Source organism: Ostrinia furnacalis, unplaced genomic scaffold (assembly GCF_004193835.3).
Source record: "Ostrinia furnacalis isolate ACB-3 unplaced genomic scaffold, ASM419383v2 OfSCF6303, whole genome shotgun sequence".
NCBI lineage: Eukaryota > Metazoa > Arthropoda > Insecta > Lepidoptera > Crambidae > Ostrinia > Ostrinia furnacalis.
Window position 1 is genome coordinate 1 of NW_021136542.1, and position 144,179 is coordinate 144,179.

At 39.5% G+C, this 144,179-nt stretch overlaps 7 protein-coding genes and 1 long non-coding RNA gene across 14 annotated transcripts; 2 read left to right on the plus strand and 6 right to left on the minus strand.

The window, feature by feature from the left end:
- Positions 1-3,783: 3,783 nt before the first annotated feature.
- Positions 3,784-34,135, minus strand: LOC114362255 (uncharacterized). Its single transcript, XM_028317562.1, has 31 exons — positions 33,856-34,135; positions 33,210-33,341; positions 31,740-31,918; positions 30,978-31,062; positions 30,441-30,529; positions 30,216-30,308; positions 29,905-29,962; positions 28,903-29,001; positions 26,648-26,830; positions 25,490-25,690; positions 24,905-25,054; positions 24,695-24,829; positions 22,687-22,889; positions 22,079-22,127; positions 19,793-19,858; positions 17,155-17,259; positions 16,382-16,507; positions 15,588-15,650; positions 14,552-14,638; positions 13,944-14,084; positions 13,267-13,335; positions 12,636-12,728; positions 12,049-12,114; positions 11,597-11,704; positions 10,930-11,029; positions 9,931-10,049; positions 9,081-9,211; positions 8,204-8,341; positions 6,120-6,639; positions 5,243-5,365; positions 3,784-4,709 (listed from the first exon to the last, which is right to left on the minus strand). Exons 1-31 carry the CDS (start codon positions 34,012-34,014, stop codon positions 4,608-4,610), a joined length of 3,972 nt encoding a protein of 1,323 aa, XP_028173363.1. The 5' UTR covers positions 34,015-34,135; the 3' UTR covers positions 3,784-4,607.
- Positions 22,314-23,566, minus strand: LOC114362256 (uncharacterized). The gene is made up of 3 exons (XR_003656662.1): positions 23,439-23,566; positions 22,687-22,889; positions 22,314-22,357 (listed from the first exon to the last, which is right to left on the minus strand). It is a non-coding gene; the product is annotated as an uncharacterized LOC114362256 (long non-coding RNA).
- A 221-nt stretch (positions 34,136-34,356) lies between the features above and the next one.
- Positions 34,357-53,857, minus strand: Bmcp (uncoupling protein Bmcp mitochondrial). Its single transcript, XM_028317561.1, has 7 exons — positions 53,571-53,857; positions 53,200-53,347; positions 45,332-45,536; positions 39,512-39,769; positions 38,532-38,621; positions 37,530-37,680; positions 34,357-36,770 (listed from the first exon to the last, which is right to left on the minus strand). The coding sequence occupies exons 1-6, from the start codon at positions 53,632-53,634 to the stop codon at positions 37,561-37,563; spliced, it is 885 nt and encodes a 294-aa protein (XP_028173362.1). The 5' UTR covers positions 53,635-53,857; the 3' UTR covers positions 34,357-36,770; positions 37,530-37,560.
- A 4,218-nt stretch (positions 53,858-58,075) lies between these two features.
- Positions 58,076-63,635, plus strand: LOC114362247 (CKLF-like MARVEL transmembrane domain-containing protein 8). Of its 4 annotated transcripts, none has more exons than XM_028317550.1 (5): positions 58,076-58,247; positions 60,622-60,757; positions 61,305-61,565; positions 61,770-63,038; positions 63,101-63,635. In XM_028317550.1, the coding sequence occupies exons 2-4, from the start codon at positions 60,632-60,634 to the stop codon at positions 61,854-61,856; spliced, it is 474 nt and encodes a 157-aa protein (XP_028173351.1). In that variant the 5' UTR covers positions 58,076-58,247; positions 60,622-60,631; the 3' UTR covers positions 61,857-63,038; positions 63,101-63,635. The 4 variants fall into 4 exon arrangements, with proteins under 4 accessions (XP_028173351.1, XP_028173354.1, XP_028173353.1 ...); XM_028317553.1 differs by having other exon boundaries at positions 58,100-58,170; XM_028317552.1 differs by lacking the exon at positions 58,076-58,247 and adding an exon at positions 58,443-58,512.
- A 1,357-nt stretch (positions 63,636-64,992) lies between these two features.
- On the minus strand, positions 64,993-70,530 carry LOC114362246 (CKLF-like MARVEL transmembrane domain-containing protein 4). Of its 2 annotated transcripts, none has more exons than XM_028317549.1 (4): positions 70,110-70,530; positions 69,822-69,957; positions 69,016-69,282; positions 64,993-67,145 (listed from the first exon to the last, which is right to left on the minus strand). In XM_028317549.1, the coding sequence occupies exons 2-4, from the start codon at positions 69,945-69,947 to the stop codon at positions 67,005-67,007; spliced, it is 534 nt and encodes a 177-aa protein (XP_028173350.1). In that variant the 5' UTR covers positions 69,948-69,957; positions 70,110-70,530; the 3' UTR covers positions 64,993-67,004. The 2 variants fall into 2 exon arrangements, with proteins under 2 accessions (XP_028173350.1, XP_028173349.1); XM_028317548.1 differs by having other exon boundaries at positions 69,819-69,957.
- A 2,072-nt stretch (positions 70,531-72,602) lies between these two features.
- Positions 72,603-80,749, plus strand: LOC114362244 (CKLF-like MARVEL transmembrane domain-containing protein 4). Of its 3 annotated transcripts, none has more exons than XM_028317545.1 (4): positions 72,603-72,783; positions 75,137-75,285; positions 78,265-78,531; positions 79,518-80,749. In XM_028317545.1, the coding sequence occupies exons 2-4, from the start codon at positions 75,151-75,153 to the stop codon at positions 79,662-79,664; spliced, it is 549 nt and encodes a 182-aa protein (XP_028173346.1). In that variant the 5' UTR covers positions 72,603-72,783; positions 75,137-75,150; the 3' UTR covers positions 79,665-80,749. The 3 variants fall into 3 exon arrangements, with proteins under 3 accessions (XP_028173346.1, XP_028173348.1, XP_028173347.1); XM_028317547.1 differs by lacking the exon at positions 72,603-72,783 and adding an exon at positions 74,694-74,715; XM_028317546.1 differs by lacking the exon at positions 72,603-72,783 and adding an exon at positions 74,941-74,959.
- Positions 80,750-85,201: 4,452 nt separating this feature from the next.
- On the minus strand, positions 85,202-101,202 carry Cog4 (conserved oligomeric Golgi complex subunit 4). The gene is made up of 15 exons (XM_028317544.1): positions 101,033-101,202; positions 100,656-100,853; positions 100,419-100,521; positions 99,585-99,717; positions 96,510-96,630; positions 95,767-95,949; positions 94,997-95,173; positions 93,844-93,971; positions 93,657-93,770; positions 92,832-92,943; positions 92,170-92,298; positions 90,979-91,231; positions 89,155-89,321; positions 87,154-87,356; positions 85,202-85,311 (listed from the first exon to the last, which is right to left on the minus strand). The coding sequence occupies exons 1-15, from the start codon at positions 101,117-101,119 to the stop codon at positions 85,269-85,271; spliced, it is 2,151 nt and encodes a 716-aa protein (XP_028173345.1). The 5' UTR covers positions 101,120-101,202; the 3' UTR covers positions 85,202-85,268.
- Positions 101,203-103,843: 2,641 nt separating this feature from the next.
- LOC114362241 (uncharacterized) lies at positions 103,844-131,424 on the minus strand. The gene is made up of 3 exons (XM_028317542.1): positions 131,352-131,424; positions 119,197-120,016; positions 103,844-103,866 (listed from the first exon to the last, which is right to left on the minus strand). Exons 2-3 carry the CDS (start codon positions 119,912-119,914, stop codon positions 103,844-103,846), a joined length of 741 nt encoding a protein of 246 aa, XP_028173343.1. The 5' UTR covers positions 119,915-120,016; positions 131,352-131,424.
- Between the last annotated feature and the right edge of the window lie 12,755 nt (positions 131,425-144,179).

The following is a 144,179-nucleotide window of genomic DNA, read 5'->3' on the forward strand; positions in this document are numbered from 1 at the left end:
ATACATAAATTATATAAAGAAGAAACATTGTACCCTGCTGTCAAATAGGGGCCCCTATTAATCGGGGCATGCCATGGGCAATATGGGCATGCCTCGACACCGATTTTCAGCGGGTCCCTTGACGTTGCTGCGCCCTACCGCCGAAGGAGAAGCACTCCGTAAAGTACCTGTCCGTCGGCGGGAACACGCAATAAATTATCATCATCATTTCAGCAATAGGACGTCCACTGCTGAACATAGGCCACCCCCAAGGATTTCTACCACGACTCGTCCCGCGCTGTCCGTATCCAGGTACTTCCCGCAATCTTCACCAGACCGTGTCGGTCCACCTAGTGGGAGGCCTGACCACACTACGTGGTCGCCACTCAACACTTTTTTGCCCCAACGGCCATCAGCTCTATGTGCCCCGCTCAGCATTTTATAATCCTCCTTCTTACGTGAATTATAGCCTGACCTGATAGGAGTGATAAAACGCTCTCAATATTATACAGAGGTGGTATTTAGATACAATTATGGACCCTGTCAGACTCAGCATTTTAGGTGAAGGGAAGAATTTCAACTCTATAACAGTTACACCTGTATAAACGGCATGATTGCCGTCGTCAAACAGTCTTTCGTGTCAAAACAGATGTCTATGTCTCGTTTTCAGATCGAAGAGCTAAGCTGCACGCCTCCCGCGGCGCCGCCTGCGTCTCTAGTGACGTCAGCGGCCGCGTCACTCGCCTCGTTGTGGCGCGGATGGAGCAAGTGACGCGCGCACACACTCACAAAAGCACACTACCAAACCAAACAACGCGCTGTATTTGCTGTGCTTAACTTCACTTTATCATTTATTTATACAGGGTGTTTGGCGCATCGTGTGCCAAAATGATTTGGCGGATAGAATGGGTCATTTCCTATATTTTCAGCCCCCATAACACGTTCCATGCCAGGCGGCTACTTTTAAATTATTTTTTTTAGTAATTTCACCAAAATACCCAAATCGCATCATTTAATTTCGATTTAAAAAAAAACTACTAGGCGCAGCCCTAAAGTAAATATTTTGTTTTGACGTGCATTAATGTAGGGTTGCATCAAATCTAAATTTACTGGCAAATATCATCTAGTTTTTTTTTAATTCAGCTTTGAAGTTTTCCGAAAAGTTAAAAATGGACTGAACATTTAAGTTTACATGGGTATAATTTTTTTTTTAAAAGAGATAGCGATCTTAGGATTTCACCAAAACTTCTCTAGTCTATCCTCATTCAAACGGTATAATAATCTTGTTTAAACAAGAACAACAACTTCACAAATTCCTTAAATTAGTGCATTGACTCTACTCGGACTGATTTGCGAAATTTGTGTTTATAGCCCCTTTATGTTTGAATAGCACGTTTAACACCTACAGGTAAACAATATTTATCTTATGCAATGTAAAAACCTTTTCCCAATCGTTTTTCAATGTGGATTTCTTGAAATTAAAGACGAAAATAATTATTTTGATAGTTTATTAATTATTACAAATTTTGTTCAAAATGGCCTCGGCAACGTATACACTCACGACATCTTCTTCTGATTTTCTCTTTTTATTACTACAAAGGCGTTTTCTACTCGTGGATTGGAAGAGATGGCTCTATACAGTGACCTGCACGTTCCCCAGACCTAACTCCGTTCGATTTTTACGTCTGGGGACAAGCTAAAGAACTGGTGTACGTAACGGATTCAAACAATAGAAAAACTACAACGAATAGAAAACGCCTTATTAGTAATAAAAAGAAAAATGTGACTGCATACGACAACAGTCGAAATTAGAAGAAGATGTCTTGAGTGTATAAGTTGCCGAGGCGGACATTTTGAACAAAATTTGTAATAATTAATAAACGATCAAAATAATTATTTTCGTCTTTAATTTCAAGAAATCCACATTGAAAAACGATAGGGAAAAGGTTTTTANGTGAAGTTGTTGTTATTATTTAAACAAGATTAGTATACCGTTTGAATGAGGATAGACTAGAGAAGTTTTGGTGAAATCCTAAGATCGCTATCTCTTTTAAAAAAAAAATTATACCCATGTAAACTTAAATGTTCAGTCCATTTTTAACTTTTCGGAAAACTTCGAAGCTGAATTTAAAAAAAACTAGATGATATTTGCCAGTAAATTTAGATTTGATGCAACCCCACATTAATGCACGTCAAAACAAAATATTTACTTTAGGGCTGCGCCTAGTAGTTTTTTTTTAAATCGAAATTAAATGATGCGATTTGGGTATTTTGGTGAAATTACTAAAAAAATTAATTTAAAAGTAGCCGCCTGGCATGGAACGTGTTATGGGGGCTGAAAATATAGGAAATGACCCATTCTATCCGCCAAATCATTTTGGCACACGATGCGCCAAACACCCTGTATAAATGATTTAACCTCTTACCAACGAGAGACACCTATTGTTGCCAAGTCAAAAGTCACTTCTCAATACGGGTGGCGTCTATTGTTGTTTTGGCAAAGCCAATACTAAATCACGGTTTACGACAAAAAAAAACAATAAAATTGTAAATTAAGTGTAAAATACGCTTGTAATTATAAAAATACATTAGTTGCAGAATATAATATTCCAAATTTCAATAACGTTAAGTCTCATACTTTTTAAAATATCTTAATTTAAAGTGGATCAAACAATTTTATAGGTTAAAATACCCCGTATTGAGTGGCGACTTTGGTTTCCAAGGGCCCGTAGGTACAGGGTTAAATGTCATGTCAGGATGTTTTCTGGTAAGGTCTAATTTTTATGTGATGTGTCCTCGAGTCGAACTGGCTTGATCGAGAAAACAACTTGTCATACCGGAATCATTTTCCCCGTTTATTTTTATTCTACAGCGCGCTGTGCGCATTGCAGCTTTTAGCTCGCTCACTGTCAAAAAAAAGGGAGAGTAACGAATAGTGTCGAATCTTTCGTTTTGTGGGTAGTCAGCAAAATTTGCTGTTTAATGTATTTTAGTTTTATTTAAATCTTTGCTCGACATAATTTTACACAGTAAATTAGCTACACGGTTACGTAACCGACCTGATTTATAAACGCTTAAAATGGAACAGAACCAGTGAATTAATTACATTTTAAAAAGTTTTTTGGGTATTGCATGGTGTCACGCCACGTCACGTGTGCGTGGTGATGTGACTCAATAATGTAATGTCACGGAATCCCTTTCGTTTGAGTAGTCGCATACATCCAACTTTTTAATCGATTGATTTATGAATGAATGTTATTTCTTGGCACAGTTCCGATGCATTACTTGAATGAAAAACATTATAAAAGCGGATGTATGTGACGGCTCTATGCCGACACGAATGAGTGTCATAATGTGTTTAGATCTCATCGTTGTAGTCTACTGATGTGAGGTATGTAACTGTCGTGTCACACCAGTGTGTAGCGGCTGTGTTCCACGTAATACTTAAATAGGTTGATTGGAATTCTACTCTCTAGAACTACTAGGGCCGCAAGTATTTTTCTGGAACATAATACGAAAAAGTGGCCGTTAAACATTCCCGTGTGACAAAACAGAAATTATTATTTTAATTTAGAAATGTAGTTAGATACTATAATACTATTGTGTTCGAATCGTCATAGATTGTCGTAAGAACGATTATTTTTTACTTTTGTGATTTAATTTTGACATTAATAAATATTATTTTTACAATTTTGTGTCATTTTGATTTGGTATTGACGAATAATAATCAATGTTGAACAAAACAAATCAATTTAATACTATAAACAATTAGAAAAACTAAAATAAGACTAGCAATACCTCAATAATTAAATCTAAAAATCTTTATGTATAACTATTATAAATTAAGTACATCATTTATATTATAAATGCACACTGAACACATCCAATATCGTCGGAATGTTAGTAGGTAGAGTTCGGATAGCAATCCATGATTCTGAAGGACGCGCGATTCGCTCAAAATGTTTTATTTATTTCAACTTTTGTGCTCCAACTTGACAGCACGGTCAAAACTTACTTTTTATGTTTTACCAACCCGTGTTCGACGCCCAATCTAATCCACTTGAGCAAAATCTGGACGTCACATGCAAAGTGCGTGTCGCTAGCGGGCGGCGTGACGTAGGCGACGCGAGCGCAGGTCACGTGACGCGGGCGTGACGTAGGCAGGGTGGGCGCAGGTCACGTGATTGCCGGTGTGACGTAGGCGCAGGTCACGTGACTGCGGGCGTGATGTAGGCAGCGTGGGCGCAGGTCACGTGATGCGGACGTGACGTAGACGGCGCGAGCGCAGGACATGTGGTTACCGGTGTGACGTAGGCAGCGTGGGCGCAGGTCACGTGATGCGGGCGTGACGTAGGCGCAGGTCACGTGACTGCGGGCGTGACGTAGGCGGCGCGAGCGCAGGTCACGTAATGCGGGCGTGACGTAGCAACGTGGGCGCCGGTCACTGACATAGCGTGGATTAGCGGGGAGTTGCGCCGAATTTTGTCAGTGTGTGCGTGCGCGCCGCATACGTATTGGCGCGCTCACATACAAACCGCGCTCGGTGCTTTTCTATGAAGATGACCATTTGTATTTACTCTGGCAGCATGGTCGCAGGTCACGTGACTTCGGCGTGACTGCGGCGGACGTCACGTGTGCGGCGCGCGCGCCCAGCGCTCGTGGGAGCGCTGCAGGGCCTCCTGTAGGGCGCTCATGCGCTGTTCCAGCTCTGCAGATGGAGACGCTTCGCGCTGGAAACATTTATTTCTGCATAAATGAGGTTCTAAAGAAGATGCCATTTACTTTGCCATGTTGCTAAAATGCTAAAGGCAGTCGGTAGATATTTATACGGGTGACAAATGTCAAATGCAAATGTAAGAGTGAAAAACTCTCAAGGTAATAGATACAAGCCAAGAGCTTCCTCGTTGTGGATAAAAAAAAATACATTTCGCTCTGAGAAAAAGTCAATATTCCTTAGATACCGACTGCCATTGCCGTTTGCCGTAGTCCCTCAACACACTTTAGTCTGGTCTGCGAGCACGTAGAATTTTGTACAATGACCCCAAGCTATCTATCCTTATCGCAATATAATTACGCGCGAGCGATAAGGATGGGGTCATTGGACAATATTCTAGGTACTCACAGACCGGCTTTAGATTGATTACGGATATCCCCATTTCTGATTCGATCTCGTAAAGAAACGCCGAGCATAGCCCTCTCCATAGCACGCTGTGCAACTTTGAGCTTCTGTATAAGGCCTTTAGTAGATTGATAGCACACCAACCGGCAGCCGCTCGACCCTCAGATGTCTTGCTTGGTACTGGCAGTCGCAGGCGTCGCTGGCCGCGTCCCGCCGCGTGGGCCGCTGCACGCCCGCGTCCCGCCGCGGTACCGACCACCACCACGACTGCGGCAAACATTCATCATTCAGCATCATCAATTTAAGGTTATTTGCTCTCCACTGCAGAAGAAATTCTATAAGTCTAGCGCTTAACTTAACCAGTGCCTACTGCTGTCTTTCCCGAAGACTATAATCCGGGCGTTTTCAAGGCGAGAGTGAATACGCATTTACAGGGCAGATATCTACCATCCTAGTCTGCATCCCACTTAACATCAGGTGCGATTGTGGTCAAATATCTGCCTATTTATGCATAAAAAAAGATATGAAAGCGGCAAGAAAGGGTGTTTTTGTAACGTCAAACACTGGCGTTATACTTTAAATCTCCTTCAGAATTATATGCTTTGTTCATGTCACAATATGTCAATGTCACCCTACTCGTGCCAACCCATATCTCACTGATTTATGCGGAGAATCTGGCCTACATTCACCACAGTGGCCAGACGGGTTGGGAAGGCCTGTTGTTAGCAGTTTTTCCCCTTAGGGAGAAGCCAAACATTGTGTCGCATCACTGTACACATGTGGTATACGGCACCGAAACGCACCGTCTGGCATATCATTGATTTTTATATGCAGGACGCCGCAGCGGCACCGCACCGTGCGTGTGGCTTCTCCCTTACGAATGGGGATGGCAGGGATATTACTCGAGCAAAGAATATTACACAAACCAAAAATGTAAACTACCAAAAACGTTAATTTATACATAAACGCCTTTGAAAACTAAAACATTCTCGTACTTTATTATCAAAGGTCGTAAACTTACCTTTTCCTCATATGCATTGTTCTTTTTCTTCAGCAATCTCCTAGGTGGCGTGGGTGCCGACGAGCAGCTAGCCACCTCGCTCCCACTCGTTTTGGAGCAATCGCCCCGTCTCTCTCCAACCCTCGAATAATCACAACTCGCCGTTTCGTGTCTCCTGGTGTTGGCACGATCCTGCAGTCTCTCTCCTCTTGACGAACACACGCAGCTACCCATCTCGCTTGCACTCGGCTTTCTGTGCAATTGCAACTTCTGTTCTATTCTAGGGCATTCACAATCTATTTCGTTTCTGTGGCCATCCCTTCTCTCTCTAGCTTCAGGGCTGCGTTGAACATCTCCGTTGTGTCCTTCGTCGCATTCGCAGCTTACTGTCTCGCTCACTCGCCCGCGGCTTCGTTTAGGTTTGAGCGAGACGCATTTTGAGCAGCGGTCGTTGATAAGCTCGATAAGACCGGCCTCGTCTCGTTGGAATTGGAGAGCTTTGATGAGGGTCTCTTGTTCCTTTATTTTGTTTTCTTGTTCTCTGAAACGTGAAAAGAAAATTTTATATTTTTATGTCATCAGCATTTTTGAAACAATTGAATGATTTAGAAGAAAATGTATAACTGGAAGCGAAGCAAGTTGAGGTAGAACTTCAGGCAGGCAGCAGATTAGACAAGGACAACTTTAGTTGTGTGCATGCCAACGGACGGTGGTTGGTGGGCCTTCAATATTGAATCTACTAACCAGCCGCATAATTGCAATCTTTTTCGGAATTTAAAGCTAATTTTTTTTATACAATTAGATTAAATATCAGACTATATCTTGCAATTTAAAATGTTTGCATATATTAAGGTATAATTGAGAAAAAAAATAAAAACAAAAATCACTAAAATCATTTTTCCTAATGAACTGAATGCGTTTACGAAGCACTTAATACGCTTATTACGTGTAGTTTTAAGAGCTCTATGAAGTATTATAATAATTCTGAATTAAATGTTATTAGTTAACGAGTGAGAATATTTTTGCATAATTTTGAAGTAAAAAAATAGGTAACTTTGAATTAATATACCGCGAAAACTACTTGGAATTTTCAAACGGGAGTTTTACTATCTATGTTTGTATAACTGAGCTCTATACGGTTCATCAAATAAATGATAATGTCCGATTATACAGTCTCATAACATACTGTGCGAAGGTGGAAGTGAGCTTCACCCGGAATCCTCAACCACGGAGGGACTGGCTATCTTACCTCTAACTGCCGGTACACAACAATGCTGTTAACATTGTTGTTAAGGGGACAGACTTAGGTAAGATGGTGGTAGCTAGCCAGGCGGAATTAGAACAAGCCCTACCACCAACCAAACCGAACAGAAAAATCTGCCCCCACTGGGAATCGAACCCGGGAACTCTGCGTCTGAAGCAGGTGGTCTTACCACTAGACCACAGAGGCGGTTAATAAATATAACAATCTGTGTTCAGTTCACATATCTATATCTATTATATAAAAGAAAGTCGTGTTAGTTACTCCAGTTATAACTCAAGAACGGCTGAACTGATTTAGCTGAAAATTGTCAGGGAGGTAGTTTAGAGCCAGGAGAAGGACATAGGATACTTTTTATCCCGTTCGAAATAAAAAAGAGACTGTTTATTTATTGCCATTAAGGCGGAACAAAGTTCGCCGGGTCAGCTAGTCTATCTATATAAATAAAAATGAATTGTTGTTCGTTAGTCTGATTATAACTCGAGAACAGCTGGGCCGATTGAGCTGATTTTGGTTTTAAAATGTTTGTCGTAGTCCAGGGTAGGTCTAAACGGTGAGAAAATAAGAAAAAATTGCGATGGCTTATTTATTGCCTTTAAGGCGGAACCGAGATCGCGGGGTCAGCTAGTATTGAATAAAATAATTTCGAACTCCTCCTATGTTCTTCTGATTAATTTCGTTGCGGGTCCAATGACAGTTTAACTTTCCCCCGGGACAAACTTGACCTTCATTGGTTGGGTTTTTGTGGCGGTCAAGCTGTAGATCCTGGCCACACAGGAGTTGCAGCGGTGGGAACGAGAGGTGGGAATAGTCCCGTTAGTATTGAATAAAATTAGTGACTGACCGCTGTCGCGCGCGCATCCTCCGCACGCAGGCCTGCACGCCGCACACGACGCGCCGCACTTCCTTGCATAGTGCCGCGCCGCGCGAGTGCGCTTCCTCTAGCTGCGACTGGAGGGTAGACGCGCACGCGGCCTTGTCTCTGTGAGAGAGAAGTTTGCACTTTATCCTTGATACACATTTTCTTGAACACTAAGGCTGAATTGCACCACCCAACTTTAACGGTAAAGTTGACAATAACCGGTGCTTTTTGTATGGAATTTGACAGATTTTTGACGTTTGTCAAAGTTAAAGTAAGATGGTGCAACCCAGCCTAATTATAGCTAATTTAACTGTACAGACATTATACTTATGTTATCAGCATTTAACCTGTAATGAAAAATATCATTATTTTTGTTCTTTAGTCCTGGACATTCAATATCGATACTTGACCATCCCCAAGATGTTAAAATCTTTCTTACACCCTGTATGATGACTGACCATCCTTAACATAAAATCAAAATTATCTTTATTTGTATAGACTAATTATTAAATTAGTACTTACAAATCGTCAAATGCTCTTAAGGAGCTTATACATGTCCCATTCTTTTTTTGCTATACCGAAAGACATGTCTGGGGGTGGAGACCTGGTGGTCTGTAACACAAGTATTTTTTTACTTACCATAGATCACCAATCTCCACAAACAAGTTACATATATCTAGTTATACCTAATCGTAAGCATGTTACTTTGTATCTACTAGTTTGTAGTGAGAAATAACTTCAATTTATTATTATTTAGCAAGTGCTGAGAAGAAGCGCCGCAACAAACTCAGTCACCACTGTCTGCTGGTTTGGTTTATATTTCATATTTGTACCCCTGTTTGAAACCTTAAGTACGCACCTGCAGCAGGCATCGAGCGCCTGGCAGCGCTGGTGCGCGCGCGCCAGCTGGTCGGCGAGCGCGCGTGTGCGGCGCCCGCTTTCCGCTGCCAGCTGCTTCAGCTCCTCCATTTCCTCGCGTAGTGCGCGACTCTGAAAATATAAGAATCCACCATCAATAGCCTTGCTCGCAGTCTTCAAAATTACGGCATGTTACATAGTCATTCAGCGCAGGACCGTTCATTATGGAAAACCTTGGGGGAGGCCTTTGTCCAGCAGTGGACGTCATTTGGCTGAAACGAACGAACGAACATAATCATTATCGTGCTTCGCGCGGTCAAAACATACAAACGACAATAGCCATGCCTTAAATGAGCACACTAGTGAAATATATCCCCGGGACTACTCAACCTTCACTGGTTGGATTTCATTGGATGCCACGTTGTAGATCCTGGCTATACAGGAGTTGCAGTGGTGGGAAAGTGTAGTTGAAATAAGTCCCGTTAGTAGTCGATTCGATATTCTTCATCTTTTCTCTACAGAAGCAATTCGTTCGTTCGTTTCAGCCAAATGACGTCCACTCAAAAAAAATCAAAATATATTTATTTGTATAGACTAATTAAATTAGTACTTACAAATCGTCAACTGCTCTTAAGGAGCCTATACATGTCTCATTCTTTTTTTGCCCTACCAGCGCTTCGAGACAAACATTTGGCAAGTGCTGAGAAGAAGCGCTGCAACAAACTCAGTCACCACTGTCTGCCTGCTGGACAAAGGCTTCCCCCAAGTTTTTCCATTACACCACAGAAGCAGTACACGACACAAAATAAACGTATACAGTGAAAAAGTTAAACGTATTTTTCTTTTCTTACCTCGTCGATGATGTGGTTAGCTTGCTGTAGGTCCCGCGTGAGCGAGGCGACGGCGGCCTCGTGGCGCGCACATTGTTGACGCGCCTCCGCCAGCGACCGCGTCTGCTCCTCGATTGACACTAGAACAGAACATGAGAGTTATTGTATTGGTGAACTGAAATATTCTTGAAAGCCGTTTGAGTTTTAATATAGGGATGTTTCCTGGGTCAAAAAGCAAGAGTTTTAAATAGTCCGTCAGTTAACTTATCAAAAAATACTCTACACGTATTTTTCACTTTTTCAAACTAATGAAAATTTAAAGAGATAAAGCGCGCCAAAGTTCATAAGAAGAGGCCCGTGACGTCAATGCTTGCATAAAAGTGCCGCACGTTGTGACGTCGTGCGGAACTTCAACGCACTATAATTATGTAATTATTTGTTAGATTGACAAATAAAAATATATGTGTCCAATATTTTTTGATATTAAACATGACGGACTAAAAAAATTTTTTTAGGAAACTAGCCTATTGTGGTCATAAGCCGATTACCTAATAATTACATAGGTAGATAACAATCATAATCATCATTATCATTTCAGCCAATGATAGTTTTCACTAGTGGACGGAAACTTCCCCAAGAAACGTCACAAAACAAATTCCAGCCACTGCCGTGAGGTCGGTCGAGCAGGAGAGCTGAGTGATGATTGAACAAAATATTCAAAACTTCAAAGAAAATAAAGTTGTTAGATTCAGAAAATAATTATTTTTCTCATTAAAATAAATAAATTATATTATTATTATTATTTGTACGCTTTGGAGCTCACGGTTCAAAAGTGGCCCGGTCCTTTATAAGGCTTGCGTGGGGATACAGATCCAACACGTAGAGGCCGTTTCAAGCGCAAAATAATCGACAAAAGTGAAAGTGGTGCAGTGTATTATTATTATTAAAACCATACAGTCACTTGCATGAGAAAATAATAAGTGTGGATAATACAAAACTGTTATGCTGCTAAGTTCTTACCCTGAGCCTGCCTCAGCTGCACGGCCAGCGCCTCGCAGGCCGAGCTGCGGTCGCCGACGCTCTCTTGCAGATCAGACAACTGCTTTTTCACATTTTCCAGCTGAAAATACAGTGTGAGTCACGTTAAAGTGTACATATGAAAATAGATGAAACTAGACCTAATTTTATCGACAAAAAAGAGGTCAAAAAATTTTTGAGATTTTTTTTTATTTTTTTATGGATTTTTTTTTCTTCCAATTACTTATTGTAAAGAAAACGTAATAACTTTTAAATTAAGCGGTATGTCCTGATAAAATAAAAACAGTAATAATGCTAAATAATAGGAGATACTAAAAAAATCCATAAAATACACAAAAAAGGCCAACAAATAATAAAAAAATATACTTTTTGAAAAAAATCTGCTTTTAAATTCGTGTTTTTTTGCTTATTTGATAAATTTCTCCAAAGAATTTCCCTATAACCGGTGATTTTTATTACTTTGTATTATTCTCTATCGTATTACCTTCGTAAAACCAAAAATCGCATGTCTCTGGATAGAGACATGCGATTTTTGGTTTTACGACCACCAATACATGAGTAGTGAGCTCAGTTATTACAATGCACACGATGGAAGAAGTATGGTTCTTCTTATTATTAACGATTATTACACAGCAAAGTATATTACTACCTCCTGTTCCTTCGCCGTGAGCTGGTCCCTGTAGGAGAGGTCATTCTCCTTATCAGCAACCGCGGCCTCTAGTTCACCGATTCGCTGACGAAGCTCACCCACCTGGATCTATAATTAATTTTGTTTTTTACATTAAGGGGCAATTTTACTAACACATTGAAATTAATTTGTCAACTTTACCCGTAATCATAGCGAGAGTGATTGTGTAACATTTGTATAGATGGCAGCACATGTCAAGCTTTTTGAACCGTATAATTAAACTACAAAACGAAAAGTCGTCTTATTAGATCAGTAGCCTTATTCACGTAACAAAACTTCAACGACAACAAATCGCTGAGTTGTGATGACCCTTGTAAATACGGATTTAGAACTGTTTTTCAATGGGACGACTTCTGAACGTCAGCGAGATCTTGACTATCAGAATACGTGAATTAGGCCACCATAGAACTTACTTGCATCGTTTCGTTGTCATCTTTCAACCTCATGTTCTCTTCTTCCGAGCCACACGTGCAAGATTCCTGTAATGATAGGAAATTATAAATATTTTTACATTATACCGCACCACAAAATTAAAGTATTTTTAAAATTAAAGAATTATTTGTATACTGCTAAAGAGCAGTACACAAATAATTGGTTGATATTGCAATCCATGCGTGTTATCACAGCAAGGTTGTAAAAAGGAGCGAAGCGGTTACGCGAATGTTACCTACTTTATTGGACCCGGGGGCAGACGATTGCCTCTCAAGTCAACATGCAGGATTTATTATTTTGTTAAAAAACAGACAAGATAAATGGAATAACCAAGTTGATTTCATTAATTCTTTACAGAGTACTTCTACGCAAGACATGAGCACATTCCAACGAAAGCAAAATACTTAGTCTGAAATTGAAATTTTTAACATGAGCGTGCTCATTTGTTCATTTTTAGAAGTTGTTATCTACTTAATTAGAGAAGGAGCACGCTCATGCTAAAAATCTCAGTTCAGAAACCGGCTGTTAGACGTATATTATAATCTATCCAGCATCATGCCTAACATACAGTGAGCATTTCTCGCAAGATGTGGAGTTGCGCTGCGATGTGGCGCACGTCTGCTAACACCTCGCATGGGGACTCCGAGCGCTCCCACACACCCTGCCGGCCCCAATCAAATAAGGTCAAATAAAGAGCTTTATTGTGCTTAAATAGTCGAATATTAGATTACAGTAAACAGATATCCTAGAAGAAAAGTTTTTGTATCTAGACTTTTTTTCATTAGTAAAGTCACACTTGAGATTTTGTGCATTCGCTAGTCAATTTTTATTTATTTATACAACTTATGATCTATTTCGATCTTATGATAAAACAATAAGATTCAAAATAAAGTAAATTATATCACCACTATCTGTTTAACAGTCCGGTCGCCGAGCACATAGAATTTCCTCCAATGATCCCAAGCTACCCATCCTTATCGCTCGCACGTAATTATATTGCTGTCGCGACTGTGCGACGGGCGCCCGCAGTGAGTGATGAATAGCTTGGGGTCATTGGACGAAATTCTACGTGCTCGGCGACCGGGATTTAGTTTAGGGGAACTCTTGTGCCCGTTTTCATTGTAGATGACGTTTTCATTTACAGTAACTGCTTGAGCAACGTTAGTATGCACACACCACTCATGTTAATATCGCTATACCGAGTCGTTGGAACTGTTCAGGAAGTTCGATATTTCCATTTTCAGGCTTTCCACCTCCATTGAGATATCCTGAAACAATTGATGGTGAGATTTGCTTCATAAGTCATAATAACAAAAAACATTCCAGGTGTAACGTAGGGTACACCATTATGCCTTGTCTAAGAAGTAATGCTGTAATTGAGCTTTATGAAATTAAACATCGTCTCCCTTTAGACAAATTACAAGACGTGATTAGTTGTAACGCCGAAATCGCTTCGCTATCTTTTTTGCTAAAGAAACTCTTTACACCGTGAAGCATTTCGAAATGATAACTGTCACGTTTTGTAATTTATCTAGATGGGCGTAAACGAACTAAAGTCGCTGACATAGCCCGACGGATTACCAAGCTGAAGTGGCAATGGGCAGGGCACATAGTACGCAGAACTGACGGCCGATGGGGCAGCAAGGATCTGGAATGGAAGCCGCGTACCGGAAAACGCAGCGTGGGACGTCCACCCACAAGGTGGACCGACGACCTGATAACCTTTATAGCAGGAAGGCGCTGTATGCAGGCCAACCGTGCGATGTGGAAGTCATTGGGGGAGGCCTATGTTCAGCAGTGGACGTCCTGTGGCTGAAATGATGATAATGATCAATCCCGCCCGATTGGTTAATTTAAAATGATGCAGTTAATGTACCTTGCACTTGTCGAGAGACCACTTCTGGGCACTAACGACGTTCTGCAGACTGCTGATCTGGTTCCCTTTCTCCGTCTCCCGGCGTCTCACCTCCAGGCACGACTGGCGAAGCGTTTCTATCATCTCCTCTTGTTTCGCCGTCTGAAAATATTACACTGTAATAGAAAGGTACTTCCATCTAATTTATTGAGCTGGTCTGTAAGCACATAGAATTTTGTCCAATGACCCCAAGCTACCCATCCTTATTGCTCGCGCGTAATTATGTTGCTGTCGCGCTCGCACACTCACTGCGGGCGCCCGTCGCACAGACTTTAGCTGTTTGTAAATACAAATTACTAAAAATCCTATTAAGCCCTCGTGGTAAGCTAAATATGCTTGTGTTACGAGTGGGTTCACCACAACAGTCGAGCGGCGGCGGTATTCGAACTTGCGTTTCTTGGATCACGAGTTGGCTAGTCCGACCCCTTCACCGTTCGGCTATCGTACCTTCAAACTAGGTGAAAACATATCATCTTAAGGCTAAATTATAATTATTATTTCTACCCTATGATAGATCAAAACTCAGTGGCTTGACGTATCAGACAAATGTGCACAAGAATAGTACTCACCTCATAAAAACATTCTCTGTACAGCTCCTCGATCACAGACAGGTTGGTTTGTAGCGTCTTCACCATGTTCTTTTGTTCTTCCACCTCCTAAAATATTCCAATAGTCTTTTGCACATGACTTCTTTTATTTATTCACGCACAACACTTTCAAATAATTGCATGCATTACTTACATCAGGTTAATAAATATTTTCTTTTTGAATGAGTAAAATATTGATACAACAATCACATTAAAAGTTGTCTTGCAAAAAGGTTCCCAAGTAGGAGTAGCTAATTCACTAAAATGTCCACGCGATTTAAAAATAACATTATTGCTACATTCGACCATTTTAAAAGAATGTTCACAAGAACAACGACTATAGTTAGTTTCAGTTTGCATACGGTTTAAAAGCAACAAAAACGTTTCACAAAAACATCGCGGAGCAAATGCGACATCCCACACGTGTCCCGAGTACCAGCGGCAACAGTGTTAACTATCCATTGCCTGTCATGTCGTCTCGTTCTATCGCAAAGAATCACCATTTGATGAGAGCGAGAGCAAAAACAGAAATGGACAGTTAGAATAGGCGCACACCGTTGATTTTTAGTTGGCCGATAGTTGTGCCCGATTTTAAATTGTATGAAGAATCGGCCAAATCGAATCGGCGTAGTGTGCGCACTCCCATACATGCCCATACTTTGTCGGCCGTTTGGTGTAGTGGTTCAGAACGGACTACTATGCCGAGAGGTCCCGGGTTAGATTCCCGGCCGGGCAGAAATTGAAATGATGAATTTTAATTTTTGTGACGGGTCTGGGTGTAAATATGTATAATATGTATGTATTTAATAAAAAAGTATATAAGTAGTATATCCGTTAAGCTAGCACCCATAACACAAGCATTGAGTTGCTTACTTTGGGGCTAGCTGGCGCTGTGTGAAATTGTCCAAAGATTTATTTATTTATTTATTTATACTGATCAACTGCCCGACTAAACTATCGGCCGACTAACAATCAACGGTGTGCGCCTACTCTTATCAGTGTGGGCGTGTGTACGTACCCGCGCATCCGTCGACACGCCCGCGTCCTGCGTCCGCGCACCCGCGCTTCGCAGAGACTGCAGCTGAAAAGGAGAAAGTATAATGAGTTAGAAAAAAGATAGCAAGCAAATAAATGACTGAAGTAAATAAAGGAAGAGCCATCTATCTATCCTTTAAAGTATCAGCGAATCAAGACACAATAGAAATCAATTGTTACCGCGGTCTCATGCTACCATTTATACCGCCTACTTTATTTTCAGTTTGGCCCTAAGGTTGACTGAAGGAAAATGCATTAAGTCCGCCTTATGTACACCGTTCTATGTGTTCAGTTTGAAATAAATAAATAAATTTAGCAGCGTTCCACGAGTTATAACAGAATAACATCACATTGTAAAGACGCCGTTTCAGATGTGCATCTTAAGTTATGTTATGCCGTGACAGTTCTGTCACTGCTCCACTGCCGTAGGAAACTACATACAATGGTTTTTTTTATTTTATTTTTTTATAACGTACGTATTTTGCAACAAAAACTGTATCTGCAAATGAATACGTTCATGTAAATCTACGATTAAAGAAAATAGAGTCAGCAATGAGGGCTATCGTTTTAGCGCTCACCAGTTAGCGCCACTGTAGAGTAAGGTCCTGTCACTTGCTAGTAGCGAAGACAGTGGCACCAACTGGTGAGCGCTAAAGTGGTAGGAGGACTATCGCATTTGCACTCATCAAGATGGCGCCACTGTAGAGTAAAGTCGTGTCAATCGCCAGGGGTGCCAACTGTTAAGTATGAAAACGATAGCCCTCATTCAGTACTCACTTCGGCATGCGCATCGTCGAGGCGCGCGCGCAACTGGTTGGTCCGCGCGCTCAGCGCCGCGATACGCGCCTCCGCCACGCGTAAACTCTCGCCTTGCACGCGCACCGTCTCCTCCTTGTTTGCTAGCTACATAATTATACATAAATAATAATTAATAAAAAATAAAAGTATTTATTTCAGATAACAGGAATCCATAAATGTTAGTAAAAACTTGGGCTAATGTTAGTATCTTATTTCTAAAACAGTCAGATAAAGCAACATCAGTTCCGCATTCTCCTCTGTGGATCGATCGAAGCAACACGCAACCTACTTCCCTAGTTTGAACAATCTTTGTTATTGCCTTCACCAAAGCGAGGAGAAGAGGAGGTATATTGGATTTGAAAAATGAAATTTGAAAATTTCAGAGGTAATGTGGAAATAACGAAATCTGATTGGTTATTCAAACACGTTATCTCCTCTTCTCCTTTTGGGTGTCAGGTCTTACGAATAACGACTGACACAAATTACATAGCATGTAAGAAATCATTGATCTTAAAGGAAAATCAGGTTAATCAATGTAAAGATGAGTTAAAAGTGATTTTACAAGCTAATGTTCTGGAAAGTAGCACAATAATCATTCCGAGCTCCGGTGGCCTCATTATACTATCGATCCCATCAAAAAGCTGGTCTAACAGACGCTTATGGCAGCTTATTATGACGAAGGAAGATACACCACCTTTCGTAAGTCCGACTCTAACTCAAAGTAGCCTACAGTGGAAGACTATGGTACTCACCACCTGCAGCGTGGCCATGAGCTTGTGGTGGTAGTACTGCGCGCGCGCCGGCGCGTCCCACGACGAGCACTCGCTGTCCGGGAAGCTGCACGCGCCGCCGCTCTCCTGCGCACACCCGTAAAGTATTAAGTATAAGACTCAAACTCATTACATTTTTGCAAGGAGGCACTTTTATACGTCCCAGTCTTAACCCTACCACTGCTTTGGGTCAATAAATGGGCCAGTGTTAAGAAAAGCGCAAGAGACTCAGTCACTATTGTAATATTGTAAGATTCTGATGACCTGATGAAAGGCTGTTGCTAACAAGTACTAGTGGATTAAAAAAATCATGAATATAAAAATATGTGACAAAACAATCGAAGCTACCTTAACATAAGTAGATTTTGAAAGTCTAAGCTTAGAAAAGACACCCATAGACTTTGTTCTATCAGGACTTAAAGAAAATTAAATGAAAATTGAAAAAGCTTGCGAAATAGAAGTTATTGGGGAAGCTTATGTTCAGCAGTGGACGTCCTGTGGCTACAATGACGATGATAATGATGCTTCTCATATGAAATCAACAAAAACATCTACTCCTTTTTGAAAAAGTAAAAACAGAGATCTCCATAGAATACATTGTTAATCACATCGTAGTGCTGCAATCAATACTTATCCATAACTTGAAACAAATGAATGAAAGAAATTCTTTACTCAATGACTGATGTGAAAGCTATCGCAAAACATGCGACTGCTAAGAATAGCAGTAGATAGAAATCTACTAGGTTTATTAATAAATAAAAACTAAAAGCCATTAAGCATATCCAATAAATCAAAGCAAAACACACACAAAGTTGCGATCACCAAATCCGGTCATAAATCAACCGGCCCGGAATAGCCGCAAGTCAACAAACCGTTCACGTTTCGACAACACCGCCGTTTTATTGAAATGAAACTTATGGTCTTCTCTCATTGACTTGACTTTGTTAAAATAAAGGAACCCTATAGGAATAGCTTAGCAACCAGTAACTTCCGAAATAAAAAATAAAATAAAAATCTTATTTATTTCTCTCACAGACAAAAAATTACATTCTTACAATGAGTATTACATATTTGAGGCATCTTGTGTGTGAGAGACTGGTGTCTGATATAGGTTTCAGAGAAACCCGTATTTCAGGTCACCAGTGCTCCACCCCCAGGTTGTTTGCATAGTATCTTAGGTACATAAGGTGATGTGCCAGCAGACAAACAATAAAATATTAAAAACTAGCGGCCGCCCGCGACTTCGTACGCGTGGATCCCATTTTACCCCCTTACGCGGTTTAGATTTTTTCATACAAATGATTTTTCCCGCTAACTCCCGTTCCCGTTGGAATTTCGCAATATCCTGTTGTAACTAAGCTTTAAGTTTACTAAGAGACCTTCATGCCAAATTTCAAGCGTCTAACTTAAGCGGTTTAGATTTTTCATACAAAAGGATTTTCCCGGTAATTCCTGTTCCTGTGGGAATTTCGGGAATTCTTTTCTTAGTGCACCTCTACGGTACCTAAGCTACGACCCTTATAAATTTCAAGTGCCTACGTTTAGCCGTTTAGGCTGTGCGTGGGTATGTCAGTAAGTCAGTCATACAAAAGGAATTTCCCGCTAATTCCAGTTTCCGTGGGAATTTTGCAATATCCTGTTGTAACTAAGCTTTAAGTTTACTAACGTACCTGCATGCCAAATTTCAAGCGTCTAACTTACGCGGTTTAAATATTTTCATACAAATGTTTTTTCCCGCTAACTCCCGTTCCCGTGAGAATTTTGCAATATCCTGTTGTAACTAAGCTTTAAATTTACTAAGGTACCTGCATGCCAAATTTCAAGCGTCTATGTTACGTGGCTTAGATTTTTTCATACAAATATTTTTTCTCGCTAATTCCCGTTCCCGTAGGAATTTTGCAATATCCTGTTATAACTAAGCTTTAAGTTTACTAAGGTACCCGCTTGCCAAATTTCAAGCGTCTTACTTAAGCGGTTTAGATTTTTCATACAAAAGGATTTTCCCGCTAATGCCCGTTCCCGTGGGAATTCCTAAGTATCCTATAACCTGCCCAGGAGTATGAAGAATAATTGTACCAAGTTTCGTTAAAATCCGTCTAGTAGTTTTTGTTTCTATAAGGAACATACAGACAGACAGACAGACAGACAGACAAAAATTTTACTGATTGCATTTTTGGCATCAGTATCGATCACTAATCACCCCCTGATAGTTATTTTGAAAATATATTTCATGTACAGAATTGACCTCTCTACAGATTTATTTATAAGTATAGACAATAAAATCATACATTGGATAAATTACAATCCTAAGTTAAAAGCCGAACATGCTCACTCTTTCACGGAATAGGTTTTGTTAGCAGGGCGACTTAACAAAATATAGGCCGGTATTGTGAAAAAAAACACCCACGCAAACGAAAGGTCGACAATAACTCTATCTCATCTGTAGAGAATTTAAAAAAATCAATGAAGTATAGACAATCTTTAAGAAAATATATCGATCGCATAAAGTAGTAGCATTCCAAGGTTTTTGCGAAAAAGAGACCGGTATCACAAAATATTAAATACGGAAAATATTTGACTCTACAAAGATACATAGTACAGAACAACAAACTCCACTTACTTTGGTAAAATCGCTGGTATCCGAATCACCGCACATCAACAATCCATTAAACATCATTGTAACAAACTTTGTTTACGCAAAAATTAACACAAAATCCATTCAAATTGAGTGTTTTTTTCCGAATAATGAAGGTTGTAAATCACAAACATTTCTTATTATCACGATATCAACACTGCTATCAAAATTATCACAATAAACACGAGTGTAAACACCGTTTATTTACTACGCATGCGTGCGGTGCGTACGCGCACGCGTGCATTCACTGCGGCGCTATTAATATCGGCGGAAGACGACTGCCCCACTTGCGGACACACTCATATGCCAGGTGTAGGGGTATTCAGTAGGACCACAAGATACCAAAGTGCCCTCACTCTAATACCTGCAGATTTTGCAAGTAAAAATCGTGAAAACGTAGTTCAAAACTGCCAACCTTAATTAAACAAAGAGGGGGAGAGGACCACCACTGACCAGGACAACGAAATCTCCTGAACCATTGCTCAGATTTTTGTGAGAAGGGGGCAAATAGAGCTGAAAATATCAATACAATTGTACAAATAACACCCATAAATGAGTTAAAACTGTTCTGCTGTGAAGCTAGACTTTTTGTAGAGCGGGGCTACTGAACCTGACTATTTAGTGGCGCATGAGTGAGCTTGAGACAAGGGTTTCAAAGGGATACAAAGTAGCCCGGCCCAGTTATTAGTAATGCTTAATTCTTTCAGGGGTAGAGCAACGAGATCAAACGCGGCTACGGCTTAAATGGATTATTCGCGGAAATGCTTAGGTAAGTGAAACTACAAGTGCATTCAAGACTTTATAAAATGCCGATTGTAACATCCATTTAAAGGGTTAATAACACTGAGGCGGTTTATAAAGTAGGTACCTTATTTTGTAAATCAAAATACCTAACCAATAATGTGCAGCATAAAAAATAATTTTAAGAATCCGGTGCGTGATTTAAAATTCCAATTAAAGTTCAGCAGGTCGTTAGGTAAAAATTACATAAAGAAAAGTGTTTTAGTTATCTAAATCTATGAGTTAATATGAAATAGTTACTGAATTCAAAAATAACCACATCCTGTAGAGCCCTTCATTAGTGACAATGTTGCAGGATGAGTCGGTGCGTTTCGTCACACCTGCCTCTCCGCGACGACGCGTTGATGATCCGCTCACGGGAACTATCTTTAGACCGATACTTTAGAAAATATCCATATTCCATTACGGACGGACCGAAAGATAAAGTACACAAACAGCACATTAAAGAGTACAAGGGATGGAAATAAGGGGTTAGGTTGCCTTTTTGTCGTTTCACTACAGCAATCTTTGTCTTTGTTTCGAGAAAAGTTTAAAGAGTCAAAGTACTGATATTCTAAGGAACTAGTGTGACTCAAGCCCTTCTTGCACAGCTTAGAAATAAATCCTTCAAAACGTCATTCTGTCTCTACCAAACTCAATGAAGCTCTACATTGCAAGATAGGTAAGTACTACCCACCCTTTTGAGAGTCTTTTGAGCTGTGTGCTAGAGACCTAATGATTTGTTTATTCATCAATGACAAGAAACCCAAGATATATTTCGTCACGCCCATTAACAAAACGGATGCAACGAAACTTTACGACAGACCTGAAGATTGGAAACGTACAAAACACGTTGAGTTGCCAAAAATTCTCGCCACATAGCTGACTGTTGCAACATAGCGAAGAGGACATCGCCCGACGTATACGAAAGATTGTGATCGGTCAAGCAAACATTTTTAAGCTGAAAATTTTTACTGGTTCAGACATGGAAGTTGAACCCACGATCTAACGTTCAACGAGATATCGACAATCCTAATAGCCCGTAGGAAGCCGGTTTTATCTACTTTTAGTCAATGAAATAAGAAGGAAACGGATCTAGAACAGTTTGTCAGAAATACATTAAACTTTTTACAAAACGTACACGTAAATAAAGTTCATTTGACCTGAAAGTATTATATTGACTTAAACAGAACTGCTGGAATAAACACCTGCACATCGTAAAGTCCAGAAGGATAATAAACCGTATTTAGTCCGAAAGGGGAACAAAGCGCTAATTTTATGGCAAATTTACAGCGAAGGGAAGCAAAAAACTACTGAATTAGCCCCGAAATGTGTAGGGTCATCATCATCATTTCAGCCACATGACGTCGACTGCTAAACAGCGCCTGCATCCAGTGCTTTCCTGTTACCTATGTACTATGTATAGGGCTAGGGTCATACCTACTTCAACAAAGATAAGGCAGGACAATAGTTAAGTTATTTCAAACTTACTTGAATAATCTTGCATAGAGGCAAACTTCTCGCAGCTTGTTTCGGTTCCCTGTAAAGACAAAAACAAAATATGTACGGCAGATTTTCACAACTTGTTTAATAATTTGTTAAAAGTTATTAAGATAAAATAAACTCACTTTGATAACAAGCATGAGCATGTTTTCTTTTCCTGCAACAGAGGAAAAACGTAAATATTTATGAAAACTTCTGGTATATTTAAATGTGTTCAGGTATCTTACCTCTAAAGTCGGCTCACATTCATCTGTAGCATATGATTTTCTGAAAATAATGGAATCGATAAGTTACAAGAACTTAATTATACTTTTTCTGAAGGAATAAAATAATCCGTGGTTGAGGATTCCGGGTGAAGCTCGCTTCCACCTACGGCCTGATCGTCACTTACCATCAGGTGAGATACAGGCCAAGAGCTTCCTCGTTGTGAATAAAAAAAATCGTAAGTTAAGAAAAAAAACGTATAGCTGTATTTTTGGGCTACCTTTACTAAATTTATTTATTATTTATTTATTATTCATTATTGAGCAATTACATATTTGATCCAAATAGCGACCACTCCAAATAACCAAAATAAGAGGTTTTCAAACACGAACCCGACTTCCGAAGCATTGCTCTCCACTCCCTTATTGAAGAACAGCTCCTCCACCCCCCTGCTGTCCTCCCCCCTCGTAGTGTCCTCGGGGGCTCGCACGCACACGCGGCGGGGACTGCGGGGACTTCGGGGACTGCGGGTGGGGCCTGACAGAGACAGGTCCTCGATTGACGCGTCGGAGACCAAGATCGGGTCTTGAGGCGGCTGTGAAAGAAGAGATTATAGTCTGATATGCGAGCACGTATAATTTTGTCCAATGACCCCAAGCTACCCATCCTTATCGCTCGCGCGTAATTATGTTGCTGTCGCGCTCACACACTCACTGCGGGTGCCAGTCGCACAGTCGCGACAGCAATATAATTACACGCGAGCGATAAGGATGGGTAGCTTGGGGTCATTGCACAAAATTCTACGTGCTCACAGACCGGGCTTTAGTTGAGTGATAATTAGCTGTAAGCAGATCCATCAATGTAACTCACTGTAAAGACTTAATTAGAAAGAAAAACCTTTTGATTCAGCCACGATAACCGAACTGTGAAGGGGTCGAACTGGTCGGCTCGACTTCCCCGCAGCCTTTCAACTATTGCGGTGAGCCAACACAATCATATCTAACTTAGTACGAACGGTTAACGGGACCGTTTGTATTTTTTATTTTTTTTATATTATTTATGGAATTTGTTATCAAGAGCAAGCCTACAAAAGCTACTTTACAAAAACAAAAATAAATAAAAGTGTTTTTAATTATGCACTCACATTTTCTATAATACATACTCCTGGCGTTTCCTGATTGTCCACGCGAGGGCTGACCCGAGGAGAGCCGCCCTCCTCGCACACACATGACTCGAAACTCTACAGTGGGAATAAAACACATGAAATAACAAAAATACACAACTTACATTTCATATTTTGCATTGGTCCAAACACATTTTATTGAAAAACAGAAAAAAATAGAAATGTTACTTATCTTCTGCAGAAGAAGGTTTTGATAACACACGACTTCTTACAAAATAGAGGTCATAAGAGGCTTTAAATCTGTGACATAAAAATAATAAATGTGTGAGATAATTTTACATCATTCGGTACATGTTTTCTTCGGCTTTTTTTCTGGTTGAACACCTTTCGGAACATTTAATAACGATTAATTTAGTAACAACAGAAATATTAATTTAAAATTCAGAAAAATGACATTTTCACGACCATCTTGATTTACGCAAATAACAAAAAATGCCTATAAATAATAATAAATTGACAATATTTATTATTAAATAAATTATAACAATATAATATACGAACGTAAAAAATCTCCTAGGTAGCTTCTAAATTACATAATCATTCCTAAAATATAATATTCAACTACGTAACCTTCACCTCAATATGCCATGATGACTCAGCTGCTGCACTACATTTGTGAGGAGTTTACCTGACCAATGATAAAATAAGAGGGATTACTTATTTTACATTATGCTGTAGCAAGAGTAAGGGCTATATTTCACCGGGACACCATGGCGGCGCAACCAGTCGCCGGCTACCAACAAAACGTATGCAGCTTTGCGCAACCAAACGGACACCAGGTGAGTAACTCTCTATAGAGCTGCATGCATTTTGTTGGTAGCCGGCGACTGGTTGCGCCGCCATGGTGTCCCGGTGAAACATAGCCCTAAAGATAAGTTTTGTTTTTTTTACAGTTCCACATTTTAACAGCTACTCAATTTTAATAAACTCACGCAAGTTACAATAAAAAAGAAACACCTGGGTACGCCCATGGGGATACTCTTGTAGATGAAAGAAAATGTGCTATTTAAAGAGAATATCAATACCTTACTCGCAACGTTCAATCGTCGCGTCCCACAGACGCGTCGTCCCCGGAGCCGCGGCTGTTATCTCACGCACGCGATCGTCACCGAGTCGTATGACGATATGGATGCGCGAGAACTCTTCCATAAAAGAAAATATGCTATCTAAAGAGAATATCGATACCTTACTCTCAACGTTCAATCGTCGTGTCCCACAGACGCGTCGTCCCCGGAGCCGAGCCGCGGGCTCCCGTGGTCCGAGTGGTGCCGCAGGGCGCCCCGCCGCCGCGGCTGTTGTCTCACGCACGCGATCGTCACGGAGTCGTATGACGATATGGACGCGCGAGAACTCTTCCATAAAAGAAAATATGCCAGCTAAAGAGAATATCAAAACCTTACTCGCAACGTTCAATCGTCGTGTCCCACAGACGCGTCGTCCCCGGAGCCAAGCCGCGGGCTCCCGTGGTCCGAGTGGTGCCGCAGGGCGCCCCGCCGCCGCGGCTGCTGTCTCACGCACGCGATCGTCACGGAGTCGTATGACGATATGGATGCGCGCGGGAACTCTTCCAACTCTTTCTTGTGGGTAAAAGGAAATGTTCTTCTAAAGAGAATGTCAATACCTTACTCGCAACGTTCAACCGTCGTGTCCCACAGACGCGTCGTCCCCGGAGCCGCGGCTGTTGTCTCACGCACGCGATCGTCACGGAATCGTATGACGATATGGATGCGCGCGGGAACTCTTCCATAAAAGAAAATATGCCAGCTAAAGAGAATATCAAAACCCTACTCTCAACGTTCATTCGTCGCGTCCCACAGACGCGTCGTCCCCGGAGCCGAGCCGCGGGCTCCCGTGGTCCGAGTGGTGCCGCAGGGCGCCCCGCCGCCGCGGCTGTTGTCTCACGCACGCGATCGTCACGGAGTCGTAAGACGATATGGACGCGCGCGAAAATTCTTCCATACAAGAAAATGTGCTATCTAAAGAGAATATCGAAACCTTACTCTCAACGTTCACTCGTCGTGTCCCACAGACGCGTCGTCCCCGGAGCCGAGCCGCGGGCTCCCGTGGTCCGAGTGGTGCCGCAGGGCGCCCCGCCGCCGCGGCTGTTGTCTCACACACGCGATCGTCACCGAGTCGTATGACGATATGGATGCGCGCGGAAACTCTTCGGGATACTCCTTCTTGAAGGTGTTCGCTTCGGAGTACTCTTTTAGCTGGAGAAATGTGCGATAGTATCTAAGTAATGCAAGAAAAACAATGTTGATATACCTTTAGATATGGATGAGATGATGATGGTGGGAAAAAAGCTGATGAAAACAAAAAACTGAGGCGAGCATAATGTTTAAAGATCTCGTCTACGTCTCTACGCATGAAATAATAAAAGGCGAAGGGCCAGCCAAGACCTGGCGGGGCGCGCGGCGAAGAGACCAAGAAATAAACACATGAGTGCCACTTGTGGTCTAAACTGAATAAATGATTTTGATTTTTTATTTTAGAAGAAGAGAACGGTTGGGCAAGTGCATGCCAAAGATGAAAATTAGCAAACAGCTTGCCAGCGCCGTCACGCTGCACGAAAGCCAACACCCGACTACTGGCGGCGCCGCGTGGCGCTTGACAGCAGCTCGACGACATGACGTGTGCCTGCCGAAAGCCGCTCTTCGCTGAGGCTCACGGCTGCTCTTAGCAACGCTTGGAATCTCAAACTTGGCGACCAGAACCACACCGTGCCTCGCCAGGTCTGCGCTGACCCTAAGGCCTCAGCCTCGAGTTTAGCGGGCAGCGGGGCAGGATCTTATGCGTAAAATCAAATAGACCGGTTCTCGAAAACAGCGGCGCGGCAGCGGGCAACGAGCGGGCAGCGGCGCTTGAGCGGGCAACGAGCGGGCAGCGCACTCCTTCTTTTGCCCACAATAAATCGAGCGTTAGGAATAAATTTGCATCGAAATAAAATTGTCGCCGTTGTTCAAACATTTCGTTTGCGAATAAAAACAAATATTTCGACAACACAACCCCGAACACAACATTTCGCCGCTAAAGCGCCGCGCGAGCTGCCCGCTTGTTTCGAAAACGGGTCTGCGTTGCCCGCCCCGCTCCCGCGCCGCCGCCGCTCCCGCCCCGCTGCCCGCTAAACTCGAGGCTGAGGCCTAAGGGAAAATAAAATAAAAAAGTACCTTAGTCTTGGCCTGGTTGAGCTGGCGACGCATCTCTCTAATGATGTCCTCCTTGAACTGCGTGCGCAGCGCCGCCGCGCGCGCCTGCTCGTGCAGCGCGGCGCACACGCGGCGCACGCCCGCCAGCTCCGCGCCCAGCGCCGCGTTGCTCTTGCGGAGCGACCGCACCAACGCGCTGCTGTCCTGCCCGGCCAGAGACACGAGAGGATACGTCATGCAAGAGACGGCGCAGCGTTTCATAAAATTCATTTATTTTTGCAAATAGGCTTTTAAAAAGCACTTTTACACGTCCCAATATGAACCCTACCACTGCTTCGGGACAATAAATGGGCCAGTGCTGAGAAGAAGTCAATAATCGTACATAAAAGTTGACAGCTCATCGAACTACGCAACGCGTTGCTCTTGCGCAGCGAGCGGACCGCCGCGCTGCTCTCCTGACCGGGCAATGATACGAAAGGAGACGCAAGGATACGTAATGAAAGAGATGAAGCAGCGTTTCAATCTCTCCTGCCCGGCCAGAAGGACAACAGCGTTTCAAAGATCGCATGATATAGCATTCAGCACAGGGCAGATGCTCCGCGCCCAGCGCCGCGTTGCTCTTGCGCAGCGACCGCACGGCTGCGCTGCTCTCCTGCCCGGCCAGAGACACGAGGATATGTCACGCTACAGACAGAGGGCGCGCCTGCAGTTATACCGGTTGCAGACCAAGAGCTAAGCTAAGTTAGTTTCGTTTAGCTCGCATAGCTGACGCAGTTTCCCATAGTCGTGTATACACTGAAAACTATGCCAATTCTATGGGAAACTGCGTCAGCTATGCGAACTAAACGAAACTAACTTAACTTAGCTCTTGGTCTGCAACCGGTATTAGGGTGTGGCCCCATTAAAACGTTGCGACGTTGGCGACGTTTTCCATGTATTTTTTATGACGCGACTCACGCGACGCAGCGCAACGGACCAATGGGGCCTCACCCTTAGCGCACCGCCGCGCTGCTCTCCTGCCCGGGCAGGACATACGAGGATACGTCATGCAAGAGACGAAGCAGCGTTTCAATAATCGTTTATAAAAGTTGACAGCTCATCGAACTACGCAACGCGTTGCTTTTGCGCAGCGAGCGGACCGCCGCGCTGCTCTCCTGCCCGGGCAATAATACGAAAGGAGACGCAAGGATACGTAATGAAAGAGATGAAGCAGCGTTTCAATCTCTCCTGCCCGGCCAGAAGGACAACAGCGTTTCAAAGATCGCATGATATAGCATTCAGCACAGGGCAGATGCTCCGCGCCCAGCGCCGCGTTACTCTTGCGCAGCGACCGCACGGCTGCGCTGCTCTCCTGCCCGGCCAGAGACACGAGGATATGTCACGCTACAGACAGAGGGCGCGCCTGCAGTTATACCGGTTGCAGACCAAGAGCTAAGCTAAGTTAGTTTCGTTTAGCTCGCATAGCGACGCAGTTTTCCATAGTCGTGTATAGACTGAAAACTATGCCAATTCTATGGGAAACTGCGTCAGCTATGCGAGCTAAACGAAACTAACTTAGCTTAGCTCTTGGTCTGCAACCGGTATTAGGGTGTGGCCCCATTAAAACGTTGCGACGTTGGCGACGTTTTCCATGTATTTTTTATGACGCGACGCAGCGCAACGGACCAATGGGGTCTCACCCTTAGCGCACCGCCGCGCTGCTCTCCTACCCGGGCAGGACATACGAGGGTACCTACGTCATGCAAGGGTTTCAATAATCGCATGATACAATATTCAGCACAAGGCAGATGCTCCGCGCCCAGCGCCGCGTTGCTCTTGCGGAGCGACCGCACTGCTGCGCTGCTCTCCTGCCCGCCCAGAAGGACAACCAACAGACTGAGCTGCGTTTAAATGATCGCATGATAAAAATATTTTTACAGCACAAGGAAGACGCTCCTCAAATTGCGTGCACTGCCGCGCTACTCTCTTGCGCCGCCAAGAAGGGCACCACTGGGCACTCATCGATGCATGCTCAAACAGACCACTAAATTTGGTAAATGACCGCTGTGGTAAAAGGCACAATGCAGTACGCTGCTTGAGATTGCTGTTCCGGTAGGTATCCGCGTGATGCAAAATGCAACACTGACCAATTCCTCCAGTGTCTCGACGGTAGATGAAAGGAATACCTACAAGAATTCACTGAACCAAAAAAAAAAAAAAATTAGTGGCCTAAAAATGGGCAGTTACTGCATAGTTTTATGGATTTTTTACTTCTCAGAACAAACATGAATATGTACCTTCAGGCTGCACTCCATCTTCTGCATGCGCTCCTGGCACTTGACAGACTCCTCGCGCAGCGCCAGGCTGGTCTCGCGCACCGGCTCCCAGTCGCCGCACTGCAAGCGAGCCCAGTCATACTACCACACCTAGCACTGTACTTTCAGTCTTTCAACACAAAGAAGATTTAAGTAAATACCTACGCACTCCACCTGACACTTTAAACTGTTTTTTCACAAAAAAAATACGATTCTCTACGTTTTAATTGATGAACTAAAACGTGAACAAATCTAGCTAAGATCTCCGTACCTCCATATTCACAAATGAACCTCCAATGGGATGATTAAAAATAATAACGCGGGTAGAAAAAACATGTCGTTAAATCTCTCTACCCTTGTTTTTTTCTCGTCTGATATAAAGGTGGGGCCACAAAATTTTTTTATAGTGCAAGTATCACTTTACTTTCAGATTATGAACACAACGGAGATACGATTGTGCCAGGTTCTGCGTTTCAATTGATGAACTAAAAAGCAAAATCGCATATTATAAGACCTTATGTACCTACACTTAGTGAGCAAATAAATGAATATGAATATGAATATCTAACTACCTACCCTTTTTTTTTTACATGTACCTCCAATAGGATAGATATACATTTTAATGCAGGTAGGTGAAAAACATGACTTATATCGCTCTACCCTTGTTTTTTTTTCGGTAGGTATAAAGGTTGTATGGAATAAAATAACGGTACGGAAAAAATTAAACGAAATTGAAAAATAAAATATGTTTGGACCAACTTCAGCTTAATTTTTATTCGGGACAGGAAATTCGTCAATTAATTTCACACACAAACATTTCGAACATGGACAACGCGAAGTATAATCAAAAAGGCAATTTGCTGACACGAATTAAAAATTTAAGTCCTGCTACTTTTACTAGAGATCAAAGGGAAGCTAACGCTACACAATCTGATTGGATACAAAGATTCTTTTAGTGAGTCGGATTTCAAAATGTCACGGTACCTCGTTTCCGGTGCAACACATGCCGGCCATGACTTCCGCGTCTTTTTTCGGGACGCCTCTGGAATATTTTCGAACTGTATAGGAGACGGCCTAAAATAGGTCACACAAACTTTTCTAACGGCAGCCACTTAGCTATGGAGCGGTCAATAGAATGCACTTTTAAATAAACCGTTCGTGTTCGTATGTTAGAAAATTAGTGGGTAGGTAGGTTTGCAAGAAAAGGCAAAGGCATGTACGGCATACAGCCAGTTGTTTTTTTAGTCTCTATTTTTTTCAATTTCAAATAAAGTTTCAACGTATAAAATACGTACGGATTATAATGTTTGCTGGCCGACATTTCGTTTCTAAGATTTATTATTGTTTGCTCGTACTGCTGCGCATCTTTGTTTAGCCTTCGGATTTCCCTAAAAAATAAAAAAAGAGGAAAATATCAGATTTTTTTTATCACGCAAAGGTCTTCTAATTCCAAGAATACTCCTAGGGATTCGAACACAGGACCTCAGCATTCTACTGACGCGAAATAATTTATTACTTACCTGTCTTTAGCAATGTTTTCCTTCTGCAGCGTATCGTTCAGTATCTTCAGCTCGGTCACATTGCCGCAGATCTTTTTCTTTTTGTCGCGCTGCAAAATGCAGAGCTATGTAGATTAGAATATTAGAAACTCTGCTAAAACTCACGGGGCGCCCCCGCTCGGTTCAGTTTTAAAAATAATTAGTATGAACAGTGCACCACGTGCAATGGTCATCCATACGTCGGTGCGCGCTCCGTGCACCCGCGCGAGTTTTAGCGGAGGACCTAATACCTATTATTTCAGATGAGGTTCGTATTTTAAAGCTAGCACGTTTTGAAAAAAATATCTAGTAAGTATTATGTATGTCGACTGTGTCACTAGGTCGTATTCCTATAGATGCTAAATCCGGCAATATTCTTTCACAAACTCTCAAATTACAAATGAATTTAAAAATATTTGATTATCCTAACTTTTTACTCTTACATAGAGGAGAATAAATTAAAAACCGGCATAGAAAACAATGTAAATGTATTAAAAAACAGCAAAAGATCTACAAAGCTTTGAAGTGCCGGTAGCCCTCCAGCCTGCTCAGGTCGTGTCTCAGCTTGCGCTTGCCGTCTCCGTCTTCCAGCTTTTGTTGTCGCCTGGTAAGAGAAAACACATAGTAAATAGTAAGTAGTATGATTTGCTCGTGATCATCTGACAGCCTACCTCAGTCCAACCCTGGAAATAAGTATCTTCCAATGCACTAAACATGCGCTTGCATTTATAGCGCTTCATCTTAGACAACTCTATGAACCTAACAGCCATGTTTTACCTACCTACTGTATAGATGTGCCTAGCCCCCTAGACAAAATAACATTCGTGGTATATTTAGTAAGTATAGAATACCAAATTGTACCTATCTGTCACAAATGTTAGGCCCGGTTCCCACTACGCCGGACCAGCAAATCTGCCGGACCGGTAAAACTCCCGGAAGGGCTAGTGGCTGTACAATTTATATGAAGCTATTCACTTATCCCGGATCGGCATTTTTGATGGGCCCGGCATTTTAACGAGCGTTTTGTCACTGCGAAGTTTCGGCAGAACTACCGGGCCGGAGCAGTGTGAACGAGTTTGTCCGGTATCGGTCCCCCGCTCGTGCTCCCCACGTCATTCAGCTCGCATTTTTTGATAAAAGTAGACTGTTCTATTTTCTTGCGGGATCCGGTGTAATGTGTACACTCTGTCCGGCGTCCGGGCCGGTCCGGCGTAGCTACGTAGTAGGAACCGGGCCTTACCTAAACGATATAATGAAATGAAGCAGCCCTCCGCTACTCACCACTCGACCGTGCCGAATATGTCGGACTCGGTGACCTCGAAGAAGTGTATCCCGTCGAGCGTGCAGTAGTCGAACTCGCGCAGGCGCCGCAGCACCTCAACCAGCCCGCGCAGATCGGAGTCTTTACGCGCCGCGCGCCGACGCAACGCCGCCGCCTCTGCGCGAAGCTCCGCAGTCATCTGGCACCACCAAGCACCAACCATCGTCACACTGGCGTGGGACTACAGCCCTACCAAGATCCCTTGATCTGGCACCATAAACCATCGTCACACTGGCGTGGGACTACAGCCCTACCAAGATCCCTTGATCTGGCACCATAAACCATCGTCACACTGGCGTGGGACTACAGCCCTACCAAGATCCCTTGATCTGGCACCATAAACCATCGTCACACTGGCGTGGGACTACAGCCCTACCAAGATCCCTTGATCTGGCACCATAAACCATCGTCACACTGGCGTGGGACTACAGCCCTACCAAGATCCCTTGATCTGGCAACATAAACCATCGTCACACTGGCGTGGGACTACAGCCCTACCAAGATCTCTTGATCCTGGCACCACACCCGCGTCATAATGACCATGGGAAAAGGCCCCAGCTCTAAGTATACTTGGGTCGTTTCTCCACCATCACCGAGAACAATATTTCGTGAAAACCACAAATCACAGAAACTAAGGGGAGATGTGACAAGGGGTCGGGGCCGGTGTCGCAGCAATATGCCCAAAAACAGAACACATTGCTCGTGAAAGCAATGATGACAGCAGCGACGTCATAATGTAAATAGTTTACATTGCTTTGCGTAGTAGGTACTAAAGATTATTCGAACGTTGAGTACTGATACCGCGGTGGATAATGAGCACATATTTTGATTACTTTGTGTGTGAATTTCTAAAGCGACACTGAGTTTTAAACAGCGCATTAGTTGGCATCTCTCTAGATCTCTATGGTGAAAACCCACAAGTCCTGTTCTTGAGACTGCGACCCCCGGCCTGAGCCTCTACAATTAAACCGTTTGTCCAGTGTCGTTGATCGTTCATGGGGACTTCACCGACAATGATATTATTTCGGGCGGAGTTCTACATCACGTGACGACGTTCTCAGTTGTACAATTTTATCAAAATTGCTGGCATTGCGTGTTTACTCAGTGCTGAGTAATTCACCAACTCGGACCACAAGCTTACCTAAGCACCATTTGGGACGAGTTGCGGAAAATCAAAATTATTTAATATTTATACAACAACAAACGAAACATTGATTTGGGAGCTCGGTCATATCACATATTATGTAAGTGTTTAATCAACGAACGAGTTTATGAAAGAATATGCCGGTCTAGTAGAAAATACATACAGAATTTATTGGTTTGATGAGCAAAGATCAAAGTGTGCTAGCAAACTGTTCTGTTACACCAGTTCATACCTTTAGCTACCTAAACCCTCCTTGTTCCAGCAGCATCTATAAGCTAACCCTCACCTCTGAATGCCGCCGTCGCTCCATCAGCAGCCTGGTGGTGGCCTCCGTCTCCAGCTCCTCCACGGCTCGCGCGAGCAGCGTGTTCTGTCCCACCAGGTCGCTCACCCACGCCCTTAGCACTTCCACTTGCATCTACAATCAAACACGAGTCAAGAGACTGCAGACAGAAATATGGATGAAAGAAAAGACGGAAGATTTGGAATGGAAAGGGCATTGATTAGTTTCTAGAGACAGATAAAAATGCGCATGTGAGTTATGTAATAAATAAGTGTGTGGGAAGTAGAAGTTTGTGGGACCAAACCGGGAGGTTGATGATAGATGAACTGCCACTAGATTTCCACAACACAAAAAGGCAAGAAACCAGTTTGGTTTGCGTCCTCGACACGTGGCGACATGGTTTCAGTGAGCCCAATCATTAGTAACTACATTTCTACTTCTTTATTTTACTTTACCTACCTCTAAGGTACCCCATGATAAAGGAACTGTCGCTAGATCTGCACAACACAAAAAGGCAGGAAACCAGTTTTCGTTTGCATGCTCTACACTTGGCGGCATTTGTGTCAGTCCAATCAATAGAAACTACATTTTCTACTTCTATTTACTTCACCCCAACCATCTACATTGTGTTACTTTTAGTGCCATGTACCTGTAACTTCTTAGCGCCCCCGATCCTCTCAATAAGTGCCATCCTCTCCTCGTAGCCCCGCTGCACGTCCTTGAGGATGGCGAGGGTGGGCCCTCCACCACAAACGCAAACGTCCCGCTCCCGCTCCGCCAGCTCGCTTTCCACCACGTTGGAATCCATATTTGAAGATTTAAACTTATGGGTAAATATCTATTGCATTTCGATTAAAAGATTGTGAGTTTGGCTGTCGACTTTTCCGACGAGATTTTGTCTTCTGTCAGTGTCATACAGTTTATTCTGTCAAAATTAAGAAGTTTTTGTCATCAACAAAAAAGGTTGGGAAACTGCAAAATGCACATTGACTTTTTGAACAACGCAGCGTTATGCATGCGCAGCATCCACTTCGCCCCTAGATAAAAATTTAACGTAACTTGTCTTTGAAATCATAACAAAGTGTAAATATAAATGGTTAAATGCCGCTTAAAAAATAGAAGTTACCTAACTTTAAATAAAACAAAGGCATTATACTTTGTATAAGATTTATTCGATTAATATTTTGGCTAATTCTTTGTACCTACACAACACGTTCACCAGTAACAAAAAGAGGGCCTAAGTACAGTACAAAATTATACGAAAAAGATCACCATTCAATGATAACTAACTTGCACCTTAAAATTAATGTTCAATTTGTGACTTTAGCCAACGAAATTTATTACTGAATTTATAAGAAATTCATGAAAATTGTCAGCCAAAATATCCTAGATAACATTTTTCTTTCTTACATAATTTCAAAACATGTCAAGATAACTTTAAAATAAATAGTTTTTGTCCATAGGTAAATAATATTTATTAAATAGAATATTTTATCCCTCAGAAACCAACGGTGGTTACATTTGAGCTACACCTAAATAAAGCATTTTAAATTTTACACAAAAATCGCCTAACAAGTGTATGTTAAAAAATATCAAAATATTCTCACACGTTTTAGGAAAAACTGTCGAAACAGTGAAGATATACGCTCGTATAGCAAATAGTGTTTACAAAATACTAATCAACAACGAATCACACAACAGTATAAATAGGAAAGCAACTTCGGGACATGTTCTAATAGGCGTTTATTCAAGTTATTCCGATGATTTCCCCGTTCAAAACATGGTGGCAAGTGGCAAAAATACAGCTCCATCAGATGAGAAGACATCGGCAAAGCAACTGCCATTACAGAACATATCCTTTTTAGAAATAAATTGTCTACTTATTCTACCTAATCTTACGCTATACATACAAACCCGCGTAATTTTACAATCTATCGATTTCACAATCAATACAAATATGAAAAATAGACCATAAGATTATGCTCATTGATCTCATACAAAAATACCATTAAAATGTTAATACATAACATAACTACTAAATAAAAACATATTTAATACATGCTCTTGCTATGAGATCAATGCCTTTGGGTCAGCTATTTACATACATACAATATGAAAAAAAGATCTTTTCTAGTTACTTTAGTCACTATTACAGAACTATTTCGAATAGTTCTTTTTAATAAAGAATCACAATTTTTACATGTTCCCTACAATAGAACATTATTAACCTCATTATAATGAACAAATCAATTTACACAAACTGACTGTGATGATAGTAACAGTACAACTAGCGAAAATACTTGCATTTCTTGACTATTCATTTGGCAAATTTAAAATAATATACGTCATTTCGTTTACTTATAAAAAAAGTTTTTCAGTCAACAAACAAATAAATGCTATAAATAAAGTTAACAGAACTGATTGTAACTCAGACACTTAATTAAATATTTTAGTAGATATTGTAGTACAAAAGGCAGGATATAGGATGGAAAATATTTACTGGCTGAAACTACTATAGACACGAAAAGGTTGGTTGTCTATGGATAAGTATGATCTATAATTAAATAAATATTTCCTCTAAAACACCCTACAATTAAGCGTTTTGAAACGACTAATTCATTAGACGGCTACATCTCTCTCACTCTTTGATCATTCAATTCAGATCTCTGATCAGTAAATATGCCACCTCAACTTGTTGAGATGATATGTCAAAGTTTCTTGAGTGCTTAAGAACTGAGAACACGTTATTTCTGCTCAAGTTGATTAATATGAAGACATTATGGTATATAGTGGTGAGGAAAAAGTAATTAATTTATTGGGAAAATGCTTACAATACCTGAAAATAGCCAAAGAACAAATCATTGAACATTACAAAGATGTCACTTATTTAGCAGTCAGAATAAGGAGAAATATAAAAGAATCCTTTTTTCCTTTTTTTCGTCGAAGGCAGCACATTTACTAATCATAGATTTGAAGCGCATTTATCACTACTACCAAGCACAATCCAGCTAACAACTACACTACGCTCACTACTTTAGGTAACGAGAAGGAACTACTGGGTACTACGTAACATAAGCTCCTTCAACCCAGTACAGTGGAATCAAATTCTACAATTTTTAACTTACTTTTTACATTAATAATGCAGGTTCTAAAAGTTTAACTTTAAAAAAATGCAAGATCATACCAAAAATTGGCAAGTTTTTGAAGTCTTGGGAAGAAACAATAATTTTCTAGTACTCACCCATATACTCCATTTATTCACTCATCACCAAGGATGTTGCCAAAATCTTTCGGTGTCGTTTAAGAATACAAAATGATGGAATAGTTCATAGTTATTGCGGTAATTTATCCAGGATTCCTCTGGTGATGATCGATTAGATAACAGGATAGCCAAAATGGGTGTAAGTTTCTTGTGTTAAGAAACTACAGATTTTAAAGCAAGTTTGTGCATAGTGTTGTTAGTTTCAAACAGTACCGCATCGGCATCGAATCGGTTCGGTTGCTACTATAAGCTTTTTACTCCCTACGTGGATCGCATCCCGCGGAGTTAGTATCCTTTGGAATCTGAAACAATGAAATGTACATTTACTTTTGCTCAATGCTTACAACTGCTCCAAAGGAGACGCTATAACGGTGGTTTGTGTTTGCTTTTGTGTGCGATGATACAGGGGGCTTTCTCCGAAAAACATTATCTGAAGTTTCGAATGCTGCTATCCCATTCACGCGAAGCGAGATGCGAACGTGACGACGGTGGCAGATATACCCGAAACTCCGTAAATAGTATTTCGGAGTAGCCCTGAAGGAGCGTGGGTTATGAAGTAGCTTGAGAGTCACGAACATAGAAGATATCCAGGGGCGGCTACCTATAGTGCGCACGGTCCTAGGGGGCGCCGGTACTAAGGCCTAGTTCAGACTCGGCGGAATTGATTGCTGGGCAGTTCTCGGCAAGTTTGCATCCACGGTTACCGCCTCAGTACCTCGCCAATGAGAACCACCCATAAACCACACTGTTACCGCGCGTCTATACAAGGCCTTAGTATTACTAGAGGGCGCTACCTTTGAAGATATCTTGAAGATTATGTAGAGCATTGGTTCCCAAACTTATTTGAGACGCGCCCCCTTTTGACCATACAAAAAATTCAGCACCCTCCCTCTTCCAGTCCAGATTATTTATTGGTCGTCGAGCAGTCTGGAATGCATTCTCTCAGCGGTCGCAGGTTTTTTATACTTAAGTACACAGATGGCCCGCGAGGTCTTTGCGCCTCCCATGGGGCGCGCGCCCCCCGCTTTGGGAACCAATGATGTAGAGGTATGGAAGGTTACCTTGCAGGCGGCTGTGGCCGGTGGCGGTGGTTCAGTAGAACTGCTTGAGCTGCTCGTAGCTGAGGAAGAAGATGATGTTCCACGGCCCCATGCGCAGCCACGTCGGCACGAAGCCCTTGTACAGCGCGCGCCCGCCCTCGCTGCGCACCGTCTGCAACACATAAAGCACATCGATGTAAAATTCTAAAGGGAACTAACGCATCAAGCCTGTTTATTATGGCGCAATTTCACTAGTCGATAGGGTCCGCATGCGGCGTGCGGGAGATTTCTGGAACGCGTGCCACAAGGCCCGCAATCTGGGTGCGAAGTTTACTAAAAAATAGAAACAAACATGGCGCGTCAGAAAATCTGAATGATGAATTTCATTGGTCGATAGCCCTGTCGGTATAATGCAAACGGGGAATCCCCGCAGGCGTTGTACCGAACGCGTATCTACTTGCAACTTTCTTTGGTCGTTATCTCGCATGCGGGGAGTCCCCGCATGCTGTATGCCGAACGAGTTATCGACTAATAAAAATGCGCCATTAAAGAAGGTTAAGGCACTTGTCCTATTCCCCCAAGGATTTCCATAACGACCGGTCCTTGTCCAGCAGTGGACGTCATATGGCTGAAATGAGTGAACCTGTCCTACTACCGGCGCGGCGAGATACAGAGTATACTGACTAAGCCTAGGCGCAGACCATCGATTTTTCGTCTGCCGATAGTTTAGTTGGGCAGTTGATTAGTATGGGCAATTGGGCATGTATGGAAGTGCGCACATTACACCGCATTTGGCCGATTCTTCATATAAATTAAAATCGGGCCCAACTATCGGCCAACTAAAAATCGGTGGACTGCGCCTAGTCCAACTGTCGACTGTTTTCCCGAGACAAATACCGTAATTTTGCAATATGGTGGCCATAATTAGCCAATGTATATTCAAATTATTAAATGTTCATGTGCTGACTGAAACGTTCAACTAAAGAATCCGTTAAGTGGTTCTAGGACTACAAAAGTATTTACCTGTAAGAAACAGTCTATGGTCCCTCTGTATATCCTTTCATTTGGTTTCGCTATGTGATCCTTCACTTTTCTTTGGTTCATTAGTCTTGTCTGAAAATAAAAATATATCATAATAAAGCGCTGTTTTTACCATCGCATCCTATTGAAAACTTAAATTTGAAAGAAAAGAATTGCTTTTCGGACCTCATCTATCCAGCACCTAAAGACATTTAGCAAGTTCTGCTCCGCTCTTATTCTTCAAATCGTTTTATTCACGAAGACGCGCCCCACCAATTTTTGGTCGAGGGAAGCGCGGGGTGCGGGGAGTTTGATCCGAGCAATCCGAGCGTCATTATTGTAGACGTTGATCACACGCAGTGCATTCATGGATAATTTAGCGTGTACCAATAACATTCAAACATTAGCGGATGAATGGTGGGGCGCATCTTCGTAGATGAAACGATCTACTATACACCACTAAATTTTTATCACCGAAAAACAATATTCTGGGTAATGAGTTATTGATACTGATCCCATTTGTGCAAAAAAAGAAGTTAAATAAAGTGACTCAAAATTTCCTCCTAAAATTGGTAATTTATGGACACACGCGTCGCTAGCACTATTTACGTACGATAATGTAACACTTATTCGAAATGGTCTAAGTTAGCTAAGTATGTAATAATAACACTGGAAGCACCTGGAAGCGTTGTCGAGGCGTGAGCGAGACAGACAGAGCGATGCAACGTGCGAGCGCGTACGACTACTCTAGCGAGCAGCGGAGTGACAAAGCTGTGACGCGTAAAATACGGACGGACTAAAGAAAATTTAATAAAAAAATTAACTTTATGAAAAACATTTATTTATTTTTTGCTTTAAATATTTAACACGTTTCTACATAAACTGTTAAAAATTTTTCGGTGATAAAATTTTTGTGGTGTATAAAAGGAACGGGTAGATTAAAGGACTCAGCTCTCGACTCCAGTCCCGAGATATAAACTTACTCGTATAACATCTAGCGGCGTGCTGGCCACGGCGCTCCCGAGGCTGGCCAGCAAGCTGGACGCGAAGTGGTTGGCGGGCGAGTCGCCCAGCGCCGGCAGCAGCCGCCGCTTGCACGCGTCGTACGCCGGCAGCTCCACCGCCGCGATCACCGCCGCGCGCTGCGACGTCGGGCCCACGCCGCGCCACAGCCCGCGTGTCCCTTCGAGGCGGTAGATGTCGGCGAAACATCGAACCAGGCCGCGCTTTTCGTCGCCCACCTGAAGCATGAGCAAGCTACATAAACACGGATACACAAATCTTTGGGTTTGCGACAAGATTAGTGGCCAAGTCGCTCCACAGACTGCGCGTGCCTTCGAGGCGGTAGATGTCAGCGAAACATCGAACCAGGCCGCGCTTCTCGTCGCCCACCTGAAGCATGAGCAAGCTATATTTAACAGGGATTCTTAACTTAGAGCCTGCTTGGGGATGTGATCGGGATCCCTTCGGAGAGTGTGGCCAATCCAGTTCCACTTGCGGCGCTTGATCTGTTCTTGGTCGATCGGATCGGATCGGAACCCCCAAGGAAAACGCAAACGTGGTCGCCCCAAGCAAACTTGGCGGCGCACTGTGGCAGACGAGGCGAAGAAGATCGGCAAGACTTGGAGCGAGATCAAACACATAGCTCAAGACCGAACGCGATGGAAGACTGTTGTGGACGCCCTCTGCCCCATCTAGGGGACATACGGCCGAATACTGAAACACTACTCAAATCTGTCACTCAGCTGACGGGCTCCTAAATTTAAGTATCCTTCAATTTTAAATGGTATTCTCAAACGCTACTCAACCGATTTAAAGCCGTGATCAGCTAAGCAGCTCTCAAATGTTTACATAATGGCAACATTTACCAAAAAAAGTATGTTTTCATTTACACAAATGATAACTTTACGTCTTTTATTTATCCATTACACGCAGCATCGTTTGGTTATGTATTGTCTTTTATGGAAATAATCAACTTAACATAGAACAGTTTATTTTTAGTTTCTATTATATATAAATCTCGTTTTATCATATAAAAAAATTAATGGTTTCTCAAGGCACGACTTGCTTTATGTGTCATACAGATTGCGGCCTCCAAAATGCAAGCCCCAGACGGTTCAATTGCGTAGTTACGGGCGTATTAACAATGAAAACCTGCTGCGAGACGCTCTGGAAATTGACTGGGAGCCACTGACGTTGACTACATGTATTAACCTGAAGGTCGAGCTGTTTACTGGGAATATCCTTAAGCTTTTCGACAAACATGCGCCCATTCACACAGTCCGCGTTAAGCGGCCGCCAGCACCTTGGATAAGCCAATCCATACGTGGTGCTATGTCTAGGCGAGACAAGGCATTCCGAAGGTTTAAAAGGAACAAATGTGAGAACAACTGGGATCTGTATAAGACTGCGCGTAACCGGTGTAACCAGATGATACGAAATGCTAAACGACGACATATTCACCATCAAATTCAGAACTCTTCAGCCCCAAATGTTTGGAAGTTTCTGGGAACACTGGGAATCGGTCGGTCAAAAGCTAACATCCTTCCCATCTCTCTGAACCTCAACGATATTAACCACCATTTTACAGATCTCCCTGCGCTCAATTCTCATAAGAAGGCGAGCACGTTAGCGTACATAGACTCCTTTCCTTCTCATGATATCGAGCCCTTCTCTTTTGCCCCGGTTTCCGAGGATGATATCTTAAAAATTATTTCCTCTATTACGTCCAAGGCGACTGGGGTGGATGGGATCAGTCGACAAATGATCTCTCCATTAGCAAAGGTACTTTCGCCAGTTATCATGCACATTGTTAATTTCTCCTTGGACTCGGGTCAATTTCCTGATTCATGGCGCAAGGCTATCGTCCGTCCTCTTCCCAAGGTTCCCACTCCGACTGCACCAAATCACTTCCGACCCATCTCTATATTACCTTATCTCTCCAAAATTACTGAATCGTGTGTCTTAAAACAGTTATCATCACATTTCTCTCAAAATAACCTCCTTAATGCATTTCAGTCGGGCTTTCGTCCGTCTCATAGCACTTTTATCATTGTTCACTGACAGAGCATCAAATTGACAAATCAACCACAATCAACAACTCTTGGAAATGCTGCTATGCGATGTCCCCTTAATCCTCAGAAATAGGCATGTTTATAAAAAGCGATTTCATAGCAGCTATTTTGGTTGTTACTTCGTGCACTATACGATGCACAGTTGGCTGTTAGATTTGGAAGATATCACCTAGTACACGTTCATAACTTCCCGTTGCGTAGAATAGTAGGGTTATAATAAGTATTTGATGTTTTAAACTATTATGTTGCATTTTTTACTATAAAATTATCATAAATCCATCTTCTCGATTGAAATTCTTATGCTTTAACCTATTTATTAGGATTTAACCTATCATCAGCGTGGAATCCGGTGATAACGAAGTACGAATCGCGTTCTAGGCCGTCTCAGAGAAACCCGGACACTGTTAGTGTAGTTTGTCGGACTGACTGTACCACTGACGAAAATATTGTGCAAATGCGGGTGGGTGAAGAAAACTCATCGCGCTGGAGCAGACGACGCCGCATCTCTTCAGTCTGCCCGCGACCATGACTCGTGCAACCGAGCCGAAACGTCGGGAGGGTAAATATTATTTACCGTTAAAATAGATATTGTTGCAATAAATCCCGTGAAGTGATAATTTTATAATAAGTATTTGGTCCACTGGTTGTATGGCATTTGGTGAGGGGTTTCAAAGAGCTTCCAAATTATGAATCCAGAAACAACACCGTTTCTTTAGGGACGCGGAACCTCGCTCGGAATTGCATGTCATTATAATAATATTTTTCAATAGCGTTCAGCCTTATTGCGTTCCTGCGATTAGATCTAGGTATTTCCTCGAGGCTCGAAAGAAATGATAACGATGACACATTATTTACCACTATTTAGGTCGATTTAGGTATAAGAATAGGATTTAAGATACCGCGCAAGCACTCTCAAATTTAACAGCTGCTTAAGACGATTTGACAGTTGTTTGAGTAGTGCTTAGCGTTGAATGGCGTTTCAGTATGCGAAAATTCATTTAAGTGGCGTTTGAGTGCAACTTAATTTGAGAGGTGCTTAAAAATTGAGAACTGCTCAGATATTGTTTTGAGTATGCGAAATGGAAGTTTAGGAGCTGCTTAACTATTTGAGAAGCCGTCAAATATTTAAATGGCGTTTCAGTATTCGGCCGATAGGACCATAAGTCAAGTCTTAACTTAGGGTACAAAAATCTTAAGGCTAGCGACAGGATTGGCTATTTGAAACAGTAGGCACTATACCCACGCCATAGACCACGCGTGTCTTCGAGGCGGTAGATGTCGGCGAAGCATCGGACGAGGCCGCGCTTCTCGTCGCCAACCTGAAGCATGAGCAAGCTACATAAACACGGATACACAAATCTTTGGGTTTGCGACAAGATTAGTGGCCAAGTCGCTCCACAGCCCGCGGGTCCCTTCGAGGCGGTAGATGTCGGCGAAGCATCGGACGAGGCCGCGCTTCTCGTCGCCCACCTGAAGTACAAGCAGGGTTCTTAAAAAAAAAGGTACGCAAACCCTGACCTTAAAGGGTATATGACAAGATAAGCCATTTAAAACTAAGAACAACAAGGCCCACGCCGCGCCACAGCCCGCGGGTCCCTTCCAGGCGGTAGATGTCGGCGAAACATCGGACGAGGCCGCGCTTCTCGTCGCCTACCTGAAGCATGAGCAAGCTACATAAACAGGGATTCTTAACTTAGGGTACAATAATCTTAAGGCTAGCGACAGGATTGGCTATTTGAAACAGCATGGCCTATGCCCGCGCCATAGCCCGCGCGTGCCTTCTAGGCGGTAGATGTCGGCGAAACATCGGACGAGGCCGCGCTTTTCGTCGCCCACCTGAAGTACAAGCAGGGTTCTTAAACAAGATGCTAGAAAAAAAGGAATAAATAGAGGATTTAAGACAAGATTAGCCATTTAAAATTAAGAATCCAAGTCGTGGCACAACCCGCGGGTTCCTTCGAGGCGGTAGATGTCGGCGAAGCATCGGATCAAACCTCGCTTTTCGTCGCCCACCGACACAGAACGAGCAATATTCTCAAGGCCATATTCCAGGAAAGAGTAGACACGTTTAATGTAAGTAACTAATATAACTTCATCTCTCATAAAGATAGCTGGCAGCTATAAAATAAATTCATTTAATATGTCATAATGATAAAGAAAGATACATTCATCATTGTTGTTCATAAATGTCTGTATGACGAAATGTGAAAGAGGTGTGACTGCAGCGCGAATGACGTCGGGACTCGAGTTATCTCTTTACGCAAACTTTCCGATTAAATCACATGACAGAGACAAGTAATTTAACAGCGGTATCGTGAATTTACGTGAATGCACATAGTACGCAGAACTGACGGCCGATGGGGCAGCAAGGTTCTGGAATGGAGGCCACGTACCGGAAAACGCAGCGTAGGACGTCCACCCACAAGGTGGACCGATGACCTGATAAAGGTAGCGGGAAGGCGCTGGATGCAGGCCGCTACCAACCGTGTGATGTGGAAGTCATTGGGGGAGGCCTATGTTCATCAGTGGACGTCCTGTGGCTGAAATGATGATGATGATGATGATCGTGAATTTGTTAAAATATGAACCAGTTTTCAGAACTCTGATCAAAGCCAGTTCCAAGCAGCTTTCGATGAGAGTTGGCTTAGAGAAAAAAATTATGAGTTTTGGATCTGACTAAGTGTTTATTCAGGTCAATGAAATTAAAAAAAAATACTAAAATAAAAAAAATCATGCTACGAACTTCGGTATTTCTTACAAAAGAAGCAAGTACGTTACGCCCGGTTTGCACCAAGGCGCAGTGGAGTAGAGCCGAGAAGTGGAAATAATGAAATCTGAAAGGTTATTCAAAACACTTATCCGCTCCACTCTGCTCTGCTCCTTGGAGGCTATTACCTCAAGCTACTCAGTGCTCGTGAGCTAAGTACTAAACAAGTATGTCAGGCTGCTGACAGTACTTCAACCTACGAATGTGACCTCACCTGCACCCGCACTTTGAGCACATCAGTGGGGTTGGCGACGGCGCTGGAGAGCAAGTATAATATAGGCTTACCTCGAGCTGCTCATGAGCTAAGTACTAAACAAGTATGTCAGGCAGGTACTTCAAGCGAAGGCGAATGAGACCTTCCAGACAAACGGGACTATTCCCACCTCTCGTTCCCACCACTGCAACTCCTGTGTAGCCAGGATCTACAGCTTGACCGCCATAAAAACCCAACCAATGAAGGTCAAGTTTGTCCCGGGGAAAGTTAAACTGTCTTTGGACACGCAACGAAATTAATCAGAAGAACATAGGAAGAGTTCGAAATTAAGGTTCGACTTCCCTCCATTGGAAAGCGGATGACAGGTGACAAATAAAGGTTTAAAACCTTTATGAAAAGATTATGCACCACGGACAATATCAATTAAGGGGGCCTATCTATTAGCAACTACCTGCCAATAATATTTTTCACAAAATCGCTTTTTTAAAAGCACGGAAATTTTTCCTTGTCGCGATAAGATCGGTGTAATAAATTGCGGAAACAGATGTATGAATATTGAATTAAGCATAGCCTACTGCCAGACAGTAAACCTGATCTCTCACCTGCATCCGGACTTTGAGCACATCGGTGGGGTTGGCGACGGCGCTGGAGAGCAAGTATAACATAGGCTTACCTCTGTTGACCTCTGAAGACAGTACTTCAAGCAAAGGCGAATGTGACCTGACAGACAGTAAACCTGATCTCTCACCTGCATGCGCACTTTGAGCACATCGGTGGGGTTGGCGACGGCGCTGGAGAATCCGCCGGCGAAGGCCGCACAGAAGGTGTTGGTGGGCAGGTGCTCCACGGATCCGCCGTCCGCGCGCCGCACCGCGATCCACTGCTTCAGCGAGTAGTACGTGCCGAACTTGATCGTGCCGTACGTGGCCTGCCGCAACACTGCTGGCCAGATGCTGAGGGACAATAAGCAATGGGGTATCGTATTTGCGTTTATCATTTGGCGCCATTAACAAGCTGAAGTGGCAGTGAGCAGGCCACATAGTACGCAGAACTGACGGCCGATGGGGCAGCAAGGTTCTGGAATGGAGGCCGCGTACCGGAATACGCAGCGTGGGACGTCCACCCACAAAGTGGACCGACGACCTGATAAAGGTAGCAGGAAGGCGCTGGATGCAGGCCGCTACCAACCGTGCGATGTGGAAGGATTTGGCGCCAACAGCGAGACAGAACCTATTCTACAGTGGCGAACCTTTTCAACAGCCCCAGCTGCTCATTTATCATCATCATTATTATTTCAGCCATAGGACGTCACTGCTGAACATAGGCTTCCCCCAATGATTTCCAAGTTGATCGATCGATTGGTAGCGGCTTGCGTCCAGTGCCATCTGCATCCTGCTTATGATATAGTCTGTTCAGTGGACAGCTCCAGCCTCTAGACAAGTGGCAAAACGTGCTCTGTCGTTTTTTGTATATCACATATACACTCGCGAGCAAAACTATGGAATCACTTACATGAAGTTGTTTCCACGCGATCTTGTGTACTAACGAATTTGTTAGTAACAAAAAAAGTGGCACCATTTTAAAGATTAAACTTTTACCTTTAAATTGATACCAAATTCATTTAAATCACACCAGTATTTAAAAAGATATCCCGGCTGATGTGAAGAAGTAAGGAAAAAGACATGTATCAACTGTTTGATACGTCGCGAGTTGCGGCCCATTTACCCCCTATAAAAGCACGTGTTTTCGGATTTTTGCTTTCACACGTTGATCCATACACATCTCAGCTTCTTTTGACACTTTACCTGGGATTCTACACCTTCAGAAGCCAGTCCTGGGTTTCGAAAGTTTTAAGACGCTTTCGGGAGACTAGTGGCTTTATCCCGAGACCAAGTTCTGAACAGCGCCGGTGCATATCGCAGAGGGATGACCGTTTTTTCATGTCAACCTCTCTATGAAATCATCATTTGAGTGGTATCGACGTCCAGCAAGAGCTCAGAAATGTTCGTAGGATAGCTGTTAGCGTGTGGACAGTTCGTCTAAGATATAAGCAATAGAATTTGACTCCAAAAAGGCCTGCCACAGGCTTAAAACTGACGGCAGGTCACCGATATGCACGCTTTCAATTTGCTCGTACACATCTCGATGGGAAGTCGAGCAAGCCACCCCCATAAGCCACTGTTTCAGCGAACCAGCACTGCACAAATCGCTCCCCAGACTGCCTATAGACCCGACCTCTTCAACTGCTGCACTGCAAACACAGTCTGCATTCATCGGAGAACAAAACTCTCCTCCATTACTCGCCTACCCATCAAAATAAATGGGAGTTAATTGAAAGCATGCTTGTCGGTGAACTGCCGTCAGTTTCGAGCCTCTGGCAGGCCTTTTTGGAGTCAAATTCTATTGCTTATATCTTAGACGATCTGTCCACACGCTAACAGCTATCCTACGAACATTTCTGAGCTCTTGCTGGACGTCGATACCACTCAAATGATGATTTCATAGAGAGGTTGACATGAAAAAACGGTCATCCCTCTGCGATATGCACCGGCGCTGTTCAGAACTTGGTCTCGGGATAAAGCCACTAGTCTCCCGAAAGCGTCTTAAAACTTTCGAAACCCAGGACTGGCTTCCGTGGAGTTGACGTGCGACAGCTTGCTGGCTGAGCCCTTCTTGCAATAGTGCAACGATTTGTGCTGCTTCTGTAGGTGTGGAATCCCAGGTAAAGTGTCAAAAAAAGCTGAGATGTGTATGGTATGGATCAACGTGTGAAAGCAAAAATCCGAAAACACGTGTTTTTATAGGGGGTAAGTAGGCCGCAACTCGCGACGTATCAGACAGTTGATACATGTCTTTTTCCTTACTTCTTCACATCAGCCGGAATATCTTTTTAAATACCGCTGTGATTTAAATGAATTTGGTATCAGTTAAAAGGTAAAAGTTTAATCTTTAAAATGGTGCCACTTTTTTTCTTACTAACAAATTCGTTAGTACACAAGATCGCGTGGAAACAACTTCATGTAAGTGATTCCATAGTTTTGCTCGCGAGTGTAGTTACTTCGCTCCGTGAATGATTTCGGAATTACAACTGTCATGTTTTGCCACTGTCTTACTGTCTAGGGTCAATGTGAATGCTCACCAAAATTGTAATTGGTAAACCTGTATCCAGCTTAGTAATAAAATAGGATATTCCGAGGAAAACGATTACGGACTAATAATAACTTTCGACCAAAATAAAACATTAGGATAGCAATAACAAAAACCTAAATATTTGAAACGAAGCTAATTATAGCACTTAATGTGCGAAGATATAAATAAATAGAGAATGCAGGACTCCTGCTGATGGATGCACGAGTGTTCCCCACCCACTCTTCGTGGCGACGCAGTGTTTATTCTATTTTCTCTTCACTGATTCATGCCAGTAATTATAGTGTAAATATTAGAGTAATTTCACGAAAGCCATTGAAAATTTGACTGGATTCCAACGCCAATTTGTTTGTGTGTTTGCCAAAAAATCAAGACACCGTAGCGTGATTCGCACGCGGCGAGATTGCGACGATAACGGACCACTCGTGTAAACAGAATTACATGTGTAGTTCTAATCTAAAGCTGGCTGAATCGCCTAGTGAGATAAGACAAATAGTTTTTCAACAAGATTTGAGAGCAATCCACTAAAATTAATTAATTTAGATTTTAGAACAACCTTCATAGTCCCCTCAGCCACAAAATATATTTTGTGCCTCAACGGAGTTATAGTCCCCAGAAACATGCATGTCATGAGATCAGGCAAATAAAGCAACAGTGCTACAGGCATTCTAATAATTTTAAACTTATTGGTAGGTATAGCATAATTTACAACTGTAATTCCAAAATAATGTTTGCCTGAGTGCCTGGTTGGCTTGTCAAATATAAACGAGTTGCTTAAATGCAGATAAACAAGAAATTAAAATCTACTGTGTATTTGGCAGTGTGACAGTCCCATCAATATAATTTATTCTATTAGAAACATGTTTGTTTATCTACAGCCACTAAGTTAGTCTCGCAGCACCTCGAAATAACATAAGTGTTTTCTTTATTCTCACAAAGGATGGTTAATAATCGCCGAGGGCATTAAACTATGTTTACTGATAAAATTATTCATTTAAACTTCAATTTACTGTGAATATTTTTCAGTAACAACAAAATTCAGCAGATGTGATGCAAATAATCAATTTGGATTCGTAATTAAATGTCTTTATAGCTTCAATCGTTTGGCGACACTTCGCCACTTAAACACTTTTAGAGAGGTAATTCGGTTTTAATGTTTATAGATTTTTCCTTGCAAATCGTCTGTCGATGGCATATTCGTTAATTCTCGTATTCGTTTTTCTGTGTACCTGCATGCATGTATCCTTGGTATTATCTTGAACTTTTTAGGCCTCTTAAAATAGCACGAACGAGACTGAACGGTCTTCATGATTACGCGGCAATTTGTTGTGCCTGATACACTATGGCACTGATAATACGACGCAAAATCGATAACGTAGGAGGCACCTACGTTCCAAATCTTCCAACCATTGCGAATTTGTGAATCTGAAAGTAGCTATTATAAATGCGACAAGAACTCTGTCTGTAATCTGTATGTTACGTCAGGCCTGGCTCACTCCGCGCGGTACATCCGATAATTACCTACAGCGAAGCGCCCCGCCGCACGGTGGGCCAGAAATCGACCTCCCCTTTCATAGGATTTTTAAAAAAAAAATTTTACTTTTTGGCACTTTAAAGTATGCAGGTGTTTTGAACACATTATAACATTAAATTAAATAGTATTCTCGGGCCTCGTCTCGTCTTGTACACCACGTAATGTGTCATTTTGTGTTTCAAATGTATGAAAATGAAAACTAATTACCTCATAACTTTTTCCGGTCTTGCTCGGTCAGGCTGAAACTTTCAGGTATTGTTACCGAGTCTGTAAAGAAGCTGCACGATCTTTTACTTTGATCCCGAACGGTCCCGATTAGGAGTTACGAATGAAAANAAATAAGTAGATTAATTAATTTATAAAAAAATATAAATTATTTTTTCACTAGACAGCAACCCTAACAGCGTAAGAAGAGTTCAGAGGCACGCGATAGAAAGAGACAAAACCTGTAGGTGAATAAAATTGTAGGTACGTAGTGCTGTGCGAGCTGAATTCCACTGTATCGCGTCGTAGCAAGACTCGCATTTATTTAAATCGTCTTGCGGAGTAATCCTTCTGTACCTGTACTATTACTTATTCTGTGGTTACGTGTTCGCGCCTAAACCGATTATAATTGTTTGCTAAAGAGAGATAGGACCTAGGATCACGTAGGCTGCTAGGAATACTGCCGAAAAAGATCATAAGGAAAAATTTTCTCATGTTAGTGGTTTGAAAAATTTTTTTACGCTTTTGGTAGGTACTAAACTATATGTCTTTTTCAGGCGACCGAAAGCCACGGGCAGGAACAACTTCCTATATTTTGCGTTACGAACATGTTTTTATTTTTAGAAGTATCCTTGCCAGTTCAAGGTTCACTTATCTTTAACTAGATAACAGAAAAAGCTTCTTTATCGAAATCGGCGTGTACTGGGGGCGATTTCGGTATACTAGAGATCATCTCGAAATATACAAAACTCGTTAACTTCGTATTTTGATCTATTCTGTCGATATAAGACAGAGCACGTAAAAATAAGATTTGTTTCGTAAGATCGGCTGCAATGTGTCGAATGTCACCCGAAATGTAAGAATATGCAATATTTCTGTTTTTTGAAAATTATCTCTGTTAAACGACAATCGCCCCCTGACCTATATGGGCCATTCTTAAATTTGTGCCAAATTTTTTTAAAAATTAAAGATTTTTTTTTTAAACTTTTTGCGATGTGTATCGAAAGTATAAACCAAAAGCATACTTTTGATGTATATGGACAACCTTAAAGCCCTCGGAAAGGAAACAAAATAGCCTACGTAAACACGGCTGTGACACTGCATGACATGGATGTGACAGTTTTACATTTTTACTGTAAATAATAATATTTATGTTGTTAAATTTATATCATAATAGTTTAAATTGATTAACAATAGATTACACTAAATTCGTTTCATCATCAAAGGTGTTATTTGGACATATGTTTTTTTTTCTGAACATCCAAAAATTTAATTAAAATTGAGATCAAAAATACCGTCAGGTAGTTAATATATCTACTAGATAATAAAAAAATAGACTTTTTATTATTGGCACTATCTGATCATGCTTCCGATATGCTACCTACATGGTTTCGAAATGATAATATGCTTAACAAATTAGTAAATCTTAAACACAGTAGGTACCTAATTGAGTATCAAATGAGATTTCTGTAGGATTCACATAACAGTTGGTTTTGACAACTTAAACATGTTTCATAGTCACCGTACCACTAAAAATATGGTTAATAGCAATTCCTTTTAAAACAACTCCGACCACCTCTGCAGGGCCTTTACCGGGAGCTGTCTCAGTAAAATTTGATTTATCTGCAGAAATGAGAAAGTGCAATAATTTTTCCTTCGTGGCATCTAGAAAATTATACTAGCGAAAAATAAGTACACTTACTAAAAGGCTGCTCCTAAAAATTGCACAATACACAAAATAATTTAGCAGAACAACAAAAACTATTAAAATAATAAAAATAGAATGTCACAACCACGCGTTGTAATGTCACGACCATGTACTTAAATAGTTTGCGGTAGTGACACATTTTTAATACCATGGCCGTGACAATTTGGAACGTGTCCGATATATCCAAAAAACTATCTGTGAATTAGCAGATCTTGTGCAATTATCTGAAACTATACTGCATGAGGTACATAATTATGTTTTATACAATAGCGTGACATTGATACCTACCTTTAAAAACCGTACACGGGATGGACGTGTTATGGTTGTCCCTTTTTTCAAATAAATAGGAAATAATTTTTTGCGGCTCACTCACTACGTTCAGCCATTTGCAAATCTAATAAGATGACAATGTTACTGTTCTAAAAAAACTTAGCAAGGGATGTCAATATCAAAGATAGTTTTTTACCGAGTTACGCATATGTAAAGTGGCGCACGTGGTTGTGACACAAAAACTGCTCACACAATGTTTGGTGTTCAAAATCAAAAATGGTAATTATTATTGATATAAATTTTTAACAGTCTTATATAACATGTATTAATCTTGCATAATTACTGTAATATTTATCAAAATAACATAACATCTCTTCAGAAAAAAATATTGTATGTCCAAATCCGGGAATCTCACACTACACGGTCCGTGACATTTTGGACATGTAACTTTTTTTAAATATTCTTCTAATAGTTTTATAATAAAAATGATATTGGGCCTAGTTAATAGAGGTATTTTACTAAGTAAATTAATATACAGTGCACTGATTTTCTTTAAAAACATATGCTATTCTTACATCTCACACAAAAATGCGTAGGAATAAGAATGGCCCATATCTTCATCACTGTATTTCGTCTCTCTCTGCATGTGGGCTCAAATGAGATGTAAAATCAATGCATAACAACTTGTTATGTCTTTGTTACATCTTTCTAATAACAAGTTCATGTTTTTGCATCATATTATTACAAACATTTGAACTCTCAATGGGTACTTTATCAACAATAATATGAAATGATGTTATATTCTATTGTTTGTTCGTTGATGATGAATAAGTTTCCATGGGTAATACTGAATACCATGTAAATACCAGAAAAGAAATGTGTCAATTTGGATGGATAAATTCTCAGACTGAGCATTTCTACTGCTGGATGTAAAATTGCAAAGGAAAATGATCTTCGTTTCATCTCCTCACCATTAGCTATCTTCTTGAAAGAGAGTCTACATACTTATATTATATGTATTGTAAAAAAAACTAAAGATATGACTATTGATTGGATCCTATTATTACTGTAATATACCCGAACTTTTACATCAGAATACATACATACAAATGGGCTAATATGTATAGTTGCTAAATATCAGTGCTAACTTATAGACTTTGTATTATGACTTGTCGGAAGATATCCAAATAGTTATTGACTTATTGTACATGCAAAAAAATGTACTTTGTTTTCTCTTCTCATTGTTAGCAATTTCCTTAATAAAGGAAATATTCAATGGTTATTATAACAAAAGAAAAAACAGTTACTTACAACTTAAGAGGAGAATGAGGCATGAATTTGTATTGAAAATACAATTATGCATGTCCATGGTCAACTAAGTTCATAAATGAAGACAGAACAATGATATTAAGACTCAAAAAAAATTTAAGTTCTACAAAGAATATTGGCATGGACCAAAACAAATCCATTTTTGAACAACAAAATTATTTAAAACTAATTTTAGGACCATATTCATTATAAGATATAATTTTTAATCACTGTAATTAGGATATATCTACATATTAATAAGACCAATTTTAGTCTGAGGTGGAATTGTGTAAAGCAATCGTAATCATTTGACAGTTCATAACGTACGATAAAGTCAGTTAAACAAAGCTTTTGACAAAATAATTGTATGTTATGAACTGTCAAATGATAACGATTGCTTTACACAATTCCACCTCTGAATTAATACAATATTTTCAATATTTACCCGCAGTACAAAGCCTTGACCCCTTCCTGCTGCGAGGTCTTCACGAAGCAGTCCACCATGCCGGTGTACCGTAGCTCCACATGACGCGGGTCTATCTTCTGGCCCTGGATCTGAAGGCGAGTCTTAGTCGTGTCTATTGGGAATGTACCTGTAAAATACATTCTAATATATTTTACAGGCTAAGCTTTGATTAATCACGAATTTTCAGTGGTTTATGTTCAGCTTTAAGAACTGAATAGGTAAGTTGAACAATGATTATTAGCAAGACCTGACTCGACTGAACCGAAAAATCTCAGTGAAGTCCAGTTAGAAAATTGAGGTTATGTATTGTTGTAGTACAGAAAAAAGTATTATATTTTTCTCAGGCTTACCAAATTCCGCGACGATCGACGCCAGACCGCCGTATATGAACGGTCTCCAGTCACTTTCGCCCATTACATACGAACAGAGGCTTCGAAGACCAAAAAATTCAGGAAAATATCCTAGCGCAGCCGGCCGAGATTCAGACGGACTAGCAAGGTATTTCGTTTGTAAAAATTAGCGATTAGGACTAGAAACATTCAACACATCCAGGGTCACCACACAAAATACTTTTGTCACAAATTAATTATGATTTATATGAATTTTCAATAACTTTAGCCCGACCGCCACTATCCACCACCAGTGTTTCCACTAGAACGATTTCCTTTCCCCACACGGCAATTCAGATTTCCCCTTCTACGGACTTTTCTCCCCTCAAAAATTATTTTGCTGTAGTTTTGACACCACACGCCACTCCTAAAATTTATAGTTTATTTATCGTTCTTCTTCTATAGTCTATTGTATTAATATTATTATTTACACAAAATTCTTCAGTCAGCAAAATTGTTTTATATTGAAGCGATCGTACAAATCAAGAAACGATTTGTATTTGAAGATGTGCACAATGATTCGTCTTTTTTAAACCCGAAAAATGCCATTGATTTGCACCCTACATCATTGTACAAAATCGCGAAAAAATACATTCCATCGCACATTGCTGTAGATTTAACAGAGCTGGACAAGGAATGGAGAAATCAAAGTCTCCTGTCCGATATGGATTGTAATGATTCCATAGATACGGTAAGCTACTGGAAAAAAATTTTTGAAAAAAAAAATGTTGACAGCAGATGTAAATTCGTTCAACTGCCAATTTTAGTGAACTATTTCATGTCGTTGCCTTTTTCGAATGCTGCTGTTGAACGATTATTTAGTGATCTAAAAAATATCAAAACAGATAAACGCAATAGGCTCGATAATGAAACGGTTGCATCAATCCTCTGTGTAAAATCTGGCTTGAAAAGAACGGGAACAACTTCTGTACAACTAATGAAAACTCTTAACGCTAAAAATTAAATAACTATGTAAAAAGAGCTGTTTCATCTTAACTGACAGTTAAATATTTGCAACAATATTTCTGTTAGATGTAGGGTAGGTATACTCAACATTGATGAAACAAACGCTGGCCGTAACAGCGTATTACACTTGAAAATTTCGACGGGTTCATCCAGTGTCTAAGTAGCTCAGTTGGAAGAGCAGTCGCCCGGCAAGCGGAAGGTCGTGGGTTCAATTCCCGCCTTAGGCAGTTCGATTTTTTCAAGTTATTTATAATTTTCAAANNNATACCACACCTCAAGTTTGTACAGTCTAATGCAAGTGCAAGCGAATCTAAAAAAATTAGACTTAGCATGAATAAAATATAACTAAACGATTTGTGTTTTATTTACAGACTGACCAGAAATATAATAAAAACTTGGAGTTGTGTACTCATTTTTTATTCCAAATTAGTTTACGCTGTCAGCGCATACATTTTTGCACAGAATAATATTTTAGGCCTCAAACAGAATTGAAATAAGGGTAAGTATACGCCACCTGCTCGTGTTGTCGCTTGTCGCAGTTCCTTTCATACGGTAACACACTAGTCCACGGTAGAGTCCATAAATAATAAAAGATTTCGTGTATGAAAAATCCGCTAGATGGCAATACGCAGGCGTGACTTGTGAGGTCCGTCCGAGTGCTGCATGATTGGATATTTTTGGCATAGCATTGATAGATACTGTCAAAATTCACCAATCGTAGCAGCTAGAGCCATCATTTATCATACGCGAAAACCCTCATTACTTCCGAAAGGATTTATCTACGATTTCCCGCAATTTCCCCTTTTATAGTCTTTCCCCTTTTCTTTCCCCTCTTGACCCTAATTTCCCCTCAAAAGGGGAATTTCCCCTCAATGTGGAAACACTGTCCACCACTTTGCACAGAGTAATAAAAAAAAACTTGGTTGATTGATTGATTGACATTGATATTTTTTTAAAACACAGATTAATAATTTTATATTGAATGAAAGATGATAATGTGCAGATGTCGCTAGCTAAGCTTTTCAAAATCATGATTTTGTCCCGTGTGACGTGCCTTAAAGGATTATTTATTATTTGTCGGCGCCGGATACAGATGCTGCAATTATTATTGATGATTAATAGTACCAATCTTAATATTATGTTATCTGTAGAAATCTGTAGAGCAGAAGGTTTGTGATTCCTAAACGTAACACCCGACTGATGCGCAGAAAAAGATAACTGTCAATTAGTTTTGTCATGTCAAGTGTGAGCAGGCGACTGCGAGGTTATAGTTCCAAAATACTGAACTGTCCTATCGATGACATTGACAGCGGGGCGCCACCGTCAATACCGAATCGCTGGTTCCGATTTTTGCCATGTTGGAAACCATAAAGTTGAACGATGGTAGCGCCCCCTTGTCATTGAGTTTGGCGGGACAGTTCAGCGTGGGTCATCTATATCTTTGACATCTTTGAGAGCGTGTTGAGTTTGGTGGAACGTTAAATTGTAGGAAAAGTGATTGTCAACCATCCAAGATATTATCTCCTTGCCCGTTAACCCACGCCAATGGAGATTCCACCCCTAGAGTTCCTTCTGATAGAGACCCAGTGCCTTTATCAGAAGTGGGATTCGAAGGGCACTATTCAAAGGAGATAAATCTTTCAGCATGCACAATTGCACACCTACGCTACGCAACTCATCAAGTCTTACATGGAGGATGCTGGCTCAGACATTGAGAGTTGGTGCAGGTTGACGGAAATTATTGTGATTGACGTAAACTTGAAGGGCCTTTGTGAGTGAGTGAGTTGAGGGGGCCGGGCCAAGGGCGCCCGGGCCACCCTGTTGCCGTGGTTGAAGGGGCTGTTTACGCCCGGGCCACGCTCTGATGTAATGTTGGTTTCCTGGTCGCATGGCTGCATGCCTGGATCAGCAGTAGGGTTCCCAACCCTCCCGGATTGCCCGGGAGACTCCGGAAATAATGGTTATCCTCCCGACCTCCCGGAGAGCAATATTTTCTCCGGTATTTCTAAAAATTAAATGCATCCATTGCTGCTCGTACTTGTGTATAAATTTTATCTTTAAAAGAACCAATCACATGGACCAGCATTACTAAACTCCAGGAATTATTAAATATTGACATAGATAGTGGCAAATTGTACGATGAGGTTGGACTTTTGCGTGAGGTGCAACCACATGTTATTGAAGAAAATCGAGTGGATTTACGCTGGGTTGACTTCTTTACGAAATCGAAAGACAGAAATCCTTGTCCTGAATTAAAAAAAATGGTCACGTTTGTTCTTTCCATTCCTGTCTCTACTAATGCTTCATTCGAACGCGTATTCAGCGTGATGGAGCAACTATGGAGCAAGCCCCCCCCCCACAATTCTCCCGGGTTGGTCCTTTCAAGAGTTGGCAACCCTAATCAGCAGTAGTAGTGGTGCGGTTTGAGGTAAATGGTTGAAGGAGCCTTGGCTTATGCCTTGCGCGTCGGGCCATGTTACCTAAACCCTGGTTTCCTGGTCGCATGCGGCATGGCTGCATGCCTGGATCAGCAGTAGTAGTGGTGCGGTTTGAGGTAAATGGTTGAAGGAGCCTTGGCTTAAGCCTTGCGCGTCGGGCCATGTTACCTAAACCCCGGTTTCCTGGTCGAAGGGGCCTCACGCCCGGGCCAGCTGTAATATTTTGGTTTCCTGGTCGGGCTTCGCGCCCGGGCCAGCTGTAATGGTTTGGTTTCCTGATCCAGAGTCATCAAGCCCTGATCAGCTGTATTTATTGTGATTCTACGATCTGATATTCGCACGCTCTGTAGTCAGGAATGGACGAGCTGTGATAATGAGAAATTGAATGTTTACAGATGGACAAACCCTGGACTAAGCGCACGAGGCCGTACGATAGTCAGGCTGGCCGTGTCGGCGCCGGACACAGATGCTGCAATTATTATTGATGATTAATAGTACCAATCTTAATATTATGATATCTGTAGAAATCTGTAGAGCAGAAGGTTTGTGATTCCTAAACGTAACACCCGACTGATGCGCAGAAAAAGATAACTGTCAATTAGTTTTGTCATGTCAAGTGTGAGCAGGCGGCTGCGAGGTTATCTTTGAGAGCGTGTTGAGTTTGGTGGAACGTTAAATTGTAGGAAAAGTGATTGTCAACCATCCAAGATATTATCTCCTTGCCCGTTAACCCACGCCAATGGAGATTCCACCCCTAGAGTTCCTTCTGATAGAGACCCAGTGCCTTTATATTTAATATTCAAAGCTTTTCAAAAAGAAAAAATATGTTCCCAACACAACGGCACCGCTTCCTACATAGATATTTTGAAATTAATAACATTAATGGACATTTTAAACACCGCGCCGCCGCCATCCAGTGTGATGAACACTAGCGCCAATTTGACTGTCTTGTTGATGGAGACAAGAAGAATAAAGCAAAGGAATATTTTTCATTCTGCCCATGCAATATTTTACTTTTTTGTTGTTTCTGAACGAGTACTAGAACGTCAAAGTCAAACAAATGTCAAATTGACAAAAGTCAAAACTTGCGCGTAGGCAATGGGAGTGTTTGTGTGACTTGGAATTGGAATTTTATTGGATTTTCCAACAAGCAGAAAGTAAAAGTGCTAAAAATACCATTAGCATTTATCCCCTAAAACAATCGTTTTTACGTCACCATTAGGAATAACTGAAAGTAAGCGCAATTCACATTAATTCAAGTTGGTTTAGTTCACCAGACTGTTACCAAACAGCTTAGCCAAACATTAATAAAACTACTGAGCATGGTAATTATTAGCGACGGTTTTCCTTGTACTGCGAATATTGTAATATATTATATCTTCGTTTATCTGATCTCTGTCAATTTAATACCTGAGCTCCTAGGACGATTTTAAGGTTGGAAGAAATTTATTATTTCCCTTAATTTAAACAAAAAGCATACCTACATGGTTTGTTTCTGTGTTAGTATGCTTCAGAGCATGTTCAACATTCTTTGCTCTCATATACACACATGTACATGTACAATACATCATAATGAACATTAAGTCACAATTTAATTGCCATTACAACTAGGATGACATCATAACTTTCATATACCGTATATGTCGCAGGCAAATTGTATGATTCCGCATTTTACAAACGGCGTCGTCAATTCACAAACGCTCGCTGTTCTATGAAATGCCGAAGGCAAAATGTAAATTGCCTCGGCACTTTATAATATGCCAAAACATTTGATAGCCAATTCAATCGCTGTTTACAAAATGCCGCGGCAAATTGAAGTATTTAGTTCTTTTTCTCACCACGCGAGGCGTTGCTAATCAAAACAAGAAAAATGGCGTCGGATAGTGGTGTTGTGATACAGAAAACAGTGCAAATTCTACGTATTCAAAGGACTTTTCACAAAAAAAAACATTTACTGTACTTAGTGAATTAAGAAAATTTTACGATTCACAAATAGGAGCAGTGAAAAAGCTATGGAAGAATAAAATAGTTTTTGAGGTTATCCGGCACGTAAAACACGCTAAGGTGACAATGGAATCTGGTGCTCGGAGGACTGCTGCGGAATATATTGGTATAAAAAATATTGTGTTATGTCTTCTAGACTTCTTCTTGGTATAATTAAAATGTAAGACTTATCTAAAGGACTGAGTATCGAAACTTATTTAATGTCATATTTTTATGTACCTACTATAGGTACGTCAATAGTTTAAATTAGTCTAGTGTTGTTTTTGTTTCGAAAATATTTTAATTACTTTAGGAGTAGCAAGTATTTTAGGTTTGTTTTACTTGAATAGATACCTACCTGATTTCTGAAATTATGTCTGATTTGTCCAACATGGTGTTTTATGATGGTCACCCTATTGCAACAATCATAGTCGAAATTTTATCAATTGAACGAGTTGCCAATTTGCCTTCGGCATTTCATAGAACAGCGAGCGTTTGTAAATTGACGACGCCGTTTGTAAAATGCGGAATCATACAATTTGCCTGCGACATCGACTTCGTAACCAAGGACTAAACCCAACAGTGCCAAACCGGTGAACGATTTTAGCGGCAAACTGAAGCGAGATCCGCGAGCAAGTAGGTAAGTACCTACACGAGACGCGAAGTGCGAAATGACACTGTAGTTTTAAATAAACTCAAAGACAATGTACAAAAGCGTGCAAGTCTGTCTGGAGAAAAATGGTATGCACTTTGGGCAATTATTAAAATAACTACTCATAATTTGTTAGTTTGTTGTTAGGTTAGGTAGGTTTGGTAAGCAATCTCAATTATTGCACATGAAAATAACGATAAATACCCCCGAATAGGTACACAAGAAAAGTAGTGTTACCGCTCTCGGTGATTTTATTTTCTTTTTGATAGCGTAATTATTGTCGTAGGTATTTAATTTTTCTACCATAAATTAGTAAGTCTGTTTAATTAAAACTAATTACCACTTTGAAATCTTTTGCATTTTGACGGTCCTAAGCCCGTGAAAGTATGAAGGGAAAATCGACAACTTATAAAAATCGTACCGCAATGAATGAAATGCGGCGCGGGCAGGCGCTTACGTGTGTGCGTGCGTAAGCGAGTGAGCCGTGACCACGGTGTAAGTGTTTTTTCAGACTGTTTCTGGGTGCTTTATTTTGACATTTTTGTACTGGACGATACAAAAATAAAAAATACGTGTTTTGTCTTTCGCTTCATAGATTATTATATTAAAATTTGGATACTGATACAAAAGTCACCCTGTATATCAAATTTGTATGAAAGCTATACTATTATTTTATTGTATTATTTATGAATACCATTGCATATGTGTCACATAAACATGTTTTTAATGTTTTTAAAACTTAAAATCAGACAAATAAAGCAAAAACATAAAATCTTCTTGTAAATACGGCAAAATCAACTAAAAACCAAAAATCTTATGTGAAAAAGTATAAATACAGATACAAATTTTAAAAATTGATATATATCATCAAAACCGGCTGGATATATATCGGATATATATCCGATATATATCAAGATATATATCCCTTGATATATATCCTCGAACCCTGCACAAAACATTCATGCATTTTCAGATCCACCGCAATGTTTGATAACTATCCCAACCACCAAACGAATGTAGACACTGGGAACACAGCAAATCAAAAAGTATTGAGGTTTGACAGAAGCTACCTCAAATCTTTGCCTGGGATACTTAAAATAATTCAAGTGGTATGTACCTACTTTTGTAAAATACTTATATTCTTATAACTTGCTGTTAGGATCCTAACGAATATTAGTAATAAATGAAATAGCGGACTGTATAAAAATAGGTGCTGTATTCTCGCCAGCCTAATCTATATCTATCTATATCTATATATATATAAAAATGAAACCCGTTTCGCGTTGTCACGGCATCACGTGTGAACGGCTGAACCGATTTCGATAATTCTTTTTTTTAAATGTTTGTGGAAGTCCAAGGATGGTTCTTACGGAAAAAAATATTAAGAAAATCTCTACGCTAAGGCGGTACGAAGTTCGCCGGGTCAGCTAGTTTACAATAATTATCTAGGATACGCGGTAATCGTGCGTCGACGGTGGTGTCCAAAAAGCGAGTGTGTGACCCGAGCGCAGCCGATGATGACGCTGTCGGCCCGAGGTGACGTTAGTCATTGTGCGCCGCCCGCACGTCTCCTCCCGCGCGTTGTTGGGTTCCCAACACTTGCTTTGCTTAGTCACGTAAAAGATAATGAAAATATTTTGTATGCTCTGCTTTCAGATATGCAACACTCTTGGATTTATATTGATAAAGGTGTCTACAGCATTCATTTCACCTATATTTTATAACATATTATACTGGGTGGCAAACATGATTACATTATTCTTGTTCCTCATGTATCTATTCCATTTCGTGGAGAAGTATGATCACCTGCCGTGGCACAAGTATGAGTTCTTCTACTGTGGTATTGTGGTGTTGACATACATTGGAACGTCAATATTTGCAGCCACTCTAGCAGAAAGCACTGGATATGCTGTTGGGGTAAATATCAATTTTATTACTTAAAATGCTTACTAGTTTCTTGTTTCCATTTATGTATATAGCTTCTTGTTCGATTGCATTTGGACTTTGAGAGATTTGTCATACATTTCTTAATTCCAAGTTGAATAAAATTGTTTTTTCATGCATTATTTCAATCAATCACAAGTAGATTATTATGTATAATGGATTGTTTTTTCTTTACAGTTCTTTGGTTTTTGTGCTATCGTCTCATATACTTTTGATGGCTACTTGAAGTACAGAGGGTGGAAGAGAGGCCTGCCTCCTCAGTAAGTCTTGAGCACCTATGACAAGCATCCAAAGGAATTCAATGATGAAGGATGGTTCATTTTTTTTTGTCATTGGTAAATAGTAACGAACTAATGATGACTGATCTTTTGTAGATTGAAATGTATTTATGGCCATTTACTGTTATTATTTAGGTTAATATTTTGTTTTACCTCACCGATCATAAGATGTTGGTTGTATGTTAAGTTATAATACGTTATAAGTTTTTTTAAGTTACTATTTAATTTTTTTACACTTGGATACTTTGATGTAACCTATTACTTATAATAGCAAAATCATCATTATAATATCTGTTTTCAAAATCTGAAAGGAAACTATGAAAGGAATCTCAAGTATGTACCGAGTACTACTTCATATTAGTTATAAGTATTTTAACGTGCCTGACATACCAAGTGCCTTAAAAATAACTTTTCAGAATTAAGACAATTCATTATATTTTTCACAGTTATAAAATGGTTTAAAACCAGAGTTACTTAGTGTTTTTGAGAGTCTATAAGATCATTATCTGTCAATTATTATTACTGTTATTTAGTATATTCTATTGGGTCCACTAATGATGCATTTATATTTTTAGATGCACTTATACACATAATATGAAATGCACTTTAATCATTAATAATGCACAATGTACTTTTTTTTTGTATTATGGTTACTTTTTACATAATTTTTGATATGATGCAGCTATGGCGCAGAGTTATTCAGGAAATACAAGAATCTCTTTTATCCGTTGATACCTTCTTAATGTACTGTTCACACCTGTCGTCTGTTTTTCTGATCGAATAGGTTTTCGAAAATATTCTAGACCACTACCTACATGATTTTGGTGATTAAACAAAAATTTACAGGCTATAAACAAATGGTCTGTAATAAGAACGGGTTATTAGATGAACCTATAATAATAATAAACTTTCTATTTTGTTCAATTAAGGATCAAATTGAATTAAGGGTTTTTTTTTTCAATTTCTGAATATTAAGATATCAACTTATTAATGTATTATATTCTAGCTAGAACATTTAATGTTAATCATGTTAAGAATTTAAATATGTATATGCCTCTGCCTCACAAGGTAACATTTATTTTGTTAGCATGTATTTATTAAAGGAAGGAAGATACTTTTACACCCTAACGTTTTTATACACTTAAATGTTTTTGTAAATAGATTTTTGAAGCTTTTTTTTTTTTTTTTTTTTTTTTTTTTTTTTTATCCACAACGAGGAAGCTCTTTAATAAGCTTTTAACATTCATGATAAGTTTTAATATTTTGGTAATTGTTATATTTGATAAGCTTAATAATTTTTGTTACCATGGTTAATTCAAATATGTAACATCGTGAATATCCCAGTAACTATTAGTGTAATAGTAATATTGGTGAATATCGCAGTGCATTTTGGAAGTGGGGCTGCTCCCTTAACTGTTTATTTTTTGAGTGTATGTGTGTCGCAGTCTCCCGTGCCTTCTAAATATTCGAAAACACATTATTTTCTCTAGAGTCAGTAGCCACTTGTATTTTACTTATGAATAAAACAGTATGAACACATTTAAAGCGTATTTAATTATAAATTATAACAATAAGTAATAATTACCTATAACGATTTTAGGATTTTTACCCAAGTACATACATAAAGATGCCAATATAAATCCAAATTGGTTTAGGATAGTAATATACAAATGTAAAAGTATTTTATGTAAATATTATAATTAAGAATAACAATTGCAAATATTGAACAGAATTGATTAACACAGTGCGAAATGGTATTTAAAATTGGTCAAGAAGTGTAACTTCGAATAAAATATTGTAAACATAGAATCTAAATTCGAGTGCTTAATTATTGTGATTTAACATACAGCTAAGTTTAGTATTATTTTGACACTGATAGTTATACAGGGTGTCCCGTAATGTAACGTCAAGCCGGAACTGGGTGTTGAGGCAAGTTGTGCTGGTTATCAGAAAAATATAAAAAAAAATCTATGTGGCATATTTTCAAAATAATAGGCATTTAAAAAAAATCTAAAAATTCTACTCCAGGTGACGGTCCTTTTACTCGTGTTGCCACAAATCTTCACTTTTTCCAAATTTTTTTTTGTTACGTCACCCTGAATAATGCTTCTCTAAATTGTTATCAAAATTACAAAACCAGCTGCTCCAGCTTGGATGAAAAAAATACATTATTCCCAAAAAAAATTTCAAAATAAAAATTTTGCCTAGTTTAAACTGACTGTACTGAAAAAAAAATGTACTACGCGATTGTGGCAAGNTTTTTTGGGAGTAATGTGTTTTTTTCATCCAAGCTGGAGCAGTTGGTTTTGTAATTTTGATAACAATTTAGAGAAGCATTATTCAGGGTTACGTAACAAAAAAAAAAATTTGGAAAAAGTGAAGATTTGTGGCAACACGAGTAAAAGGACCGTCACCTGGAGTAGAATTTTTAGATTTTTTTTAAATGCCTATTATTCTGAAAATATGCCACATAGATTTTTTTTTATATTTTTCTGATAACCTGCACAACTTGCCTCAACACCCAGTTCCGGCTTGACGTTACATTACGGGACACCCTGTATACCATAAAAAAGATAACAATTATCTAGTAAAATACATATAAACTATTAGATATAAAGAATACGAGATCAGTTTTTCCTAGAAGTTAGTTACAATACAAATGACATCACTTCGAAACTAAACGTTTAAACTTGTAAGCCTACTTTTAATAGGGGTAATTTTGCAAAAAAAGTGTGCCTGCTGTTAATAGGCGCCATTATTTAACACAAAAATGTTCAGTCTCATGTGTGATGTCATACATACAACATGTAGGTACCTACATATTTACAACTATCATATTCCATTTTGGTTAGGTTGGGTTCATACAAAAAGTTGTATTGACCATCAGGATCGCCCTCTTTTGGGTTGGGGCAGGGGGGTTGGTCCGCACAACGGATTAACTGAGCATAGGTGGAACTCGGGTTAAGGTTCGCTACACCGGCAACTCCCCTATGCTCAGAAAGAAGGACACTGGTGGATTTTTAGTGGGTAGGCCCCTCCCGTCTGGAGGGGAGAGCCCCACATAACCCGTCGCCTGCTGACCACAGCGGCGAGTATGCAGCTCAATGCATTTTTACCACCTNAGTGGGTAGGCCCCTCCCGTCTGGAGGGGAGAGCCCCACATAACCCGTCGCCTGCTGACCACAGCGGCGAGTATGCAGCTCAATGCATTTTTACCACCTAAAAAAAAGGGGGGGGGGGGGGTTTCCTATTGTAGATTATATCGTATGGATTTGTAACAAAACAACTAAGGTCCCTTTGTCAGAGAGTATAATTATCGTGCACACTTATTACACGTTTGACATCGCTCAATTAGACCGAGAAGTAATGGTTGAACGGGCTGTTAATTAATTACAAGTTAATTGTTACAAAAATAGTTATTAGGTGGTCTAGGTACATGATGTAAGTATTTGTACGAAAAAATAAAATGGAACCAAAATGGAATAGGTACTAAATTCCTAAAATTATATTTTCAACTGTGTTTCGTCAAGTCCCATTGTTCAATTTTAATGTTGCGACACTACGTTTGACACGAATTATGAGCAATTGTTGCATATTTTACAAGGGACGAAGTTACAGCAAAGAACATTATTCTTCACAAATAACGCGTTGAGACTAGGACAGTGACGTCACTGACTATAAATAGAACCTCCTTTTTTTAACTCGGTTAAATAATCAGCGAGAACAATACGTCATTGGGAGGTGCTCTCCACACGTAACTAATCGCGCAAGTATAATATTAATTCCATTCCGAACCAATATTATTCAAAATGACCTTAACTTATATCACAAACATTTAAGACTTACATTAAGTAGTATAAGTACAAACTGAGGTACAGTAATAGAAGCGCTTAGAACATACAATCATTATTACACATGCGTGAGCACAAAATAGGTGGGTCGCATGATAAATATTGAAAAACAAAATAAAAATACCCATATATTATCATGCAGCGCCATGAGAATTTACGGACAACGGAATTTTTCGGAACTAAATTCAAAACAGTGAAAATAATATTTTGTTGAAACTCTTGATCAATACCTTGCCCAAACAAGGTAAAATCAGTGAATACACTGTGAGTAAACATTATTTATTAAAATTTTCCTTATTACATAAAACTTTGATTAATTCAAAATACTTAAATATTACTTAAACGAAACAGGAAAATTAATAAATAAATCCTTATAACTAGTCTTTGAATAAACGTGGTCGTTAGTATAGTAGGTAGGTATATAAAATTGTAATAAAATATGTAATATCAAGTCGATTTCTAAAACAATTGATTAAGTTGATTAATTATGAAAATCAATGTTTTAGCAAAATACGATTTGGGTGCCTTTCTAACTGAACATATACATTATTAAACAACAAATGCATTATTTATGCTGCGTCGATTTTTCTGCTTAGTTTTGTCAGAAATTAATATTTTGTTTGATATTCAATTCGGCCTATAGTCGCTTGTTAGACCTATACAATAAAATACTTCGAAAAACTCTGCTTCACCTATCTACATTATTCAGTCGAGCACGAACGTTTGAAGCCACCCTACAGATTGAGCACCACTTGATTATAGCCTCTGAACCTTTCCAAACTTCTGGCACATGCTGCACAGCTTTGTTTCGCAATCTCCCTTTTAATTCCACAGAATTTACTTTTTCGTCTACATTTTAATGCTGACTTGAAACAAGCTAAATAAAACCGTTTAAAAACGAATTCGTCTTAGAGCGAAATGAGTTAAACGTGACCACCAAATCTAAAACCCGTTGGATTTCAAATACTTCACATAAGTATTGTAGTAAATCTGAAGTGAAAGCAGTTCATCAACGGAATATCACTACGGGATATATTGCCATAAATTGAGCCTTAGTAACTTAGGGATTTGATCCTCTTCAAGCATCAAGTGTTCATCTCGCCACGGCAAAGCGCGGTGCACACCATGTAGTCAAATTTTGACACTATAGCACTAGACGCGTGAGTGAGCAACTCTGACTGAGACGGATGGCAGTTAGCCGAGGTTTGGTCGATTTTTTTATGCAGAACAGGGCAGGTTTTTTATTTTAATCGATGAAATTGTTGACGGACTTAGCTGGAGGCCTAGGGCAGCGCGGGCGGTGTGAGCACGTGTGGCGCGGCGGCGCCCACGCGGCTTCCCTGCGCCAGGTCACCAGCCTGCAGCGCGCGCACCTTCAGGAAGGCCTCCAGCCCGTACAGCACCATGCTTAGGTAGCCGAAGAACTGGCAAACATGAAACAAATCACACTTAAAACGTATCTTTTTAAACTAAAAGTTGGGCATACGACATTGGCCGTATAGGTGTCGAATTTTAAATCATCGCTATTAACAAAATTAGCAGTAGTTTTTTTAAATGCAAGATAAGGCAATCGCACCTGGTGTTAAGTGAGATGCAGTCTAGAATGGTACATAATTATCTGCCCTGTAAGTGTCTATTCACTCTCGCCTTGAAAGGGCCCGGATTATAGTATAGACCATTTTGTAGTTAAATAGTACATAGCTGGTATTAGGGTCATATGATAAGCACGAGGTTGTGTGGTAAACAGTTTTTGAGATTATAGTAGAGAAAATAATTAATTTTTTAAATAACAAATTATGGAAATGGTCCCAAATTATACCTGCTCACACACAGACGCGTTCGTCAGCAATCAAAATCCGTCAATTGCATAGCAAATTGACCCTAGATAACTACTCGGAAGACCTCATATGGCCAAGGTCCCTTGAGTCATTAACCAATTTAGCCCTAGTATTATTTGAGTCACCTCTGTAAACTACTTACTCACATAAGATTACTAGTGCCGACATCTTTATGTAGTCATCGGCTAAATATAATACTTAATAAACATTTATAATGCAGGTACACCTTTGTATGGCATTTAATTAACAAAGCGTCGTGTTTCACCTTCTATAATATAAAAATGACTCTCAAAATATGTTGGTAAGCGCATAACTCAACAATGCAACGACTGGACTAATTTTACCAATTCTTTTTTTTTTCAAATGTTCGTTAAAAAGTCCAAGGACGGTTTTTACGGCGAGAAAAATTCGAATAATATCCGGGAAAACCCTAAAAACGGCCCTTTTTACACGAGGACGAAGCCGCGGGCGGAAAGCTAGTTATAAATAAAATGATCTCATTATATGCCATAATTTCTGCATTGAGTTGCATCAATGTTATTGTGTTGGAACCCATTTATTGAGGAAGACTTTACATCACCCTGCAGCCAATAGAGGCGGATCAGAAAAGAAAAATGTTGCAAAAACGGGAAATTATTCAAACTATTTTTACGCGTACGAAGTCGCGGGCACAGCTATACAGGGTGTTAGGTAAATGGGTATATGAGCCGACACTAGCCCATGTTAACATATGCATATAAATGTTATGGTGAAGTCAGAAAATTGATATCATCATTTTAAATATTTTAATTTTCATACAAATCTGATTTGAAACATTTTATTTTGTATGAACATTTAAAAAATTAAAATGATGATATTAAATTTCTGACTTCACCATACCATTTATATGCATATTATGTTAACATGGGCTAGTGTCAGCTCATATACCCATTTACCTAACACCCTGTATATGTATAAATATGGCAATGTTTTATTTGTATAAACAAAGTCTAGATATGTATAATATTTTATAATACAATGTTAGTCCTAGGTACTAAGGCAGGTATAAACCAATACTCATTTCCATGTGATTCGTAAACAGCGCACGTATGACTGCCGACAATGATTGCAATGTGTGTCACCGAGTCAATAGGACATGGATTCTCTAGCTAGACTAGACATAATATAAAATATATTTTTTATCAAACATTTATAACCCCTTTTTTCTTATTAGTGACAGATGTTATCATACTAAATTTGTATCTTGTAGAGTCCTTCAATCTATCTACAAGATTTGAGCAAATTTAGGTTACCGTCAATTTGTATACAGTTACAGGGTGTTTTGATTTAGAAATATGATATGAAAGTAATCTTAATTAAATAATTGTTAACAGCAACATTAAAACTGCAATAGGGATAAAACAAATATTTCACATTTTGAAATTACTATTATTAAGAATTTTAAGTACAAACTTACCCCAGCTGCTGAATAAGCCGCCGATCCGAATGCAACAACAATCGTAGATGCAATCAAGAACAAGAAGACCAGCACCACATTGCCGACCAGCTCGATCTTCAGCCACTTCAGGTTGTGGTACTTCTCCACGACATGGAACACATACAGCGCGAGCAGCGCTCCGGAGAAGATGAAGCCGACGGCAGCCACAGTGTTGAAGAACACACCGCGGCCATTCGACCAGAACGCTGATGCTTGGATGCAGATGAACGCAATCAAGTTAAATAGCTGGAAAAATTTATTACATGGTTAACTTCTTCTTATATATATAAAAGAAAGTCGTGTTAGTTACTTCGCTTATAACTCGAGAACGGCTGAACCGATTTAGCTGAAAATTGTCAGGGAGGTAGTTTAGAGCCAGGAGAAGGACATAGGATACTTTTTATCCCGTTCGAAACAAAAAAAAGTCTGCTTATTTATTGTCATTAAGGCGGAACAAAGTTCGCCGGGTCAGCTAGTTTATTATAAAATATTGAATTAAAAATGCTAAATTATGTAGAACTAAACTATTTTTAGTGTTAATCATGAATAGATGAAAGTTATGGATTTGAAAAAACTTAATTTCATGCTTGAAATCTCTAAAAATTAATAGAATGAATATTGAAACTTAAGCTAGGTTCCACCATCTTACTTTAACAAACGTCAAAAATCTGTCAAACTCCATACAAAAAGCACCAGTATTGTTATAGTTGCGGTTAAAGTAAGTTGGTGTAACTCAGCCTTAGGATTTTTTTAACAAGTAAAACTTATTTTGAAATACTCACAATAATAATAGATTTGATGATGCCGGGTGGTGTTTTTAGGTACGATGGATCAAAGCGTGTTTCTGTAATAAACACGGTGTTGGAGGAGCCCAAGAATTGAGGTGGCGGTGGCTGGTTTGGATATGTCATGATTATTCATCTGCCAAAGAAAAAATTTAATAAAGTATTGTATAGTAAACTAGGTACATTTTAATACACAGTAAAAAAAAGGTAATGAATAAATAGAATACCAATAAATATAATTCTATTACTAAAAAGAAATTATCAATCGGAATGAGAATGGTTACTTACATAATTCATACAAATGATAAAAATGTACGGCTCAGTTTAGAGGCACCACACCACACAACTCACGATTTCACGCTGGTCGAGTGAGATAACTGAGTACGGACGCTAAGTACCAATGGAGTCATCATTCTCCTTGACACATAATTATTAACGGATACCCAAAGTTACGTGAATGAGTCACAATTTCACGAAGACGAGTTGTATTTTGTAGTAATACGGTTTGTTTACATAAAATTTGAGTTGTTTAATTATTGCATTTGGGCATAACCATCAACTTTATCTGTGATTTTTTCATTAAATTAATAAAATAGTCCATCTAATTCCACTGTTTTTACATACAAAAGTTAAGTACAATACAAAATAAACACAAACTTAATGTTTGTTCGTAGGCTTCAACGCGAGATTTTTGAGCAAAAATCATTGATTGATTGATACCCCCCGCCGACCCCGATCCCCGTCCTTCCATCTGCCAAATCTGTCAACAAGTTAGTGCAGCATCCACATACGAGTATCGACATCACAGATAACTATATATATTTGCAAATTCAAATTAAGTCGGATGTCGGTAATCCGTATTCAAATGTGCAGCTGTGAGTGTGGCTAGTTAATTCGATTTTCTATTGTTCAATGGAGCAGTTTATAATTTTTTTCTATTAATAAAATTTCTATGAAAATATAAGTAAAACCAATGATATTTGTGAAAGAATAATGAAAATATAAATAATTTTTAAAAAATCAGAAGAAAAAAACTATTAATAATTAAAAATACCTACATAAGCTTAATAAAATAAATGATACTATGATCCGTAATAAATTTAATCTCACGTGAGCGAAGCCGCGGGTAAAATCTAGTTAAAATGTATTCTCATAATAATATTATGTAAGTAAGTTATTTTTAATGTTCTAGTTTTCATCTTTTGGAGTTTGCGTCTCGGTAATCCGAACGGTAGATTTACTTTAAGGTTATTCCGGGGAAACCTATAACTAGCCATACTTATAATTAAGTTACTTTAAGATTTAATCATTGTAACGCCGTTGGTTCCTAAATAAAATAAAAATAAGTTTCAGATTTTTTTTCCCGTAAAAATAGGTCTAATTTCACCTATTTTCATATGACGTGCACTTTATCAAGACTCACACTGTATGTAGCTAACTTAAGTACGTAATACAGTCTGAGTCTTGATAAAGTGCACATATGAAAATAGGTGAAATTAGACCTATTTTTACCGGAAAAAATAACAAAAAAATATCTGAAACTTATTTTTAATTATTAATAGTATTTTTTCTTCTGATTTTTTAAAAATTATTTATATTCTATTTTCATTATCCTTTCACAAATATCATTGGTTTTACTTATATTTTCAAGTTTTTCCCACCAAGAAGCTTAGTTCATACCTACTTAGCTTTGGTTCAATGTCACTAGTCTGGTACGGAAAAACCATTGAATACAATTTTACCTCAAAGAAAATGTAAAGAGAGAAGTTCTTCTAACTAGTGTTGCAAAAAACCGTCTTTTTTCTGGTGTGAGAAAAAAACGTTAAAAAAAAACATGAAAAAAAAACTTTTTTTTTTTCTGGACCATTTTTTTTAAGCGTACGAAATCCAAAACTTTGAAGACAAATACTTAAGAATACATAGGTAATAGAGTTTTCGGTTTATTTTTAACTCTACTTTACTTTTCTGGTTGAGTGGTACTAAGATTTCATGAATATATTGCCAACATTTTTACATCAACAAAAGGGAAATCCCCAAATCAATTACATTTGCACACGGAGAAATCCCCTTTTTAGGTTTATGTTTATTTGAACGTTAGTTGGCTTAGCGCAGTTGGGGTGTGTGACACGGAGAAAGTTCAATATGAAATTATTTAGTTTTTGTGCTATTCGAGTGTTCTTTGCGAGTGTGATTACCAACTAAAATACCTCAGTATGCAGAAACGAGTAGGCTCAGGCCTAAAATGTAAGGCAGAAAAAAAAAACAAATTTAGAAAAAAAAAACAAGTTCTGACACCTCATTGCCAATTTATTAAATTAATTTACTGATGCAGATGATATCGATAGCCAAATTACATACATCACTACATCCTATGTAGCTGAGTCCGAAATGGGTTCCATTTCACACAATGTTTGTTACCTTACGTGAGCATGTCAAAAAATCGTATTTGTGCCAAATAATCTTACAAATAATGCTATTGAAAATTTTATGAAAAGATTACAAAATATATTTTTAGTAGATTTTTATAAATTTTATTGTTAAAAACCTATTTCCACAACTATTTCGGACTTTAAATAGTGGGCGGAACTAACTCACGTCATAATGACATAAATTTAGGGTGACAATAAATTATAGTTTGAATTTATTTGTAATTATTTTCAACAAATCCTTGTTCTTTCTTACCTCATGCGAAGCATTTTACCACTACTTCAGAATATTCATTTTTTATTTCAAACTCAGTGCATGTTGTTAACGATTCGAGGAAGCAAAGATTATTATTGTGGTTAATATGAAATTTTATAAAATCTTTAACGTGATGTTACCCTATACAAAGTAGTGTCGTACAGTGTCGTAATTTTTGTCACCTGTTTACATTTTAGATTTTTTCATTTTAATAAAAAATCGTGTAGTGATAAGTTGAAGTGCAAGTGTAGTTTATTATATTATTGAAATAATTACCAAGGTAAGGTCTTCGTATGTTAGAGCAACAGTGTTTTGAAAGTTCTAAAAGTGGTAATTTTCAGTTAGCCTTTGGTTATTTGCTATTTTAGGTGGTGACGGGCTTTAAAATAGTTACCGCATGTTTCCCAACAGATTGATTTCATAAACAGTCAGCAGGGATAGAGTTCATATTACTTACATCGAGTTTTGTTAAAAGAAAATTACATAGACATTATTATTGAAGTGATTTTAATGAGGAAATTAGGGAGGAAATGCTAAATATTTTAAAGGATTACACGTCCTTATAACCAGTGGCGGATTAACGTATAAGCACTACAAGCACGTGCTTGGGGCCCCTGTTCTCCAGGGGCCTCCATCCTCTGCTGGCGTTTCATTTCATACCTACACTTAGGGTTCTTCTTCTTTCTTTCTTTTCTGCCAAATGACGTCCACTGCTGGACAAAGGCCTCCCCCAAGGTTTTCCACAATGAACGGTCCTGCGCTGCCCGCATCCAGGCTCTTCCCGCGACCTTTACCAGATCGTCGGTCCACCTAGTAGGAGGCCTGCCCACGCTACGTCTTCCAGCCCGTGGTCGCCACTCGAGAACTTTCCTGCCCCAACGGCCATCGTCTCTACGAGCTATGTGCCCCGCCCACTGCCACTTGATTTTAGCAGTTCTGCGAGCTATGTCGGTCCTAGGCATTCGAAACGATTTTGCAACTCGAGCTGAAAGCTTTCGGGGTTTTGGAGTTGGATGGGCGCTGGGCGGAGCGTAGACTTCATCAGTCGACATCTCTCGAGCTTGGGTCTGATATTCAATGTGCCTCTTACCATTCGGTGATCGCTTCCTGTTTTGACCTTAGGGTTGCCAGGTCCAAAATCACAAAAGCCGGACTTTGTGCTTCATTTGGCCGGATATTTTACCCTAAAAGCCGGACATGTGCCGGAGGGGGAGAGGGGGTGCAATTAGTGTCAGCTCATGAGTGAGTTGCTCACCAACATCCTGATATGATCCTTCATATGATTCTGTGGCTCGACTTTCGCCTGGCGCGGCAACCAAATAAAAAGCCTAACAAAAGCCGGACAGGCCGGACAAGTCCCTAAAAAGCCAAACATGTCCGGCTAAAGCCGGACGCCTGGCAACCCTACCTACACTAGCTGCGCCCGCGAATTCGTCCGCGTAGAAGCCGAAATATTCTCATAGGATTTATAAATGGTTTTTTAAAATGTAACAAACAAATGAACTCTTCAGCTTTATAATATTAGTATAGATTTTATCGAGATTCATCCACATTCATCCACAATATTTCTATTTTGATGAACTTTCATTTTATACTTTCTACCTTCCATTCCATTCCTTCCATGTCCATTTAAGCAATAAGTAGAGGGCCTACACAGGCTCTGTGCTTAAGGCCTCGGATACTCTTAATCCGCCACTGCTTATAACTGTTAGTAGTTGAGGAAGTTACAACAAGAAAAGTGTGTTCTTCAGTACCTATACTTTTTTTTACTTAATCTACACATTAACCAGGTGGATATAAAATTTCTAAGGAACTTGTTTCATCACCCATTTATATTCTATCTGATTCTATACTTCATATTATAAAGCTGAAGAGTTTGTTTGTTTGTTTACTTGAACTACTGGTCTGATTTGAAAAATTATTTCAGTGTTAGATAGCCCATTTATCAAGGAAGGCTATAGGCTAAACAACATCACGCTACGATCAATAGGAGCACAGCAATAACGAAAAATTATATTTAAACACAGTTAAAAGAAGATTTATTTTGTAGCAAGTACACCTGTCATTTTTATCATTTAACCATATTGGTGGGTGTAGTAACACCTCCAAGCAACTTGTTTGCTATTTTCATTTTGCCTTTTGATATTTAGAACAGAAATTAATTGGGGCAATGGCCAAATCATAGCCTTTGCTTTTTATTTAGAATAGAATAGTAAGTATTAATTTCAGGAATTTTAGATTATTTTTTAATATGTGGAATGACTCATGATGACATTGTTAATGTATTCCTTTGAAATCAATATTGTCATTTGATTTTATCATGTGCACAATTTTAATGAATCACCTGTAATCAGTATTATCATGAATTATTGACTGATAACACATTATCAAGAAATGTTCACAAGTTGTACTTATACTTATGTTAATTTGATTTTATAGATTTGAGTAGATAACAGGTGTGTAAATGCATTGTTTAATAAAAGGCAGCATTTATTTTGGTTTTTTATTTTATAGATGAGAATAAGCACATGTGTAGACCATTTCAATCAACTCTTGTGATAAATATCTTCATGAGCTAAATTATCAATTTACAACTTTGGTGACTGTTTGCTCTACAACTTTTATTATTTCAGCCGAATAAACAACAATGGCAGAAGTAGGGTTCCCTGGGCAGCACACGACAACCACCACGGTGACGTCCAATACGGTGGTGCAGACTAACTTACGGTTCGACCCTCTCTACCTGAAAACTATTCCTGGGATACTCAAGCTCATACAAGTTGTGAGTACTTTTAAACATTAATTAAGTTAAAAATTGTCAAATTGATGGAAAATGTGACGTAAATGCATAGGCCTACATGTATTTTTAAGTGCAATGTAATAAAATAAAAATATATGTGTGATTGTATTGTAATTTAATAATTCACTTTGCAGAATACATTAGGCATTAAAATAATATTTTCACTGTAAAAGGTACCTGAAAAAGAAAATTTGTATTAATTTTTGTTAGCTTATCTAAAAATCGGTAGTAGTCAATAATATAACTGTTTAAAATAACTGTAGACTATTAATAAATTGTATACAGTTATTTTAACAGAATAAACTAATTCGCAATCAAAGAAAAAGATCCACTTTCACTTCACTAGTACAAAGACGGGTTTTCGTAAACCACAGTAAACAGTCCTGCGTCTAACCCAGTGGTTCTTAAATTCTTAACCGGTGGTCCCTGGAGACATTCTAAGTGGGCCGCGAAGACATCGTAATAAACAAGTGACGTGACGTAATGACCTCGACTCGAATTTCTTCCATAAAATTTGATTTTTTGACGAATTTCAATATTGAATTACTACATATGTGATATATCATTGGAAAGAAGAGAAGCTAGAGATGTTTTTAAGATATTATTTATCGTGATACTTTTGTTAACTTTGGGGGGGGGGTGCCACTCTGTGTGGTCCTTGACAAGAAAGAAATTTGGTAAAATGGTCCCTCATGACTTAAAGGTTAAGAACCACTGTTCTAACCTCTAACCGCCCCTCATTGCCGCGGACATTGCTTGCGCGATGACGCTGCCCGACTGCACGTTCCCGAAGAAGCCCTGCGCCGAGGCCGCCAGGCTGCCGGCCAGCACGCCCGTGGCACGGAACCCGAGAACCGTCAGCAGCCATAGCACCTTGCCAGTGTACAACACCACGCCACCCACTACCTGCACGATCGCCATTGCGATTGCCGCACAGACACCCATCTAGAGGGGAAATCGAATATCTTCAGAATAAACGCACACGTATTGTTACGTGCTCTGTGCGCAGACGATAATTTAGCGCTCGTCTAACGAAGGATTGAAACCCAATCTCAACAAAGCACATACAAAGATTTATTACTATCCTTCAGGTTTCTAGGAATTATTCCCCTACCATAGACAAACTGTGCGGTTATAAATGCAGCTAGTGATGCCCACAGAGCACATAATGGTGATGCTTGTAAACGATGTTGATCGATCCCGGTTATTTACTCGATTTTAAAAGTCAGTAGGTATAAAAAAAAGGGACAATATTATTTGATCCTCTAAAAACTAATTGATCTTTTTTGTATGTGCACTTTTAAAAATAAATGATGTATTTTATTATATTTTATCTTTATATTAATTATTGGGTCTATACAGGGTCCTTCTAAACTAGCTACATTCCTTTTAATGGGGGCATCTATACGGTACACTGAACAAGTTCACCAAATTTGAGTATGTGTTTTATAATGATTTTACAAAGTTACATTTTCTAACAAAAATAAAAATTCATTTCGTCTTACATAATGGAACATGCTGTATTTTTTACTCACACAACAAAGCTGTAGTGTATTCATTCTGCACAGGAACACGAGACACAACACACACAACGCTCACTACCACTGCACACTTTTTTGTCATGGCGTCTTGATTGTTTGCATAAATAATTGAAAATATAAATACTAAATAATTTTGCATAATCACATGTGGTAAGAGATCCCTTGTATTTTGTTTACTTTAGAGTCATAATTGGTACACTTTCGAAACACACACGATGGCATTTTTTATTTATTTTGGTAAGAACAGGAACTTACGGTGTGGTACGCACGCGATTGCGCACGACGCAGGCCACACGAAGACTAAACACAAGACGTCCCAATTGGGACGTATTTGAGTATTCACAGCGCGAGCGCTTATAACATATCTGCTTTTGTTTTTATATAATATCATTGGATCAGATATAATTTTTACATCTCAAAATTTTTTTGCGTAGTTCAAAAGAGGTTTAAATATCGATCGATTTCATTTATTTTATGTCTCAAAAAAAGAGGATCAATCATTAAAATAGATGACCATTTAGATTTTTTTATTTGCCGTTTTTGCTAATTTAAAAGGATCATTTAAATACATGCCTAAAAAAAATATCAACCGATGTTATTTAATTTTTCTAAATTTCAATGACATAATTTATAAAAATGGTTACAACAATTAGATTTTACTTACCTAATAAGTATGTAATTTAGTTAATATTGACACATCATAATTCGGTTTAGCTTTTATATTTATGAAAAAAAAAAAACGTTTAAACAAACTTTATTTACTAGCTACTTTATACACACGCGTTCATTCAGCAAAATTCCGATTTTCGAACCTTTTATCCACATCATAATGAGCTAAGATAGGTTAGGTCCGTTCCGTCCATTTAGCAACACTAACTTTTGTTGGATTTGGCTTCTCGAATCGATTGCTCGACTTACGGTATGCTTACGAATTGAATCAAAAGTCCAATCATTTCACTATTAACTGAAGCTTCCTCGAATGAATGGCGTTTTTTTGTTTACGACCTCATAACGTTTCGTAAACTATTTTTAGCATAGGTACCTACATACTCTAGCTAGTCATATTAAACTTATGTCGTTTTTGTAACCTATTTATACTTCAGTTAGTGTTCAGTTCGGTACCTAAATTTAAATCGGATGCGGGCTAGGATGCGCACCGTGTTAAAATCTTATCGATGATTTTTGACGACAAACGTATGGGCTTATCTATCGCGTTAAATCGATAAAATATCGCGATAAAAGCTTATCGCGGCGCGTATCCTAGCCTACTCTACTGTACGTATACAATAAAGAAGGTAATAAAACATAATTTTTAATTAATAATGATCGTATTGTTTTTAATGTCTCACTCAGTACGTTAAGTTTGCTAACGGAAGCAAAAGTATAAAAGCGTTTGTTTGAACTTACGCGTATGGCACAGGTGTCGAGCCTGGTGGGCTTCATCTGCATCCAGGCGTCGTGGCTGAGCTACCTGGGCAAGAGCGTGTACTTCAGCTGGGTGGCCATGATCGCCTTCTGGTTCACGGGCATCCTGCTGGGGCTGTATCTGTTCCACATGGTGGAGAAGTTCTACAAGATCCCGTGGCTGAAGATCGAGCTCGGCTTCTGCGCGGTCTGGACCTTCCTGTACCTGCTGGCCGCCATCCTGGCCGTCACTGTGCACAGCGACGCGCACTCAGCGGCCGCGGTGAGTTATCTACGCTACCATTGATTGGGACGAGGGTTTTTACTTATGCTGCTTTTACACTGCGCGGCAATTAGCCAAGACGAGTCAATGTGAACACACACCGAACAGTGGGGTGGGGATGAAAATCATTCATTGTTTATCCCCACTTGGCTAATTGCCGCGCAGTGTAAAAGTGGCATTATATTTGACGATGGGTTGTCACAATTTCTCAGTAGGTAATAGCTCAGATCCTAGCAGTCGCCCGGCAAACCGATTCCCATCTTAGACAATTAGATTTTTGCAAGTTTTTAAAAATACTTTACTGATTTCTTGTAGTCACCATGGCATCGAATTTGAATCTTATGACATAATTTTTATATCGTCTTTCATTCTTCTGGTGAAATAATTTTATACGAGTACAACCCTATCGAACTAACTGCGCACTTCGCTGGAATGCGACCCTCCCTCCCCCTTACCCGCACCTGTCCCCGCGTTGGCCCAGTCCGTGTGTCAATGTGACGTCACAGCCGCCAGGTGTGCATTTAACTCGACCGGGGTGTACGTAATTTTTATGTGACACTAACTTTCCGCCCGCGTGGAATTTTTCGGTTTTTCATATAACCTATAAACCTCACGGAGCCCGAGAGCTTTCCAACGAATGCAAAACCGTGGAAATCGGTTCGTGCGTTCTGGAGTTATAGCGTCAGGAAGGAAAACGCGACTTATTTTTATATAGTAAAGCCTGGTCCGTGAGCACGTAGAATTTTGTCCAATGAAGCCAAGCTACCCATCCTTATCGCTCGCGCGTAATTATATTGCTGTCGCGACTGTTCGACGGGCGCCCGCAGTGAGTGTGCGAGCGCGACAGCAACATAATTACGCGTGAGCAGCGATAAGGATGGGTAGCTTGGGGTCATTGGACAAAATTCTACGTGCTCACGGACCAGGCTTTAGACGATTATCGGAACGCCACGCTTCTCTTCTGAACATTCGGTCCTCGTCCTCAGTTCTTCGGCTTCGTGGCGATGTTCGCGTACGCAGCGGACGCGTACCTCAAGTGGCGCGCGGCGCGCGCGGGCGGGCTCGCGCAGGGCACGCGCGTCGTGTCCAAGCAGACCACCTCCGTGGAAGCGCCGCCACGGGAGGCCTACTAAGGTACCCCAGTACACCATCAACAATGCACCAACAAAAATATCGATGTCGTTATAGTATGGTAGGTGGTTTTATTTTGGCGCTATTACACCATGTGCGAACTTGATCGAATCAGTCTAGCTCTAGACACGCAGTTCAGAGCCCCGATTACGGTAATTTTTAACGTCTCCAATCCAGACACGCTTCTCGATTCTGCGATACGATTGGTCGTTTAACAGCGTACGTCAGCTGTTTTGACCAATCGTATCGCAGAATCGATGAAGCGCGTCTGGATTGGAAACGTTAAAAGTTACCGTGATCGGGGCTCAGTTCAATTCGCCGTGCGTGTGTTCGATCAAGTTCACGCATTGTATAACTGCGTCATGTATGAAAAACAAAATAGCGCCGCTACAGTTTTATAAGGAAAACGATTACTATTACGAGAATAATTCGTGCTTTGGACACTGGTCACCCTCTGCGCACTGGATCTTAGATAAGGGGCCGAGGGTAGAACAGGACTTAGTGGTAAGGACAGTGATGAAGGGTAGGTGAATGTCATAGTCACGTGACTTCAAAATGGCGGACAAATTAGGGTTATTCTAAGCTGGATGTTAGGTTCAGTTCTGTAGTTATTATCTTCGTTTTTATGTATTTGCGCTCACCAGTTGGCATCGATGTGTGAGTCCAACTGATGAGCGCACTAGGTACGACTGTCCTTTCCACTAAGTTTTCATTCGAAGTATTATCCTACTGACACAAAGCTTGTAGATAGATGACAATCACATATAAATCACATGACGATGTTATAATTAACACTCGGGGCATTCGATACCCCAGTGTAAAAGGCACAAATTGAAAACTATATTAACCTCGAGCACCGGATAAGTTGATATACATATTTATATTTATGTACATTATTGCCTTTTAATCTTACATAGTAAGTACGTTATTGTGGTCGCTCGTTAAAAGCTAAAATCTGTTTGGTCAATATGTTTGGCCGTTATCGGCTTATCGCACATGGTACAAATTGTTGCTTGTATCCGTGTGGAACCACCAGTGGAGATAAAATGCGGTCGTGTACTATTACACACCTAGGTATTTTATTTAACCTTTAGCTACTGAGGTGGATTTAGTTTCACGTAAACACTGACGTGGGGGCCTGAGAGGCCCGTACATATGTGTGCTTATATCTAAAAATATATAATCTTTTTAGGGTTTTATGTTTAATAATTATTAATAGTGGTTATATTTAAATACAATAAAACGATTTTTATGTAAATTATTTGTTAATAAGTACATATTATTTCAATATTTGGAAAACATGTAGCATTTTTGGCAAAAATCTTATGAAATCATGATTCCCAAAGTTATCATAAAAAATATTCATAAATTCAACAAATCAACTTAGAATCTTAATTTTCAATAGTCTTTTTAGCTAATGATATATCAGTAATCCTAATATGAAATAGGGGGGAAAAAATTACACACATCAAATAGTGCGAATTAAACACAGTCTGGATAAACTTGCTTTGCTCAGTGAAGGAAGCCATACATGTTTTTAAAATGTAGATTTCATTTGAATCTTCAAAATACATGTATGGCACTTGGTTTCATCGTTTAAATCTTGATAGACAGATACAGGCTTATCATTTCCTAGCATACGTGCCAAAAACTACTGTTCTTTTATTTTTCGTTAAATGCTGGTTATTTTTACTTCCGAGATACCGCTTTCTCTCAGACGACATACTGTGGGCTCCATATTATAGATTTTTTCAAATTATTTCAAGAAAAGACGACAACTAAATGAAAACTATAGACAAAAAAAGTTACGCCAATACTGAGGTGGGGGCCTGAGAGGCCCACAAGAAACTTTAAAATTAATTTACCTACTGAAATTGCGCGTGCAATCACGTGCACCGTTGTTGACAGCCTCGGCGCAATGAAACTCGAAGGTACTAAAAGATTCGGGTGTGTCGTGCACGTGGGAGAGGAGAAATTCAACAATTTGACTTTTGCAAGGCCTGAGAGGCCCCCACGTCAGTAGTTAAAGGTTAATATATATGGTTTTTACTTTTATAAAAGATATAGATTTAATCAATGCATTAACTGCTTAGCTTTTATTTTTTATACAACACATTCTCAACACAAGTTGGTCTGATTATTCATCTAATTGTTTTATACATTTTATGTTTTAGTTAGTCAATTATTGTAATCATCTTAGTTTTGTTTTATTTGTTGATTTTTAATTTTGTAGGTTAAGCAAACATTTTGTACTTACGCTACTTATAATTTTATTCATCATCGCGAAATGTTTTTTTAGGAATTATTTGACAATCATTATGATCAAATCAAGTCGTTCCGTGTTTTCACAATCCATGGTCACGTTTCACGGTCAGGGATTTGTTTGAGAGAAAGAGTAAAATCATTTTTCAAATATTCGTCTGTAATAAATAAATAAAGTATTGGCCGAATTTGAAATTAATTTCTTGTATGCAATTATTAGTTTTGTGTTATTGGTCCTTTTATGTGTGTAGGAATGTACAAGTTTAGCCTTGATGCCTGATAGGCAGGTATCATTCGTACTAGGGCATGTAATATCGGAAGGTTTTCAATTCCGATATTGGATTCCGATATTAGATCTCAATATCGGAATTCCGATATTAATATCGGAATTGAGTTCATATGCTATAAAATTAAAATTTGGTTCTATTCGTAAGAATTCTGGATTGTTTACAATAAAATAATGATTAAGTCAAAATCTTTAATTTGGTACAAAACAGCACTTCATAATATTCAAGGATTTTAAAACCATTTTTACGTTTAATGGGTATCTATTGCATTTGGTTTTTTATGTGACAAGAGGCAAACGAGCAGACGGATCACCTGATAATGAATGGTTACAGATAATGAGCCTATATGGACTAGCACATAATTAAAGTGTTTTTGTAAAATCACAGGTATCAAACAAACTTTTACTCCTTCATTATATTACCCTGTTTTATGTTGGCTAAACGAATTTTAGAGTCATTCAAATCACGTGTTACAAAAATTGTAGAGAGTGGTAAAAAACTTGAATATGCTTGTAATTTGTTCCTTTTTGATTATCGATGTACAACTCACAAAACCACTAGCCAGCCATATGTCAGCCATAGGACGTCCACTGCTGAACACAGGCTCCGATGCTGATTTTCACAATGGCCGGTTGGTGGCGGCCTGCATCCAGCGCCTTCCTGCTACCTTTATGAGGTCGTCGGTCCACCTTGTGGTTATAAGTCCTACGCTGCGCTTTCCGGTACGTGGCCTGCACTTCAGAACCTTGCTGCCTCATCGTCCGTCTGTTTTGCGTACTAAGGCAGAACCGTTGGAAGATCTTATCACAATGCTCGAAGACCTTAATCGAGTTTCCCAACAGGTAGGCCTTCAGATGAATATGGAAAAAACGAAGCTTATGTCGGATGTCCATGTTGCTCCTTACCCAGTTTCGGTTAGGAGCTCGATTCTCGAGATTGTTGACAAGTAAAGTTAAAGTATGTCTATCTCGTTCAAACGATCAGCTAGGTAGTTAGATGCAATTTCGAGAAAGAGGTAAATCGTCGAATACGAAGACGAAAGTCTTCAATTAGTGTGTGTTACCAGACCAGTGATGATATACTGCTTGAAAACGTGGCATTTGAATATAGGGCACAACGTGCAATGGAGAGGGATAAGCTTGGTGTTTCTTTACGAGATCTAATCAGAAATGAGGAGCTCCGTAAACTAACTAAGGTCGCTGACATAGCCCGACAGATTAGCAAGCTGAAGTGGCAATGGCAGGACACATAGTACGCAGAACTGACGGTCCATAGTCCAGTAAAATTAATGTTTGAAAGGGAGTTGAGATGTCGTTCTTTGTTGACCAAGCACCTATGGCAAATGCTTAAATTGATTTAGAACAAGTTAAATTAACCATAAATAGTAAAGATATTAAAATATTTGCAGTGGAACAAGAAGTGATGGTGAGAGACATGAGAAAATCATTGGTCTTTGCCTTTCATGTACTTTGGGCTTTGTGGCAGGTTGTGGCGAGTTTAAACGCTTTGTTTAAAATCTCAATTAAAACTTTTATCTGATTCCGATATTACGATATTGGGTCGCTCAATATCGGAATTGAAATATCGGATCTCGCAGTCCGAGATTCCGATATTACGAGATTCCGAGATTCCGATATTCATGCCCTAATTCGTACCATGACGTTCTGTCTGATGTGTGTTGTTTATAGATTATGTGTTCTTTAGAAGAGAAACCAAAGAAATGCGTGTTTTACGCCGTTTGCTCATCGAATTAAATTATATTGGGTACGCCTATTTCTTATCACCATCGCGACAGATTTTGTAATATTTATACAATATGTATAGCCCTCAATTTTTTAACTATAAGGATAATTAATATGTAACCGTAACAGGAAAGTCAGTGCAATATTTCTAAAATATATCGCGTAACTAAGTTCCAAAATCAGTTATCAAAATAATTGTATGAGGATCGTGTAATGTTGAATGGAACTGAAATGTGCCTTAAATGTATGGAATTACCCACCCATGTTGAGAATTATTATTACATACTTAGAATTGCACCATGTTGTACATACCTATTTAAATCACCTTTACTGTACCATTGTATACTATAACCCAAATATTGTTTATTATATTCATTATTTTGTGTGCTCAATTAATTCCCACGTATTAAATATTTGATATTCCAACAATAACAGTGATACAAATCTTGACATTCTACTGGTTTAACGTTAATGTGTTCATTATAAGATTGTTATGTTTTTTGATGCTGTGCTAATTACTTTAACTGTGTTGTTTTATGTGATTATTGTACTAAACATAGTATTATATTGTCGTGTGTGATGGATATTAGTGGTCACTGTACAGAGGCTATATTTATTAAAGTCAGATTTCATATAAATATAATGTCATTTAAAGGAAACTTTAAAATCAAGTGACACCTAAAAATATGTACACGGGACCACTTTTGTTCAAAACCGGGTTCTATTCTTTATAGCATTTACTTTTAACGCTTTTCAAGGTATTTTCAAGTAAGATAAATATAAGTTAATTACTGACATCGAACGAACAATGTTACACACAAGTCCACGTAAGAGTGCCTTAAGGAGAAATATACTATTTATTACATACAGTTTTTAATATATTTTCTTGACGTTTACTTGTTAATTTTACATTTTGAGAATTAAATGCGAAAGTATTTTAATATCACTATGTATTCAATATAAAACAAACTTAATAATCTAGATTTTGCACCCAGAAGTATTTACACTGTTATATCTCAATGTTTCTACTATACTATTCGTAATAAATTAATAAAAATAAAATTGATTAAGCAAATTGATTTTTAGTTTCATTTCAACGTTAAATGAATTTTAATTAAAACTTGAACTGTATATAAAACCCAATTAAACGTATAGTATACCTACAAGGAAAAAAAATACTAAACTATTTAAGGAATTTATTTTGAATGGAGTAATCAAAATATATTTTTTTTTACCTTAATAAATAATATATTAATATCTATAAATAATGGCTATGATACAGTGTATATAAATGTTTTAGATATTATTGTGGTGTTTAAAACTTAAGTCGTTTTATATCCTCGATCTTGAAGTCAGTTCTGAAACAGAAGAGTTAATTATAGAAGCAGGACATAATACAATAATGAGGGTTTTCGCGAATGAAAGATCCGCTAGATGGCGAGACGTGGATGTGGGGTCTGACTGCTGCGTGATTGGTGGATTTTGACACATCTGTCAATGTCATGTCAAAAATAACCAATCATGCAGCATTTGGACCTCGCGTCTACGTATTGCCATCTGGCGGATTTTTCATACGACGAAAACCCTCATTGAGCAGTGAAATTAGGGTTTAATTCACAAATAATCCGGATTGCCTATAACGGACGGACGCTCAAGTTTGTCGGTGACTTTGGCCGGTGCAAGTGTCAAGTAATTATTTATGTGTAGTAGGAGGCCGCGGAGACGCGGCGTGTCCGCTGCGTCGCCGCTCCGCTTTAAAAACGCTTGTAATCGCTTCAATGTAAGATTGTTTATGACGTGTACCATACATACCTGCGTGCCAAGATGTCTCTGATCAAATTAGGAGCCAGTCGCGTGGCAGGACCCACCACATCAGACACGTGAGCCAACCGCTCCAACGCTAGCAGCGCCGCGGCTTGGGTAAGGCGTGCCAGCCGCTCGCACCCCGTAATAAGTGCAACAAAGAGTCGTTACAAAATTATTTAAGACGTACCTGCGTGCTAATATGTCTCTGATCAAATTGGGGGCCAGCCGCGTGGCAGGACCCACCACATCAGACACGTGTACCAGTTTTTCCAATGCTAGCAGCGCGGCCGCCTGCGTGAGGAGGGCCAGCCGCTCGCACCCCGTGAAGTACAACAAGGTCGCAACAAAATTGTTTATGACGTACCTGCGAGCTGTCTCGTATCAGGTTGGGGGCCATGACTTTCGAGACGTGCGCTAACTGCTCCAGCGGTAACAGCGCCCCGTAACGAGTGTGCTAAGGTTGAAAGTCGCAAGATAATTGTTTATGAAGAGTATCATACCTGCGTGCCAAGATGTCCCGTATCAAATTGGGAGCCAGCCGCGTGGCAGGACCCACCACATCAGACACGTGCGCCAACCGCTCCAATGCTAGCAGCGCCGCGGCCTGCGTGAGGCGCGCTAGCCGCTCGTGCTCCGTAACAAGCGCAACAAGGTCGAAAGTCGCAATACGTACCTGCGTGCTAAGATGTCTCGTATCAAATTGGGGGCCAGTCTCGTGGCAGGACCCATGACATCAGACACGTGCGCCAACCGCTCCAATGCTAGCAGCGCCGCAGCTTGGGTCAGGCGTGCCAGCCGCTCGCGAACCGTGTGCAACAAGGTCAAAAGTCGCTATAAAATTGTTATGACGTGTCATGTGTACCTGCGAGCTAATATGTCTCTGATCAAATTGGGGGCCAGCCGCGTGGCAGGACCCACCACATCAGAAACGTGCGCCAGTCTTTCCAATGTTAGCAGCGCCGCGGCTTGGGTAAGGCGTGCTAGCGTCTTGCGCTCCGTTATAAGCGCAACAAGGTCAAAAGTAGCAATATGTACCTGCGTGCTAACATGTCCCGTATTAAATTGGGGGCCAGCCGCGTGGCAGGACCCACGACATCAGACACGTGCGCCAACCGCTCCAATGCTAGCAGCGCCGCGGCTTGGGTAAGGCGTGCTAGCCGCTCGCGCTTTATTATAAGTGCAACTAAATCGAAAGTCGCTATAAAATTGTTTAAGACCTACCTGCGAGCTAGGATGTCTCTGATAAGGTTGGGTGCCAGCCGCGTGGCAGGACCCACCACATCAGACACGTGAGCCAACCGCTCCAATGCTAACAGCGCCGCGGCCTGGGTCAGGCGTGCCAGCCGCTCGCGCTTTGTTATAAGTGCAACAAGGTCGAAAGTCGCAATACGTACCTGCGTGCTAATATGTCTCTGATCAAATTGGGAGCCAGCCGCGTGGCAGGACCCACGACATCAGACACGTGTGCCAGTCTTTCCAATGCTAACAGCGCCGCAGCTTGGGTCAGGCGCGCTAGCCTCTCACGCGCGCCGGCCGCGGCGCCACCCGCCCAGGCCGCTAGTCGACGTGCGCGCCGCTCCACCACCAGCCCGCCCTCCTGCGAGACAAGTTACAATTTAAGCAAAATGTTTTTTTATTTTATCTTAGCTCTAACATTACAGGTTACCCCAATGCGATAGAGTAGATTAATTTGTACATATTTAACAATTAAGATTGCCGCTATGGCTATAACATAAATATCTAATGTACTTTTGTGAATTCAGTCAAAATATGTCAACGGTTCTAGCTACTACATTAAGTGTACGCAACGTTCTGGTAATTGGCGCCTCTTCTAGCATATTAGTTCTTCTTGCATTCGGAATTGCGAATAGAGGAGGCTGCCGGCGCCGCCATACGTACCGGTCCGGCACACAAAGCGCCATCGACTACAGTACGACCTGGTTACATACCCGCCCCCGTACTAATTTGAACAAATACGTAGCCAGGCTTAGATCCCGTCTAACTTCTAGTTTGTTGTACCCCACCATCCCGAATGATACCCCACCCCACCATCCCATGTTGTTCGAATTGATAATAAATGTCTCAGTGCGACATTTTGGTACGTTGTACCTACATGTTTGTAATATTTTGAGGGTTCGTTTGTTTCAGCCAAATGACGTCCATAGCTGGACAAAGGCTTCCCCCAAGGCTTTCCATAATGAACGGTCCTGCGCTGCCTGCATCCAGATTCTTCCCGCGACCTTTACCAGATCGCCGGTCCACCTAGTACAGTAGGCGCGCGAGATCATGTCCATCCTGAGGAATGCGGTAGTGCTGTTACCTAACTAATTATGCTAATGTCGATATCGATAATTATTACCAATTAAGTAGGTCAACCTTATCTACCCATTCCGTATTTTTTGCAACTTATAAGTAAGTATTATAAGTAAGTAAGTAAGGCCCCGATGGACATGAACTTGCGCGCCTACAGTAGGAGGCCTGCTCACGATTTGAGGATAGCTAAAGATTTTCAAGCCGGTATCTCATTGTGACTACGGTTTAGCAACAGAGTCAAGCAGTACGAATACACAATACATCGTGGGTACATCGCGAACTTTTTCGGCCATAAATGTCAAATAGTGTTTCAATTGCGCACGCTATCCAGCATTATATCCAGAGTTCCAGTATCCGTGTGACGTCATTCACCCATGTGTAGTGGTAGCACAGCGCGTGACATCACTCACCCTGGTGTAGTGGTGGTGCAGCAGGCGGGCCAGGTCGGCCAGCAGCGCGTGACGTCACGCGGCGGGCGGGGTGACGTCACTCACCCTGGTGTAGTGGTGGTGCAGCAGGCGGGCCAGGTCGGCCAGCAGCGCGTGACGTCACGCGGCGGGCGGGGTGACGTCACTCACCCTGGTGTAGTGGTGGTGCAGCAGGCGGGCCAGGTCGGCCAGCAGCGCGTGACGTCACGCGGCGGGCGGGGTGACGTCACTCACCCTGGTGTAGTGGTGGTGCAGCAGGCGGGCCAGGTCGGCCAGCAGCGCGTGACGTCACGCGGCGGGCGGGGTGACGTCACTCACCCTGGTGTAGTGGTGGTGCAGCAGGCGGGCCAGGTCGGCCAGCAGCGCGTGACGTCACGCGGCGGGCGGGGTGACGTCACTCACCCTGGTGTAGTGGTGGTGCAGCAGGCGGGCCAGGTCGGCCAGCAGCGCGTGACGTCACGCGGCGGGCGGGGTGACGTCACTCACCCTGGTGTAGTGGTGGTGCAGCAGGCGGGCCAGGTCGGCCAGCAGCGCGTGACGTCACGCGGCGGGCGGGGTGACGTCACTCACCCTGGTGTAGTGGTGGTGCAGCAGGCGGGCCAGGTCGGCCAGCAGCGCGTGACGTCACGCGGCGGGCGGGGTGACGTCACTCACCCTGGTGTAGTGGTGGTGCAGCAGGCGGGCCTCGGCGCGCGCGGCCAGGTCGGCCAGCAGCGCCAGCAGCACGGCATCAGTGGCGCGTGGAGAGAGCGCGGCTCGTGCTCCTTCCAGCAGGGTGTCCAGGGCTATGGGCAGCGCGTCCGCGTCCTCTTCCATCTCGTCTGGAATAATATTGGTCACATCACTACTAAGCGTATACAGCTTTTGAATCAGGGAGGGGAATGGGTAGGGGAAGTCAGATTTTTGCTAGACGGAGTCTGTATTCAGGCATTTCAAGGCGCGCTGCGACAGACGAGCAACCGCAACGGTAGATTGCTTTTCTTAAATCTATGTCGCTAATTCTGTCCACAAGCACTATAAAGTGCAGGGATGCAGGCTGCCTGACTAACAACCCAGCGGTGCAGGAGTGGAGACAGCTCCGTTCATCAACACAAGGTCACTCACCTGGCTCACAACCCGGGTCAGCAATATATTCCGCCCAAGCGACCACACGGGGTTTCAACGCCGCCTTGATGCCATCGAACGCCAGGTCGTGGGCGGCGCGGTAGGCGGTGGTGGCGAGCCCACTCACCTGGCTTTTTTTTTTTGAAGCGACGCGCGCTGGTAGCTTGAAGAGCTTTTCCAGCTTCACCGGGCAGAGTGGCGAGTACAGAAGGTACTCTAGCCGTTTGGTGATCGTCGGTCGCAGTCTCACTTGGCTCACAGCCCGGGTCAGCAATATACTCCGCCCAAGCTACCACACGTGGCTTGAGCGCCGCCTTGATCCCATCGAGCGCCAGATCATGAGCGGCGCGGTAGGCGGCGGCGGCGGCGGCGAGCCCAGCGGCGCAGGAGAGCAGGCGGTCGCAGAAGTGTAGACCATTCACCTGGTTCACAGCCTGGGTCAGCAATATACTCCGCCCAAGCCACCACGCGTGGCTTCAGCGCAGCCTTGATGCCGTCTAACGCGAGATCGTGGGCGGCGCGGTAGGCGGCGACGGCGGCGGCGAGCCCGGCGGCGCAAGAGTGCAGGCTACTTCGCTTGTTAACAATGTCACTTACCTGGCTCACAACCCGGGTCGGCAATATACTCTGCCCAAGCTACCACACGTGGCTTCAACGCCGCCTTGATCCCATCAAGCGCCAGGTCATGAGCGGCGCGGTAGGCGGCGGCGGCGGCGGCGAGCCCGGCGGCGCTGGAGTAGAGACCACTCACCTGGTTCACAACCTGGGTCAGCAATATACTCAGCCCAAGCCACCACGCGTGGCTTCAACGCAGCCTTGATGCCGTCTAACGCCAGGTCGTGGGCGGCGCGGTAGGCGGCGGCGGCGGCGGCGAGCCCGGCGGCGCTGGAGTAGAGACCACTCACCTGGTTCACAACCTGGGTCAGCAATATACTCAGCCCAAGCCACCACGCGTGGCTTCAACGCAGCCTTGATGCCGTCTAACGCCAGGTCGTGGGCGGCGCGGTAGGCGGCGGCGGCGGCGGCGAGCCCGGCGGCGCAGGAGAGCAGACCACTCACCTGGCTCACAGCCCGGGTCAGCAATATACTCTGCCCAAGCCACCACGCGTGGCTTCAACGCCGCCTTGATCCCATCTAACGCCAGGTCGTGTGCGGCGCGGTAGGCGGCGGCGGCGGCGGCGAGCCCGGCGGCGCAGGAGAGCAGGCGGTCGCAGGAATGGAGATCATTCACCTGGTTCACACCCTGGGCCAGCAATATACTCGGTCCAAGCAACGACGCGTCTGAATCCAGCGCCAGGTCATGGGCGGCGCAGTAGGCGGCGGCGGCGGCGCAAGCGTGAAGGCTATACTTCGCTTGTTAACAATGTCACATACCTGGCTCACATCCTGGATCAGCAATATACTCTGCCCAAGCCACAACACGTGGCTTGAGCGCCGCCTTGATGCCGTCTAACGCGAGATCGTGGGCGGCGCGGTAGGCGGCGGCGGCGGCGGCGAGCCCGGCGGCGCAGGAGAGCAGGCGGTCGCGGTCGGCGGGCGCGCGCACCAGCACCTCGGCCTCGGCGCACGCCTCCGCCGCCAGACGCTCCGACCACTCGCCGCCCGCCTCCGCTTCGTTCGTGTGCGCCTACAAATAGTATCAGTGTTCTTGAGACTCATTATACACGGTGGAATTTTGTAATGCCACCTGGAGGGAAAGTACTCTTAATACTGTAGATAGAAAATTTTACTCAAAGAAAACATTCCATTATTTTTGAAAAGAAATAGAACTGCATTCAACGATTTCCAAAAATTTGCTTGCTACACTCGGGAATCGAACCAACTAAAATCTGTTAAAAATTACACCCTGTATTTTTATTGCATCGATCGTTAGGGTTAAGTATAATGATGAAATCTCTCAAACAAACTTGATAAATCAAATGAAAGGAAAAGCATGAAATCTTAAATTGTTGTCATTATTTACAGAAAATTGTATGGTATGGTGGTATATTTTTGAAAATTTTTCGAAAATCTTTGAATGCGGTTGTCTTTCTTTTCAAAAATAAAGGAATGTTTTCTTTGAGTAAAATTTTCTATCTACAGTATTAAGAGTACTTTCCCTCCAGGTGGCATTACAAAATTCCACCCTGTATGACTCGTTGTGAAAAGTAGAGATACTGGTGATATAATTTGCGCATGAATGATCGGGGAACGTAGTGAAAGACAACTGGCTCGCCCACTCCAGAATGGTTTAGCGCCCACACGTCATGGATATTGGGCTAGGTACCGATTCGAAGAGCCATGATATTGATCGCACCCTCCTGTATTCATCGAATATGCCATGCAGGGGCCAAGTCCCCCCTAAAAAATAATCCTAGATACCTCAACTCTTGGGGCCTCATTAATAAAAGTTACACCCTAGTGTTGAACTCTGGCTTAAGTTGTCATTTAATATGGAAATGTCATTTTAATCCAGAGTTCATCTTAGTTGTAACTTTTTATTAATAAGAGGGTTGTTGTACGATTTATAATACGACGTGGCAATGTCGAGTAATGTGACAAGGCTAACGTAAGCAAAGTTCTCACCAGAAACAGGTCCCGCTGCGCGTCGACATCTCGGTTGAGCCTGGTGGCCAGCGCGCCTGCCGCGTCCAACACCGCCGCTGCTGACGTCATGGCGTGCGACGACGGCGGCGGCGGCAGCGGCAACACGTCCTAGCAACAGAAGTCTATGTTGATTCGCTGTATATGAAGGCTGGAGAATCAACTTGTTAAATCCGCGCCCACCATGATAATGTATAAGCTATTTCATATACGAAATTCAGCTCCTGCACAGAAGAGTAACTGGGTAAAAATGAGTTTTCAAGAAGGTGAAGTAAAATATTTTTTGTTTTATAAATACGAGATTTGCTGATCCAGGGTCCGAGGGCACCCTGGAGGTAGAAGGCTCCGATGCATGACACCGTCTAAAGTCTAGTCGCCGAGCACGTAGAATTTCGTCCAATGACCCCAAGTTACCCATCCTTATCGCTCGCGCGTAATTATATTGCTGTCGCGACTGTGCGACGGGCGGCCGCAGCGAGTGTGCGAGCGCGATAGCAACTTAATTTCGCGCGAGCGATTAGGATGGGTAATGGGTAGCGGGGTCATTGGACGAAATCCTACGTTCTCGGCGACCGGACTATAGCTTGGTTTAGCCCTCCGATAGTTACGTGATACGTCATTGCTCCTGAGCCGGTACTACATACCGGCGGCGCGCGCAGCCAGCGACGCAAAGCCCCTGCACCGCGCTCCACCAGCGCACCGGCGTCGTTGAGCACCGCGCACGCGCCCTGCACGCTGCCCGTCGCCACGCTGCGCCTGCGCACATGAGCGGAACATCTTCTGATTCAATGAGGGCTATCGCTTTTATACTTAACAGTTGGCACCCCTGGCGATTGACAGGACCTTACTCTACAGTGGCGCCATCTTGATGAGTGCAAATGCGATAGTCCTCCTACCACTTTAGCGCTCACCAGTTGGTGCCACTGTCTTCGCGACTAGCAAGTGACAGGACCTTACTCTACAGTGGCGCTAACTGGTGAGCGCTAAAACGATAGCCCTCATTCGTTGCGGGTTTCAAAACAGCTATCCCCCGGGACTACTCAACCTTCACTAGTCGAGTTTCATTGGATGGCCTCTAATGAAAGATGCCGTAGATTCTGGCTACACAGGAGTTGCAGTTGGGGGAAAGTTTGGTGGAATAGTGCCCGTTTTCACCATCAATCCCTAATTTTTAAGTAACCCCTATGGTAACACATAACAAGAATTTTCCTTTCAAAGGGGTCACTTAAAAATTAGGGATTGATGGTGAAAACGGGCATAGGTCCCACAGACTCTCTATTACACTCTGACAATTTTTAGCAAGACACTCCTGCACGTTGTCAACACTGTTATTAAACAAACACCCCTCAAGCTAAATATTTACGACAAAGAATTTCATTCTGCAAATAAAAGTAAACATAAAAGATAATGAAAGAAGTCTATCATCATTTTACAAATTTTGTGACGTTTAAGCATCATATAGCACCCACCTTATTGCCTTCCTAGCAATAAAGAAGATGTCGTCCACCAGACTCGACGTCGTGACCCCGGTCTGTGGCGTGGCCATCTTCAGAGCTTTGTTCACGTTTTCTTCCAAGAAGTACCTGAACAAATGAAATACACACGATTATGAAAGTTTCCTCTAAAATTATCTCATATAACAAAGAAAATAAGTACCTCTCGAGGGCAAGGTAATGTCCCAACAGGTCCTGCGCAGTTCGCGTTAGGTCGCACTCCGCGATGATCTTGTCCATGGCTTCTATGCTCGCTTTCCTTGTAGCTTCATCTACTGTCGCTGCATCGGCCTGCAAACACGGAAAAAAGCAAGATGAAGTACTCGTATAACGATATAGGCCCAGAACACACAGTGAAACGCAATTCAACGAAACTGCAACTTCTAGTTACTTTTGAGTTGCATCTAAGTTTTAGTATGTAGTATTGCCATTCCATTAGATCTGGCTGACATCGTATGTGAGGACTGCACTACGCTAAATTGAGCTCTAACTTCTACGCAATAGGGTTCAGAGATTGTCTGTTAGGGCGCTACGCCGCTATGCTATACTGAGCTCTAACCCCACGCGACAAGGTCCACGCTCGCTCACCTCGGCCTTGCGCCGCAGGAAGGTGAAGTATAGCAAGATGGTGTTCTTCTTCTTCTTTTTTGATGATGTTGGCAATACACGTCGAGGTCGACTTGATTTGTGCCATTTTCAAGTATTTATGTGATACGGATACGAGTTACAAAATGAGATCAAGTAATGATATAATGAAGGATGATAGATGATACCCCTTCCCACCCTTTGAGTCTCAGTAAAGTTGTGGTGCTTTACTGAGACCTCCTATGGACAACTTGAGAGAACCAGAAGAATCACGATGCACTGTTCTGCTTCACTCGCCCACTTTCATGCGCGTTCACGAACACTCAATGGTTAATAATCCACCATTATTACACATTAATAGTCGCCCAAACACGAATTTGAGGAAATAAAACAAAACCGCTAAGATGACGCTTCAGATTCCCGCCAACAAGTCCCACGACGGTGTTGTGCGCGTGGCTCGGCGGCCGCGGCCACGCTACACTGAGCTCTAACTCCACGCGACAGGGTCTAAAGCCTGGTCCGTGAGCACGTAGAATTTTCCAATGACCCCAAGCTACCCATCCTTATCGCTCGCGCGTAATTATGTTGCTGTCGCGACTGTGCGACGCGCGCCCGCAGTGAGTGTGCGAGCGCGTCAGCAACATAATTACGCGCGAGCGATAAGGATGGGTAGCTTGGGGTCATTGGACAAAATTCTACGTGCTCACGGACCAGGCTTTACACTCGCTCACCTCGGCCTTGCGCCGCAGGAAGGTGAAGTACAGCACGACAGTGTTGTGCGCGCGAGATAGCTCCACGAGCGCGGGCTCGGCGGCCAATGGTGACAGTGGCGCTCGGGCGGGCTGCTCGGGCTCCACGCGACGTCGTGCCACTAGTTCGCGAGACACGCGTCTTGCTCCTGCGCAAACCTGCGGGTAAACATAACAAGATGGTTTATTAGTCTTGTGATCAATTCTGTAGCTCATTCATTAGTCATGATAAAATCAAATAATCATCAGTCAATGGCTATCAGATGTACGAGCATATAGCCCTGCCCATTACCACTTAAATTGAGCATTTCTGCGGCCTATGAAGCCACACGGTGCGGTGTGGTCGCGGCGCGGCGCCGGAGCGATGTCGCTGCGGCGTCTTGCATATAAAAATCAATGATATGCAGGCACAACGCACTTCTATTGAGCGAGACGGTGCTTTATTGCGGCGCTGGCGCTGCATAACACATGTGTACAGTGATGCGGCAAAATGATTGCGGTGCGGCGCCGCACCGTACCGTGTGGCTTCTCACTATGTTGTTTATTTTATATTTTGCTTAGTTTAGGTATTATTAATTATGTCCGTGCACTAATTTTAATTGAAACCAAACGTGTAGGTACTTATCTAGGCTAAGTTTTATACAGAAATAAATTTATTTATTTATTTTGGTTCTCCTGCGGATCGTGTCATTTCTGATTCGATCACAACTGACTGAAGCGCAGCACGTTCCACTAAGTTCCGCTCCACTCACCGTGGGCTGTATGATCCTCACAGCTCGCGGCAGCAGCGCGGGCGCGGACGCGGCTGCGGCGGCCCGGCAGCGCTCCACGGCCGCCGCCGCGCACTCTAAAACGCGCGTCATGGCGTCCGCGAACACCGCCGCTTCGCTGTTGGGGTCAGAAACCACGCAGGCGCGCCTGATCGCCACTTCGGTCTGGGAAGGGGAAGAAAACAGTTGTTTACACCATCTAAAGCAGTGGTTCCCAAACTTATTTAGTCTCTGCCCACTTTGAGAATAAATTATTTTTAGCGCCCCCCATTTTTCAAGAGTCGAGCTCAGTCGGCGTCTAAGAGTCCTAGTAGATGACGCCTCCCAAGCCTCTACACAAACGTCCCGATTTTTTTTCTGGGTCTCTTACCGCCCCCCTTTAAGCCTGCAGCGCCCACAAGGGGGCGTTATCGCCCACTTTGGGAAAGACTGACTAAAGTAACATTGAATAAGCATGTGTTACGAATGTTCGAGAGAAAAACATCCGGCTCGAAGGACCACTAAATTGTAGTATATGAACACACTAAACAATAATGCCAGCAGTACACTCTCATTAGGTCTTGTCCGAGAACTCTCGCCTACACTAGCCCGAATGTCTCGCGAGACAGCCCTATGTGGGAACACGGGACCCAGAGCGAGCGAGAGCTACACTCTCGCACTCGGCCTTTCTCGTTGTCTCTTGGAGTGTACTGCCAGCATAAAAGCCTAGAAATATTGATTAGCACCTGCGCGGCGAGGTACTTGGCGAGCAGGTCGACGCCTTCCTCTGCACGGCCGATCTGCGGGAACAACTTGAACAGCCGCTCCACGCTCGCCGCGTCGTCTTTGCGCGCTGCCTCCTCAAACCTTACAATGGAAGCACATAAAACAACTAATTACTATCACCAGGCAAATATCAATCTTCCTGTCAGTTAGGCTCGGCGCAAATGGGCCACCGACCGACCACATGCAGCCACTGGTAGCCAGCGACGGTGACTTAACCCACTTTTTAATATAAATTTTGTATAAACGCGCCGCACACGTGTATCCGGTGGCGGCTACTCGCTACAGTAGTGTCCACGGCTCGCCACTATAGTCTTTTTCAGCTAAGATGATCCGTATGACACTTTAAGGTTATCCATATTACGCATACTACATATGCAGAATATTTTTGAAAAAATATTTGTATTTCATTAGCAATATAATAAAAAAAAATAACTACTTGTCTTGAAATATATAGTAAAATCTGAGTCTATTGATTATATTTTAATTATAGCCTGACCAGGAACATAAAAACCCTGGCATAGAGGCGCGTCAATTGCATTTGATAGTGCAACACTGAGTACAGTCGTACCTGTGTTAAATTAATAGCTAACTTTATGTATCAGGATTCAGGATTACGGGCTAATTTGATATTTTCATAAATTAACGAAAAAATATTATTATAGGTAACCTGGTTTAAATAAATTAAATGAAACCATCAATCGAGCTAGTAGGATTTTTTTTATTATTCATCAATAATCAAATTCAGAACTTGAATATTCAACTGCAATGTCTGCTCATGAACGCTTCAAACTCGGTACTTCTTTCCCAATTCCATAAAATTCAACACTTAGAAAGTGACAAAAATCTTTAAAATAGGTAGTTGAAACAAACCACAGCTAATTTTCATAGTGAACTGTACTATACGATAAACATGTCAGTCAATTTGATAACCTTTGTCGGAAACATTATTCAATGAAAATATTGTCCGAACCCTTAGTATTTCTCTTCGACAAATACTTTAACACATTGTGAACCACTTTTCTTTCACGACTATAAAAANATTTTATTTTCAAAATCGATATTTTATTGTCTATGATGGCCGCAGGAACATCACTATACATGGACTCCCAGCAATAAAGTACGGTAATGCCTCGTACAGATTTTATCGGCAAAAATTATGGAACTTGATAGGTTTTAGACCATGCCACGCACCAAAACGTCCGGAAGTTGTAATAGTATTATAGAATAAACGTTAAAAGACTTATTTATTTAATTTTTCAATGCTTAAGTGTCCATTAGAATGAAAGGGTGCTTAATGTATTAAAAAAAATTGAAAATAATTATGATGGGTTAATGTTTTTGGGCGGTTTTTTAGGCGGTTTCTGACAATGTCCTTTAAGGCAAAAAATTATATTAACATATTTGTAGGCAAAGCAATTTTCTACAAATTATGACTGTACAATTTTTTTGTACGACGCATACCTAGTTTCCGAGACATGCACGCGGGCAACCGTAGCAACCGGCCTGGGTTGCGGGGCATGCGGCAACCGTGCTACGGTTGCCGCATGCCCCGCAACCCAGGCCGTGGGGGGCCCGCGCAGGCTGGGGCCCGGCTGGCAAATGCCACCCCGACTGTATGGCCAGTCCGACGCTGCAGATATTATTATTATAGATAACGTTTAAAAAATGGCACGCTCGTTTTCATACATTTCATTCTATTTATTTAACCTATCCATATGTATGTGCGGAAACGTCACAAAATCAGAATAAATTTTAATTTTTCCATCCCGCATCATAAAAACTAAAAAGTCAAAAGTAAAATTTAAATAGTAAATATTTTTCATAAACAAGCTTTTGATGCTGTAAAGAATCTGTGATGTCTTTTTTGTTTTGTTTTAGGTACTCACACAAATAATTTCGCTTATTGTTAAAAAATTAAATGTTGTAATTTTTTTTCTCTTAAAACCCTGTAACTTTGTCAAAGCTGTTTACGTGACATTGGCGAAATCATGGTTCTCAAAACCAAGCCGTCGCCAAAATAAAAGAAGAAGAAGAAGATGATGATGTAAAAAGAATAAAATAAAACATAAATTCTTTCAAACCCATCAACTTATTACTTTACTCAATTTAAAGATTAAAAACTTGTCGCGGGATTTACTAGTGTAAAAAATACATCAATTACGTAACTTGATNAAAATACATTAATTACGTAACTTGATTTTGCTAAAAGTCTGATCTGAGAAAAAATCAAATAGGTAAATTATACATTATTTCTTTATTATTATGTATGATGTACTGTCTTAGGTACGATACAACTACGGATTAAGATCGTTTAGTCGACGCAGCGTTGAAATTGTACAGATAAATGCAGTTTGCGCACTCACTACGCGACGTCAAGCAATAAAAATCTAAAATTCGAACGCCAACTTTTTGCTACAACGCTCTTAATTGATTGTAGTGAATACTTAGTTATTAAAAACATCTCAAAAATCAACTATATTTTTCGATTGTTGACTTTAATAAACGCATTGAAAATAAATTAATAGTTTTTAATTTAAAGAAATAGAACCAATACTTTTTAGGAATCGTTTTTTTGAACACGAAGTCCAGGAATTTGAATATTATCAATAAAAAATTGTTACAATAATATTTGTAATTAAAAAAACATGTTTTTTTGTTAAATAACACCTATACAAAATATTTCTCTAAAAGTAGGTTTCACTAACTCTTAGAAAAAAATCGATAGATAAATCGCTATGGTTTAGTTATGTGACATCTCTATAACTTTCAAACTCGAAACGTCATACGAATCATCTTAGGTGAAAAAGACTATAGTGTGGCGGTACCGCACGACAGCCATCGGTGGCTGTGGTCGGTGGCCCATTAGCGCCGACATTTAAAGGCGACAGTTCGCGCCACGACAGACATTTCTTGACCTATGTTGTGTGTTTGTCGCTTCTCTCAGTCGAGGCGCGAACCACCGCTTTTACATTATCAAAGTTGTGGTAGTAGAAGTTCTATAGCTGATACATTGTTTAGCAAATCGTCGTACTCACTTGCGCACGAGGTGTTCGCGCAGCGTGGTGGCGGCGCGCGTCATGGCGTCGCGCGGGTCGGGGGCACCGCGCGCGCGCGCCGCCGCCACTGAGCCCGGGTCCATGCTCAGGAAACGTGCTACGTGCCCCGCGCCTGTGCGAATTGACAGCCGGTTGTAGATCACGAACGAAGTAAGTTAAACTTAGCTCTAGAGTATTGGTTCCCAAACTTATTTGAAACGCCCCCCATATCTTCTATATAAATAAAAATGAATTGATGTTCGTTAGTCTGATTAAAACTCGAGAACGGCTGGGCCGATTGAGCTGATTTTGGTTTTAAAATGTTTGTCGTAGTCCAGGGTAGGTCTAAACGGTGAGCGAATACGCGCACGATATTGTTTTTCTGTGACAGACAAAATTCCACGCGGGCGAAGCCGCGGGCGGAAAGCTAGTTAACCATACAAAAGAACCCGCGCCCACCCTCCTCCAGTTAAAATTATTTATTGGTCGTATCGAGCAGTCTGGAATGCATTCTCTCAGCGGTTACAGGTTTTTAATACTTAGTACACGGATGGCGCGCGCCCCACACTTTGGGAACCAATGCTCTAGAGTTTTAACTGAACTGTCTTAGATAAAATTAAGAATAAACACATTTTGAATAATACTCTTCTAAATAACATTCAATCTTTTGCTAGCAAAATTAAAACAAATTAATATTAAAAACTTCATCATCATCATTTCAGCCACAGGACAACCACTGTTGAATTTAGGTCTCACTCAATGCTTTCCTGATTAGGGTTCAGTTGGCAGCAGCCTGAATCCAGTGATTGAAAACTTTAAAATTCATAAACTTACCAGTCTCATAATCATGAGCCTTAATTGCAGCCTCCACCCCAGCGCTGCATAGTTGTAGGTCAATCAAGTCATGCACTCTGCGCTGACATTCTGCTACTCTAGACTGCAACAAGCATGGAGCATGTTATTGGCATGAAATTGCAATTGAATTCCAGTAAGCACAGTTTTTTTGCAACAAATTCTGACACTGACTTAATCTAAGCATCACAAGAATAAAAGAATCTAAAGTAAACTTACTCTAGCTAGGTCCAGTTGACGCACTTTGGCACTGACATCCTTGGCTAAGGCCGCTGTTCTGTCTACCATGTTGGCAGCATCCTGGGCATCTGCCTTCACTTCCCCGAGCTTGGTGTAGGCCTGGCTCGCCGTGCGCAGGCGGCCCTCGAGGGTGCACGCCCGAGATAATGCCCCAGATAGGGCTTCGTCGACTTCGGCCTGCAAGAAGTGAGTGAACAAATATGTATAATATGGAACACTCATGGTTATATAATTAATTACTAAGCGGCGCACCCGTATGACACTTGGCGATTGTAATAAACATTGAAAAATCATTACGACCTATGTAAAACTTATCTAATTGGAACCCTCAGTCGTCGCCTATACATTTTACTAACCTCCTCTTTTTCAATTTCACTAAGAGCCTTCTGCAGACCTTCTTCGGTCGATACATCATATTTCTCTAGAAGTAAACTCAGTGACATTTTTTTGTGTAAAAGATTTATTTATGATTTAAAATTTTAATTGAATCAGGAATACGAATACGTAAACAAACTACACGTCAAAATGTCAGTCAACAAACGTCAATGTCATGTCATGCAAGACATTGGTACTAGTGCAGCACCAACCATTCTGAATTCGATTCGATTCGATTGTTGATTTAACAATCGAATTAACAAACTTGGAATATTTATTTGTTACTGTTGTTTAGGTATCAATGTATCATGAAAATGGCATTTAAATTGCGCTTATTGAGTCAAACAAAATCAAAATGCATGTTTAATTAAATAATAACTCAAAAACATGGTATAGCAATGGTTGCGATTCGATTTAAGTGAAACAAGATGTAACTTTCATGATATCTCTATTTTATTACCCTATTTCGATCTCTTTTTAGTTTCATACAATAAACAGAGACAGCTACATAGTTCAATTTGACATAATGGCCTAGAAAGACGTTCAAAACCTACGATTAATATTTTTAGACTTTAATATTTTGATTGTGTAATTTAATTTAAATACTCCTTCAATATGTACCAATCTTTGATTAATTTTCATAATATTTTAAACCAAATATAATTCCGACTTTCACAGTTTTCTTTTTGCCTTCAGAGCTGTTTTTTTTCTTCTTCAATTATCCAAGTTACTGTTTAAACGATTAATGTTGTACGTTTCGAACGAACCTGTTAAAAAATTTACCAGTGGACAAAAGTGCAAATGTCTGTGAAACAGTAAACATAAAAACTTGTGTGATCGGAAAATCGATGTGCCGTTAACTATAGAGTTTTCCTCAGGGCGCTTTTTTAGCGTTACACAAACCCTTGAGGAAAAGTTTCATTGACGAGTCCGATAGTAATCGTCAAAGGTAAGGGCGAGGACGGGGTATTGACATTTGCATAACATAGTTCAGCAAACAGCCCAAGTTTTTGGTGTGCAGTTGAGTTTTAGTGGATGAAGGTGTTTGTGGTCGTTTGCAGATTGACTCCGTGTGGGGCTGGGCTTCGCCCCCGCTGCGCTTGCAGCTGGGTAACTCTCGCGCTCTCAAAAGGTGAGTGAACTGCAACATGAATGATTGCACTTCTTTTTTTCGCCAATGCAATGTCGTGTCTTGCAGATTTAGCTAACAAAATCAGTTTATATGCTAAACTGAGATACTTACTAATTTATTATGCTTTGTTATTAAAAGCAGGCCAGCTGACTGTCAAGATAAGTTTTGATATCATTGATTAAATACAATTATCTCAGGGACAGACAGTTATAATGAGCAAATTTGGTAGACTATGTTACAACATTGTTTTTTCAAAGATAATTCAGTCCCATTTAAATGAAATGATAAATCTTTACATTCCTTTCCATAGTTAGAATGGCAGGTGCTTTCTTACTGTGCAAATAAAATGAAACCTATCATCATTGACCATTGAAACTGGTTTGCAACAACAAAGTAAGTTTCATGCATTTTTATTGAATGTTACGAAATCTGATTACATGAAGCATTATGTGAAAAGCTTGCTTGTTCTACTTGTGATAATCATTAAGTAGGTAATGTGAATTTGTTTTAAGATAACAATATTCAAATGTTTATTGTAGTGTGTTTACAGATAAACCAAAAGTAAAGGATTCCTATCAGATTTTAGTTGTCCACTTAGAAAACATTATTTTACTATCAAAATTGCCTAAAAATATCAAAAGTTTATCAAAATATCAAGAAAATATTTAATTTTATGCCATAGCTGCCACAATTAATTACGCATTCAAATGAGCTCAGTAATGATTGTAAAATGAAAGAGCCTCACCTCTGAGTGACGACACACATAATCGTATGCTGTTACTTCGGGTTGCCATTAACACAATTATTCATAGTTATCTAACATTCTCACTCAAGGTTAATTCTTGTTCCTTGTATTACAAATTAAAAAGAATAGTTTTTATGTGAAATTGTTTAGGTATATTAATAACATTTTATTGTTCACTGTAAGTTGTATTTAATTTTGAAAGTGAGTGTACTGCTAGGTATTTGCTGATTATTTTGAACCATTGTTGCTACCATAACTATTTACTATTTGTGTGGAATTAATGCTTTTCTGGTTTATTGAATGTGGGTCATAACGTAATTTAAATGATAAATTATAGGATACAGATCCAATAAGAATTCAATTTATTGTGCATTAAAGATTTAATGTATTAGTGACATTAAGATCCCATTATGGAGTATATAATCTAAATATTTTGCCCTCCAAAAACTCACAAATTCTGTAGAACCTATTAAACCAATTGTATAATTTAGCTTCACAGTTAATATTCTTTTAAACATGTAGATAATGATAATCTATATTAGAGATGAAACGGATATCCGGCAACTATCCGGTANAAAATAAAACATAAATTCTTTCAAACCCATCAACTTATTACTTTACTCAATTTAAAGATTAAAACCTTGTCGCGGAGTTTACTAGTGTAAAAAATACATTAATTACGTAACTTGATTTTGCTAAAAGTCTGACCCTAGGGCGGCTATAATATAGGGGGCGCTGTTTAATTTTTCATACAAAATTTTTCGATGACACTTTGAATACGCAACGAAACGAACTCGAAAGTTTTTCCTACTAGAGGTACTGAGAAAAAATCAAATAGGTAAATTATACATTATTTCTTTATTATTATGTATGATGTACTGTCTTAGGTACGATACAACTACGGATTAAGATCGTTTAGTCGACGCAGCGTTNCTGATCTGAGAAAAAATCAAATAGGTAAATTATACATTATTTCTTTATTATTATGTATGATGTACTGTCTTAGGTACGATACAACTACGGATTAAGATCGTTTAGTCGACGCAGCGTTGAAATTGTACAGATAAATGCAGTTTGCGCACTCACTACGCGACGTCAAGCAATAAAAATCTAAAATTCGAACGCCAACTTTTTGCTACAACGCTCTTAAATACAGCAATAAAAAGATTTTTTAAAAGATTATAAGCACTTTGTATTGCACAAATTACTAATAGTCCCGTCCAGCCCCTTGTGTTAAGCTAAATAAGCTTGGGTTACGGGTGGGCTCACACAATAGTCGTGCGGCATCATGGATCAAACTTGTTTGAATCTCACTGCTGTTGTTCGTATGCGACTGGTTAGTTAGTAAATCACCCTAATTATTGACACCTAGNTAAACGATCGTTGAAATTGTACAGATAAATGCAGTTTGCGCACTCACTACGCGACGTCAAGCAATAAAAATCTAAAATTCGAACGCCAACTTTTTGCTACAACGCTCTTAATGTAAAATTCTAAAGCTTCGATTGGGGCTTTTTCGATGAAAGCCTATAATGCACAACTAGGATGCTCTTGGTCTGTATCTCACTTGATAACAAGTGATAATCAGGCCAAATTTGGACGCGTGTTCTACTCGAAATCCTCAACCAAACTGCCAAAATCATCTCTAATACTCGTAATTCTTACAGAACGTGGTACAGTTTTAAGATTATCAACGGATGTTTTGCTAAAGACAGGTGTCTAATCACCCATAACAACTTTACAGATCCTTCTACCTGTTATTCTTTCAAACGAAAGCGACACATAATCCCAACACCTCTGTAAGCCACATATAAACACGGCGTATCCGTTCCGGACCAATCCCGGAATAATATGTATAGGCGGAGATGTATGAAGTAGGCTCACGGTGTTCTGTCTTATTCAAGGTAATGGTTGATGGATGGATGACATTAGGTATTATACAGGTGTCCCAAAAAGTATTGTCAAGCCGAAGCCCAGAGGTAGAGCATCACCAGTGGGCTGAGTGTGAGTTTAATGTATGAAAATTTTAGTTTTTGAACGTTTCCCGCTAGGGGCGCTGTACAATCCGTCATATATTTAATGTGATTTTTTGACGCGCTCACTACTAGTGTAAACTCATACTAGGCCCTCTGGGCTACCCGAATCGCCCCCATTCCGCGATTTTTCATAGTTTAGGAAGTTATCGTCAATTTTGTATTTTTTAACAAAACTACCTAGTGGCCTTTAAACTTTTTTATATTTTTTTCGGTTTGACTTTTCTCACATTTCTTTTTTTTTTAGAAAATCTCTATAAATTGCAGGTATGTAAAAAAATATACACCTTCTTGTCATTGATGCAAGATACAAAACTTTTTATTGTGTCTAATTTTGTTAATGATTGCTAATTAAAACTAAAGCTCTATATTATTTTTGTTCCTCACTGAATTCTCATTCTATTGTGATCCAGGTGTCCTTCCTCGTTCATCCCATAATACATGCCAAAGTAGATATACATTATTCGTCTGTTTATTTTGCTATCACAATTCACTCTACTTTTATACGCGGTGGGAGTTTTAAAGCGTTTTGCGGTTTTTTACGACCCTTTTAATGTATTGTAGTAAATGTTTCTAGGATGTTTAGGTTCGGTTGGATTTATTTAGTTGTTTTTGGGTCATTGCTTGATAGATGGACTTTAAAAAGATAAGATTAGAAAGGAAATACTCAATGTAGAGTCATCATCATCATTATCTCAGCCATAGGACGTGCACTGCTGAACATAGGCCTCCCCCAATGCTTTCCATGTTGATCGATTGGTAGCGGCCTGCGACCAGCGCTTTCCTGCTACCTTTATGATGTCGTCGGTCCACCTTGTGGGTGGACGTCTCACGCTGCGTTTTCCGGTACGCGGCCTCCACTCCAGAACCCTGCTGCCCCATCGGCCGTCAGTTCTGCGTACTAAGTGCCCTGTCCATTGCCACTTCAGCTTGCTAATCCGTTCGGCAATGTAGAGTCACTTAATGATAAATTAAGATAGTGGCGATTTTGCAATGAGCCTAGCCTCAGAAATCAAAAATATTTATTCAGTTTAGACCACAAGTGGCACTTATGAACGTCAATAGAAAATAATGAAAAAAGAAAAGGTAGCCCTTATGGGGCACTTTACATGTCTCCTTATCTTTTGGGCCCTACCAGCGCTTCGAGACAAACATATGGCAAGTGCTGAGAAGAAACGCCGGAACAAACTCAGTCACCACTTATTGCCAGGAATTATCTAACGGTAAGAATAGTCAAATTTAAGTACATCAAATATGTGNGCAGCGTTGAAATTGTACAGATAAATGCAGTTTGCGCACTCACTACGCGACGTCAAGCAATAAAAATCTAAAATTCGAACGCCAACTTTTTGCTACAACGCTCTTAAGGTTAAAAGTTTTATACTTTATTAGAAGTCATATAGGAGTAATGTAGTATGAAAAAATTGAAAATTATAATTTCTCCTAAAATAAAGCATAAAGTGACTGGCCCTTTTAGACATAACATAATTAATTAATAAACAATAATTTACACTAATAAAGTATTCAAAAGCATCTTAAAAAAGTTACGGACAAAATGACGTCCAAAATATACAGATTTTTATGGAATGACCCTTGCCTACACTCGTTAACGAACACTAAAATGGAATAATCCAATATTGCTCCATCATCATCATCATCATCATCATTTCAACCATAGGACATCCACTTGACTGCTAAACACAGGCCTCCCCCAATGACTTCCACATCGCACGGTTGGTAGCGGCCTGCATCCAGCGCCTTCCTGCTACCTTTATCAGGTCGTCGGTCCACCTTGTGGGTGGACGTCCCACGCTGCGTTGCTTAATATTTACTAACAGCTCCTGTTTTACCCCTCAGGAGTTGAATTTTGCAAAATCCCGTCTTAGTGAGCAACTTACGTTCTAAAAGGAACCCCCATGCAAAATTTGAGACTATTAGCACTCGTGATGAGTGAGTCAGTCAATCAGATAAAAAATAAATAAATACAAAAAATAATGCTTCACTTTCCCGCCAAGAAATTTTGACGCTTCACGCCAAGAAGTCTCCATAGATTAAAGAGAGTGAAGTTCCCGCTCCACCACAGAATACAAACCCACAGATATGGATATAGTTCCAAAATACTGGACTGTCCTGTCGATGACATTGACAGTGGGGCGCCACCGTCAATACCGGATTACTGGTTCAGATTTTTGCCATGTTGGAAAGCATATAGTTGAACGATGGTAGCGCCCCCCTGTCATTGAGTTTGGCGGGACAGTTCAGCGTGGGTCATCTATAAATAGATATCTGTAAGCAAACCCCACTCAATATTTTTTTTTATTACAGATACGCGTACACCAGAGAGCACGGATGCCAGGAGTTTGTCTATGGCGGCTGTGGGGGCAACAACAACAACTTCAAGACCTACCAAGAATGCGAAAGATTTTGCATGTTACCCCGATAAGCTATAAAAATAATTATGAATTATCTATAAAATAATGTTTCTGCGATCATAACTGTGTAGTGAAATAAAAATAAAGCAATAGATTTTTTGTTATCTTTTCTGTAACACAAATTAATCTATTAATAGCGCTTATCTCAGTCAGTGCCTGATGTTTTTGAGACGTCCAACGTCAATGAGACTTCAGATTTGTATAGTCTGTTACGTCATAATATTATTATGCCAATCAAAATATGTCACCCCTCCCGTGCCGCTATCATACCTCAGGCACTGAGGCACAGCGCTTTTAAGCGCTAGAACTTAAGGCTGGGTTGCAGCATCTTACTTTAACTTTGACAAACGTCGAAAATCTGTCAAACTCCATGTATTTTCAACCGACTTCAAAAAAGGAGNAGAGTACGTACAGACATTTTGTCGGCAGATAGTCATGCATAACCTGAAGTGCTGTCATCTAGAAATACCCCCAGAATATCGATGATACAGTGCTGCTATTTCGCTCTTGTTACTGAGGGGGCCGAGGGATGAGGCACGTGAAGTATGAATTCTATTTAACTATATGACTTTTCCATAAATTTTCAAAGTTATGCCTAAAAGTTGAGTCATTCGGGATGGTGAAACAGCTTAATTCCAATGTGCAATTGTGCATATAAAATGATACAATATTGAAGCCCTAGTACCATACACTACACAACACACCTATAAAATACGAAAGTATGTGAGTCAGAGCTACTATACCAGCTAGAGTAAATTGCAAAAAGACTGCTACAAAAAGACAACTATCTCTAAATTGTTAAATTTTATATCATTTCAATTACAACCACTTCAGCTCACCCTTCGCGTGTATTCGAATACGTTAACAATCCGACAAATCGGAATATCAATAAGATAGTTGATGCGATATTTCGATCTCGCCACAGCGCCGACTGAGGCAGACGTTTGAAATGTAATCGGTTCTATCTACAATTTGCAATGGGAGTTATGACGTTCAGAATGCTGGGAAATAAATTCCCATTTACAGACATTTCCAGACGGTGTTTGTATGTATATTTACAGTACAGCTAAATAAGCTGGGATCTATCTCTATGTTAACACTAAATAAAGCTAATTGGATCTCCAAAATATTCCTTACATTAACACCAGTCATTTGAAGACTTAGGTGAGCACGACCCAGTCTTTATGGGCATTTCTACGGGGACGACCGATCGACCTACTGGGGCGAAAAAAGTACCTTTAAAATTCAAGTACGGACTTGAAAAAAATCACACGTATTTATAGGACTCTTGACTTGATGGAGAGCATATTTAAAAGACCGCCAGGTTTTACATCTTGCCTTGAAAAAATCCGAAAGNCCAATTTTTTGAGGTTTCATTTAAAAAAATACACTGCTATTGCTATCTTATTAAAATAATTCTTCCAGGTTCTTCCCTCGACCTTCACCAGATCGTCGGTCTACCTTGTGGGGACCTGCTCACTGGTCCGTGGTTTCCACTCGACAACTTTTCGGTCCCAACAGACATTATCTGTACGAGCTATGTGCCCCGCCCACTGCTACTTGACTTATGCAATTTTACGGGCTATGCCGGTCACTTTGGTTCTCTTGCCGATATTCACATTTATGATTCTTATTAGGCTCATAGTAAGCGACCAAGTTTCACATCCATACACCATCACTGGCAACACACACTGGTAGAAAAGACTTTTGTCTTAAGACGCTGCGGTATTTCAGACGTAATAGCGAAGCTTCCCGATCGATGCTTTGCTGAGTTGAATTCAGCGATAGACCTCTTTCTCAAAGTTGGACCTAACTATCTGGACTCTTGTTCCAGGTATACACAATTGTCAACAACTTCGAGTGTAGTCTCCAACCTTCAGAGGAGTGGGTGCAACACGGACATTTGACATGATTTTTGTCTTGTCTATGTTCATTTTGAGACCCACTTGTTGAAAGGCTCTACGGAGGCCATGACTCCGATATCATCCCCGATATCGCGACTCCTTGATCTTCTGTATAATCTGCCGTAGCGTACCTGTGTGTGTACCATAATACTAAAGCCTTTTCGGAAACAAGCTTGTTAGGAAGACTGTAAGTCATCGAGTCTGCGAGCGAGATGATTCGTAAGGACTCTCGAAATCAGCTTGTAAACACGCCTCATAAGTGAGATGAGTCTATAATAATGCTATCACTACACTTCTGTGCCATGCCGGAGGCGTTTTTTCTTCGAGAATGACGGCATTGAACTGCTTCTGTAGAGCCTTTAGTACCGGCGAAGCTCAGCTATAATGCCGTAACACCTGGTGCTTTGTTGTATTTCAGCTATTTGAGCCATTTTAATCGTGTACAAACTGACGTCCGATATAATATCTTCGGTATAGTGTCAGGTCAATCTAGCTCTTGGGTTTTTCAATATTTGTTTTATGTTTAAGGTTAAGAATAAATAAACAAAGAGACCCTGTGTTATGTATTTATTTGTTTTATTTAAATAAAATTAAAATAATATATAAAAATTAAGAATTTATTATAGTTCCTTATTAAAAAATTAAACATATTGATTAGATTTGTTTTATTCCATTGGTATTTCAGACACATAAACCTAAAATGAACCATCTAACTAATAGACCAGCAATCAGATATCAAAACGTTTTAAGTATTTATTATATTAATTATTGAAATACATTAGGTATTTCTATAATTAATATAATAATTATTCTAAGTTTGCGGAGCGATTTTTATATTTGGAGATTCATTTCTCAATTCCGTGATTCATTTTCTCAATTCGGTGCTCTCTCAATTCGATGCTTAACATTTCTCATAAACCACTTGACAATATTTAGTGACAATGCTATTTTTACATTCAGAATGGAGTAACATTTATTTTTTTGTATTGAAACTACTTAAAAAACTAAATATAAATTTTAGCACCGAATTGAGAAAAAATACACGGTACAGTAGAAATGCCCTTATGCTTTATGACTTTATTGCTGCTTAATCGGACTGAACTTAGCCCTTTATACAACACCATATTTTGAACTTTATTAAGGTCCAAAAATAATGAAGCACTTTTTATGCCCGTAAAAGTTTTAATACGTGTCTGTCACTCAAAACTCAAAATGATATCTCTTCCAATGACAAGATCTCTTCTCCAACAGTCGAAATGATTGTAACCTGCATTGTTATAAATAAACTGATTAGTCCCAGAGAGTGACTTCAATTTGTGCCATTTGTAACTTGAACAAAACTACTACGAGAAAACTTTCAATGCCTTATAATATTTTTTCAACAGATCTTGCAAATCTTTTAACAAATACAAGGTGTCAATAGCGTGCAAACCACACGTCAAGTCTCATACTCGATCACGTTATGTAAATTCGATACGATTAATAATATCCAATTAAATACCAATAAATTAATCTTATATTCATGTTTGCTCAAATCTACCGATTTCGGAGCTTATTCCAGAGAAGCCAAGCGAATTTAAGCTTAAAATCAAAGGAGTAACAGCCAATATTCTGCGTCATGTTTGATGAAGTCCTAAATGAAGGAGCGTATCATATTATGTCGTAATTAATTAATGAAAGGATCTACTCTGGTGAATGATCTCGACATATACATCTGTATCCTTCTCTCTCTCACACACCATGTTGATCATATGAGTGAAAGAGACAGATGAAGCTGAGAGAGAGCTGAGACCGAATTGATTATTCGGAGTAGGCCCCTGTCTGATTCATTAAAGTGAACGGAACCTGTCGGAACGTTTCGGCACCACTTTCTATAAACTGTAATTGTGATTTAATAACTCGTTAATAGGTAAAAAGTGGTTTAATTAATGTGTCACCATGAAGTGTTGAAAACTTGAAAGTAGGTACTATGAAACGGCAGGCAACCGAAATGGCAAAAGCGAGAATAGTACAGAGCTTTTCATATTTATTTATTTGCTTATCCATGTATATGTTACGGTCAAAGTGATAAATGTGAAAATTATGAATAATTACCGCATGATTTGGTAAATGTGATTAATATGAGGTCATTTATGTGTGTATAAAACTAAATAGGCGGCCCTTGGGCCACCTTTACCTATTTTTCACTTTAAATCAAAACATTATGTTATAGGCATCATGGAAAAGTAATATTATGCAAGAAACATTCCAAACTCATTATGCCAAATTATATTAATATATGATATCAAAACGTTCAAAAGTTTGGCTGTACACGAACATGTACACAAGATGTTGTTCTCTTTTATGAAATTTGTTAGTACTAAGGTTGAATTATTAAATAATCACCGTTAAATGTGATTAATTTATCACTTTCACCGCGACTGTCGGGAATTATTCATAATAACCGGTTATTATTAATAATTTTCAATTTATCACATTACCCGTAACATATATAAAAGCGAAAGGTCACTGACTGACTCACTCACTCATCACGAAATCTCAGAAACTACAAGTGCTAGGAGTCTCAAATTTTGCATGGAGGTTCATTTTAGAACGTAGGTGCTCACTAAGACGGGTTTTTCCGAAATTCAACCCATAAGGGGGTAAAACGGGGTCCACGCGTACGCGGGCGGCCGCTAGTCTATCTTTTTTCTAAATATAAAAGGAGAAACTGACTGACTGACTGACATATCAACGCACAGCCTAAACGGCTAAACGTAGGCACTTGAAATTTGGAAGGGACGTAGCTTAGGTACCGTAGAGGTGCACTAAGAAAGGAATTCCCGAAATTCCCAAGGGAACGGGAATTAGCGGGAAAATCCTTTTATATGAAAAATCTAAACCGCTTAAGTTAGACGCTTGAAATTTGGCATGCAGGTACCTTAGTAAACTTAAAGCTTAGTTACAACAGGATATTGCAAAATTCCCACGAGAACGAGTTAGCGGGAAAAAACATTTGTATGAAAAAATCTAAACCGCGTAAGATAGATGAACGGGATCCACACGTACGAAGTCGCGGGCGGCCGCTAGTCCCCTATATTATACTTCTTATAAAATCGTTTTCCTAACATAAAATCCACATTTTTTTTACGTACTCTCAAAAGAAAAAATAAATAAAAAAGCCCTAGGTTATTATTTTCATTTTGTAATTTATGATTCCGAAATAAGTTTTTGTTTTTTTTTTTTAGGTACAGTCAGCGTTATATAATAGTTCGTGACACCAAAAGTAGCCAAAAAGTTCGCAAATGTTGTCAAATTTTTGGTAAATTTTCACGAATGGCGCTGACTGTAGAAGACAATGGCGGGTAGGAATCCATTACATTTTACTGTATTAAATTACTGTACAGTCGGTACTAATAGCCCAGACCCATTAAACATGGCTGATCTAGATAAAGGCTAATAGCCCAATCAGTTTGTTTTGTATTTGTAGGCAGCTAACTGCGGTACGGATTGACAATCGCATAAAGTTATAGCGATGGCCGAGGATTAAACACTTATTTATTGGGGTATTAAGTTATTCTTGCACTAGTATCGTCTTGTTGTGACATGGAGACGGAGTAACGTATCTTATGATACGATATGGTATTAAAATAGCGTAACCTTTAGTTAGGGTAACTGGCTGAAAATCATAGAAGAAAAACTGCTTAAAGAAACACATATCAGTACCACTAGTACGAAAAACTTTCGAGTTCGTTTCGTTGCGTATTCAGTGTCATCGAAAAATTTTGTATGAAAAATTAAACAGCGCCCCCTAGGGCGGCTATAATATAGGGGGCGCTGTTTAATTTTTCATACAAAATTTTTCGATGACACTTTGAATACGCAACGAAACGAACTCGAAAGTTTTTCCTACTAGAGGTACAGCTATCATCTTCGAGTCGAGAATCTGTAGATCTACGATACTGCACTATGCAAACTGTTTTTTGCACCTTTTTTTTCATCTAGCACAAAAAAGATTCAAGATCGTGCTAAGATTTAATTGAACTAGAAGGACGCTACCGAACTAACCAAGAGAATAAAGCATGTATGTTCAGCTGTAGTTTTTTTTCTCTTTTCCCTTAACTTTCTAGTTACTATTACTACTACTACTATATTTATTTACAATAATTGATGTTTGTTATCCCAAACGAATAGAAGAAAATACAATTAATATAGGTATTATTGTGACTAAAGTTTAAAGTTCTGTAACTAGTTACTATCCTATACTTTCTCCCCCGTTATTTCTATAACCAACCAATGCTTCCCGAGTGCATGTAGTCCAAGCTTTAACACTCCCAGCCGATCTTTAATAGAAATATCATATATCCAAAGACAAAACGATAGGTGTCAGACTGTGAATCTAGATCCAGACTAAACAAGGGCCGGGAACAAATTACATTGCGCAGTTAAGCCATCGAGTGACACGACGACGCGACTGCAACTGACTACTAGGGTTGCCAGTTGCTTGAAATATGGATAAAATATCATTGCTTAATATCATTGTTGAGGGCTATGCTCAGTGTTACTTTACGAGATCCAATCAGAAATAGAGAGATCCATAAACGAACTAAAGTCACTGACATAGCCCGACGGATTAGCAAGCTTAAGTGGCAATGGGCAGGGCACATAGTACGCAGAACTGACGGCCGATGGGGCAGCAAGGTTCTGGAGTGGAGGCCGCGTACCGGAAAACGCAGCGTGGGACGTTCACCCACAAGGTGGATCGACGACATCATAAAGGTAGCAGGAAGGCGCTGGACGCAGGCCGCTACCAACCAGGCAGCATGGAAAGCATTATGGAGGCCTATGTTCAGCAGTAGACGTCCTATGGCTGAGATGATGATGATGATTAATTAAACCACAATATCAAAGAAAGGATTGTTTAATTAAAAGGTTTCATTAAGCAATGATATCAGACCCCTCTTGTCTCTATACCGGTTAAAACTGGCCGAGTTTATAGCAAGTGAGAGACAAAATATCATTACAATACTTTGATTGGATCTTATTGTTTCATTTTCATTGTCGATGTTCATTACGCAAGTAATAAGTTATTTTAATTACCTATCAATAATCTGTAAAAATCACGAGTATGAGTTGAAACCTCAAATCGTCGAAAATCTGTTCACCAATCATCGTCAACTTCTTTCCATAATCTGATGTTAAGCATGAAATTTTATCATTCTTAAGTTTCACTTTATCATTTTTTATTTTTAAAGTACCAACAGAATAAAAGCCACCAACAGATTAATCTGATTACTTTATGAAACTCTAAAAATAGTCAAATTGTATTTCCAAACGTTTTAGCTTTGATGTTATCAATAACAATTTCAAACCAAATTACCAATTTAATGTAACACAATTTGCACACTATAGTGTTTCACTAATATCTAGAATTGGCTCCGATCTGCGACTAAATTATTTAACTAATGCAATAGGAAGTGTGAATATCCAGAGTATCGATATACTAGTAGTCGAATAAATCGAATACATTGTAGGCACAGACCAATCGCAACATGTTAGCCGATCGCGACTAAGCATTTAGGACTGCCGACGGACTGGAGTCTTTAGGGTTGGCAAAAACAAAGACAGTACTTATTTCAGTAATAAGAAATTGTTCTTAGGGTTTTTGCTGGCTGTCAAGAATTAGAAGATCCAGTTGGGTAACTAACAAGATTAAGTTTAAGATTACTAGTTGACCCAGAAAACGTATGAAAATAGTTTACGTCATATTCTCAAACCTACTAAATACAGGTAATTTTAATAAGAATCGGTCAAGCCGTTTCGGAGGCGTTTTGTTACATACACAGTGACACAAGAACTTTGTTCATAGAAGTTTTAAATCTCCTTGACTCTAATACATTAGCTAAAAGAGGTCAATTTTAGCGACAATTTTCCCAAAAATGCGCAACAACTTACATCAAAGTCATAGACTTTTCCGAAGTTTTGAAAATAAATGAAATCAAATAAATCAAACAATGGAGCCTTGTGACAACCCTTTAAGGATACAGAAAATACTTAAATCAACATACTCACCCAATTATAGTGTTATATTAATTAAATATCATAAAATTGTCTTAAAATTAGTTGCTGACAGCGTAAATTGAGTTCAGTAATGATGTGACATTGGACACGTGACTCAAAACGCAATAACTACTTTATATTTCCCCGTCTGTCGGTTAGTTATCGCCTATAAACTGCAAGAAATATCGACTGGACATACTAATTGTGCGTCGTGGGTTGGTTTGGGTGACGCAAGAGGCAGGGGTGACTATTATAAGATAGGAGAAAGGGTTGTTACGGTAATATACATGTAAGAAAAAAATGCTACTAAAGGTATTATTTAGACAAATTAAAAAGTAAGCAAATCAGCTATGTTTTGAAATTTTCAACGCTCAAATTCTCTGAACCTAAAATAGTCATTTAATGAACGCTTTGTACTCCCATTCAACACAGCAATAATAACTTTGGAAAATTGTTTTCCAAATAATTTTACTTTATTGGGAAATTATAAATAGTGGAAAAGAGTAAAAAGCCCTTAGCAAATCCCTAAAAGCTTTCTTCTAAGTTAATAACCGGTCTGCCATTATCCGTTGACGTAGTAATTAACATTATTCATAAACAGCCTCATCTGAACCTAACCGTTCTATAAATGCGTTTATTAATAAATCAAATCAAACAATGTTTACATTCCAAACCATATCGTTTAAACCGCTTCAATTATAAATAAACGAACTAAAAGCTAGACTCAAATATGTTGATGGTTAGTTTAATTGCTTCCTATCAATTAATAACCGTCTACCTGCCACTTAAATCCGTTTCAGCTTAGCGCAGCCCTAAATCATCATGGTCATTCATCAGCCGTTAATATACGCGTTCCATTTTCAATTGACGCAACGTACCGACGTTAGTATTAGAATTAATCCTTATAAATTTAATTCTAAAAATAAATTGGCAACCCTAGATCGACGGAGCAGCTGCCTCGGCCAATAGCTTATTGCATGGACGTTCCACGTTCGAATTATATCTTGCAAAGTTATTGGTGACACTACAGTTTAAACTTCCTAACCTTATTTAATACGAAATAGAGCTCAAAATTGTCCGTTTGTTAGATTTGCAATGGTCATTTAAAGGTGTTGGGTTTGCTCGATTAAAATGCGAGAGCAATGCAAGATTAGAATAGTACCTATGCAAAGTTTTATTGGCAGTTTTCGGAATGCCGCGAAATCGCTCGGCGATTGACAAACGCGCGCAGTGGACGACGTAGTTATTTGGAGATGATGGAATTTTAATAAGTAACTAACTTTGGTTTATATCTGAGCATGGTAGGGTTGGTTTCAATTTGTAGACTTCACTTATAAAAATGCCAAATGGTTTCGAGCATAAAAATTTAATCAGGTGTTTTTAATTAATGTGTCTTTTCATCGAGACACCACATGAATGATATGAAAATTGGAAAACAAAGAGAAAGAGAGAGTTGTATCAATTAGGTAAAGTAATAGAGTCAACAATTTCCGCAAGTTCTACTGCCAAAAGTCTCTATATTTTTGCATTAGAAACTTGTATTCTGAATAGATATTTCAGTATTTCAGTTACACTTTCAGTATTTCATGTATTACAACATTTGAGTAACCACACCAATATTTTATATTTCAAAGACAGTCGTTGCGAATCTTCAAAACAGAACGTCCGAATGATTGAAGACAATGCCTGTCTTTATCGACGTATAAATTTGTTATTACCCCACCCAAATCGGGAGCACTTTGTGCTCTCTCTGCCCGACTAATTGACTGTGATTTACAACTTGGTCGGTTAACAACCCACAATTACCCTCTTTAGAGTGTCGGAGTTTATTTACACGAGTTTGGGTAAGGGCGCGTTCACACTACAGGCGAAAGTTTTGAGAATTCAGAACGAACGGGGAAATGTCAGAACGTTCGCGTTAGTGATTAAAGATTATGCGGTGGCGTTTTACGTCTCCACTCGATTTATGAATGCAACATCGAAATGTCATTTTAATTTTATATTCTTGCAGTATTATCATCATGCAAGTACTCATTGAAAAAAGCTCAGAACCATTACTGACATGGATTTTTTGAATAACTTCACTTTACCACAGTTCCCTTTTAAAACAACATTCGTCTTCTCCAAAGTTCAGTTTTTTAGCCATTCATAGGCAAATCTGAGAAATATCTACTCATTATTATATCCCATCTGAATTCTGCCACCTATGTTTGACAAATACATAAATGGATTAATTTAATTTGATTTGTGTTATTTTGATATTAGCTCGTAGTGTAACTGAACCTTTACGCCCGCGTCGATGAGGTTATGTCGTAATCAATATTACGGCCCATCTCCATTGTTTATGAGTAGCGAAAATTGGATGCCTCGCTTGTTCGCTCGAGACATTAAACTCTACTTTAAGTTAAAAAAAAACATGTTGCGGAAGAAGAAAGAGGTACGAGACAGACATTATCGCCTAAGAGAGAATATTATCGTACACTTAGGCTGGGTTGCACCATCTGACTTTAACTTTAACAAACGTCAAAAATCTGTCAAACTCCATACAAAAAGCACCGGTTATCGTCATAGTACGGTTAAAGTTAGATGGTGCAACTCAGCCTTAGTTAAAGAGTAGTCAGGTGAAAAAAAGGGGTAGTGTAACTCAAAATTCTTACTTCTTTTGCCGAAACAACAAGTAATAATTGAATTAAGCTGAAGGACTATTTCCTAAAGCTAATGTAACAATATTAAATATTTTTATGCTGTATTATGTAATTGTATGTGAAATGGGGATGTTGCCTGGGTCCAAAAGCAAGAGTTTTAATTAGTCCGTCAGTTAACTTATCAAAAAATACTCTACACGTATTTTTCACTTTTTAAACTAATGAAAATTTAAAGAGATAAAGCGCCCCAAAGTTCATAAGAAGAGGCCCGTGACGTCAACGCTTGCTTAAAAATGCCGCACGTTGTGACGTCGTGCGCAACTTCAACGCACCATAACTCTGTAATTATTTGTTAGATTGACAAATAAAAATATATGTGTCCAATATTTTTTGATATTAAACATTACGGACTAAAAAAATTTTTTTAGGCAACTAGCCTATTGTGAATGTACCCACTGCAAACTCGTTAGCTTTACATCAAACCCTAGTGGTTTTTAAATTCTAATTGTAATTGTCTCAATGTAACTGTCTCTAAGTTGTTAAATAAATTAAAAAAAAAATATTAAATTAATTTTTGACCCAGATACCGATAATAGCAATGACTTAACATTGGATTAAGTTTTTTCAGTAGTTAAGTGGTTGATCCTTTATCTTAAGTGAGTTCAATTGAATCGTTATGTGAAATCATTTTAAACTAATCCGAAAATAAACATCGCTTGTACAAGTAGCACATTATGCACATTTTGTGATATACTGCATACTGCTGAGTTACATTTTACTTTAACTTTGACAAACGTCAAAAATCTGTCAAACTCCATACAAAAAGCACCTTATTGCTATTGTTACGGTTAAAATAAGGTGGTGCAACTTAGCCTATGACATTTGCAACATGTTATGTATTTGTTAATGATGCTTGCTTAAATGAAACAGCAAATCGAACGCACAGCGTTAAATAGAGCTATGTGATTGAATCGTGTGTCACCTTGTGCGTCCACGCGCACTGTGATACCTCATAGTAATGTTTGTGAATACGGGCGTAGTACCTATATTCGTCGCTGTCGTTCGTCGTTTCATCCAAATGACATCCTCTGCTGGACAAAGGCCTCCCTCAAGGTTTTCCACAATTAACGGTCCTCCGCTACCCGCATCCAGGCTCTTCCCTTAGGTAGGTATATTATTATATTATCTGCAAATCATATAATTTAAAAAACTCACCTTTACAAAGCTTCTCCTCATCAGTGGAGCTCCACCCCGAGTCCTTAGACTTGGGCACCGAAAGGTTCAAGGGCTGGTCATCCCTGAACGAAAACACTTTATCCACTTCACTCTCACTGGTCCTCACACTCCGTTGTAACAACTGTTCCTGCAATTTGTTCTTATGCACACTCAAACTCAACTTCCTATCATCAGTCTGAACCTGGATACTCTTTTCGAAGCAAAACGGCTTCTTCCCATCGAAATTTCTCTTCACGTTTATTAACTGACTTACACTCTTTTTGGCATCAGGCTTCGTTAAGCCTAAGATATGTTCTATAGTATGAGGAGTAGGCTTTTTAGGTGGTTTTCCGTATACGTGAGGGTGCCATGACGGCTCAAAAATATCCTGCTGTGTTTTTGACTCACTATCACTTTTCGCTTCTTCTTTTTTGTCGTTACGCTCATCTTTTGTAGCTACCTCTTGAGATTCTTCTAACTTCGTTTCATCAACATCATCCGTTATAACCAATTCCTCTTCCCTATCCTCTTCGTCCACATTAATTCTTTCTTCTGGACTTTTATCCACATCTGTGTACTGACAGTCTAAATAATTATTCTGGAAGCCATTATCGAGTCTGCTGTCAGCTTGTTCTATCAAATTCGGCGCTACAAAACTGGATAGAACCGTTTGCATGTCTGTGTTGTTTTCTTGTGGCGAGCTCATGTGTATTACCATTGGATCTTCCGGAAATAGTGTGACATGTTTGTTTTTATGATTGGATTACAGTTTAGTGGCGGCCGGGGATTGGTCGTTTGAAGCCTTTGATGTCGCCGTTTCCTGCAACAGAGGTTATTGAGTGTGAGTGCGTTCGAGCTTCCTAGTTAACTTAATGGCCGCTTTGGGTGAGCTTTTAAGATTTTATTGATACTTTTTAATACTATTTTAAGGGTTCGTAAGGCTAGAATATTATACATTGTTGTAATGTATCTCTATCGCATTAGAATAGAATACCTTTGGGGAAATATTACTATAGCCCAGTCAGTAACTTAAGATTACGTTAGTTTACAACTAAACAAGACCTCTCATTTATATCGAAATTTTCTAAATATGTATAACTCTAAGGTGACTGACTGACTGACTGACATAATGATCTCTCAATGCACAGCCTAAACCACTGGATGGATCGGGCTGAAATTTGGCATGCAGGTAGATGTTATGACGTAGGCATCCGCTCAGAAAGAATTTTACGAAACTCTACCAATAAGGGGGTACAACGGGATCCACGCGTACGAAGTCGCTACCGCGTACTAAGACCGTTAGTCATACTATGTAGTTAAGGGGTCAAGCTACAGTACAAATCAATTAAGCCTATAATAGACATCTGGTGTATCTTGGAGCTGAGAAGTTTTAAGTAATTGACCAAACATCCGTAGGGTTGCCAAAAGTTATTTACAGTGAGTTACAATAAAATTTTCTTTTTATTACTATTAGTTTAATTTACTGTAAAATAAACATAGATAACTTAATACCAGTAAAACAAAGGTAACATATTAATTAAACTTAAAAACTAAAAGTACTAAAAGCAGTAAAAGAAACTATTACTTTAGGAATGTTACCAAAATGTATCTACTGTAAACAAAGTTTATTTATGAAATAAAACATTTTAACTTTTTTTTAGAATATCCTCTGGCTGGCTGTTTTTGTTTGTATATTTTAGCCAAAAGCATAGATAACTTGCTGACCCGGCGAACAGCATACCACCATAATGTAGGATTCTGATGGTGATCGATTTTTTTTTATTTTTAGTAGGTTCGGATTTCAATACAAACAAACAAAACTTTTTGCTTTACGAGTAATAATAGTGTAGATATTATTAGAGTTATAGAATGGTATTGTAGATATCTTTGTGAGCAGTCATCAGTCCCTCGTCCGTGCCGTATCTATAGCACACATCCCTCTCCCCCTCTCCCCTCGGCAACCGTCATACCTCTCGTACGCTGATTGATTTTTATTGGGGTGCTTAGGGTTGTCAAAAAAAATACATTTATTTTGGGAGAACGGACTTCTATTACTTTAACGATGTAAAAGAACTTCAATTTTTGGAGGTTTTACTCATTAAATTCGAGTTTACTTACATAAAAAACGCATAAAATATGAAAGCGGTGAATCAGAAAGATAAATTATGCAGAATAAATAACGGAATTATTATTTTCATTTATTTTCTTCTAAAATAAATAGGGCTTAGGTATATCTACAACAATTTGCTATCTGCTATATCGCATAGAGTAGTCGCTCTTACCAATGAGCTACGGAATGATTACCAACTTGGTAATACCTAATTAAATACAACAATTAAGTTAAATCAAATTAAGTCGGTTAGTATAAGCTAAGTTTAATCTGTCAGATTATTGCTTTTTCTATCACACTTGCTACGAGAAAATACTTTTTTTACATAAAGCTGAAAGAGGCAACCCTAGGTTGCATAAATTGAAACAAATCCGCGGTTCGGGAGAACACGTAATAACAAAATGTATGTCTGTAAATACAGTTTGGTCAGTCATTGAAGCCTAATTGTAGTAACTTTGTTATGGCAGTTAAAAGTATTGGTTAATTGAATGAATTTCTTGTTTTATTGTTTGGGCTAACTAAAGATTTTTTCTCTACTCACAAAACTCTTTCCTATGAACTCAGAAGCCGTATTACACTGGAGTGCAAGTAAAAGGGTCGGTTAGAAAATCTTCGATGTCCTCGAAAGTGGGTACCTGACCAAACTTTATGAAACAAAACAGTACTGGAAAATCTACGCTTTTTCATTTTACATTTATTAAAAATAAAAAGCTTGTATTTGTAGTGCTTTTAAAGATATTGAACATTTTGTATCCGCCCCTTTGTCTTTGCGGTCCAATGTAGGGCCTATCTGTTGCTGTAGCGTTTTTCAGCATTGCTTTTTATGTAAGAGAGATGGATAGCTCGGAAAATTCGGTTATTATTACAGAAAAGACCGGGCAATATGGAAATCATTGGGAGACGCACATGTTCAGCAGTGGACGTCCTATGGCTGAAATGATGATGATGATGATGATGATGATGATTGCAAAGAACCCGCAGTTATTAGATGTTATCACCTGCTATAGTTTAGGTATTGGTCATGAACTTACTTAATGACTTACCCCCTTACTAATAAAACTTACACGCTCGGTGATCAGTGTTTTAAAGTGACGTTTAGTATGGAAATGTCATTTTAAAACAGTGATCAACAACTGTGTAACTTTTTATTAGTAAGGGGGTTAGTTTATAGGAAAACTTATAACTTTTAAATATCTCTGACACTGAAAAAATGGAAACATGTTCAATTAACATAAACAATGTTCATGTTAAGTAAAAACTAAATGTAATAGTTACGAGGTGGTAGATAGAGCTCCTAGAGAAAGGAATAAAATGACAAAAAATAATTTCAAGGCCAGTAATGTCCGTTTTCACCATCAATCCCTAATAAGTGGCCCCTGTTATTTTTTACCATAGGGGTCACTTAAAAATTAGGGATTGATGGTGAAAACGGGCATAAATCACCTAAAACTAAACCTTGTATTTTCACTTTTTTCTACATTAAAACCTATATAACTTTTTAAGTCTTGTTGCTTATTTATTTTAAATAATTTAAATAATTTAAACTATTTTTGATACCAATTACGTAACAAAGAAATTGTTGCCACAAGACCAAAAACGCTGACTTGGAATTCCCATGTAAGATAGTGAATGTTATGTTATGATTATACTATGTCGAATTACACTGCTTTATTCAACCTTAATCTCTGATCAATAAGGTTTACAATCGTTATTAATGAGTCATTTTTAAATGGGACATGATTGACGTCAATTGCTTAACAATCGTAAGCATTTTCCAAATATAATAAAATAATGCTATAAAGCTAAAGAGTTTGTTTGTTTGTTTGTTTAATCGCGCTAAACTCAGGAACTACTGGTCCGATTTGAAAAATTATTTTTGTGTTGGATAGCCCATTTATTGAGAATGACTTTAGGCTATATAACATCGCCCTACAGCCAATAGAGGTGGAGCAGTAAAGAATATGTTGCAAAAACGGGAAATATTATTCAAACTATTTTCACGCGTACGAAGTCGCGGGCGCAGATAGTTCAAAGATAAATAAATATCAACGAACATCATACATTATAGTGCTGATCAGTTTAATCGTAGATTGATATGTAATCAAGTATTAAATTGCCAATATCTTTATTGAAGCAACATTTAATTATGTACTTGTTGTTATTTGTTTATTACATGTATTTATCTGGGTATTTTGACAATGACTTTATATGAGGAATTTCCACGAGGTTTTTATACGGGTTTTTCAGTAATGACGTACCTATATAATCTGACGTATGTCAGAAGAAGACGCGTGGTGGAAGCCCCGAATAGTGAACCTAATAAATATATTTTTTTACAATAATCATTATTACCTGCCTGCCAAGCTACAAACTAAACGGAATTTTTACTTTAAATTAATAATGGAAAAACCTATTATGGATTCGAACCACTAAATTAAAATCATGTCAACTTTCTTATAAAGTGCTTTAAGCAAAATCTGATCCATTTTTTTTCTCAATAAGAGTCACGCAGAGAGAAAAACACTGATCATTCCTTGGTTTTATAGTAGGTACCTTTAACACAAATACTGATGAAGTTCTCACGTTATTTTGAACTCAATTATCAATACTTTAGGTTTTTAGTCTTGCATTTTGACTCTACCACATTGGTAAATTCAAAATGCAATGAATTTTCACCTAGTTATATCCCATTAAGGGTTAAGTCTCAAAACGTGACGTAAGAGTCAAACCCAGAAACAAAATGATATTATTTTAACAACTCTACAGTCATTATTGAACCTCTGGAGGGATGTACCAAGTAACCCCCGTATCAAAGAAGCAGGGGCGAATAAGGCTGATCCGACGAAAAGGGGATGCGAAGTACTTATTCCCATTTCTCATTAACTGTAAGCTTAATTTTCGATTCTGGAATGTTCCCTAAGTTCTTAAGTAGAGAGAACTGAGATATTTATTGGACAAAATAAAGGCAAACTTAATTCCACATGTCTTTGGCCCAGAACAGAGGGTGAAACGCAACTGCAACGAAACTGCAACTGCTAGTTACTTTTGAGTTGCATGTAAGTTTCTGCCATAGCGTCCGTTGCGAGACCACACAAGACGCGACCAGTTTGAAACTTTCAGTTTCAGTTTCATTCATAAGAATCATTAGAAAGTTGCAGTTTCGTTGCAGTTGCGTTACACCGTCTGTTCTGGGCCTTACTCTTCCAAACCAATTTATGTTTGGTATTATTCATCAAAACAGGACGTTCCTGAAAATTGCTTTTGAAATAACACATTTCATTAATTTTTACTAAAAAAAACATCACACTAACGTTTCATGTACAAAGACTGCCTTCAGTCCAAAACTTATCTCTGTCAACGCGAGCTATTAAACGTTTAAAAATTATCTGAATCAAAAGATCAGAACATTTTAATTAGGGAAATGTGATCGTTAACGCCATCTTTAAAAAACTTCACATGTCCAGCCGCCACATCTTTGATACTGGCCACTTTTAATAAAATAATTTTAATGCCAACTAAACTTTTTCGCTCCAAAATTCAAATTTTGAAATCCGAACGTCTCTATTCCGTAGTGAGAAGGCGTATTGTCGATTGATCGAGTTTGTATCGATATGTATTCGATTAATATCGCAGGGCCACACACGTAGTGACTTCCGCAGCTTTGTGAGCGGTGCACACACATCGTTGCCGATTAATGTCATAATCTGTGGACCTAAATTGGCTGTAACGATAATTCGTTTAATTTTCTACTTCCAGGATGAGTCGATCGTATACGATTTCCTACTGGATACATCGTAGAATGTTCTGTGAGAGATAAGATAGCCCGTGATAGCAGTTTCCTTTGCTTTGGTCCAGGCAAACAACTCTTTTGATTTATTTATTTGTAAATTATTCGAATTCATCGAGATATCTTTAAGATTTGTAAAGAAAGTATTGTTGCTCATAAGTAAACCAACACAAATAATACCTAATCTTTTTATTGTATTGTCTTCAGATTAAATTGAGCAAAACAATCTGCCACTTAGTCATTTCATTAGCCATCTCGCCGCCCAATAAGCGTGTATCGATACACAGACATCCGATTGCGAGAATCGATTACATAACCTATCTAATATTGCTTTCACAAGCACCATTATCGGTTATCCGATATATCGCGGTACAAACGGCAATCAATTAGAATTATATGAATTACTTAAAACAATAACATTATGATTGTGATAGCTAATCAATTTATCATTGAATTCGAGAAATCTTGCTTGGTTTTAAATACCAATTTGAACATGTATTTTCTTTTGTATTTTGTCCAATTATAATTATTTTATTTCTAACCAACATTTAGTAATAATTATTGAAAACCCAAATGCTATAAACAAAACACCCCTAAACTAGGTATGGTAGCACATAATAAAAAAAATACATGTGAGTAATGATTCCAGTATCTAAAGATTTTTAGGTTCGTTCGAAAAAGAAATTCATAAAAAATACAATTATTTTTTAAAACTTAATACTGGCTGATATTATTACTTTACGTCGTCCTTGAAAAAAACTAACTTTTCAAAAAATGAATTTCGAATGATTAAAAAATTTAAAAAATCGTGACCATTTGCAAAAAGTTTCATTGCAAGTGAAAATTAGAAACACAATATCCATGATGTGATATTTTTTTGCTAGCATTTTGTTTTGTATGTAACAAAAATAACTTAATCCTTTTCCGATAATAATAAATCTCAAATCACACAGCTAAAATAAACTAGTGCTTAATGTGTGCCTAATAATCGATGTACACACGATAATAAACAATGGACTAAATGAAAATGGTGTTGTTATTTAAAATTACAGAAATACGATGGCGGATTAAGCTCTCCACAAAGCTTTTGAAAGCTCACAATGCCTAATTGGATACACAAAATGTACACACAAAGCAGAAAAATACATTTTGCTGTGTATTATTAGAGTATGGTCAGTTGCAGGTTTAAAATTAAATGAATAAATGTAACGTTTATTTGATACATTTTAGAGTGCGTCAGCTTATTTTTGTTGCAAAATAACACCCATTACAACTATATTAATACCCATGGTGTTTATCTGATGTTTTTGTGAAAAGTATTATTCTGTATTATGAAACTCAAGTATGAATTTTACATTATATTCAAACCTGTGAATTTACTAAGGCTATGTTTAACTAAATTGCACCATATTACTATGACTAGAAAACACTAGTGGTTATTGTTATAGTTACGGTTAAAGTAAGATGTTGTTACTTAGACTTAATGTAGAAATATGCTGTGATTGGTTGAAACATGGGAAGTCAATCATTCAAAAAATGGTTCAGTATTGAGCTTTATGCTGAACTATCTATGCAAATAAGACAAAAATAAAAGCATACTAAAAATTGCACCCAGCGGGTTTCGAACCCGTTGTACTATGAGCCACCAGACCATCAGTCAACCGTCGCTAATATTTACATATTATTACCTATTCATTCAATCAAAATCCACAATCTGTATAACAATGGCATTGACGAATTCACGGGGCTTAATAACTAATTAAAAATCGATCAGTCAAATATAATTATTTTTCAACCTAGATAACAGAAACTTAATTTTTGTGCAGAAAAACCGGGAAATTACCACGCTCTATCGTAGTTATATAATTTTTTTGATAATTATTTTAGTCGCTAAAGAATTATTTAAGCGATTTCCTTGTAGGTGAAAAATCTCTTACGCCCCTATTCACAAACATTACTATGAGGTCTCACAGTGCGTGTGGACGCACAGGGTGACACACGAACCAATCACAGAGCTCTATTCAACGCTGTGCGTTCGATTTGCTGCTTCACTTAAGCAAGTATCGCTTGTGAATAAGGATACAGGGTGTTTGGTAAATGGATATATGAGCCGACACTAGCCCATGTTAACGTGGGCATATAAATGATATGGTGAAGTCAGAAATTTGATATCTATATATTTTTTTTTTAATTTTCATACAAAATAAATTTTATAAAATCCGATTTGTATGAAATTTAAAATAATTAAAATGAAGATATCAATTTTCTGACTTCACCATACCATTTATATGACCATGTTAACATGGGCTAGTGTCGGCTCATATAGACATTTACCTAACACCCTGTATATGGAAACTATGAAAGCTCTTTTTAAAAGCTTATAAAAAGTGCAAATCGCTTCCATCTTCGGACTGATCATCACTTTCCATCAGGTGAGATGCAGGTCAAGAACTTCCTCGTTGTAGATAAAAAGTGTTTGAGGCTGGATAGTTTGTTACTCCATACTACAAAAATACGGGACAGATTTTATTGAAAAGCGGCCGCTAGGGCCGCCTGCGACTTCGTGCGGGTTGATCCCGTTTTACCCCTTAGGGGTGGAGTTTCGTAAAATCTTTTCTTAGCGGATGCCTACGTCATAACATCTACATGCATGCCAAATTTTATTCCGATCCGTACAGTGGTTTGGGCTGTGCGTGATAGATCATTATGTCAGTCAGTCAGTCAGTCACTTTTGAGTTATATATATTTAGATAGGTTTACAATACTGGTTATAATATTGTAAATTTCAGTTAAATTACCCCTCTAAAGTAAGGAATATTTATTAAGGACCTAGGCTTCAGAACTACCCTGTAATTAATGATACCTACCTAATCTTTTATAATCTAGCTAATAGAACTAAGACCCTATTCTCTAACCAGTAGACCATGAAATCCATTGAAGCTATGAACTAGGTATAATAAGCTTAAGTTTAATCAAATCACTGAGCACATCCACCCACGCGTGTTCGTTCGTTCGTTCGTTTCAGCCAAATGACGTCCACTGCTGGACAAAGGCCTCCTCCAAGGCTTTCCACAATGCACGGTCCTGCGCTGCCCGCATCCAGGCTCTTCCCGCGACCTTTACGAGATCGTCGGTCCACCTAGTAGGAGGCCTGCCCACGCTACGTCTTCCACGCGTGTATGGACTATTAATTACTAAACGTTAACTAACCGATATCAATTATCGCGTATCCAATGTTACAGAAGGTCGTGAGGTCTTCTTACTACATAATCATAATATACCTAGGGAAAATTTTCCAGCGGGTTCTTTGATTTTTCCGGAAAATCATCACATTAATCTTCAACTGAATTTCTGATTCAGATTTTGCATGCTAAAGTTCACTTTAAAAGCTCATTTTATACAAAAAGTTTACCTCTTATTTTCAACTGGCAACCTTACTTTTCCGATGTCATGTTTGAAGTCTCAACCCTATCCAACCCTTTCACTGTTGGGGTTGAGTTTAACCCTCTGCGTGCATTTCTTTACACGTTGTGTAACCCGTAATTGGATAATTTGCGATATAATTGATAGTTCCGATAACAAGCTGCTCGATTAGGCACGTTCTTGTTGTTTATTTATCAATAATCTTGATAAATAATAATAAAAACAACTGGCTAATTGTTTGGGAGATGTTGTGCAATTGTTTTCCTGACTTTCTTTATATCTTCTTCTTATTCGTAAGTTTGTGTTAAAACACAGAAAGTTCAAATAATTATAATTTTTATTTTTGAATCAATATTTGAGATTAAATAAAAAAAATCAAAGAATCTGCAGTCAAACCTTAGATGTCGGTAACTGATCTTACTATGTAGAGACGTATTGAAATTATTAATGTTTTTAAATGACGACGCTCACCTGTTTTTTGTTTATTTAGTCAAAAGAACTAGCAGGTACATACTGCTTGCTTGAAAACTTATCAGTGAATAGAGTCAAAAAGAAAATAACTTTATCAAAGCTTAAGAGTTGTCGCAGAATAGCCAAATATTGATATGTTTTGTTGATGTAATGAAACAAAAGTTATGTTTTCATTTGAATAAATGACTGCTTGAAATGATCTCCGAAATCGCATAATATTCAATGCTTTAAAGAATATTAATATATCAGAAATATCAAATATACGTAACATTAAGATAAATAGGTAAGTAATTGTAATTATACTTTTCAGTCAAGTCATATTATGACGCAGAATTTTCCTGCCTACAAACAATTACTATAATGTATCAATTTGCAACATCGCACCAATTACTTATACTTTGATAGCGATTAGATAACAATTTGATAACAAATGGCCATTATTAAGATCTCTATCACTCCAACTTACGCACTATTAAGTGTGATAAAGGATATCGTTAATTAATCATCGAAATGCTTCAAACTATCACGTAAACTTTATAAATAACTTGGGGAAAGGCGAAAAAACATGAAAAACAAAAGAAAACAATAGTAAAACACTCCCGATGAACTGCAATTTCCTCAAAACAAACAAAATAATCACGATACATAATAGAAACTAAGTCCCGCCTATGATCATTTCTATTTAGATATTATCCTTTATCCATCTGGAATAACGAATCTTTCGAATGGTGTAAATCTTTTTCAAATAACTTAAGTGGTTCCAGAGATCACTGCCTACATAAAACACAAAATTTTCCGTGTCGGTAAAAAGCTCTACCAAAATATTTTGATGTACAAATTCATGTTTTTAAAAAAAACTACAAATCACTGTTTTTAATTATTAAAACTAAAATGCATTATTTTGATTAATCGGTCTAGTTTTTAAAACTGATAAACTTTTCAGCAAAAAGTTTCAAAGCGCTCTCATTTCCAATCCGAATTACACAATCAATCAAAAGCTCCCGAGCGCTGATAGATAATAATCAAATCAACGTTACCCACGAATGCGTTCTTTATGTAATCACATAAAACCGCCCATCTTAATTACTAATTAACAACATCCAGATTAATTACCATTAAAACTCACCAAAACTAGTCCAATATCCGTTGGTCAGATTTCATAAACATCACTGAACCACTCAACCGAAAAAAAAACACAGTTTGAATATCGAAGTCGTATTTGAAAATTTGAATTTAGAACAATCGAGTCAATTAAAGCCACTCCGTAGAAGTGTCAACGTATTGTGGCGCGAATAATGGAAGCAAACGATGTGACGTTGTGTCGGGCGGCCTAGCGAGTGTGGGTGCGAGTACGCGACAGCATTAGTGTGCGAGGAAGACGGCTAGCGGGCTGTTAACGCGGCGATCCTCACAGTTAGACTAACTCACATCCAAATCGCTTAATTTTATGAGTTGTTGCCTTCTCCACCCCCTCGCTGGGACGGACGGCGTGACTTTGTCGCGGCGGGACGAGATATTTTCTCTCAGTTTATTTGATAACGATATTAGATGTTTAAGCATGCTGACCTGAAACATTTATTTCAGTTCTCTCTTTGTTTTTCGTAACTTCTATAGCCATGTTCTCTATAATCTAGATTCAGCTCGTTATTGTTCTAATAACTGTACTCATCCTTCAGTTTTTGTATAAGAACCTATAAAAGTAATGGACGTATACAATTATCAATGTAAAGAGACTTTGTAGAGCCAAGAATCTAAATCGCCAACCTGATAATATGAACCAATTAAGTATGATGAAATAAGGTAACTAAACATTGTAATCGACAAACCAAAAGTGCTTTATCTTATCGGGGACGAACCCAGAAGTAATCAATTAAACCATAAAGTTTAACAGTTCCAAGTGGTCGAAAAAGATAAAAACAACATGACACATCAAGGGCGCGGTAGTTGTCACATTACAGAAATACTAATTTATTTTTAATAAAAAAATTAGCTATTGTGATAATACTTATGACACAGTATAAAATAAAGTCTCTTTCCGCTGTCTGTTCCCATGTATGCTTAGATCTTTAGAACTACACAACGGATTTTGACTCAAGAGGAAGGTATATAGGTATAAAACGTGCTTAATATAGAAGAGAAAAGCCGGGAAATTCCATTGCAACCGTGCGAAGCAATATTCAATACAGCTAAATTCAAAGTAGAAAATAATAAAAGATTGGCTTGATTGATTCAAATCGTCGTTATTCTTTTTAGGACATTATTGAAGCTTTATATTAAACTTAAATTAACTCTAAATTTTGTATTAATTTGTATTACAAAACCTCCATCATAGTTTTAGGTAATTTAATTATTTATATTTCTTACCTCAGTTACAAGAAGCAATACGTCCAAAATACATCGCCAATTTACAACAATATCACCGATTGAATACCATTATCTCGGACAATCCGCGATAAAAAAGTCATTTAATAATTTATTCTTTATAATTTACACGTGATTATACGATAACGGTGCCCACCATACCTATACCTATTTGTCCTATTTGGTGTAAATCGCATACATAACGCATATCAATACAAATTCAAAGCTGATAATTTTTATGGCAGTGTCTTATCAATTAGAAAACGATAAATTGTTCAATTACTTTTTAGCACATCAGCTTATACTCGCTAATTCTGAGAATTTTTATGATAGTCAAAACATGCAACGTCATGTGAATCGATCATTAATCTGTGACTAAGGTACCTAATGTTACGAATGCCCTTTTTTAACGTGATAAAGGACCCGAAGGATGTTTTAAGTATAACTTATCTTTAGTATTATCTATGTTTTAGAAGCTCCAAATAAATAGACCGATTTTGTTAGGTATTATTTACTTGATAGGAAAATTAATCACGAATGTGTTATTTTTTCATTAAGCTTTTTACATGCTTAATTTTTGGAAGTTATGTTGCCTCAATCATATTCATAGTTACACAGACATCAATTATTATAACCTCTCCTCATTTTTCACCGAGGGCTTAAAAAGTAAACACTAACCCATCTTAACCCTACTAAACATGTGTAGGTACTATTACGGATCTTAAACTTCTTACAAACCGTTTTTCTACGAAATTTTCGACACGATGTCACGTCGACGACATCCGATTTATCGTATGCTGGTTTTGTGTCATTTGTGCATGACGCTCTATCTATCCTATTTACAACATTTATCATATTTATGACTTTTTAACTTTAACCGCTGCTCAACTTAAACCTAGATCATCACTTTCCATCACACCTATAGCTTTTCCAGCCACTGCTAAACTCAAAACTTTGCCCTGCTCATCACTTTCCATCAATCCAAAAGCTTCTCCATTGTAAACAAAAAAGCACCCCCGGACAAAGTCACCCCGTGCAAAGCGTTTAGCGTCGGTACAGTAGCAATAACTCAAAGCAGGAAATCACGTCATCGCTCTATTACAGAGCAACACAGCGCACACGCGCGCGCTGTGCACACACAGTAAGGCCTCAGCCTCGAACTTAGCGGGCAGCGGGGCGGCGGCGGCGGCGGCGCGGGAGCGGCAGGATCTTATGCGTAAAATCAAATAGACCGGTTCTCGAAAACAGCGGCGCGGCAGCGGGGCGGCAGCGGGCAACGAGCGGGCAGCGGCGAGGGAGCGGGCAACGAGCGGGCAGCGAACTCCTTCTTTTGCCCACAATAAATCGAGCGTTAGGAATAAATTTGAATCGAAATAAGATTGTTGCCGTTGTTCAGACATTTCGTTTGCGAATAAAAACAAATATCTCGACAACACAACCCCGAACACAACACTTCGCCGCTAAAGCGCCGCGCGAGCTGCCCGCTTGTTTCGAGAACGGGTCTGCGTTGCCCGCCCCGCTCCAGCGCCGCCGCCGCTCCCGCCCCGCTGCCCGCTAAGTTCGAGGCTGAGGCCTAATGGACGTTCGACTGATTACGGTGCGCTAAAAGAAATGATTTTCAGCAAAATAATGAAAGTTAATAAAGCCGACGTCATTTTAAAAAACAACGTATTAGTTTCGATCTATTTATTTTAATTAACTTACACTATACATATATTTTTGGTACAGTAAGTAAGCGAAGTTAAAAAAAAATTAGGTAACTGCCTACTGAAAACTTAAAACCTTTACTCTTGGCTACTAAAAGTCTAAAAAGTAGGTAGTTTCAGACACTGGTCTTTCAATCAGTTTCAAATATCGTACCAGCAAAATGAGTTTTCATGATATTTACTTGTTTAAGTAGGTATTTTAAATTACTTACACCGACCACGGACCGGAAGACGTAGGTGTGGGCAGACCCCCCACTAGGTGACCAACGATCTAGTGATAGTCGCGTGCTTGGATGCGGGCAGCGCAGGACTAGTCGTTGTGGAAGTCCTTGGGGGAGGCCTTTGTCCAGTGGACGTCATTTGGCTGAAACAAACAAACTAATTTACAGAGCACTTCATACGATAATCTAACCTTTGTTTTGTCTCCTGTCATGCGGTCAAGTTGTAGATCCGGGCTACACAGGAATTGCAGCGGTGGGAAAGAGAGGCCCGTATACGATAATCATGTTGCATTTGACACAACCTGTAAAGCAGGGATGTTATGGATATGAAGTTTCGGTTATGGATACGGTTACAAATATTTTTTTATTTCGGATATCCGATAGTTTCGGTTACGGTTACGGATATCCATAACATCCCTGTTGTAAAGTTTCGAAAAAATTGTAAAACTAATCAAAATAACAAAAGTATCGCACCCTAATCATCCGAACGTGAATCCTTACCACTGTGTGCGTGCCATCACATCGCATCGTTATTACAACGTATCCATTTGAAATATAAACGAGCTCGTATTAAACGATACAAGTAATTAAGCCTCTGTTGTGTGTCGCACACTGTTGTAGTGAGCGAGCTTTAATTAGTCTTATTTTTAACCTGTGACCTGACCTGGGTGAGATTATTGGAATGTCAATCAAGAGCTTTTTTACTAATGGCCTATCTATACTTATAATAAATCTGTAGAGAGGTCAATTCTGTACATGAAATATATTTTCAAAATAACTATCAGGGGGTTATTAGTGATCGATCGATACTGATGCCAAAAATACAATCAATAAATTTTTTGTCTGTCTGTCTGTATGTTCCATATAGAAACAAAAACTACTCGACGGATTTTAACGAAACTTGGTACAATTATTCTTCATACTCCTGGGCAGGTTATTGTATACTTAGGAATTTGAAATGCAGGTACCTTAGTAAACTTAAAGCTTAGTTACAATAGGATATTGCAAAATTCCCACGAGAACGGGACTTAGCGGGAAAAATGATTTGTATGAAAAAATTTAAACCGCGTAAGATAGATGAAGGGGGTAAAACGGAAGTCGCGGGCGGCCGCTAGTATCTAATAATAGTCTATATAAATAATAAAGGGCATGCGTAGAATAGGTAGGTTATTTACCTACTTACCTGATAGTAATTACACCACTGAAATACGCAGTGATTGATTGTTGAAAATCGGACAGTCAGAAAGACTAAATCTTTAGTCAAGGTGGACCGACGACATCATAAAGGTACCAGGGAAGCGCTGGACGCAGGCCGCTACCAATCGATCAACATGGAAAGCATTGGGGGAGGCCTATGTTCAGCAGTGGACGTCCTATGGCTGAAATGATGATTATGATGATGAGTCTGATTTTTGGTATTGCTATGATTATAACTCCTACCTCGAACTAGGTCAAACAAAATGTCACAGTGTCTACCTTGATTTATTGTAGTCCGTATGCCACTTCGAACGAAAAACAGCCGAATGATTCTTCATACAAATTAGAATCGGGTCCAACTATCGGCCGAATAAAAATCGGTGGTCTGCGCCTCGGCTTAAAGTCACTTTTTTACGCAGTCGATATCGAGGGTTTGTAGTAGTTTCGCACGATTTTCCTTCGCACGAATGTGCGAACCGTCCCCTTTCAATATTTTTTTTTTAGTAGGCGTTTCGCCCGGATTTATCAAAAGTATTAAAAACGGGTGCGAATTGACCCCTTTGAGAACTAGTAATCGCATACTACTAGTTGAAAACTAGTTCAAAAAAGAGTCGATTCGCACGCGATTTTAATACTTTTAATACATCCGGGCGAAACGCCTACTAAAAAAAAACATTATTTAAGGGGACGTTTCGCACATTCGTGCGAAGGAAAATCGTGCGAAACTACTACTAACCCGATATCGGGTGATATCGAATGCGTTTGACGTAAAAAAAACTCACACTTCGCCCCCAGGATATCAAACGGATTATGACATAATAATATATTATTAACTGTGTCAATGAAACTCAGTAATGTAAGAACAATTAACCGTCTACGGCGTAGTACATTCTGCTACGAACTACGAGTTTACGGCTTACTTTAATTAAGATAATATTGCAAATGAAAAGGGCTTTAGAAATAAAGTGGGTTAGGTTCAAAATTGTAAAACGAAAATACAATCTTTTTTAAGCGGACGCAAATTAATCAAATTCGGTTTGATAGAACAAAAACATACGTTGGTATTTTTGTACTGGGTTAAAAAATGACGTTAAAATATTAAAATAGGCAGTTTTTAATTACAATTGGACTAGGCTAGCGCAATAGCAGTTTAAATAAGTTAGTGGGAACTCTACCATTTTATTTTAGGACTCTGAAAATACATTTCGTGCAGCTACGTTAAATTCAATTGGAACAATTTTTAGAACAAATTGAAGTACCTACCTAATTACTTACATACAAGTATGTATAGACCACACTACATCGGACTACGCATTTTTTGTTCCAAAATGACCTTTATCACAACTAGTTACAGTATTTACAGTGACCTTAAGGTGAATCTGACTTTACTTTTGTTCGAACATATTCTCTTATGACTTTTGGTAACAGCCTTCAAAGGAATTCCACGTTGATTGGAAGCCAGTTTTATGCGACAATCTAAGTAACTAAATTTTTGATCTGATGCTCTACTAGACAAAGTTGTGATTCCGAAATCCCTTCGCCTTTTTGTGTATGTGTGAAGTGGTGGAAGAAACTTTAATTTCTATATTTTAAAACACGTTCAACAGATCCAGCTTCACAAACCCACAATTAAAATACGAAGCTCACTGAATCATAAAACCACAATAAAACTATAAGTTATCCAACTTAACATCCGTCACGGTGTGGCTCCGGCAGTTACTTAATAGCCCATAAAAAGGTGATAAACTACGCTAATAGTATTTCGGCTAAGTAACGTGCTTAATGCAGCAATAGTTATTTATTTCTGTGGGTATACTTTGGTGGGTTTAGGTAATTGGTGTAATAAGTATAGTTTAGGTAATTGGTGTAATAAGTATAGTATAAATGCTTAGTTGCTAAAGACTACTAAAGAGTCCCTTTGTCAACACTAAGGCTCACACCACCCTATGGTTTACTATAGCACTACTGATATATCAATCAATCAATCAATAAATCATTTATTGTTATTGTTATTGTAGCTATTGTAACTATTTACTTGTAAATATAAATACTACCCTTCACAGTTCACACATACAAAATGTAAGGATCTGCTATTCCTAACTTGCTCAATATAACATGAGACTATATTTTCCTGAAACAATTTTTAAAGGATGTTGCTGCCTGAAGCTGTAATAGGGTTTAAAATTGTGTTTAGTTGCATTATTATCCATGGTTAAGTTCAACTATACCATTAAAATAACTAAATTAGTTCAAGTGAAAGTAAAAAAGTTGGGAAACAATTAAAACATTCGACTGTAATTATCTTTGTATTGCAACCAAGTTCCAGGCATTATTGTGACTCTTTTACAACCATTATACGACTAAAGTGCACCTACTAATACTGCCAGTGGATAGGTATAATTAAAACATTCGCCTAAAATCTCTTTTGCATTGAACGCACAGGCCTGTAACAAATGCATCCAAGGTGTAGTCATTATTGCGACTCTTTTACTACCATTATACGACTAAAGTGCACCTACTACTGCCAGTGGATATAACTAAAACATTCGTTTAAAACAATCAGTTCCTTCGTGGTTGAGGATTCCGGGTGAAACTCGCTTCCACCTTCGGCCTGATCGTCACTTACCATCAGGTGAGATACAGGCCAAGAGCTTCCTCGTTGTGGATAAAAAAAAATCTCTTTTGAATTGAATGCAGTAACAAATGCATCCAAGGTCTAGTCATTATTGTGCCTCTTTAACAACCATTATACGACCAAAGTGCACCTACAACTGCCAAACATTATACGACCAAAGTGCACCTACAACTGCCAGTGGATATCATTAAAATATTCGTCTAAAAATCTCTTTTGCATTGAACCCACAGACCTGTAACATCCAAGGTCCAAGCATTATTGCGACTCTTTTACAGCCATTATGCAACTAAACTGCACCTACAACTGGATGCACATTCTGTTGTGACAACGCACTCGCAAGGACTTAGAGGCAATTTAGTCATAAAGACAATCGGCAGAACAATATCAACTGGTCCGGGAGCGAGGACTGACAGGATACGATACAGGGTGAAATCTATTAGCAATGCAGTGGAAAGGATATACAGTGTGAGTCTTGATAAAGTGCACAAATGAAAATAGGTGAAACTAGACCTATTTTTATCGACGAAAAAAAGGTAAAAAAATGTCTGAGGTTATGCATTTATTTTTCTTTTAATTACTTATTGTAAAGAAAACGTAATAACTTTTAAACTAAGAGGTATTCCTGATAAAATACCCAGAAAATGACAACAAAAAATAAAAACAAATCAATCTGAGAAAAACTGAAAGGGATAGAGACATGCAATTTTTGGTTTTACAAATGTAATGCAATAAAGAATAAACAAAGTAATAAAAACTACCTATTGTAAAGGCATTTTTTGGAGAAATTTATCAAATAACAAAAAGAAACACGAATTTAAATGCAGATTTTAATTCGTGTTTACAATCAGCGCTGTTTTTACCTAATCGTTGAGATTTTAAAAACCTAATAACACGACCCCAGTAATTCGATTTTACGCCCTGTATGCGAAGTTAAATGTCGCGGAAGGGTCAATATCATTGCTTGTTACAATCATAATGCAGTATAAATAAATTATAACATGCACAAACATACAATCTTACATTATCAATACTGATTTGCAGAGACAAAGTAAAAAGGAAACATAAAATTTAACATATACCGGAGTGACAATAAAGCTAGACATTAAAGTTGTAATCTGACAAGCTAAGTTATTATCTATGTAGGAAACAATTAAACAGGAAAGCTGGTTTAATTAAAACATGACAATCGACTTCTCCAAATAGAGGCTACTAAACAAGCTTTTACAAATTCTATTCTATAATATTCCGTCTAGCCTGGTACCTCTGTAAAAGAAAGTGGTTTCAGTACAATACACAAAACTAGTGTACTAAGACGGCTATCTTTTGGGACCTTCACTAGCGGCCAAACTTTAGATCCTGGCTGTATAAGGCTGGGTTGTCAAATATCTGTCAAACTCCATACAAAAAGTACCGGTTATCGTTATAGTTACCGTTAAAGTTTGCGATCGATTGTTTCTGATCGATTTCTCTCTGGTCTGGTCTCTACACAGGAGTTGCAGCGGTGGGAACGCGAGGTGGGAATAGTCTCGTACTCTCTGGTAAAAAAAATATTTCACATTTCTTATAGGATTTAAGTCAAACGATTAAATTGAAAAATGTAACATACCTACAGACCACATCCTTAAATAACTCCGAATACGGCCATTAAAATCCCTTTTCGAACAATTAAGAGGGACGATTAAAAATACCTCAATCGCCTCGGGTAAAAAAACACGTAAAAGCCATGTCCCTGATGACTTTATCACACGCCACTCTAGTTTTTGTGACATTTCGGCTGCCAATAAAGTTGAATAGTTTGGTGTTGCCATACGAAATACCAACTTTTCCAATTTTATTTCTTTTCAAAAATACATGATCATCATTTTTTATCAGTTAAAGCTTCCCAGCTTCTCGGTTGTAGGTAAAAAAAGTCACATTGTTAATCAATTAAATTACTTGTACCTAATATGATTTGATTTTAATACTTAGTTATTTTTTATCTAACGGTGCTTCGTATTCAGATCTGAACACAGATAGAGCCTTTTTTTGATCCTACTTCAGGTAACAACATCATCCTAGATCATCATCATCATTTTCAGCCATAGGACGTCCTCTGCTGAACATAGGCCTCCCCATATGATTTCCACAAAGGCCGGTTGGTGGTGGCCTGCATACAGCGCCTTCCCTCCTTCGGTCCACCTTGTGGGTGGACATCCTACGCTGCGCTGCCCGGTACGAGACATCCACTCCATCCTATATGCCTACAAGAATTTCACAACAAACCAAAACCTGTAAAAATGATAAGTAATTTAAAAGTGATGTTAGATTATGCGATAAAAACACTTTATGATAAGTAATGGAAAAATAGAGTTCTACTAAAATGATACTCAGGAACTGGCTAATCTATTTAAGCCATCTACATACACACGATATATGGCTAGATTTCGAATAATAACGCATTATTACTTCCGTAGTAATATCTATGACAAATGAATTCATAGTAAAATATAATATTTACAAGTCAGTATGAAGAAATAAATTCCTGAGTTAGTCACTGATCATTGTTCGTAGATCGTACTCGAAATATACAGGGTGATTTTGTTATCAGTATCCAAATTTTTAGGAGCGACTCAGAATCAGTAGCATAATCGATTTGTTACGTTAAAAAAAAAACAATATATTTTTTTCATATTTAATTATTTTTATCCGCTGCTCGCGGTTTCAAAATTGGCTCACGTGGATAATTTGCTTCGTTCATAGAAAAATACGTACACACAGTTTACTATAAAGCTTAATAGACATAATAGTACGCGAAAATAAGCCTTAACCTTTAAAAATTAAGATATGGGCAATTGGGCACCCACGAATTAGATTTTCAATAATTTTTTTCGCGAAAAATACCGCGATTATCATTAATTAAGATAAAGTTGTATTTTTAAATTGTTTTATAGAGCTTATTAAAAAAAATTGGATACTGATAACAAAATCACCCTGTAGAAATTGACATTCATAAAGTAATACACATTTAATTACTGATTCATCAAACATAACTGAAAACTGTAAAATACTTAGAACTGTAAGTGAAAACATATTTCATTTTGACTATCAAAAACAGTGGAAATTACCGCTTAAATCGGTGCATAGTCAAAAGCTAGCAACACTGCCATAACCAATAATCCATCAGCCTTCTCATTAGTCATTTTATACTACACAATCTTATCCCGATCGGAATAAGGTTTATACTCAAGTATAAGTATAAAAATTGTTAAGTTCTCTCCTTTTTGTGTCGTTAGCGTCCATTTACGAGAGGCCAGGTAGCGAATGGCGCTATAAAAATTAGTAGGACCCCAGCATAATACCGATGGGGATCCGTACGATTGATTTTCTTGGATTTAAAGTTCAAATGACAGGAAAGGGATCGTAACCGTATCAACTCGAGGCGGTCAGTATTCTTTGTATGAAACTCCATACTGTAACGCACACTTATCCGCACCGTAACGTAAACGCTTCACGATACGATGTTGATAAGTCTGCTATGAGCTTTATGGTAATTTCTTCAATCGTGTGGTGTAATAACTGAACTGACAACCCTGGTTCACATGGTGTGAGCTGCTATAACGATTCAGTTGTGTTCATATAGGCCTTATACAGAAGCTCAAAGTTGCACACCGTGCTATGGAGAGGGCTATGCTCGGTGTTTCTTTACGAGATCGAATCAGAAATGAGGAGATCCGTAAACGAACTAAAGTCGCTGACATAGCCCGACGGATCAGCAAGCTGAAGTGGCAGTGGGCTGGGCACATAGTACGCAGAACTGACGGCTGATGGGGCAGCAAGGTTCTGGAATGGAGGCCACGTACCGGAAAACGCAGCGTGGGACGTCCACCCACAAGGTGGACCGACGACCTAATAAAGGTAGCGGAAAGGCGCTGGATGCAGGCCGCTACCAACCGTGCGATGTGGAAGTCATTGGGGGAGGCCTATGTTCAGCAGTGGACGTCCTGTGGCTGAAATGATGATGATGATGATGATGTATTCATATTCCTACTCTCTTTCGTCGTGTGATTTGTTTGTAAGATCTAGGCTCTAGAATCTAGAGCCTAGATCGTAGTATCCCTAGATGCTAAGGTAGATGTAACACGAGTCAATAGGACTGACCGTCAAATCAGAACTTCTAAGTCGAGAAAGTACAGCGCTCTATCATTCAACCACGGATTGTCCTGTGTCACCAACAAGGCCAGAAGTTTTTCCGTAAAAGGGAATGTAACAAACATTTAAAATAAGTACTTTTACTGGTAGCGCATTTTCTTACATAACTTTTCAATTCCTATCATTGGAGGTCCGAAAATATTTCTCATACAATTTGATACCATAATGATCATTCTTCATAAAAAATTTAAAACCTACATATTTAAAAACATAATCATTGATATTCATAATATCACTAATCATACACTTAGTTTTTACTAATATTTGTTTTCATATATTTTTCTATACTAATGATCGAAACTCATAATCATTCGAATAAATAACTATAATATTCATAAAATAATGTAATGTATCCTAATATTTGTTTTCATAAATTTATTACTCATAAGTGTATTTATCCATATTATTGAAAATCATGATGTCTATATTCGTATTAAATCGTATTTTAACATTAAATTAATTTGAAATGGTCCAAAACAGGCAATATTTTGTGCCACAAAACTAACGTGACAGAAACGAATCGCTGCAAAACCGACTCCACGTAGTCTTGTCTGCCCTACCCCTAGAGTGTAATTTAAAAGCCGGAGGCGCGGAGGGAGGGCAGCCCTCGCCCGCTGTAACGAGGCTCAGGCGCCCGGGTGAGCTGGAGCGGCTGAGGCTGGTCGCCGAGGCGCCGAAGGCGCCGATGGCGATCCAAAAAGCCGAAGCTGCGGAAGCAAGCGTGGGTGCCTGAGCCTCGTTACGCAAGGGCGGAAGGGCTGCACATCCCGCAGCGCCGGAGACGAGGAGATATCAATGCATGCTGCATGCTCTGCATGCTTATCTACTCTATTAAATTATATATGATTTTTTTAAAGATACGAGTATGTCTGTTATAAAGTAAATTATTCTGAACAACAACATTATGAGTTGAAGTATGTTCTTAGTAACAACATTATTAATTAAAACAATATGATCAATGAATGTTATGAAAAAAAAAAGATCTGAAAATAAAAATTATGTATTTTAAATGGTTCTTAGTAGTAACAGTATTGATAAAAAAATTATGATTACTAACTGTTATGAGCTCCGATGGTAGTAATAAAAATGTATGAATAAAAAAAGTATGAAAAATAAAATTATGAAGAGAGATTATTATGAACACAAATCGGTAGTAAGACAAAGAATAGGATTTAGAATTTTATGTGAGCCAATATAGAACCACTTTTACTTACGGAAGACGTAGCGTGGGCAGGCCTCCCACTAGGTGGACCGACGATCTGGTGAAGGTCGCGGGAGGCGCCTGGATGCGAGCGGCGCAGGACCGGTCTTTGTGGAAATCCTTGCGGGAGGCCTTTGTCCAGCAGTGGACGTCTTTCGGCTGAAACGACCGAACGAACTTTTACCTATTACTTTTATTAATTTATAGATAATTTTGTTCCTCACGTTTTAAAAATGTTAATAATGACCACCATTTACCACAAACCGCGCTCATAAAACAAACCATCAAAGTAATGGAGCGAGTTCGTCAATAAATCCCCTACGGAACCCCGGCACTTTCTTAACAGCTTTATAACAAAGACATTAGCCCTACCGATGTAATTATGGGTGACATAAACATTTTATTGTTATTGCTTCATGCCATTCCGATTCGTTTAGGCCCGTATCAATCAGCCAGGCAAGTTTTAAGACTGCCGCTCTAGGCGTCTCTTGAGTTTTGTCGCCTGAAGCAGAGTAAATACAAATGAGTAGGTTATCTTCATAGAAACGCACCGAGCGCGGTTTGTATGTGAGCGCGCCAATACGTATGCGGCGCGCATGCACACACTGAAAAAAAGATGACAACGGCAACGTTTGATAACAAAGCAAAATAAATCGGGTGGACTTTCTCTTTTTTTAGGGTTCCGTACCTCAAAAGGAAAAAACGGAACCCTTATAGGATCACTTTGTTGTCCGTCCNTTGTATAGTTTAGATATAATCGAGTGAGATCACTTATCGTTGCCACCCTGTATAGCTAGCTAAACTCAGCAACTTGGTCCAACCAAATAATGTCCAATACTTTAAGGTCGATCCAAAAATGTTGAAAGCGTTATAAATATGGAACAATATTATTTATTTTTGTGCATTAACATTAACTCAATTGACGTCAATTTGACAACTAATCTGCTGCTCATTTATCGAAAGACATTAATCCTTTAATATTATTAAATTATTGAGTAAGCACCTGAAAAACAATCTTTTAATAATGTGTAATTTACCTCAAGCAGTTTGCAGATATTAGGTATTTATTGTTAAGATCGATGCTGAAATTTTTAGATAGCTTTTGGCCGCGGCTTCACCCGTGTGAAATTTAGTTTGTCACAGATCGTCATAAATTAATAGCCTATACATTATGTTATTCTGGTTTATAAACAATAATTTATTACTGTAAAGTTGCATTAAAATCCGTTCAGTAGTTTTTGCGTGAAAGAGTAACAAACATACAGACATCCAAACTTTCGCATTTATAATATTAGTAGGATTATAATATCAGCAATTTTTTTGCAAAATGGAAATAAAATTAGAATTACTTAGACACGATGGACTAAGCTACCGTTGTACGAAAGCTTACCTCAAGGTGGCAGATCAAAAGTTTATGCAGCAATCGATTGTACCTGAAAATACTGTATTTTTAGCTGGTTGCCACAACGATATACTAATGAAAGAAACATCATTATTTTATCAGTATATCGCTATTTTAACCCATTTAAAGAGACATAAAATATTTGAAGATCACAAACTGCATTCAACAGATCCGCTTTTATACTGAAAGTCATGTAAAAATATCACGCAAAATTTACAAACCAAACTTTATTCGACAGCACCTTTCATTTACTTCATTTTATTGACCAACAAAAAGTAAAT

What these genes read in the sequence shown, in the direction of transcription:
- Cog4 (XM_028317544.1), bottom strand. Translation starts at nt 101,119, where the DNA reads ATGTCACTGAGTTTACTTCTAGAGAAATATGATGTATCGACCGAAGAA. An exon ending in GCTGGCTGCGCGCGCCGCCG is followed by an intron (nt 92,299 to 92,831) that starts GTATGTAGTACC and finishes TTCTGTTGCTAG; the next exon opens with GACGTGTTGCCGCTGCCGCC. An exon ending in TGATCCAGGATGTGAGCCAG is followed by an intron (nt 89,322 to 90,978) that starts GTATGTGACATT and finishes ATATTATTCCAG; the next exon opens with ACGAGATGGAAGAGGACGCG.
- LOC114362255 (XM_028317562.1), bottom strand. Translation starts at nt 34,014, where the DNA reads ATGGATTCCAACGTGGTGGAAAGCGAGCTGGCGGAGCGGGAGCGGGAC. An exon ending in GCCAGCAAACATTATAATCC is followed by an intron (nt 29,963 to 30,215) that starts GTACGTATTTTA and finishes AAAATATTCCAG; the next exon opens with AGGCGTCCCGAAAAAAGACG. An exon ending in TCTTGCGAGAAATGCTCACT is followed by an intron (nt 12,115 to 12,635) that starts GTATGTTAGGCA and finishes CTATCATTACAG; the next exon opens with GAATCTTGCACGTGTGGCTC.
- LOC114362244 (XM_028317545.1), top strand. Translation starts at nt 75,151, where the DNA reads ATGGCAGAAGTAGGGTTCCCTGGGCAGCACACGACAACCACCACGGTG. An exon ending in TACTCAAGCTCATACAAGTT is followed by an intron (nt 75,286 to 78,264) that starts GTGAGTACTTTT and finishes CGTATGGCACAG; the next exon opens with GTGTCGAGCCTGGTGGGCTT. An exon ending in ACGCGCACTCAGCGGCCGCG is followed by an intron (nt 78,532 to 79,517) that starts GTGAGTTATCTA and finishes CCTCGTCCTCAG; the next exon opens with TTCTTCGGCTTCGTGGCGAT.
- LOC114362246 (XM_028317548.1), bottom strand. Translation starts at nt 69,947, where the DNA reads ATGACATATCCAAACCAGCCACCGCCACCTCAATTCTTGGGCTCCTCC. An exon ending in TCATCAAATCTATTATTATT is followed by an intron (nt 69,283 to 69,818) that starts GTGAGTATTTCA and finishes AAATTTTTCCAG; the next exon opens with CTATTTAACTTGATTGCGTT. An exon ending in CGGCTTATTCAGCAGCTGGG is followed by an intron (nt 67,146 to 69,015) that starts GTAAGTTTGTAC and finishes CATGTTTGCCAG; the next exon opens with TTCTTCGGCTACCTAAGCAT.
- Bmcp (XM_028317561.1), bottom strand. Translation starts at nt 53,634, where the DNA reads ATGGGCGAAAGTGACTGGAGACCGTTCATATACGGCGGTCTGGCGTCG. An exon ending in TGCTCAAAGTGCGCATGCAG is followed by an intron (nt 39,770 to 45,331) that starts GTGAGAGATCAG and finishes CTCATGCTTCAG; the next exon opens with GTGGGCGACGAAAAGCGCGG. An exon ending in CGCCGCTAGATGTTATACGA is followed by an intron (nt 38,622 to 39,511) that starts GTAAGTTTATAT and finishes TTTTATTTTCAG; the next exon opens with ACAAGACTAATGAACCAAAG.
- LOC114362247 (XM_028317550.1), top strand. Translation starts at nt 60,632, where the DNA reads ATGTTTGATAACTATCCCAACCACCAAACGAATGTAGACACTGGGAAC. An exon ending in TACTTAAAATAATTCAAGTG is followed by an intron (nt 60,758 to 61,304) that starts GTATGTACCTAC and finishes CTCTGCTTTCAG; the next exon opens with ATATGCAACACTCTTGGATT. An exon ending in GCACTGGATATGCTGTTGGG is followed by an intron (nt 61,566 to 61,769) that starts GTAAATATCAAT and finishes TTTTCTTTACAG; the next exon opens with TTCTTTGGTTTTTGTGCTAT.